The sequence below is a fragment of the Elephas maximus genome, chromosome 5 (assembly GCF_024166365.1).
Source record: "Elephas maximus indicus isolate mEleMax1 chromosome 5, mEleMax1 primary haplotype, whole genome shotgun sequence".
NCBI lineage: Eukaryota > Metazoa > Chordata > Mammalia > Proboscidea > Elephantidae > Elephas > Elephas maximus.
The window spans coordinates 43,401,780-43,545,958 of NC_064823.1; the positions used below are offsets into that span (position 1 = coordinate 43,401,780).

At 39.8% G+C, this 144,179-nt stretch overlaps 1 protein-coding gene across 6 annotated transcripts; it reads right to left on the reverse strand.

The window, feature by feature from the left end:
• Window positions 1-9,407: 9,407 nt before the first annotated feature.
• SGMS2 (sphingomyelin synthase 2) lies at window positions 9,408-115,562 on the reverse strand. Of its 6 annotated transcripts, XM_049885566.1 has the most exons (9): window positions 115,324-115,562; window positions 113,431-113,551; window positions 112,218-112,322; window positions 71,924-72,068; window positions 30,924-31,616; window positions 26,132-26,249; window positions 20,927-21,080; window positions 15,725-15,891; window positions 9,408-14,209 (listed from the first exon to the last, which is right to left on the reverse strand). In XM_049885566.1, exons 5-9 carry the CDS (start codon window positions 31,376-31,378, stop codon window positions 14,006-14,008), a joined length of 1,098 nt encoding a protein of 365 aa, XP_049741523.1. In that variant the 5' UTR covers window positions 31,379-31,616; window positions 71,924-72,068; window positions 112,218-112,322; window positions 113,431-113,551; window positions 115,324-115,562; the 3' UTR covers window positions 9,408-14,005. The 6 variants fall into 6 exon arrangements, with proteins under 6 accessions (XP_049741523.1, XP_049741526.1, XP_049741522.1 ...); XM_049885569.1 differs by lacking the exon at window positions 112,218-112,322; XM_049885565.1 differs by lacking the exons at window positions 112,218-112,322; window positions 113,431-113,551.
• Between the last annotated feature and the right edge of the window lie 28,617 nt (window positions 115,563-144,179).

A 144,179-nucleotide genomic window follows, 5' to 3' on the forward strand; every position in this document is an offset into this window, starting at 1 on the left:
TGTTTGTTTTAACTCCTAACAGAAAGCATGTAAGAACTTCAATTGGCGTTTGCCAAGAGACAATGGATAGTATATTTTGCAATAATGAATGCAGGGCGTGGATGAAGGACATAAACTGAATCTGCATTTATGGCCATTGAAAATCACAACTTTCATACTTCCCCAAGTATTTCTATCATTTTCTCATTTTCCCAAAGATGTGGTCTCTAGTGCTCTTGGCTGTATCTGCCTCATTCCCTAAGTTACAAGCAGCTTTGTCACTGAGATCCAATCCCCCCTGTATCTTAGATCAGAAAGAACAAACATGTACCATACGCACCAACCACTGCTCAGTTTCACTCCATGACAGACATCCTTAGTTGATGACTGCACTCTTTTTTCTTGTATTTTGAGGTAGCATACAAGATGTGGAAAAAAAAGAGTGCTTGATAAGCTGAGTATAATTCTGACAGGTGGAAGAGAGAAAAGTCCTTCCAGAATGAGCAATCAACATGCAAGAGTACAGACAAAATCTGAAAGTGCAGAAAGCACTTACGGTAAAGCAGTGGTACTCAAAAGGCCTGAGCCGACTGGGCAGGCAAGGTCAGGATGCTAAGGCAGGTGCTGCTGAGGCATGGGGATTTGGCAGTTGGGAAGTCCTGGTAACTCTCGAAAGTGGTGATTTCAATAAACTTGAGGGGCAGGGGCTGGAAACTATATTGCAATAAGTTAAGAAGTAGGAAGTTGAGATTAACTATTAATTAGTTCAGATTAATCTTTTGAGAGGTTTGGCAAGGAACGAAAGAAGGAGAATATGGCAGGTTAAGAGAGTAGCAAGGGATAGCTTTTTTTTTTTTTTTAAATAATGGAAACTATGATCACATTTAAGGAACCCTGGTGATGCAATGGTTAAGCATTTTGCTGCTTAATCCAGCGGCTCTTTCAGAGATAAACCCGACGATCTGCTTCCATAAGGATTACAGCTTAGAAAACCCTATGGGGCAGTTCTACTCTGTCACGTGGGGTCGGTATGAGTCAAAATCAACTCAGTAACACACAACAACAACATGATCACATCTGTAAATTGAGGTAAAGGAGTCATTAGAGAGGGAAAGATTAAAGATGTAAGAGGAATTAACTGGTAGGACAAGGTCTTAGAATATTCAATATCAGGGAATACAAGGCAAAAATAGAAGAGTTAGCTTTGCAAAGGAAAAGGAACACTTCTCTGAGACAGAAAGGAAGAAAGATAGGTGAAGGTATGGAGACATTTTGAGATTAAGAGTAGGGAAATTCAGAGCTGAGGGCCACCATAATTTTATGGACATAGGGAATAAGATTATCTGTGGTGTCAAAATATGGAAGAGAGGCGAAAATTTGGAACCCTGATGAGATTTAACTCAGCATTCTGGCACTGATTCAACTCCCATTCTCTTGTGATACCTACTTTGACACATTGGTCTTCTCACTTCATAATTCTTTTTAACTCTGGTAGTCTGATCACAAATATTTATCACTTAATTATAATCATTTGATAATTATTTTGTGTCTTGGTCATTTCTCCCCAACTATCTTTATGTTCCTAATAACCAAAAACCAAACCAAACCCAGTGTTTTTGAGTTGATGACAACAAATAGTGACCCTATAGGACAGAGTAGAACTGCCCCATAGAGTTTCCAAGGAGCACCTAGCGGATTCAAACTGCTGACCCTTTGCTTAGCAGCCATAGCACTTAACCACTACGCCACCAGGGTTTCCATGTTGCCTAATATGCCTAGCAAATTCCAGATACCTTGTGGTAACTTTCTGTGAATATTGGCTAAGCCAGTAATTCTCCACAGGGGGCAGTCTTACCCCCTAGGGGACACGTGGCAATGTCTGGAGACCTTTTTGTTTGTCACAACTGGGGAAATTATTATAACTGGAGACTGCTACCAGCATCTAGTAGGTAGAAGCCAGGAATGCTGGTAAACATCCTGCAATGCACAGGACAGTTGCCCACAACAAAGAATTATTTGGCCCAGAATGTTGATAGTTCTGAGATTGAGAAACCCTGTGCTAAACTCACCATGCTTACTCCTGCACCAACTTTTTTTCTATTTCTTTTCCCCTCCCCACAATTGACTGGCCAGCTCCTACCTGGTCTTTAGGATTAATTGGGTCAGTTACTATTATAATTGACTTCTTTTACAATTGAAAGTGATTACTTTACAGATTAAATTAAGGATATTACCAGTTTTGCTACCACCCACCTGACAGTTTGTTGTACTGTGGTGGCTTCATGTTGCTATGATGCTGGGAGCTATGCCACTGATATTTCAAATACCAGCAGGTCATCCATGATGGACAGGTTTCAGTGGAGCTTCCAGACTAAGGCAGGCTAGGAAGAAAGGCCAATGAAAACCCTATAGATCACAACAGAATATTGTCTGATACAGTGCTGGAAGATGAGCTCCCCAGTTTGAAGGCACTACACAATAGCCACAAGAATCGGCCAGGCAATGTTATATGTAAGGACACCATGAGTCAGAACTGACTCAAGGCAACTAGTAACACCAGCTTTACTTGGATGACTCCAAATCCTTTGCTTCCAGTCTAATAACCTAGCTCTTAACTTCTGCTACACCTGCTGAAAACATCTGCAAGTGCATTTCCTACCATGACCTCAAAGATCACATGTCCGACAGACCCTCCTCCACTCAGGGCTACAGTACTCATTACCCAAGTTTGAAACCTTTCAATTTGTTTTGATTCCTCATATTTCTTTCTAGACTGATACTTTAGGGATTGAGCCCCATTAGCATATTTATTCCTTATGATATCTCTTGAACTTGCCTCTTCCCTAAGTCTTTTTTTTTTTTTTTAACATCACCAACCATTCTCCACAGGACCCCTGGCTATTCTGAAACCCTTAGGGCTCCCCTTTGCTCATATAGTAACATTTAAGTCCTCAGCTTGACATAAAGCCCTACTCTCGCTCATCCTGGTCACCTTTTTGAGCCAATCTCCAATGAATCTCTGAATTAATCTGGGCTATACATTGATCAGAGCCCTGGTGGCTCAGTGGTTAAGCATTCAGCTGCTAACCAGAAGGTTGGCAATTCGAATCCACCAGTTGCTCCTTAGAAACCCTATGGGGTAGGTCTATTCTTTCCTATAGGGTCACTATGAGTCAGGATGGACTCGATGGCAATGGGTTTGGTTTTTGGTATACACTGACCCCTGAGCATGCTGTAGACCTAGACCTCTGAGCCTTTGCCATAGTCCCTCCCTACTTTGTGTGCCCTGTGCTGCTTATTCAAATCCTAACTTTTGTAGTTCATTTCAAGTCTCTCCTATTGTTGTTGTTGTTAGCTGCCATGGAGTTGGCTGCAACTCATGGTCACCCTATGCACAATGGAACAAACCCGGTCATACCCATGATTGGCTATGGATCAGACCACTGTGATCTGGAGGGTTTTCACCGGCTGATTTTCAGAAGCAGCCTTCCCTAATGGCTCTAATCCACCTTGGCCTCCTTTCTCTGATCTATTTACTGCCTCTTCTGCCTGCTGGCACTAGGCCAGCGCGTGTCCCTAGTATTAGCAACTTTTTCAGTAACCGTACAATCCCCCTGAGGAAACCATAAGCTGTGCAAACCAGGGACAATTTTTTATACCTTCTTTGTAGTCCAAGGACTGTGTAGTCCAAGTATCACAGATGTTTAATAAATGTCTTTGGTACATTTATCTGTAAAATTTTTGGAGGATAGTAGTTAGAAAAGATTCAATAATGCTTGTAAACAAACCTCAAGAATTTACTTGAATCACTAAACAGAATGCTTACTCTTATAAACATAAAGCATGTTTTTATGGAGCCAAAAAACCTAAAATTAAATTCGGAATTATCAACAAAAAGAAAGTAACATACGCCAAACCACATCCTAATATGATAAGGTTATAGCTCACATTTGTATTATTTTACTTTCAGCCTGAATTTAAAGAAAGGAACTAGTAACTGAAGCAGTTATTAAAATATGAAAGTGCCCTAATGATTTTGTATGGTCAGAGTTAGTTATTACTCCATCTCCAAAATTCATCTTTCCCTGAATCTAATTTAAAACAAAAAGAAAATACTGCCTAGCTTTTGGTTAGCAGCCTTGGCTCGCCATAGCTCTTAACCACTGTGCCACCAGGGCTCCATAACCAGTGCTAGAGGTTCTGAACTTGGAATCACAAATGAGCTTCAGGGGTACCTTAGCTGCCTAGCAATTGCATGTACACTCTCTGTGCACATGTGAACCTTTCTGGGGCTGGGGGAAGGTCCCTGACTTTCTAGATATTCTCCAAAAAAACAAATGAAACCCCCAAACCAGTATCTCAACAAGGCAAAAATCACTGATCTCAGTAACACGACCTCAATGGGAAAGGGCATTTCATCTTAGATTGTACTGAAATTTAAGCCCTTTGGTTTGTTCCAGTAATCCTGCCAGAAAAGCACCAGTTGCAAAAAGGTTCCTATTTTAAGTTATTCTCCTGGGAGAGAGGGAGATTCATTTTGATATATTCTCTGGTGCTTTGGGCAATTTAATTTTAAATAGCTTCTGCAGGAGATTTTCCACCACGTCTCTTGGGACGGCAGATGCACAACAAAACAGTCTTTATTTAACGCCTTTGTCTGATTTTCAGTCTAACTCTCTTTGATATAATTTAATCTCAAGACCCTCGAAGGGACTGCCCAAATTCTGGTGTTCCCCCAATACATAGGCAGGTCATATAAGTCAGATCACTAGCTTAGTTACTGGTAAAGTACAATGACTCTGTATACATCTGTACACCCTGGGGCTTATTCTGCCTTCATCTCCAGGGCTCCACTGCCACTGGCCTCAGGCAGGTGTACCCTGAAAGGAGAGGATGGGAGGAGGGGGTAATGGTGCCTTTGGCTCATTAACCACACATCTATTGTAGGGTGCTATCGATTGAATCGTGTCCCCCCAAAAGATATGTTGAAATCCTGGTACCTGTGATTGTGAACTTGTTTGGAAATAGGGCCTTTGAAGATGTTATCAGTTAACATGAGGCTGTACTAGAGTCCTAAACCAATATGAATGGTGTCCTTATAAAAGAGACACAGACACACACGGAGGTAAGACAGCCATTTGAAGATGGAGGTAGAGATTGGAGTTATGCTGCCACAAGCCAAAGAACACGTGTGGCTACCAGAAGCTTGGAGAGACAAGGAGGCTCTTCTAGAGCCTTCAGAGAGAGAGCATGGCCCTGCCAACATCCTGAATTTAGAGTTCTAGCCTCCAGAACTAAGACAATTTCTGTTGTTTCAAGCCACCCAGTCTGTTACGGCAGCCCTAGGGAATTACTACATAGGGTAAAACATAGGATATGAGGGTAAAAAGACGAAAAAGGTATTTATAGATGAAAAGACCAGAGTTAATGTGAAACAAGAATTCTGCTAAATGTGGGTCACAAAATCTTACAGGGCTCAGTCTGATGTGCTCCCCAACTTTGTTCTCAAACAGCATAACACCCGTCAGTCGAGAGATCTTGAAGAGGCATTTCTTCTTTTCATGCATTCTTCACATGTTGGACAACTTTTTTATCACAAGGAGAAAATTGTGGACGTTGGCATCCCTGGGGCTGGAGTCTGTGTGAATCAGCTCTGCGTTCCTTGCCCCGCATTTACCTGAGTCTGAGTTCTCTCAATTGTGTAAAAGCAGCAGAATGAGAGCTACCGGGTAAGAGCGTTGTGAACATTAAATAGAAATAAACCACTCAGCAGTGGTACGTCGCAGCTTCTCACCAAGTACTGGCTTCTTTTCTCTTACCCAAATAAATACATGGTTTAAAGAATTTAGAAAAACAGTTAAGTGCTTGAATATAAACACTGAAATAAAGCGTGCCCCAAAACTTGGCCAGAAGTATGCACACATGTTGATTTGGACAGCTTGGACAGAGAACTTACCAGCTAATGCCAGAACCAAATAGCCCTAGGGCTTCACTTTGGTCATTTGTGGGGCACAGAATCCACCCAGCTTACGGTGACCCCGGAGACTCTGTTCCATTTCATCAGAGCTTTGCTGTCTTTTGAAAGTAGGTCCCTGTATTCCTCCTCTTTTCCCAGGAAGATCTTTATTGCCCAGGGAAAATAAACCCAAAGAGTCATATTTAAAGTCTTAGGCAATTTGGTGTGTCACCTGTTAACCTGTGTAAGATATTAAACTGCATAATAGTGTGCAATCCTGCAAGCGAAACTTGCAGTGTGTTTGATTTATTCTAATAAATTTGTGAGTTCAAATGCTTGGGGATTCGTTTGCTCTCAGGGCCATTTTGCATGAGGAACATTGATTTTTCTCACCTTTGAAATGTAGTAAACTGCAGCTAAGAAAAATCAGTAGCATCTGACAAAGAACCTATTCTAAACACCAGTTGCCCTCTTAACAAACTAATTGACTGATAAGAGAATAAAATCCATGATCTTTGCCTTAGAAAATGGATCCTAAATATTTGTGAGGATGGCCATAGCAATTACAACAGGAAAGCGGTAAGCTATAGGCAGAGAGAATTAAACTCACAGCCAGAAAGAACTAAACTCAAGTTCTAGCTCTAACATTTATAAATCCTTTCATCTCATAAAATGGGGTCACCCCCACTTGCCTTGTCTAACTCACAGGCTTATGCAGATTAAGGAATGTGTGTCAAGCATAAAAACTGTAAAATGCTATGCCTCATTACATGGGCCACCTGTGAATTAAATGTGTAGCAGATATACTCATATTAGTGCATAATCCATCACTATTCTCACTTACATTAGTGAATAATCCTAGATTACGCTTCTGAGATTCTTAAGTATCTTACTAAGAAAATGAAATGTTAGATATCAAGATGTGTGAAGCATCTTGTTACTTACCTCACTTACAAGCCAATAAATTAGCCTGTTTCTGTTTCATGGATGCTGGGGGAATACAAAAGATTCCTGGGTCAGAGATGAAGACTTTACTTCTCATGGCACAGCAGTAGCTAAAGCGTTGCCTGGTTGCTTTGGTTCCCCTTGTCCCCCAGGTCCCACAGAGGCAACACAGGTAGGTGTTTGCAACTCAGTTGAGAAACACTAAGTTTGGAGTATATATCATATATATAGTAAACGGAAGCAAGCTCTTTTTATTTGAGGTGATATGTTACCTCATTCCTCAAGGTTGCTCGTTGCAAAAACAACCCTGGGAATATCCCTGGTAAAAGCAGCCAAGGCCTTGACTTCTTGGCATTCCAGCAAAAACATGCTAGGATAGATGCCCAAGGCCCAGAGTGGATTGCCTCTCCCAACATTTAGATTAAATAAAATCTAGTGTAAATTTGGCTAAAATATCAAAAAGAAAAGGACAATAAAATTCAGTACTAATGCATCCAGAAAAGTAGTTAGCTCTCAATCCTCTGTAACACCTAGCGGGTTCGTTGTGAAGGACCTATTGACATTTCCTTAACCTTGCAAACCCAAGACAACATATTTTATACTATTGAATGTGTTTAAACGTGACCTAAGAGTTACGGATGCGGTTTACTGCGCAGACATTCACAAATTTTGATGGCAGGAGTTTTATTCGTTAGCAACTCTGCTGCATGCTACACAGTAGCACTCAAATGCTTGGTGAAAGAAGCTTCCTGTCTTCCTACCCCTAGCAGGAGATTCAAGTCAGAGAAGCCGAAGCTTGTCAAAACACGGGGTCACTTGCCATTTGAATCGTAGGGCGTAATTATCTAGAGGGACTGAGGCTTTTTCCAAGTACAAGACTGTAATGACCTGTGACAAATAAGACCTTAGACTTGAAGCTAAATCCATGGGTAAGTATGAATATAGGTGATGCTTTTCCTTCCTCAAATGGGATGCGAATGGGGTGGGGGTTAAAGTAAGTGAATGTGTATTCACCTTCTAGTGAGACTAGCAAAAGCCTTTTATCTACTCTTTGCATGTCTAATTCTGGTAGCAGGACTTGTTTGGACACACCACTATCCTCCAATCCTCAGATCTACAGCATTATACCTGTAAGACAGAGATCTCAAACCAAGCATGGATTATAATAATCTTCCTATTCAACCATTCTTATTTTGGTTTTAAAGTGTTTTTATTACTTATGAAATTTGCCCATAATTTGTATGTTTCAAAATGTCATTTAAACTATCATTTAAAGTTGCCTACTGAGTCCTCGTTGGAGCTAGCTTAAGAAAGTTACTATATAAAAAAAAAAAAAAAAATGATCAACACTTTCAAACATGGCCAGAGATTTTTTTTTTATCCTTTCATAGGAGGTACACTCAAGAGCTTTCACGTAGAGAAAACAAATGACTGAGAAGAGTGTACCCTTATTATTAATTTTCCTAATTACTGATAAATGGAATGTAGAACAAATAAGCCTGTTAATAAAAGATGATGTTAGTTCCTTGTACAATGTATGGAAGTTCAAGTTCGTTCCTTATATAATATATTCTAGGTAAGGGGAGGCCTTGAAGCTATGGTTAGCAAAATCAGCATGCCAATGTTTCAGGCAGGAGCAGCGACCCTCCCTATGCGAGCTTTTCATCCAAGGCTTGGGTAGAGGTGGAGGAAAGACTATTCTGATCTACACTCTATCATCTCCAGATAATCCAGGGATAAAACCTTAACTGTATCCAACAATTTAACGTTGTTGCTGTTCAGTCGATTCTGACTCGTGGCAAACCAACGTGTGCAGAGTAGAACTGCTCCATGAGGTTTTTAAGGCTGTGACCTTTCACAGGAAGATCTTCAGGTCTTTCTTCTGAGGGGCCTCTAGGTGGGTTTGGACTGCCAACCTTTCTGCTAGCAGTCCAACGCTGAACCATTTCTGCCACCCAGGGACCCCTAACAACTTAATATTTGAACCTTATTACCTTATGCCATCGAATTGCTTTTATTAAATGTGTCTTTGGGGTCATGCCCTCGCCATCCATCCTAGAGCCCAACAACAACGGTTGCCATCCCTAGGAAGTCTAGTTGTGCCCCCTCTGTGATGTCGTGAGGATGACATTTCTTCCGAACTGAATAACAGAAAAGTCTCTGCTTTCCTTGAAGAATTAATGACTTTTGCCCCCTGATGAACAATGAAAATTGGATTCATGAAGCATGTAACTGATTTTTTTTTCTTCTCTATGAATGAATTGGTTGTGAATTAATTTTCACCTTAAATCCAAAGACAGGAAAAATAACACACTCTCCAGTTTATTGTCAACACCACTCACTGAAGGTTATCACCTTATTGTAAGAAATAGTGTTTGATGAAAATAATCCTCGTGTGGCTTTCATAAAAAAAAAAAATCATAAGTACTCTAAACCTGAATAAATTTAAGAAATCTTAAAAAGAGAAACCAAATTTTTTAAATTGAAAGAAACAGTAATACTAATTTGGAAAAGACTATTGATGTCACTGTGGTTTATTGAGTAAATATAAAGTAGAGGCTCTTGCTTTTTTTTTTTAAAGCAAACCCAAAGAGATTAGAAATGAAGTACACGTCTTTTTTAGAAAACAAACACAAATTAGTTTTAACTAACAATCAGGTACTTAAAATGTAAATGTAAAATGTTGGCATTTTAGAAGCATAAACTGTAGTTATACTCCTAAATTCCTCCTGAAATGTATTTACAAACACAAAAGCACAAGCATGGAATATGTATTTTTAAACAAAGATAATCTCTTCTTTTTAAAAAAACGAATCTGAACTCAAATCCTATGACAGACCAACGATTAAGGTACTGGTGGGTAGGAGAAAAGAGCTTCTGAAACTTAGATACTTGATTAAAATGTAAGCATTTAATAAAACTATTACAATAGCATATATTGTATATATCATAATGAAAAATATATGTCAGGAAAATAATGAATTCTAGACTTAAAATTTTACTTTACAACAAGGCACTTAACACACTGAAACAGTACAGTAAATTTCCAAAAGAATGCAATTGGCTACTTCTCAAACCTTGTAGTAATAGTTGTTTTGTGAATATACTATCACAGAACCAGACATTTTGCAGCATTAATCATTGCATAGGAGGTAAATAATGAATTCCAACTTGGCCACTAGATTAGCTTATGTTTATAGTTTCTTCTTTTCTTTTAAAGGACAGTTTTAAATAATTATACAATAATAAACTATTCTCATTCATGATTCATTTAGAACACAGTGTAGATAAATTAATGAGCAATAAAATAAATCAGAAATTATAAGATGTATAGCTGTATAAAAACTTATCTTTGGGTACCTTTGACATGATTTTCAGTGTCTGGGTATTGAAGTCAAGAGCACTTCTTAATAGAGGAAATCTTTTTAGCAACTTAGTCAAAGGAGTTAAATTATTGCAACACAATGGCATTAGAAAAACAGAAATCTTTATACATACAAATAGAAAAGCCTTCAACAGGTGGCAGATTTCTTACAATATACTTGATTTAATCATGTAAACTCATTTACTAAGAATTTCCTTCTCACACTTCATTACATGACAAGAGGTGAATGTGTTAAGACTGGTTTAAATTTATAATCAGTTTTACAGTGCAAAACAAAAACAAACAAAAAATGAAGTACAAAGTATTCAAGGAACAAGATGTGAACTTTTAATTAAAAAAGAAGCTGCATGAGTTCTAGTACATCAAAAAAAAGAAAGCAAGCCAGCCAACTTCGTGTTTCAAAGTAAACATAGTGTAGGTAGTTATAAAGGGAGACATTAATGATTGTGATAGTGAGAGGTAAAAACGTCCTATAAATTTTCTTTGCCCAAATGAAAAGATTAGAATTGCAACTCCATAAAAATCTGAGCACATTTTCCCCTTTGGAAAAGGCTGAAATTAAAATGCCTTTAAAAGAACTCCTTTTCCATGATAGTTTGAAATTATTGGAAAAAAATAATAAACAAATGCCTTTAAAAAACTTGAAAATATACTTAAAAAATGGAAAGTTTGCTGTCCAATGTACTAAAATATACCTACTAAAATTCACATATGTATTTCCACAAGGGGGCACTACTATGCAGCAAAGAACCCTATGCAACGTCATCCATAGACCAGACTAGAGACTCAAGGTTCACTCCCCAAAGCAGCCTTCCTCCACAGCAAAACTTGTTTCCCAGGATGCCAGTCAATTAAAGAACAAATTCACAATTACATCAGGTAGAACTGGTGAAATAATGCTTTATTTTCAAAGCTCACGGAGGAGCTAGAAAAATAGAATCAGAGCGGAACTCGTTTATATTTTAAAGAATAATTTTTAAAAATGTAGCATAATTTGTAGGAATTGTATGTATAGATATTTCACAGAAGGACTAAATTACAGGAATAGCTTCCAACAGGTGCACTGGTTTACAAAAAAAAAAATGACAATGGATAATGACCTTGCTTGTAACTTAATTCGCAAAGAAAAGGAGTTTCCAAAATTTACTGCTTCAAGGGTAAGATCCTAAGGGTTTGTGTTTTATGATTCCAAAGTGATACGTGGGTTAAATCTTAAATTTGCTTTCCTAAATGTCAATGAGTTCGCTATTCTCATCTCCCATCTCGATTTTTGTTTCCCCTGCATGATTTTCAAATCACATGTGTTCCCAGCACTTGTGACAGAATTATGACATGTACTTGCAAAGGACATGAGAGCAGTAGTGTCCACTCGTGGGGTCACAGGTGTTTGTAAAGTTCTTTAAAAGGCGAGGACATGTTGTAAAAACTGAATTACTTGACTAAGGGTTAAGGGTCTTCGGTAATCAATGCACAATGATTTTTAAAGCTTAAACAGTTTTCCTTATTTACATGGAAAAAAAAAAAAAAGGTGGTTATCAAAACCCCAGCTGAATAAGGCTCTAGGATATACCAAACTGTTTTATTTGAATTAGAGGCTCCATAAAAATACCCTATATTGAAGGGCAAAACCCAGGCTTGAGAGCCAAGTGCTTTCCCTCATAATCAGACAACAGGGATTTAAAATCAAGGTGTTTCCAAGCAGACCTTGATCTATCACAGGTGTCAATATTTAATAATATTTAATCAATGGAGATGATGCAGAATTATGGTTAGACACATCAAGTAGGCTACAGATTACATTTATTATTGATTTATTAATAATAAATACCAGAAAAATCCTTGTGCTTCAAAGCCTGCCAAGGATATTTAGAGTTTCAATTCTTGTTTTAAATAATCAGACTAGACAGTCTTTCTTCTGGCTTTGAATTCAGCTACCCTTGTCTTTAGGAATTTATTCTTTGATTACACAAAGCAAGAGCCATACTGAAAACATACACAGAATTTTAGCACCAAAAAATGATGACTCTTCTGAACAGATTCGTATTGTGCTTTTCTCAAACAATTTAAAGGTCAATTTTATGTACTTAATCAAGGATAACTAGTTTTTGTGATAATGATAGACTTAGGGATGCTTTTCATTCTACGAGGAGGGAAAATTTCACCTTCAAGATAAATGGAACAACTCCTTCCACCCTCACTCGCTCTCCCACACTTGCACCCTGGTGTTGCTGATTTTGTAACCTTTGAAATCTTTTTTTAAGGTTACTAAGAAGTCTTGCAAAGTAGCCTTAGAGTAGTTAAGGAATTAGCCAAGATTTATCCAAAAGATTCAATGGCATTAAGTGATATAATCTAGTCGTTTAAAAAGGAGCCCCGGTGGTGCAACAGTTAAGCGCTTGGCTATTAACTGAGAGGTTGGTGTTTCGAACCCACCCAGTGGCTCTGAGGGAGGAAGACCTGCTCCCATAAAGATGACAGCCTAGAAAACCCTATGGGGCAGTTCTACTCTGTCACATTGGGTCATTATGAGTCAGAATTGACTCAATGGCACCTAACAACAGTAACAACAACAGTCATTTAAAAATATTATCTACCTTTTTTGCATCACCTCAAAGAAATTTAGAAACAATTATTCCCTTATTGGGTAGTTATAACTGTCTGACACACTGATTCCAACAGATTATAGTGAAGCACCGTGTTATAATTCTCAGAGGGTAAAAGTAAAATGATTCAGTTGTGGTATATGTCTTAGGATCTGTTTATGACACGCCGAGTCTCTTGGTCAAAAGCAAGGATTCATTAACTTTCAGCCACCATCTTGGTTTTGCACAAAGTACGATGTAATAACTATGAAGATACAGACCTGGGAGGGAAATGTAGGCTTGTTCTCCCAGTGGCACCAGCATCGGTTCACACTGGTATGTTTTTAGCCAGTGTCCATGAGCTTGACTGCACTAGGGGTACCAGATGCAAATTTACCAGGCATTTAACTGTGTACTCAAGGATCACTCATTGGCAGACATAGCCCCATGTATCCTCTGTATTTGCATTAGACATTTTACAGTGAAATATTTACACACATGTAAAATCTGAGGGGTATGTCAAATACTTCCATGTTTATTTAGATCACCTTTCTTTTTTTTAATATATATAAAATGATCAGTTAAAAAAAAAAGGAAAAGTGATACACAGTAGCAGCAGCAGTGCACATTCCCAGCCCTGTCATTCCCCACAATAGGGTAGAAGCAAAGTTCACCTGAAGTTTACCAACAGCCCCTGACTCTCTCCTTCACTAATAACCCTAATGTTGAAAACCAATCTCAACATTAGGTTATTCTATTTACACAGTAGCTGTATATATCCAGATATTTTATTTAAAACATTAAGAAATTCTTCTGACCTTGGGAGAAAAAAAAAAAAAAATCCAACATTCTGAAGTAGAGAAAGAATGAGAAAAGGAGTGCTATGTTCTTTGGCACCTCTTTAACAAGCTCATTAGCAAAATCCCAGTTTGGGGGGCTTGTCACCAATGAATGAAGAGCTGCAGGAGAATTATTTTTCTCAGGATGAATAAAAACCAGTCAAGGGATAATACTTTGTTCATTTTTCTAATCATTTACCCACAATTTGGTCCATTTCTTCATTTACCAGTCAGTTTTCCTAAAATAAAAAACAAAACTATACCTTTGGTTACAGCGTTAACTCTTTGGGTATAAGAGCTGATGCCTTGGTTTTGCTCCTCAGGTAGATTTCTCGTTATCTTCACCGATCTTCTGAACCCGTGAATACTTTTTGCAGGATGATTTGAAGCAGCCAGGAGGCCAGGATAGTGGCCAGGAGAAACAGCAAGGAATTGAGCCTTGTACATTTTTCTCAAAAAAATAGAAGATGGGGAACCACCATGCTCGAGACAAGAAATTAGTCTGTGAAGAGATCTTCAAGTTCTGAAAAAGGTAGGGAAAAAGTAAAATTAGATATATTTTTCATGATTTGTGTCCAAATTTTTTTCTTAATTAACCTGTCATTCAGTGTAACCTAACAGGGAAAGCAACATAATTCTGATCATATGGCAGTAACTGTGCTTGTGCCTGGCTCCTAGTTCTGCTGCCATCTTGGCCCCTGCCCTGCAAGCAAATCCACGTAGTGCTTTTCCAAACTCTCTGTGGCTCGCTGCAATTGCCCACTTCTGCCTGCATTTCCAGTAAGAATGGAGACTCAGGGATGGATGTGAGAGTTATTCAGGAGGAATAATTTTTACGATCTGTAAATGGTCAGACCTATGGGTCAAGGAAGACGAAAGACAGAAAAGAGAGCCTAGAGGGTTGAACACATTTAAGAGGAAAAATGAAAATTTTGTTTTGGTGTCAACAGGCTCTTAGGTAGAAGTACAAGAAGGAAAAAAAAGGCTGAAGTTACACAGAGAAATAAAGTAATCCAGAGCAAGGTCATGTATTAGTGGACCCCAGCAACAGAGATACTATTGCAAAAATGAGAGCTGGATTTAGATCCTTTGGGAATGACTTCTCTCAATTGCTTGCAAGTTCTGCAAACATTCCACGTGTCACACAATATGGCAAGGCCATCCAAAGATAAGTAAGTCATGGTACACAGGCTAATTCTATTACACCAAGGGCACACACCAAGGGTAGGGAAAGACAGATAAGGGAAGGAATAATTCTACCCTGGGGCTAGAGCCCGAGAGCAGAAGTTAGCAAAGCCTCCCAGAGAAGGTTGCCTTTGAGCTAGCTCTTCAAGAATGAATGGGAGAAGAAACAAAAGGGCTTCTGGGAGTAGAAAGCAGCAGAAAGAAATCAGAAAAGTTAAGAGGAGAAGCCAGGAGTACCATATCACCAAAAGATGTTACCAAATCCAGTAATTCACAAGCTACTTACTTGGCCTGTTTTTCTTTTAATGGAGCCCTGGTGGTACAGTGTTTAAGAGCTCACCAAAAGGTTGGCAGTTTGAATCCACCAGCTGCTCCTTGGAAACCCTGTGGGGCAGTTCTACTCTGTCGTACTGGGTCGCTATGAGTCAAAATCAACTCGACAGCAATAGGTTTGGTTTTTGGTTTATTTTCTTTTAATAGCTTTCATCTTTTCGTCAAAATTAATGTAAGTTCTTTGAGGGAAGACAGCATCTTACCTAGTTCCACCACAGTGCTTCTACAGAGAAGGTTCCTACATTTTAATTTAACATATATGCTTCTTCAATTCTAGTATAATTGTATTAGTAAACTACTGTGCCCTATACTTTTATAGCACTTTTATCCTTAATGTCATTTACATTTGTGAAGTTCTTTATTTTGCTTTACTTTATGAAGTTTATGAAGTGAATTGTCCCAAACCACATATTTGGGTGGCAAGAGCAGTTATTTGCATTAACTGATCTAAGACCCCACTGTATGAAAAGAAGGTGACTACATTCAAAGAAAATTGTCCAAGGGTTTCCACTGCTCTCACCTTTTCATTGGCCATTGAATGGTACCACCAGAACAGCCGTGTTGTGATATAATAAGCAATGATCACATCGACAGTATAGTGTTCATGTGCTACAAGAATGCAGATGATCCCGGCAGCACTCAGCAGCCAACAGATTAAATGATACCACCAGAAGTGACGAGGCGAATCTGGACAGTAGAAAAATTATAGTTAATAAGACTCCCAGAGATGAATTTAATGATTACAGTCTGTCCTAATGAACTTAAGTAGAATAATCTAGAGTCTTAAGTAGAATAATCTAGAAATCACTGGAAGGAGAAAATCTATCATCAGAAATGAGTCACTATGAACTGTGCATGTTCCAGTATCAAGGGCGAGCCACTGGTAGCAGGTCTAATGGTCATTCACGGAGATGGTCGTAACATGAGATACTCCAGGTCTTGCCCGCTGCTAATGAGTTGTTTAATAAGGAAGAGGACAGAATTGTTTTTTATTAGGGTTGGTTGGAATTGGCTCATACTGGTTCACATAAGGACCCCTTCTGGAAAGAAAAACAGGAAGGGTCATTAAAAAAAAAAAAAAATGGTAGTTGTCTATGAAAATAAGAAAAAAAAAAAGAGCAGGAATAATTTTAGATCTTATATAAATTTACTAGTCTGGGGGGAAAATGGTGGCATGTGTGGCAGCAAAATTCTGATTCTTGGCAATTTTACAGTTACTTCCAATGGCAACTATAAAGCACTCCCTATGTAAAGCTTAAAAGAGCCCTGGTGGTGCAGTGGTTAAGCACTTGGCTGCAAACCAAAAGGTGGGCAGTTTGAATCCACCAGCCACACTTCCCAAAGAAAAATATGGCAGTCTGCTTCCGTAAAGTTTACAGCCTTGGAGACCCTATGGGCCAGTTCTACTAGGTCCTATAGGGTTGCTTTGAGCTGGGACTGACTCCACAGCACACAACAATGAAAACATGTAAAGCTTGGAGTCCTTGGGTGGTGCAAAAGGTTAATGTGCTCAGCAGCTAACCAAAAGGCTGGAGGTTCAAGTCCACCCAGAGGTACCTTGGAAGAAAGACCTAGCAATCTACTTCTGAAAAATCAGCTATTAAAAACCCTATGGAGCACACTTGTACTCTGACACACATGGGGTCGCCCTGAGTTGAAGCTGACTTGACAGCTATGTAAAGTTTAGAATTCCTGCTCATTCACTTACAGGTTTAGCCTCACTGAGGACGCTAAGAAATTCACTACATTGATCAGTGATAAGAGAGAACTGGAGCACTCAGGTTAAACAATTATACAACTACTTCTCACACAGTGCTAATGACATGGATATAATTTAAGCCAGTAACTTTGACAGTTGCTTCTTATTTCTTTTTTTCTATTTTAGAACATTATTAGTTCACAATAAGAATAATCCTGAAATTTATTTCATATTTAGCTGTACTTACAATCATAGTGACATTTACTTTCAAGAAGAATGGTTCAATAAAACTTCAGAAGAAATACCAAATCAAGTATCAACAAGGTATCATTCAAATAAAAACAATTTTTTTTAATAGGTTTTTGCTCTTTTGGTCCCAAGTATAACAGCAAGAAAAGAAACATGAATTTGCATTTGAAAGTGTGATTTTCAGTATGTTCCTCATCATTTCTCAATTGTTTCACTCTGCCACTAAGCTCTGGCAGGTAATTCATAGACTCCTAGAATTTAAGGGTGGGAGAGACCTTAATCTGGCCTGGAGGGCCAGATCCAACCCCCTTCCTGTTATTCTGTAGGCTCACAATGTTAAAAAACTGAACCAACATTTAGAAGTCCGGAAATTTCTGGAAAACTTGGATTTCCGACTTCTCTGCAAAAAAGAAGATAACCTGGAAACAATCGTACCACATTTCTACTTGGCTACAGTTGGCAAGAGCTGAGTAGCAGCTTCTCTCCTCAGAGTAAACGTGAATTCTTCAGCACCACAGACCCTACCCTTCCTAAGGTCTCACACCAACCCTGCTTCCCCTTCTTATAGGTCATCTGCCATTTACCTTAAACATCCAAAACATGTGGGCAAACCACAATTATTTTGTGTGTATTTATTCACGAGAAGTAAAATTGAAGAAGGTAAGAAGTGGCCTGAATTGTCATTGTATGACTTGTGGAACTGAAAATGAGGTTTCTGGAGTGGCTAGAAACCCTAGCACCAATCTCCTATAAAAATTTATTCCTTTTTTATGCTACCATGTTGGGACCACTGCTCATTAATTGAGACAACTGACAGACCCTAAGAAAATATTCAATATAAACTATTTTGAAAGAGAAATGACAAGATGGTAATCCTTTCTTTGCTCTCATTCTACCTGTAAGAATTTACCAAGCTAAAAAAGATGATCACAACAAATATTAACTAATGTCACTGTCATTGTGGAGCTCTAGTGCTGAATAATAGGGGCAACAGGTTTTGTGTGGTGGGAAAGTTAAAAAAGAAAAAGTGTTCTAAACTAGTGAAACATTTGGTACTAACAGCTAGGCTGACTTAAGCAGGCTAACTTTATAAGGAACCTAGGTCCCAATTATAATATTTGCACAGCTGGATAAAGCCCTATCTTACTAACCCTCAAAGTAGTCTTGGTCCTGCGTTTTCATCTGCTCCCACAACTAAATTTAAATCCACTCATTACAATGAAGCCAGCAAGGAGAGTCCAAACTAATCAAAAGGCAAAAAAGCAAAAATATATACACGATGCATCTAATTCTAGAAATCAACTTCAAAGACACCACTGAAACCACTGTTTACTCAGAACAATAATGCACAGTATAATTTAGAAGGTGATTTCTTTTCCTAATTGCATAGGAAATAGGCAGAAACATGGAACGCCCTGTTTATGTATAGAACTGACTGCGAAGTTGAGTTTGTGTTAAGCATTACAGATTTGCATTTCATTTCTCACCAAAAATCAGGAAGAGCAGAATGTAATTCTTGCTACCCTATATGTAAACCTACAAAATTTTAAAAACCTCAAACCAAAATCACATCTTTGGTAGGAAATGTCTCTACATACCGTGTGGCTTTTATTTAAGGGTGAAAATAATCACAAGTTGCCTGACTATGGCTCTGGGGAAGAAGAAAGAAGAAAAATGAGCAATACGTTCTGCTTGTAGACAACTAGACTATTTTTTGGCAATTTTATAAGATCAGACAACTTGGATTTCCAGAAATTCTAAACACAGCCAAGAGATTAAGAGCATAATCTCTGCAGTCAGCCTGCTTGAGTTTAAATACCAGATCCTCCAATTACTAGGTGTGAACCTTGCCTAGGCACTTACTTTCTCTGTTTCAGTTTCCTCATCTGAGAAATGGAGATAAAAAATAGTGCCTCCTTCACAGGATGGTTGCAAAGATTAAATGAGTTAATTCACTTAGAATAGCGTCTTGCATAGCGTTAAGGAGTTCCTGCATAGTGCAAACAGTTAAGTGCTTGACTACTAGCCAAAAGGTTGGCAGTTCAAACCCACCAAGAGGTACCTCAGAAGACAGGTCCAGTAATCTGCTTCCAAAAGGTCACATCCCTGAAAACCCTATGCAGCACAGTTTGCCTGATATACATGGGGTCGCGGTGAGTTGAAATTGACTTGATAGCAACTAACAAAAACAACATACCGTAAGTTAATACCTAACTACGTCTGCTTGCTACTGTTATTGTCAATATTATGTGGTCTTCAGTTAATTTATAAAACTGACTCTCAGTTTCACGGGATGTCTCTGACATTGGTGCAGAGACAGGCCCAGGTCCCCTTTTCCACCCCCTTTTAGTATGAGAGTAGAAACAAAGGGGAAAGATGCAGCGGACTCTTAGCCTTAAAGTCAAGTACGATGAAGTCCCTGTTAACATGCTACTCTCCCTGCTGCAAGTTTGTATGTTGAGTTTACAAAGGTAACAACACAGAAGCTATGCAAGTCTCACAATGTTAAAAGGCTGTACTTCATCTACTATAAACCCAAACCCATTGTTACCAAGTTGATTCCAAGTGGAACTGCCCCATAGGGTTTCCTAGGCTATAATCTTTATGGAAGCAGACTGCCACATCTTTCTCCTATGGAACGGCTGGTGGGTTCAAACTGCTAACCTTTCGGTTAGCAGCTGAGCGCTTAACCACTATGCCATCAGGGCTCCTTCATCTACTATACAGAATCTCAAATCTTTGTCTTATTACCCTCAGAACTAAAACTCCAAGCAATCTGTGGGGCATGAATTCACCTCTGTCCCACTGGAAGATAAGCCTTGATGTCCACAGTACCTTTAGGTCAGACTACACCTATTTGGATTGATGAAGGGCCAAGGCAGGAGGTAGGAGGGAGGAAGACAGGAGAGAAGTCTCCTTCTGCTAGTCTCTGCCTAAGGACTTCCTTTACAATATGCTAAGTAATGTGAATTGAGATAAACATCTTAAAAAACACTGGTTTGGGGTACCTTGGAACTAATTCAAGAGTAAGGGTTAGCATTGACTACCTGTGCAAAAAAGGAAGGAAGTAGCGTCACTACTTCAAAGGGATTTTGAGATAATGGGCTTAAATATACAGAACCTCAGAAACCTATAAAAATGGGATCTGCTAGGCACCTAAAACCAAATACAACCCCACAATGGAGAGGGCATTATTCTGGTCATAGAAAGCTATTGGAATATAAAAGGATTTTATACAATGGGAATTAACCACATAAATAAGGTAAGATATTTCACATTCTTGCCTTCATGTTTAGATCGAGAAAGACAATCTCTTAAGAAGAAAATGATCAGTACTGGCGAAATGTGCCACAGCAATGCCTGCTAAAGCATAGAAAGTGGTTGGAAAATGATAAAATTGGCATAAAGAGGGACAAAGTTAAGTCTTAAAAAAGGGGAAAACATTAGTCGAATTGTCCGGAATGACAGAATGGAAGTGTCAAATAATTTTAAAGTCTTACTTTTGGCTTTAGAATGCACCAATTCTCTTTGCGATAAACATAACAAGTTCTTCTTAGTTCCAATATTAAAATAGCTTTTCATTTTGAAGCATGCGAAATGCTAAATAGAAGACAGGGCCTGGTTTTAAGCTTCAGTGTTCAAATCATTTATATGTAAATATATACGTTGTTCACAGCTATCAATACCAACAGAGTAAGGCCTCCCATCAGTTTCAAGACCTAGGGTTCCCTCCTACTACAGCAATCAATACAGTGGGAATGAGCTATTACTTACATTCTTTGATGAACAAATAAGTAAGTGTCAGCACAACGGTGTGACCACTGAAGAGGAAGTCTCCGCACAAGATATGTGAGCCAGTTATGGACAATCCGCCACCAGAAATCAGCCGTAGAATCCGTTCTACTTTTGCCTGAGAGTTTCCGTTGAGCTGAATGACACATGAAGATTAGGAAGGACATTTACAAGCTGATAAAATAATGTCTTAGCCTAGCCTGTGTGACACCTAGAAAGGTCACTACACTGTGATTTTATTTTTTGGATCTAGAAAGTCAAAAAGAATTCAAGGAGGAAGAGAGGGAAGCTCCTTAAATTGGGTTTTATTCATTGTATTGGTGAGTTTTATTGACAAGTTTTAAATTATTCAACACGTTACTAATAATATGTTTTGGTGGAGGTGTGTCCTTGGACAAAGCTTTTAAAAATATTAATAACCAATGACTTCACCACAGCTATGAGCTAAAAAACGGGTCAAAGCTCTTTTGTCTCCTGTTTGCAGGGGGGAAGTCAGGGTTTTGGATGTTAATATTTGATTCTGCTGCATACCACATTACTAATATTCTGCAGAATGTGGGTTCCTTGTCTTAAACACACAACCTAAAGGGTGTCTATAGCTTTATTAATGTCTGATCAAAACATTTATAGTTAAAAACAGGAGCTGCAACAAATTAAATAATTTAAATAGGTTTGAAAGTGGTGGATTGGTGAGGTAATGGCAGCTTAAAAAATAGTACTTTCACAGGAAAAGTTGTCCCAAAGAAGTAACCTGCATGCAGTGGCAGGTGATCAGGAGAGAGCCCCCTTGGACAAGGGTGTGGAGGCTCCTAGAATTTACTGTGATGATATGAGAATTGTTAGCCCGTGGGAGACAATGATGGGCGACGGCTAGAATTTGAGGCAATGGTCAAAAGGTTATATCCCATTAGAATTTAAGCATACAGGAAGGGGTAGTAGACTTCAGTTTGTCAAAATGGTAGGCACAGAAAATTGGATAATGTTGTGGGGCCAGATGGAGGGACTCAAATCAGTCTAGTACAAAGGGGACGAAATCTTCACAATAGGATTAGAAAAATCAAAGAAGACTACCAACTGCTCTGGCAGGGATCCCAACAGAGGGTTCTGGGCAGAGTAGGAGAAAAACATAGGACAAAATTAAAATTCACACACACACACAAAAAAGACCAGGCTTGTTGTCTGACAGAGACTGGAGAAACCCCAAGAGTTTGGCCCCTAGACACCCTTTTAACTCAGCACTGAAGTCACTCCTGAAGCTCACCCTTTGGCCAAAGATTAGACAGGTCTATAGGGTCAAAAATAACACGTGAGGGATGTGATTCATAGTTCAATCATGTATACAAGACTAATGGGCACGTCAGCCCAAGAGCAAAGATGAGACGGCAGGAAGGGACAGGAAAACTGGACGAATGGAAACAAGGAATCTGGGGTGGGAAGGGGAGACAGAGTACTGACACATCGCTGGGTTGGTAGCCAATGTCACCAAACAATTTGTGTATTATTAACTGTTTAATGAGAAACTAATTTGCTCTGTAAACTTTCACCTAAATCACAATAAAAAAAGAAAAAGAAAAAAAGAATGATACTCAGAAAAGGACTGAGTAATATTCTAATACTCAGTAATAAAAACACAGGAGAAGAAAAGTATAGAAAGACTATTGTTATGTGCCACTGAGACGATTTTGACTCATAGTGACCCTATGTCTGCCCCATAGGGCTTTCTAAGCTTTCATATTTACGGGCAGTCTTTGCCAGGTCTTTGTCCCAAGGAGCCTTTGGGTGAGTTCAAACCACCTTTCAGTTAGCAGCTGAACATTTAACCATTGTGCCACCAGGGCTCCTTAGAAAGACTATTATTGTCTATAAATTTTATATATAAAAATGTATAACATGCTGCACCAAGAGAACCTATGTATTTTACCAAGAATAGACAGGCACTGAACAAAAACATGCCAAGCACTAGGAGCTCCTGCCTTGAAAAGACAGAATCTAAAAGGCAATAGCAAGACAAGAAGGCTGTTGACAGAGCTGCAACACTCACTTCAGGCACACCTCAGCTAAGCGTATTACAAAATACAGCCACAGGCTTTATCGGACCAGCGGCGTCCTTAAGGAATTTTTTTATCATGACGTTGGTATGAGACACTGTCAACACCAAGATCAAGTACAAAGATATATACACTCTCTCCTGGCCATTGTGTTCCCAGTTTTAAAAGAACATTCTTAATTTCAAAATCATATATATATTTTTTAATCTCCTCACCCATCCCAACTCTATATTCTAATTTTTCAAGGGCAGGAACACTTGAAACAGTTAATGGCTGAAACTGCCATCAGCCCCTTTATTTGGGGCCCAAAGGTAAAAACAAACTGGAAGCTAAAATGAGCCACTCATTTCTCTTCTTTTCATTTTCTTTCAGCAGTGTTGGTGTGTGGAGATTTTTGATAGCATTTGATTCACTATGTCTTCAACAGAACACAGGAAAGACCTTTCTTGGTATTTTTGTCTTTCTTAGTTCTTAATTCCTCAGGCCTGTTACTGCTACCCTCAGGTATCCAATTATGCTCAGTACAAATGCTAAATAGAACCTCAAAAAAAGGAAGGAAAAAAGAAAAGAAGGTAGAAAGAAAACTGGGAAGGGGAGAGAATAGTGAAAGTTAGGATTCATTTTTTTTTTTTTTTTTAGTTCTATTCTAGCTCACTGGTACGTCCCTCATCACATATTACAGAAAACTCTGGTTCCTATTAATTTCCTCCTTTTCAGACACCTTTCTATACTATTACTGCACACAGAATTGAAGATACAGAAATTTAAGAGGAGATGCAACTGCTGTAGCTAAGGCTATTTTGAGCCTTCTTAAAGGTTCCTCAAACTGTGACCTCCACACATTACTTCCCACAAAAATAAATTAGCTACTAGGACAGCCTAACTTGGCTGCTGCCAAACCAGAAACCTTACCATCCACACTGTCCCTTCAATGAATAAGAGAAGTCCTTTTTACTTACGTATACCCAAGGAAGCCTTCTCAGGGAAGGGGCATGATACTTGCCCAGCCTAACTTTCTTGTATGTGGCAAAATGGGTTTGAAGCACTAAAATCATTACATGTAAGCCCTAACAAGTAGGCTAAGATTATTCTAAACACACTTTGAAGAACACAAGTTTAGTGACTGCAAACCAAAGTATGGATTGGTAGTTGAACCAAATTATATGCAAAGGATTTATAGTCAACCATGGGATAGACAAGGGAGAATACAACTAGAAAACGATAACAGCCAAGGATTTCACCAAGGAACCTATCGCTGAGATGGCTTGTGGCGATCACATCTGGTGAGTTACAAGTTTTATTAGACATCAGTTTCTGGATTTGACACCCTCCTCCCACAGCAAGTGGTTTCAGTAGCCACAGTTCTATCATTGCTCATATTCACAAAGGGCATTCTATAGAGTCAGCAGGAGACAGGTACATTATCTAAGAGCCTGTGATCTCAAAAATCTAAAGCGCTCTCAAAGCCAGCCCTGAACCACATTTAGAACGCAACCCTGTTCTAATAACACAACCTCACCGCTAGTCAGACAAAGTGATTTGTGTTTGTTTTACTGAATCACAATATAGGCACGTACAGCCTGCTTAAGCTTCAGGAAGAGGCTCTGACATGAACATAGGGTGTTATCAGAGTTTCCGTTATGAGTATACGTAGGTTGGTTATCCAGTGGCACGTTTACTGATGTGGCTTCTGAAAATTGTAACTCTTCCATGGAAGACAATCTTTAATTTACTTGTCCTTCTGTAATGACAGCAATTCTTCCTTGCAAACCTCAGCCGTTACTGGAATGCCTTCATTTCTGTGGCCATTTCTCCATTTAACACTTCACAATAACCCCTTAGAAGTGTTTATTATGCTTCTGAACTCCTCCCATGCCTTAAATTAGTTTCACTAAAGATCAGTCAATGTTTAAATTCAATATGTACACTGTTTTAACGACAGATACTTTATGCTTTGATGGCTGTGGAAAATTATAGCTTCTCTAAACCACACCTATATTTGGTGAGAGAGGCTGTTGACTTCTTTAGAACAACTCTGTTTTTTCCTTCTACCTCAGACATCTGCTTAGTGTTTAGTAAAATATGATGTTAGACTTCATTCCCTTGTCCAGAAAGCACGTGATTTGTAAGTTTCCATTTTTATAAACCAGGGCACACTGGGGTCTCATGATTAACAGCTCTTTGGAGAATTGACTCTTAACTGGAAAAACTGATTAAAAACTGCTCAAGATAGTTTCGGCATGCATCCTTATACCATATCTCAGCAAAAGACCACTCTATCTTTCCAACTGCTCAGGATAAAAACTTTGGAGTTATCCTCGATTTCTCTCAAACCCCACTTAGCACATCCTGTTGATTCTCTCTTCAAAGTATGTTCAGAATAGAACTATTCACCACTTCCACTGCTGCCACCAAGGTTCAAGCTCTTACAATGGGCCATGAGGCCCCACGGGATCTGTGACATACACCGCCCTGACCCTCTTACAATTCCACTCAGCCATACCGGCCTCCCTGCTCATCCTGAAACCCACTGTGACTAAACTATTTTCTTGGCCATCTACCTGCTCACTGCCTCCTCTTTGTTCCTGCCCAAATGCTTTCTTATTAAAGAAACCTTCCCTGACCTCTATATCAAATAGTAACTACTCTCATATTCTTTCGCCCTTACTTAGTTTTATTGTTTTCATCTGACAATCACTTGACTTCACACCATCTGTCCCACTGTAATTTACTTTTTCTTTTTTTAAAAATCATCTGTCATCTCCCAATAGACTATAAGCTCCCAAAGGAGAGGGACCTTGTTTTGGTCATTGCTGTCACCCCAATGCCTGGTACATAACAGGTGCTTCATATTTGTAGAACGAATGCAAGAGTGAATAAATAAACAAGAAGGTAAAAAAGGAAAGAGTCAAGCAGCCAAAGGTAATTTACAGTTAGAAGAAAACAAAATTTCATGCACAAAGATAGATACTTTATGGATACAATTTTGTCCCTCCCCCCCTCCAAATCTGAAGACAAATAGAAAATATGCTAGATTTTAGTTAACACATAGGAAAGGGTCTAGAAGAACGTATGAGACAGAGCGGGTGTTCAATACCTTTTCTCAATTTCCTCTAAAAAGTAACCCAGAGGTACTTACCTTTGGGGCACACTGAAAATGCATCCCAGGCACGGGGAGAGTAGTAACGTACATAGTAACACAGCGATACAGGTATAAAGTTCCCATGATAAAAAAGAATCTGCGCCCCACGATTGACCTAACAGAAAAGTAGAGAAGGGGAAAAACAAGTTTACTGGTTGTTTTTGTTCCTGATGCAATATAAAACAACGTTGAACAGAATAAAGAATAATTCAGTACAAAATGCACTAATAAACCAACCACAGCCTCACAGAGTTTAAAGGCTTGTTGTGAGCTGCCCATCCCTACAATGCCAGGGATGGATTGCACTGTAGTTTTCAGAAATGAGGATTTACATACTTCGATCAATCTAGGTGATTTGGGGCCCAGAAGGAATGAGTCTCAAAAGGGAGCTAAAGTAGACTAATGGCTCTAGAAAAATCACCTCTCCAAAGAAAGTCACTATTTGCCAGATAATTCAATGAGCCTCTCTACGTTTGTAGTCACTCACTGCATTAGTGAAACCCTCTCTTGGGAACATATCCAAAGCATAAGTGAGTCATGGTCATAGAGGAATTAACTAATGAATCAAGGTGATAGTACGTAATTGGACACATAGGGAGATGTGACAAACTCATTTAACCTAAGTTATATAAGCAAGGTTTATTTGGGGACCATCCAAAAATATTTCAGCAATGGGCACGAATGATTTTCTCTATGACTAAATAGATTTTCAGGGAATTAAATTTTGAAGAGGTCCATAGTGTCCTCATATAATTAAGGGCCTTGAAGCTATAAACTGATTAATTTACTCTGATTTTATTGAACCTTGATCAAAAAAGGCAACAACCAAAAAATCCTGCAAGTCCCTTTTACTTTATAATTTTGTGGAGCTATTTGCTTGACAAATATTGGTTCTTTTCCTTCATGACCTGAGTCCTCGGCCTAATGCAGGGGTTTCCAGTCGTTGACTGAGTACACTGTCCTCCAAAGGGAAGGCCTCTACCCATTGGCATCATTGCCTCTTGGGCACCTGAACTGGCATAAAGGGTTCTGAGAGTCCTCACTTCCACCTGAAGATGGACACTTCTTTACTCTTGTGTACTGAGAGAGTAGGTCTATAATCTCTATACTCTGGAGATTTAGGAGCTGAGTGGTGCAATTTTTTTGTTGTTTGTTAAGTGCCACTGAGTCGATTCCAATTCATAGCAATCCCATGCACAAGAGAATGAAACACTGTCCAGTCCAGTGTCATCCTCATAATCGTTGATATGTCCGAGCCCATTGTTGCAGCCACTGTGTCAATCCATCTAGTTGAAGGTCTTCCTTTTTTTTTTTGCTGATATATGAAGCATGATATCCTTCTCCAGGGACTGGTCATTCCTGATAACATGTCCAAAGTAAGGGAGATGAAGTCTCACAATCTTTGCTTCTTAGGAAAAATCTGGCTGTACTTTTTCCATGACAGATTTGTTCATTTTTCTGGCAGTCCATGGTATATTCCATATTCTTCTCCAACATCATAATTCAAAGGCATCAATTCTTCTCCAGTCTTCCTTATTCATTGTCCAGCTTTTGCACCCACATAACCCACCCATAAGGCAATTAAAAATACCATGGCTTGGGTTAGGCGCACCCTAGTCCTCAAGGTGACATCTTTGCTTTTTAACACCTTAAAGACGTCTTTTGCAGCAGATTTGCCCAGTGCAATATGTCATTTGATTTCTTGACTGCTGCTTCCATGGGCATTCATTGTAGATCCAAGTAAAATAAAATCCTTTACAACTTCAATATTTTCTCTGTTTATCATGATGTTGCTTATGGGTCCAGTTGTGAGGATTTTTCTTTTCTTTATGTAGAGGTTTAATTCACACCAAAGTCTGTAGTCCTTTGATCTTCAAAAGTAAGTGCTTCAAGTCCTCTTCATGTTTAAGCAAGAAAGCAAAGTTGTATCACCTGCACATTGCGGGTTTTTAATGAGTCTTTCTCCAATCCTGATCAATGTTCTTCTTCATATAGTCCAGCTTCTCGAATTATTTGCTCAGCATACAGATTAACTTGTCTGTCAGTTTGTCATACTGTGGAGGCTTGTGTGTTGCTGTGAGGCTGAAAGTTATGCCACTGGTATTTCAAATGCCTGCAGGGTCACCCATTGTAGCCAGACTTCAGCAGAGGTTCCAGACTAAGATAGACTGGAAAGAAGGACCTGGTGATCTACTTCTGAAAAAACTGGCCAGTGAAAACTTTACAGATAGCAGTGGAACATTGTAATTCCCCTAGTACATAAAATACATTACTCTAACTCTCCCGTTTCCAGAGCTCTTACACTTTCAAAACTGGCACTGATCAAAGACTTCTGGAAAAACAGGCAATTTCAGGCATGTGATGTATTTCAAGTTTCCTCCAAGATTGTAGTTTTAGTATGGATCAAGGTGCATTCAGGTAACTGTCAGGACTTGTAATTTAAAGAATTATGTACAAATATGTATGTTAGATGCCTGTCTCTCCAACAGCTATTTTAAGAATATTCCACAGGCTTCCTAAGGTCAAAATACAGTAACACCACCTAGACTGGGAGATGAAAGTACTTATTTTTTCCAAGGTATTTCTCTGAAAGGCTTTCCATTTTAGCTCTGCCTCTTCTGGTACTAAAAAAAAAAAAAAGTTGAGTCTCTCCCCTTGGTTAACTGAAATATGATTCACCCTGTGATTCAACCTCAGACCCCAAAAAGTTCTGTTTTGGATGTTGCTTCATGTTGTTACACAAAGTAAAGTTAAAAGCAGGAATTATTATGAGTCAAGTATATTCATTCCAGCCTTTTAAACACAGCTGTACATAGAACTGAAAACTTACTCAGGTGAAACATGTACTCTGAAGCCTTACTTAGAGAATTACTATTAATGATTTTATTTCCATAAACCCAAAAACCAAACCCACTGCTGTCGAGTCGATTCCGACTCTTATTTCCCTAGCTTTGAAAAATGCTTTCAAAAAAGAAAGAGCAAGTAGGATTTCCTATTTAGCTGGGATATTCAAAACCAATACTGAAGATTATTCCACTAATTATTAAAATATAAGATCCAATTCTAACTAAAAAGTAAAAGGACAAACTAATGTCACCCCCTGCACCCCCCACATTTTTTATACTGAGTTGTGACTGAAACATCATTGAAATGTGTGGCCCAGCTATGGAATCATGAGTTCTGACATGTTAAAATTTATGGTAGTAACAGAGAGGCGGTTAACAACAACTGTCCAGATGAAGATTCAAGTAAACTGAGGTGAAGACTGTACTTCAGGGTGGAGGCCCTGGACAATTTCTATTTTCATGTACACATGAATAACACTTTGCTCTAAATTAAAGGAGATAGCAAATATCTGAGGCCCAAGCAGGCTTTCTTATATTCAGTGTCAGTTCCACACACTAAAAAGAAAAGCACTGAAGTTCAACAAATGTATTCTTTGTTTTTAGCACAAAGCATACTAAGTAAAAGATAACTGGGAACTATGAAGAATATTCTGAGATACGTTAAGGAAAATGTTTAGGAATGACTTCAGCTTTTGGAATAAGTTTTCAAAACCATAAAGTTGTATTTGGGGAACTCTTCAGCAAAGATAGGTTGAATTCCTCTAATCTCAAAGCAGCAACCAAATGAAAGAATATAGCATAATTTCTCTCTTCTAAAATGATCTTGGCATTTATACTGAAATTCCATTTCACTTTGAATTTTCTTAATTGTATTGACTAAGTTTTGCTGTCTCTATGCTATGCATTGTTCCCCCGTCTTCAGATCAAAAAAGAGATATGGTCAAGCTCTTATTCTCTGTGGAAACTTAAATTTTTTTTTTTTAATCCTTCTAGTTCTAAGATCAACATGGACTCTTATATTTTTTTAAAGCCCCTGCTTATGTTTTGCTCAAACTTATATTTTACTTCATTTAATTACTAGAATCTTAGTAGAGAACAAACATTCAAGTGACAAATGAGATGAAAAGGGAAATTGAGGGGATTTATTTATTTTTTGGACCAACAGCCAGAATTCACACAGGGAAGCAGACATACCCACTTCAGAGCTCTGTCCAATTTTTCAATGTCTTCAAAGTAAAAACACCTGACCTACTACTTCCTGATTCCTGCTATTCCAAAACCAGGAGGCTGAAACCAGTGAACTAAGAGCTTCTTTGTGGTGCCGTGGGAGAAACAGAAGGCACGTTTACTTTAGAAATCTAAAACCCAAACCACACAGACCCAGTTCTAAATTCAGTTTCTCAAACAAACTCTTGTGACTGGACTGCCAATAAGAAAAAGGAAAAGAAATGTAAAATTTGAGAACTCCTGAACAGAGGCAAACCTTAAATCATGCTATTGCCTGTAGACCAATATAGTCATCACATTATCAGTAACAGGGAAAAAAGCTTCCTGCCCTACCCTTTCCCCTCCTGTCAAGAGCCTGAAATAAAACAAGCATGATAAAGTGAAAGTTATTCCTCTCCAAGACTCTTTTATCCCATTGCATCATATTAATACCATAGCATTAAGTTCTTGTAATCAGGAACTGCACCTTAAATACATAAACTCTGAATCACCCACCACAGCACTTGCCACTTTCACACAGAGTTGCTCAATAAACATTTATTTAATATTGACTGAATTTATTCAATGTGGTCAACCTTTCTGCTGCTTCTTTCCTTTCATCAAATGCCTCAACAAGACTGACTTTATCAGATAAAGCTGGGAAAGATAATTTCAATTACACATCTGCCCGCTTAAACTAATAGCAACCCTTCAAAAAACATACTAGACCTACTTACTTGTATCTCAGAAACAGCCACTGGGTGATCCACAATCCAACTAATATAATCCCATTTATTTCTGATACAGAAAATGCCCACTTCACCCGATCAATGTAATCAAAAAATTTGTCTGGGAGTGGAGGGCTCAGTTCCTTGGGAGGGACCCTCTCATGTACAACTGTGATCATGACGGTTGTCAAGACCAGGTTGAAGAGAGCGTACACGAAGGCAATGCCTGTTTTCCACCACTCTAGGGGAAATTTGTTCCTTGATTCAGTGGGCATTGCGATTTGGATATAGTCCGGGTACTTTTTGGTACCCTTTCGCAGCCCATTGGATAAACTCTTAGGTTTACCATTGCCATTTTTGTTTTCTTCTTCAACAGGTTCAGCAGGTCTTGTATAAGTGCTTGTAGGGTCATTGGTTTGATTTTCCATATGCTCTTCAAGTTTTGCTGTCTCTATGATATCCATTGTCCCTCAGTCAAAAAGGAGATAGTCAAGCTCTTCTTCTTTGTGGAAACTTAAATCTTTTCAATTCTTCTATTTCCAAGATCAGCATGTACTTTTACAACTGGTTTTGTTTTCTAACACAAAATGTAGAAAGTCAGCCATCTGAATTCTGTTCTTCCCACGCAGCTATCTGGTGTACATTTGCCACTTTCAGGAAAGGGAGCCAATTCTCTTTCCCCAAAAGATGTTACTATCCCACCTGCAAAAACAAAACAAAACTATGTTCAGAAAATGTGCTTGTCTGATCATCAACCATCCAAACAATAACATTGTCAAAATAAGGAAAGAAATACCAAAGCCATTCACTTTACAAATACATCGTCAGAACAAAGTTAAAGCTGCTGAGATCAAGTTTATTTATAAAATATTGAATTGTTTGATCTTGGAATTCTTGTCTCTTTTTGGACTGATGTCAATATAAATAGGAACATTCTAACTAGCAATTCTCTTTAAAATTCTTAAAATTCCCTTTAAAAGTCAGGACCCAACATCTCAACATTTTATCAGACACTATTACTTGTTGCTAACCATGAAGTCATAATAGGCTAGAACCTACCCAGAGTTCACATCATTCCTTCCTAATGGTGGAGCTTTTCTATGAATCTTAAAGAGTGGAAAGCTGTGATGAGTTGCATTTATGCACTGAATAACTGCTACCCTGCATCTGTCAAAATTGTCAATTTTCTATTTTATTATAATGAAACTGGTGTCGGTTTAAGAACACAGTCAAGTTACAGCTACACATTCAAGATATTTACAATGACCCTGCCTCAGTTTATAGTTTTATATTCAGAGATGCACACATAGAGAAGGAGAGCTGGCAGTCTTCAAAATAACACTGCATAAGATACACAAAGTCTTAGCTATGTCTCATTTGGGTACAAGAAGAATTTGCTACTTAAATGATAAAATAGTTTACTACAATTGACATGGAAAATCAGTTAAACATTTTGATAGTGGTGAGCTACCATGATTTCTACTGAACAACAGAAACCAGCATCCAGAGGACCAGCTTGGGGGTACTTACCACAATACTGATGAGGAAAACAGTGCCTTCAGCTTATGCTCCAGAGGCCCCAAGAGCACACACTTCTTTATAACACAGAGCACCACCATCAACTCTTTTATACTTGCCGGCAACACGGCCCCAGCTGTTCTCAATTTAGGAAAGCAGTATTTTAGTCCTGCCTAGGGATCCAGCCACCTGAAGAGGTTTTCAAACCTCGTAATTAGTCCCCACCCTGAGTACGCTACACAACTTAAGCATAATCCTTTGCATTTTAAAGGCCTCCCTTTTGGGGTAACTTCAAGAAAAAATAAGGGGGAGGAAAAACTCAAACCGGTGACAGCTAAGCCTTTATGTAATGAAAGAAAAATGAAAAAGTTAAAATGGCACAGTCGGTATGTAAGGCAATATTTGTTTACAGTTATGGGCGGCAAACAGATCAACCACTAGTGTTTACTGAGGACCTAAACCCCCCAGTACTGAGGAATATGTCAAGGGAATTAAAAGGCATCTTTAAAAAAAGACCTGACCTGAACATTTACTCAAATAGCTTGCAGACTGACTGGAGAGATAAAACTAAAACAACAAAAGTACTGGAGGAGACTAAAAGGCATATTAAGAAAGGAAGGAAAAGGATAAGGTGATCACTAGATAAAAACAAAGGTTTAATTGTAACTTATCTCTGCGCTCCTGACAAGATGTGTGCCCCCAAAAGCACTGTCCATTCCTGAGGAAGACAGAACATGAGGAACTTTGGCTTGGTGGAGAAATGGAGGATCATTGGAAGAGGAAAGGCCAGGAGATGGGCAGCAGCTAGAGGTGGTTAATAAAAATTTTAGACATCTCACCTTTCTCTTGCACCTTGGAAAAGCCCCCTGCTAGTAACACATTAGCACCAGGATGAGAAAAGACCAACTGCCCTCTCTGTAAAATGGGACTGACAGATATTCTCTGTTGGGTAAATCACTAGCACAATGTTGTGGGCAGAGTTAAATATGACAAAGAGGTGCCTTAGTAAGGAGATATTTTCCAAACAAACCTTCAACAGCATGGACTACCAGTTCTAACGGAGGTACCAAACACAAGCTCAGCCATTGCTAAATTACCAACTCTAGCCTAATCCACTCATAGCATTTTGCCAAACTATCATCCAAATTTCCGCCAACTTTACTCCACATTTGCTCTTAGCCTGGTGTTCATATGTGGAAGAAGCTTGTGATTTTGAAACACAGTTTCACCAGTGGACATACAGATGGTCTTTAGAAGGCAGCCACCCAGTTCTAGAATACAGAATGTAGAACAGAAGAAGAAAAGCCAATTAGTTACTTCTTTTTCTTTTTAAAGAAGAAGCACTCAGCTATCCACCTCATGGGACGACTGACTGTGAGGATGACTGAAATAATTAATCATGAAGAGCTTTGTGCTCTTGGGAATAAGGCTGCTCTGTGACTGCAAAGCCCATTTATTGTCATTAGTACCAGGATTGATATTTTCCTTGGGATTTCATTAAGAAGATTAATATACAAAGCACAATCATCATGCGTCAACCAATCTCGGGACTCGATGTGATGATTACAACATACTCATTTCTATAGTGATCCTTTCCCACCAGTTAAGTGTCTGGAAAAGTGACAAAAGCTATAAAATAGTTCAACTCAATGAATGGCAATCCCATTAGTTTATCTGTTTACAAAGCAAATGAAATGCTTTCCAAGATACCTTACGTTGCAAAATACTGAAAGTTAACCTACATAATATTGAAAAAATTAAAGATCTCTACAGACTAATCTCTGATTTGAAGGCAAATGCAAAAATCTGAAAATTTTAGTACAGAAGATATTGTTTTGTTAGTATTTTTTTAAGAACTAAGTATGATTTATTCCAGAATGGGAGGAAAGTTAAAAATAAGAAATGATTGCAATAAATATGTCACAACATAAGAAAAAGAAAAGATATGATCATCTTGAATGAAGTGAACAAGGCATTTGATAAAATTCAATATTTACTTAACTTTTTTTGGGGGGTGGGGCATTGAATAATAGAATTAGAGCTATATAGGCAGGTTTTTCAATGCCAATATCAGAGCGTTCGTATGTAAAATAAGTCCTAATATCTAGCAGTGTGAATCTTCTTTTGTTGTCCCCCTTTTTATTTCTAAATTAACTTTAGAATCCTTTTTGGTTAAATTACTGGAAAACATGTTTAGTAGGGATCACTGTACTTCTCTATCTCACTTCTATCACCACTATTATTTAAAGCTGCTTTAAAAGTTCTAGTCAATAAACCAAGAAAAAGAAAACACCAAGTAATTATTGAAAAACAGAAGAGAAAAAGTTAACTTGGAAATAATTGTCTACCTCAAAAATCCAAGATTCAACTGGAAGGCTAAGGTTCTGTTTACAAACTAAACACACACACACACACACACACACACACAGCTCTCTTATAGAACAAGTAATAACCAGTTAGAAAAGCTAATAAAAATGTTAAATACTTAATAGCTACTACAACAATAACATAAAAATGCCCTCAAACCCTAATAATTAAAAGGAAAGATTCTGAGTTTATATGAAGAAATAAGTTATATCATGTTCACCGAAGAGAAATCTAAATTTTATACTATAACAGATTTGATTTTACCGTATTTACTGGGAATAAGAGCACTCTGAGTGCAAAGGATAGATAGTTGTACTTCTAGGTCAAAAGAAGGCAAAAACCTATTTTCTTTTAATAATCTCAACAGGATTTTTCCCGTAATTTGACAAAATGATTCTAAAGGTCATCAGGGAGTAAAAACGTGATTAACAGTCAAAGACTTGCACCACTAGATATGATACTATGTTACATAATTAAAATTGGGGCAATGGCGCTTTAGTCAATTATTCTATTTTACCCTAAAGAAATAAGTATGTACATAAAATTTTGCTACCAGTGTGTTTTCAACACAGTTATTTATAAGAGAAATCCAACAATAAGAGATTAGTTAAATAAATTATTAGATATCCAATATCCAACAATAAGAGATTAGTTAAATAAATTAAGGTTATTGTTACTAACCAAAAAGTTAGTGGTTCAGATCCACCCAGAGGCACCTCAGAAGAAAGGGGATTTACTTTCGGAAGATGACAGCCACTGAAAACTCTATGGAGCAGTTCTGCTCTGTACACATGAGGTCGCCATGAGTTGGAATTGACTTGGTGGCAACTGGCTTGGTTTTGTTATTTAATATGTGAAATACAGTGCATTGATATAGTAACTATAAAACTATGAGACAGGTATATAAATATTATGTATAAGAAAGATGCTGTTTTCAATTAAGTAGAAAATTTGATTAGAATAGGCAGTGTAAAATCTCAATAATTCATATCAAAGGTTATGGTTTAAAAAAGAGTGGGAACGGAGCCATGTGATAGATAGTTAAGATAGGTAGATAAAAAAGGCACAAGTATGAAAGGGCTCACTCCCATGAGTTTCTCACAGCAGTTCTCACCATGGCTCAGTGATTGTATCCTGCAGCGGCCAGCAACTGAGCACAAACATGGATTCAGCCCAACAGCTTAGAGATGCTTTGCTTACTACATTTGTAAGTCTGCCCAATTATACATTTGAAGTGTTTAAGATCAGATAGATATATTAAATGTGTACATATAGTTTAAAATTGAAGGAAATTTATCTAAGTTTATACATGGGTTTCAATGTTTAAAATAATCTGCTAAAGAGAGAAGTTAAACATTAATAAAACAAAACATGTTTTTACCATTTACAGATTGCAAATATGAAAGAAGAGATTTGCAAATCGAGCTTAAAGACTTAGGAAAAACTAGGTTTTGAAACAGAACTTTAATAAATTGAATATAGATTGAAAAAAACAGCTGATAAAACCCATCCATTGCCATCAAGTCAATTCTGACTCACAGCGACCCTACAGGACAGAATAGAACTGCCCCATAGGGTTTGCAAGGAGTGCCTGGCGGATTTGAACTACCAACCTTTTGGTTATAGCTATAGCTCTTAACCACTATGCCACCAGGGTTTCTAAATAGCTGATAAAAAAACCAAAAACCAAACCCAGTGCTGTTGAGTCGATTCCGACTCATAGCGACCCTATAGCGACCCTAGGCTCCTTAAATATAAATCTTAGATAAAAAAAAAAAAAAATTCCCCATAAAGCCATTAAAAAATCAAGTTATAGAATAAAACAAACAAAAAATAATAGTTCTCAGTAAATGTTACCTATGTACCAGGTACTGTACTTCATGCATGATCTAATTTAATCTTCATAAAAGCCCTAGGGAATATTCTTAGCCCAATTTTAAAGAAAAGTAAGTGCAATAAAGTCAGTTGCCCAAGGTCAGATGAGTAGAAAAGTGGCAGAGCCTGGATTTGAACCCAGGAATCTGACCTCAGAGCCCCTGTTCTTCTACATACTACGACATCTACTACAATCACAGGTTAAAAGGTCAACAATATAGTCAGTGAAAAAGGTTGAGGCAATCAACTATGATTTTTTCTTAAAGAGATACATAAATGCATAGGAAAGTCCTCTAGATAAATAGCATTATAGGTAATTTTCTAGTCTATAATTTTAAAAAATCAATATAAACTTAGAAAAAAATTTTAATAAAATAATTTACTCCTCTTGTGGAAAGAAAAACAACAATGGAGGGTGTTAACTGTTCCCCTGATACCCTATAATTACTATTACTAATAAACTACCATACCAAATTTATAATATGCATGTATCACATTTTGCTAGGAAATCTCATGTCTACAAAATTTTTTCAGCAACCAAGACATCTTAATTTTTCCTTATTAACAGTGTTAGAACTTAACCTGTTGGTAAGAACCTTCCCATCTAAAATGGGTAGGTACTAATATGCTTACAAACATGAGGGTGCCTTGTGGGTCATGGGGTTCTATGTCAGAAGCACCCACAAAATTTGTTAAATATTTTTACTAACAAGTTTTTGAAAACTGAAAAGAAGACCCACTGTTTGTGACATAATTTCCCAACACAAGTAACATGCAAGAGTCCTCGTCAGATGACTACAAGTTTTTATCCTGCCACATCTGTCTGTGGGTCCCACACCTCTATAGGTATGATAGGATTGTATATTTGGGAAACAGGTAGGCTTGTAAGGTACCTTGGTGACGCTTGATTCTGACAACAGGCTACAGAAATTTTTTTTTTTTTTTTTTTACATCAAAGACAATTGAAAAATCAGCTATAATGACAGTACTGCTGAACTTTGGGTAAGACATGCTTGGCTAAAAGATAGATGTACTTCTAGTACAAAAGATGGCAGAAATCTATGGGTAAAGGACTTGAATAGACATTTCACCAAAGAAGATAAACAAATGACCAAAAAGCACATAAAAACATGCTCAGCGTCATTAAAAAAAAAAAAAAAGAAGCGTCATTAGGGAGATACAAATCAAAACCACAGCAAGAGGCTGCTTCATCCCCACTAGGGTGGCTGTTACAGAAAAATAGGAAACAAGTGTTGACAAGGATGTGCCGAAATTGGAACCCTTATCCATTCTAGTGGGAAAACAGCTTTGCGGTTCCTCAAAAAGTTAAACATAGAGTTATCATGTGACTCAGCAATTCCAGTCCCAGGTATATACCCAAGAGACTTGAAAGCAGGGACTCAAACAGATACGTAAGTAGCCAAAAGGTGTAAACAACCTAAATAACCATCAATACATGAATGGATAAACATGATGTGGTATATACATATAATACATACTTAGCCATGAAGAGAAATGGGTATATACATATAATACATACTTAGCCATGAAGAGAAATGAAGTCTTAATGCATGCCATGACATGGATGAACCTTGAAAACATTATGCTGAGTGAAATAAGTCAGTCACATAAGGACAAATAGTATATGATCTCCCTTCTGTGAAATATCTAGACTAGAAAAATGTATAGAAGCTAAAGTTTATCAGTAGTTACCAGGGGCAGGAGGAAGGGAGAAAGGGAAAGTTATTGCTTGGAGGGTACTGAGTTTCTGTTAAGGGTGAGAAAAACATTTTGGAAATGGATAGTGATCACGGTGTACACATGAGGAATATAATTAATGTCACTGAACTGTATACATAAAAATGTTGAAAATGCAAATGTTTGTTATGTGTATTTTTACCACAATAAAAAACAAAAATAGAGGCAGAAGCCTTATTTAGAATCTCATATTAAGGTAAATTGGATAATTTTAGTCCTGTATCTACTTGTTATAAGATAAAGATATAGCCTTATTGCAAATCAGTAGGGACAGAAAGTAATTCATGGTTGCCTGGGGCTGCAGGTGGGAATGCAAACTGACTGCGTATGGGCTGGATGTGTCTTTTTTGAGGGATGGAAATGTTCTAAAATTGGTGGTAATGATTGTATATTTATAAGAAATCATTGAATTGCACCCCTAAATTAAGAGAATGTTATGGTATATAAATAATGCCTCAAATAAGCTGTTAAAAAAATATATATGTATATAATATACACACACATAGTGGAATTCCTGGTGGCATAGTAGTTAAGAGCTAAGGCTGCTAACCAAAAGGTCAGCAGTTCAAATCCACCAGCCGCTCCTTGGAAACCCTATGGGGCAGTTCTACTTTGTACTATAGGGTTGCTATGAGTTGGAATCAACTCGACAGCCACAGGTTTGGTTTTGGTTTTATATACACAACATGTGTACACATACCTATATATGTGTGTGTATACATATAACGTATATATATAATGTATCTATGCATACGTATATATCTGTATATATGTATATACGTATACATATACACACACAAACACACACACTGTGAAAGCCAGAAAACGTGTAAGGCAGAAGCCTGTCAGAAAAGGAAAACTCAAATATTTTCCACTAATAGAGAGTAACAGAAAAGTGGTAAGACTGTACCCTGTCAAAGGCAGAAAACTTGCAAGACTCAGAAAAACAAGGCAGTCCAGTCAAGTTCTGGCTCTTAGAAGTGTCACTGTATGTTCCATTGAGATAAATTGTTTCTAGAGAACAAGAAACCTATACTATGTTATTATATTCCAGGCTCACTCATCCCTTTGGAGTGCAGCTGAGCACTCCTTAACAGTAATTCTGAATTAACATATAATGCTAAGTTTTTATGGACAAGATCTAGAACCAGCCAATTAAAAGCAAATTCTTTAACAAAATTTGTGTAAATTGTGCTCCAACAACAAACTTGTAACTAAGCAATATGAAGTGATAAAAAACAGATGAATTTTCTAACAGAATTCATCAGAATTTACTATGGGTTGGATTAAAACGGGGGAAAATAATGACCTTGAGTTAGTGGTCTAAAATATTGTTTACTTAAATGGTTAGGTAGGTTGAAATGAATGCATATTTACAATCCTGACGCACATCTTTCCTGATTTTAAGCCACTCAGTATCCCCTTGTTCTGTCTGAATGACTGTCTCTTGGTCTATGTTCAGGTTCCTCGTAAGCACAATTAAGTGCTCTAGAATTCCCATTCTTTGCAATGTTACCCATAATTTGTTATGATCCACACAGTTGAATGCCTTTGCATAGTCAATAAAACATAGGTAAACATCTTTTTGGTATTTTTTGCTTCCAGCCAAGCTTCATCTGACATTAGCAATCATACCCCCCGTTCCACATCCTCTTCTAAATCTGGGTTGAATTTCTGGCAGTTCCCTGTCGATGACGTACTGCTGCAACCATTTTTGAATTATCTTCAGCAAAATTTTACTTGCGTGTGACATTAATGATATTGTTCAATAATTTCTACATTCTGTTAGATCACCTTTCTTTGGAATGGGCACAAACATGGATTTCTTCCAGGAAAGCTAGGAATGTGGGAAAGCTAGCTCTACATTCTTAGCTTTCCTTATATACCCCAGAGATTTATAAACCTAGAAACTGATTTCCTTAGGTGTTAATACTTGATACTCCGTAATGGGAGCCTGCATAGATTTCTCCACTGAAGTGAGGGGTTTCAAAAAAAATTCCATTTAATATTTCAAAACGGTATTTAAGTCTGATATTGGAGCTTATATTTTCTACTAAGAACAATGGTTAGTCTAATAAATAGAAAAAAGAAAATGCTGGGTATAACAACTTGACATTACACTCCCCAAACCACACAACACTTTCTAAACGATATTAGCAATCTCTTCCTAAGTAAATAAATAGATCACAAAACCAACAACAAAAAAACACAAATGAACAACAACAATTTTTTCCTTTTTATATTTGGAAGACTACTATCTTATTAAAGCAAAACAAGGATAAGAAATGAGAGGAAAAGAAAAATGAGAATAGTTCCTTAAAAATAATTCCAGAGCTTCTGGCCAACATTGTACTATAGACAGAAGCACCATGCTGTCCCTCCACAGCAAAGACCCAAAAAACTAAGTAGAAAAGAGACAAACGTGAATCCTTGAACCCTAAGTGTCAAATGAATAGATAAAGAATTCAGCCAAGCACCAAACAGAATAAGAAACTGATAGAGAAAAGACAGCAAGGAGAGATACGTATGGAGGTCCTCTATCAGCTAACGCAACACGGATTCACCATCTTGGACTCTTGTCAGAGATTGGTGGACAGGGAGCACAGGGAAAGCAGCTTCATGGAGCTCCCATCAGGAGAAGGAACACCCGGTAACCAGCGATATATGCTTTCCCACCCTTCACCCTTCTCCCCGCCTGCTCGACCTCCCCCACTTCACAGATGGCTGCGGTTGCTCTGGCAGCCGAGAAGTGCAGGGTCCGTGCCACTTGGATCTGCCCCACCAACATCGGAGAGCAGTGGACAGGGAGTATGGTATGGGAAAGCAGCTTACAGGGGCTCCCAGCAGGAGACAGAGCGCCCGGTAACCAGCGATACATGCTTTCTCACCCCCCATCCTTCTCCCTGCTGCTGGTCAGCCTCCTCTGCTTCCCACCAGCTGTGGTCTCCTGGCTGAGAGAGACAGGCTTTGGCTGACTGGCGCTTGGATTCGCCCTGCCCATGTGGCTGGCTCCCAAAGTGCCATTTGTTTGTTGCCATTGCTTTTTACTGCTTCTTTTGGTTCTTTCCAAACCTCTTACCACCTCTCCCTCCTTTCTCTTGAACACCTGCCTCAGTGTGCCATCTTTGCTTCTTCCTGAAAGGCGAAAAGCACCGCTCGACTGGGGAACAGCTTTCCCCAGCCCACCACCATGCTGGCGGGATACCTGGAGCTTTTTTTGCTTCGTTTTGTTTTGTTTGTTTTCTTGTCCTTTTTGAGGCTTGGGAGCCCCTTCTAGCCGGACTGTACTGTGTGGCTTGGGAGCCACTACCCCAGTCTGCGCAGCTGCATCAGAGGGATCCCTGGGGGCATATCTTTTTGTCTTTCTTCATTTCTCAGTTTCTCATCACTCAATAATTACCTTCTTTTCCTGTTTCCTGAATACCTGGCACCGTGTGACATCTCTACCCCTTTTAGCCAGGCTGTACTGCATGGCCTGGGAGCCACTTCTCCAGTCCTTGAAGCCACACTGGTGGGATCCCTGGAGACTTTCTCTTTTCTAGTTGTTATTTATTTATTTTTCCCCTTTTGTTTTTCTACATTTCTCATCTCTCCACTCCAACAGCAAGCTCCCTTAGCACTTTCTTTTTTTGATCTGTTTGTTTGTTTTTGGCTCCTGTTTCTCTCTCCTCTTTCCCATACCCATCTTAGCTCCACACATCACAACCTACCCCCTCCTACCCACCTATCTGCACCATGCGCTGAACATTACACCCCTGAGCAGCACAGGCATAGCCTACTGGAACCTGCTCTCCACTGATTCCCAGCCAACCCTGTTGGCCCTAGCATGTGCCACAAACTACCTATCCCAGCACCCCGCTTCAGGAGGACCTGCCCCGCTGCATGATAGCTAAGTAACTGGCCCTGCCCATTGGACAAGGAGGTGAAAAGTATCGTACCCACACATGAGCAAACGATAAAGAATGTACAGCTCACCTGTTCAAATATAACCAAAAAAAAAACAAAAACAAAAACAAAAAATGATGAAACAAACAAATCTACAATCAATAAATGAAGAAAATAACTACTGAATGTCCTGAAGACAGCAGACAATATCAAAACATATTAAAAAACAGGACAGGATGGTTCCAGTAGGCATCCAAAATGAGATACCATATGACTTTCTAGTAGAAGAAAAGGCGCTAGAACTACCTGATGGGGAATTCAAATCTCTAATATTCAGAGCTATCCATGAGTTGAAGCAAAAAGCAGACAAAAATGAGGAAAAATAGACATACATATGGAAAAGACAGACAAATGCATGGAAAATACAGACAAAAAAACTGGAAGAATTCAGGAAAATAATACAGGAATAAGATGCCAAAACAAATTCACAACCAGAAATCACACAAAAACAACAACTAGAATTCCAAAAGATAAACAACAAGATTTCAGACATGGGCAGTGTCATGGAAGGGCTGAGGAACAATTTTGATATGATGGAAGACAGGATCAGTGAAGTTGAAGACGAACACTTGGATACAACACTAGTTGAGGAAAAATCAGAAAAAAGAACGAAGAAAAATGAAGAAACCCTGAGAACTATGTGGGATACAATCAAAAGCAAAATTTTTCAAGCGATCAGAGTTCCAGAACAGTGGGAGAAAGCGGAAACACAGAGAGAATCACTGAAGCATTGCTGACAGAAGACTTTCCTAATACCATGAAAGATGAAAAGCTGACCATCCAAGAAGCTCAATGAGCCCCATATATGATAGACCCCAAAAGAAAATCACCAAGGCATATCATAATCACACTTGCTAAAACCAAAGACAAAGAAAGAATCCTGAGAGCAGCTCGAGAAAAATGAAAAGTCACAGAGGAGAAGCAATAAGACTAAGCTCTGATTATTCAGCAGAAACCATGCAGGCAAGAAGGCAATGGGATGACATATATAAAACCTTGAAAGAAAAAAATTGCCAACCAAGAATAACATATCCTGCAAAACTCTCATTCAAATACGATGGTGAAATTAAGACATTTCCAGATAAACAGAAATTCAGGGAATATGCAGAAACCAAACCAGGCTTACAAGAATTATTAAAGGGAGTCCTTCAGCCTGAGAACAAACAACCTCAGACCACAGTCTGAAGCTAGGATGCAAGATTGCACCAGCCAGGTACCAACTTAGGAAATGAACTTTCAAGGACTATCCAAAACCAAAAGAATTATAACAGGGAATTAGAGAGGTTAATCTGTAAATAACAACATCAGAACAACAGAAGAGGGAATAAACAGTGTAAGTATAGAACTTTTAATAGAGAGGAAGCCAAGGTAATACCAAGTAATAATAGACTGGCTCAAATCTAGGAAAATAAGGGTAAATTTCAAGGTAAACACAAAGAAAGTTAACAAACCCACTAATCAAGATAAAGAAGAAAAACATAAAGTCTCAGTAAAAACAAAATCTACAAAAACAAAGGAAATGAAACAAAAAAATTCCACAAACAAAAGGAATTCAGCACAGGTGAGTAAAAGAACAAAAAAAAAAAACATTTGCACTACAAAATGACAGCATAAACTCACACCTATCAACAATTACGCTGAATGTAAATGACCTAAATGCACCCATAAAGAGACACAAAGTGACAGAATGGATTAAAAAACAGGATCTATCAATATGCTGTCTACAAGAGACACCTTAGTAACAAAGACGTAAATTTATTAAAAATCACAGGATGGAAAAAAATGTACCTAGCAAACAACTACTAATAAAGAGCAAGAGTGGCAATACTAACCTCAGATAAAAAAGACTTTAAAACAAAATCCACCGTAAAAGACAAAGGGCACTATATAATGATTAAAGAGATGATCCATCATGAAGACATAGCCATAATAAATATCTATGTACCCAATGACAGGGCTCCAAAATACATAAAATAAACTATAACAGTACTGAAAAGTAAAATGGACAGCTCCACAATACAAGTAGGAGACTTCAACACACCACTCTTGGTAAAGGATGCAACATCTAGAAAGAAACTCAACAAAGATACAGAAGAGCTAAAGGGCACAATCAGCCAACTTGACCTCATAGACATATATATAGAAAGCTCTACCCAACAGCTTCAAAGTACATATTCTTTTCCAGTGCAAATGGAACGTTCTCCAGAACAGACCACATTTTAGGCCACAGAGCAACCCTCAACAAAATCCAAAACACTGAGATAATAAAAAATATCTTCTCTGACCACAACACCAGCCAGGTAGAAATTAACAACAGGAAGAGCAAGGGAAAAAAAAAAATCAATCACATGGAAACTGGATAACACCCTGCTTAAAAACCACTGGGTAATAGAATAAATCAGGGATGGAATAAAAAAATTCCTATAATCAAACGAGAATGAAAACACATCATATCAAAACCTGTGGGACACAGCAAAGTCAGTCCTCAGAGGTCAATTTATAGCAAAAGATGCACACATCAAAAAAGAAGAAAGGGACAAAATCAAAACATTAGCTATACAACTAGAACACATAGAAAGAGAACAGCAAAAACGCCCACAGCCACCACAAGAAAGGAAATAATAAAAGATTAAAGCAAAAATAAATGAAATAGAGACTAGAAAAACAATATAAAGAATCAACAAAACCAGAAGTTGGCTCTTTGAAAGGATCAACAAAATTGACAAACCACTGGCCAACGTGACAGAAGAAAAACAGGAGAGGATGCAAATAACCCAAATCGGAAATGAAACGGGGCACATTACAACAGATCCAACTGGAATAAAAAGGATTATAACAGAGCATTATGAAAAACTATACTCCAACAAATTTGAAAACCTTGAGGAAATGGACAGATTTCTAGAAACACACTACCTACCCAACTAACACAAAATGATGTGGAAAATTTGAACAGATCCATAACAAGAGAAGAGGTTGAAAACGTAATTAAAAAAAAAAAAACTCCCACCAAAAAAAAAAGCCCTGGCCCAGATGGCTTCCCTGGAGAATTCTACCAAACATTCAAAGAAGCACTTACACCAGTACTACTCAAATGATCTCAGAACACAGAAAGGGAAGTGATACTTCTGAATTCATTCTATGAAGCCAGCATAACCCTGATACTGGAGCCTGGCAAAGACACCACAAAAAAAGAAAATTACAGACAAATGTCTCTCAGGAATATAGATGCAAAAGTTCTTAACAAAATTCTAACCAATAGAATTCAGCATCATATCAAAAAATAATACACCATGACCAAATAGGGTTCATATCAGTATGCAAGGATGGTTCAATATTAGAAAATCAATCAATGTAATCACCACATAAATAAAAGGAAAGAAAAGAATCACATAATAATCTCAGTTGGCACAGAAAAGGCATTTGACAAAGTCCAACACCCATTCCTGATAAAAAAAACTCTCAATAAAATAGGTAAAAGGGAAATTTCTCAACATAATGAAGGACATCTATGCAAAACCAATGGCCAACATCTTTGTTAATGGAGATAGGCTGAACACATTCCCCTTGAGAACAGGAACAAGATAAGGATGCCCTTTATCACCACTCTTATTTAACATTGTGCTGTAAGTCCTAGCTAGAGCAATAAGGCAAGAAAAAGAAATAAAGGGCATTCAAATTGGTAATGAAGAAGTTAACCTGTGGATGATACGATATTATACATAGAAAACCCAAAAGGCTCCATGAGAAAACTACTGGAACTAACAGAAAGATTCAGCAGATTAGCAAAATACAAGATAAACATACAAAAATCAGTTGGATTCCTATACACCAATAAAGAGAACAATGAAAAGGAAATCAGGAAAACAATAACATTTATAATAGCCACTAAAAAAATAAAATGCTTAGGGATAAATCTAACCAGGGATATAAAAGACCTACACAAGGAAAACTATAAAACATTACTGCAACAAAAAGAGATCTACATAAATGGGAAAACATACCATGCTCATGGATAGGTAGACTCAACATTGTGAAAATGACAATTCTACCCAAAGCGATTAACAAATACAATGCAATCCTGATCCAAATACCAACAACATTCTTTAAAGAGATGGAAAAACTAATCATTAACTTTATATGGAAAAGGAAGAAGCCCGAAATAAGTAAAGTACTACAGAACAAGAAGAATAAAGTAGGAAGACTTGCACTACCTAACCTTAGAACATAGTTAACTGCTACAGTGGTCAAAACAGCCTAGTAGTGGTACAAAGACTGGTACATTGACCAATGGAACAAAATTGAGAACCCTGATGTATATTCACCCACCTACAGTTACCTGATCTTCGACGAGTGTCCAAAGTCTATCAAATGGGGGAAAGACAGTCTTTGTAACAAATGGAGCTTGCAAAACTGGATGTCTGTGTGCAAAAAAATGAAACAGTACCCATACCTCACACCATATACAAAAACTAGCTCAAAATGGATCAAAGACCTAAATATAAAGCCAAAAAGTATAAAGTTCATAGAAAAAAAATTGGATCTATGCCAGAGGCCCTAACAGGATACAAACTATAACCAACAACACACAAACTCCAGAAGATAAGGTAGGTAACTGGGATCTTCTAAAAACTAAACACCTATGCTCATCGAAAGACATCACCAAAAGAGTAAAAAGAGAACCTACAGACTGGGAAGAAATTTTTGGCTATTATAGATCAAACAAAGGTCTGATCTCTAAAATTTACAAGAAAATCCAACAGCTCGAAACAAAAAGACAAATAGTCCAATTAAAAAATGGGCACAGGAAATGAACAGACACTTCACCAAAGAAGACATTCAAGTGGCTAACAGATACATGAGGAAATAAATACTTGCGATCACTAGCCATTAGAGAAATGCAAATTAAAACCACAATGAGATATCATCTCACCCCAGCATTACTGGTATGAATAAAAAAAAACAGGAAATAACAAATGTTGGAAAGGCTGCAGGAAGATTGGAACTCTTATGCACTGCTGGTGGGAATGCAAAATGATACAATCATTTTGGAAAACTATATGGTGCTTCTTTAGAAAGCTAGAAATAGAAACACCCTATAATCCAGCAATCCCACTCCTAAGGATATATCCTAAAGAAATAAGAGCCATCATATGAATAGACATATGAACACCCATGTTCACTGCAGTGTTGTTCACAATAGCAAAAAGATGGAAACAACCTAGATGCCCATCAACAGATGAATGGATAAGCAAACTATGATACATACACACAATGGAGTATTATGCAATGATAAAGAACAACGATGAATCTGTAAAGCATCTCATAACATGGATGAATCTGGAGGGCATTATGCTGAGTGAAGTAAATCAATCACAAAATGGAAATATTGTATGAGACCACTACTGTAAAAACTCATGAGAAGTTTACACACAAAAAGAAACAATCTTTGACGGTTATGAAGGAAGGGAAGGGTGGGAACAGAAAAACACTAAACAAACAAACGATAGGTGGGAACTCTGGTGAAGGGTAAGACAGTACACAATACTGGGCAAGCCAGCACAACTTCTACAAGGCAAGGTCATGGAAGCTCCATAGACACATCCAAACCCCCTGAGGGACAGAATTGCTGGGCTGAGGGCTGTGGGGTCCATGGTCTTGGGGAACATCTAGCTCAACTGGCATATAACATAGTTTATACAGAAAATGTTCTACATTCTATTTTGGTGAGTAGCATCTGGGGTCTTAAAAGCCTGTGAGTGGCCATCTAAGATACAACACTAGTCTCAGCCCTTCAGGAGCAAGGGAGAATGAAGAAAAACTAAAGATACAAGGGAAAGATTAGTCCAGAGGACTAACAGACCACATCTAGCACAGCCTCCACCAGACTGAGTTCAGTACAACTAGGTGGTGCCTGACTACCACGACTGACTGCTCTGACAGGGATCACAATAGAGGGTTCCAGACAGACCTGGGGGAAAATGTAGAACAAAATTCTAACCCACAAAAAAAGACCAGACTTATTGGTCTGACAGAGACTGGAGAAACCCCAAGTGTGTGGCCCCCAGACACCCTTTTAGCTCAGTAATGAAGTCACTCCCGATGTTTTCCCTTCAGCCAAAGATTAGACAGGCTCATAAAACAAGGCTGAAGGGGCACACCTGCCCAGGGGCAAAGGACTAGAAAGCAGAAGGGAACAGGAAAGCTGGTAAAAGGGACCCAAGTTCGAGAAGGCAGAGTATTGACATGTTGTACGGTTGTTAACCAAAGTCATAAAACAATATATATACTGTTTAATGAGAAACTAGTTTGTTCTGTAAACCTTCATCTAAGTACAAAAAAAAAATGTTAAAAAAAGATTAACCCAAAGCCAAAAAAATAATTTCATAATTATCTACTTTAATAAAGGTCCCTAAGATCCAATGCCATTCAGATTATTTTAGAAATCCACCTATTAGTTTCTTCCTCTACCACAGGATGACCAACCAAAAAAAAACCAAACCCATTGCCATCGAGTTGATTCCGACTCATAGCGACCCTACAGGACAGAGTAGAACTGCCCCATATGGTTTCCAAGGAGCGCCTGGTGGATTCGAACTGCCGACCTTTTTGGTTAGCAGCCATAGCTCTTAAGCGCTATGCTGCCAGGGTTTCCATGGTCACCAAAGGGTATGTATATTTCATACTATTTCAAAAACCTCTGCAAACGACTTCTTGAAACCTCACTTTCTCTTTACTAGAGCATTGGAAAAGAATGTTTTGAGATTTAAATAAAATTACCTTTAAACAAGAATCTATAGAAATGAGTTATATAATCCTTGAATATATAGAAATGATTTGCATAATCCTACTCTAGTGTGGAGGCGAAGCAGGAGAAAAACAACATATAACCAGGCGTTTGCGATTAGTACATTTCATGGCTGTAACAGTGGGTACATGCCTAAGAACAGGAAGTTCACTCAATCCCCAGTGCTTCTGTAGAAATGACGCCTACGTACACTTTTAATACAATTTCCTTGCAGTGGTCTAAGATCCAGAATTAGAAATTTTGATATTTAGTTAAAATAGAAAAGGTTACTGGTTATCACATTTGGGCTTAGTTCTCCATGCCAATAAAACAAACACAAGAGATAGTTTCATATGGCCTGAGAGTTTAGGGGAGTACTTCCTAGTAGCAAAACTTTAACACTGAAAAATTAAGAAGGAACGAAGATTCTAGAACCTGTTCCTTAAGTCTCATCTGCTGTTGTGATTTAGGTGTGGTCTTGTGCAGACCTTGGCTAAGGGCAAAGGTGAGTGAGGCGCATGAAGGCTAGACAACTCATGTCTGAAATTCCTGGGTTCCTCAAGGTAGAGGACAGTTTTCACTATAAGGAAAGGAAAAGATAGGAAAGGGAAGAGACCGTGGAAGGAGTAGAAAAGTCTGTAAATTCTACTTTTCTCATTCTCTTATGCCAACCACAAAAATGCTCCACAAATGAAGTAATAAAGAATGTTGTTGTTATTAGTTGCTGTCCAGTAAATTCTGACTCATGGCGACCCCATATGTTACAGAGTAGAACTGCTCCATAGGGTTTTCTTCGTTGTAATCTTTACAGATTTTGAAGCCTTTGAATGATGGTATTGGTGAAGAATACTGACTATGCCATGGACTGTCAGAAAAATGAAGCAACCTGTCTTGGAAGAAGTATAGCCAGAATGCTCCTTAGAAGCAAGGATGGCAAGACTTCATCTCACCTACTTTGGACAGGTTATCAGGAGGGACCAGTCCTTGGAGAAGGACATCATGCTTGGTAAGGCAGAGTCAACGAAAAGGAGGGAGACCCTCAACGAGATGGATTGACACAATGACAACAATGGGCTCAAGCATAAAAACAACTGTGAAGATAGCGCAGGACCAGGCAGTGTTTTGCTCTGTTGTACATAAGGTCACAATGATTTGGAATTGACTCAACGGCACCTAAAAACAAACAACAATCTTTACGGAAGCAAACCTTTTCAGACCTATTCTGCGATACTGCTGGGTGAGTTCAAACCCCCAACCTTTAGGCTAGTAGTCAAGTGCAAACTGTTTGCACCACCTAGGGACCAGAGGAAGAATGTAGACAACTCATATTTGGTACATGCTATTTTCAGCTTCTATTAAAAAATGTAGGGCAGTATATTTTTCAGAGCTGCTTTTGCATGACTGGGAGAAGAAACCATTGCTTTCAAATGGTATGAGACTATATAAAGCAACAACTTCTCAAAAGCAGTTAAGGTCATTGTATTTGGCTCCAGTTACTCCCCGAATTTAAACTGCAGGTTGTAATTTAAATACACCCTTTGTCTCTTAAGAGCACTTATTCAACTAATGCTTCCAATCTAGGTTTCATAGATTGTTTTCTGCAAATAACCTAATAATGATGATTTATGTTCTCCAAATTTGGGTCTATGAAGAGCAACCCAGCTTCCCCAATTCAAATCCAACAGTTTATTGAAAGAATGGCAGATATAGCTAGGGAAGAGAAAGCAAGAGAATATGCTATCAATTAAAAAGAATTAAGAAGTTATAATATAATAATATTAAGAATAAGAATTAAGAAATTAAAATCCTGAATTTAACGGAATGCCATTTTTATCAACATTGATAATCTTAAAGAATACAATTATTATATTGGTATCTGAAATAGACCTAAAAAACATTTCTTAAATATTTTGTAAAATTTTTTCATTTATCCTAATCAATTAAGAAAAAGCAGGAAAAAAAATCACAAAGTGTCCCTTTCCATAATTTTCATCAGAAAGTCTGTATATTAAAAAAAATTTTTTTTTTCATTTGAAGGAAATACAGAAATCTGGTTTTTACGCCATAGTACTTAAATATAAGCAACTAAGTGTAAGGATGAGGGCAGTGTTGGAAATCTTCCCTACTATGTGGGAGACCACAGTTCAATTCCTAGCCAATGCACCTGAAGTATAGCCACATCCATCTGTCAGCGGAGGCTTGTGTGTTGCTGTGATGTTAAGCAAGTTTCAGGAGAACGTTCAGACTAAGATGGACTAGGAGGGAAGGCCTGATCATCTATTTCTGAAAATCAGGCACTGAAAATCCTAGGGATCAAAACAGTCCAATTCCATTGAATGTGGGGTCACCATGAGTTGGGGGCCAACTCAACGGCAGCCGACAACATCAACAAAGTGTAAGGATATTGAGAATGATTGCCAATTCACATACGGTCCACCTGAGGGAAAATGAGCTTCTACAGAGCTAAATCCCTGTTCTTTGCTCCAGAGCAACTGGTCGAGGCACCTTCAGAGAAGGAAGCATTTCCCTCGCAAAAAAAAGGACAGCTCACTCAAGTTCTTTGTTTCCCATTTGTGACTAGTGCACTGCTTCACAAGGAGCCCTGGTGGCACAGTGGTTAAGTGCTCGGCTACTAACCAGCTGCTGTGTGGGAAAAAGATGTGACAGTCTGCTTCTGTAAAGATTACAGCCATGGAAACCCAATGGGGCAGCTCTACTTTGTCTTATAGGGTCACTACGAGCCGGAATTGACTCCATAGCAACGGGTCTGGTTTTTTGCTTTTTCTTTGCACTGGTTCACAAAGTTGCAAAGTTTCTAATAAACAAATATATCTTCTACTAAATGTCTCCTGGCTAGCACTGTACTGAGCTTTACCACTCCACCACAAAACATAGATGGCTGTTGGGATAATAAAGATCACAGAGTATATACTAGCGCATCATCTGTTATGTAGCAATCCCTAGCCAGATGCCCGTTTCCCTTCGGCAAAATTCTAGAACAGGATACGCAGCTCTTATTTTTCTTTTAGGAATGCCATGAGAAATTTAATTTCAATTTACCCAAGCCGTCACTCTTGCAGATAGTACAGAAAACAAGGAAATAAGTTTGGAAAAAGGGGAAAGCAGAGCAACAGTAAGAGTTTTTGCAATGAAGCCTTAAATGACAAAGAAAACAGGAAAAGTAAAGATAGACATCAGAGATGTGCTTAAATGGTTCTTAGGAGGTCAAAGAAAGAAGTGTGGCTTACCGCTTGAGGCGTGCAGGGAGGCACTGGGGTGAGCATCCACCCTGCTATCAAAAGCAGGACAGCCCTGAATATCTGGATGGAAAACTAGACTGCAGTAGAGATTGACAGTGGGTACAGGACACAGCAAGGTAATATTGACAGTCTGGAGACAAGCTACACTGAAACATTTCTACTGAAGCAAGAGCAAACACAACGACCAATTAAAATTAATTCAGCCCCTGGGAAAAAAGTCAGATATTCTGTTTAGCATGAATTGTTAGTTATTATATGTAAGTAAACAAATGGACTGCCAGAAGAACAAATCAGTCTTGGAAGAAGTACAGCCAGAATATTCCTTAGAAGTGCAGATGGCAAGACTTGATTTCGCTTACTTTGAACACGTCATCAGGAAAGATCACTCGCTAGAAAAGAACATCATGCTCGGTGAAGTAGAGGATCAGCGAAAATGAGGGAAACCCTCAAGGAGATGGACTGAAACAATAGTTGCAACAATGGGCTCACACATACCAACAATTGTGAGGATGGCACAGGACCAGTCAATGTTTTGTTCTGTTAGACATAAGGTCGCCATGAGTCTGAGCCAACTCCATGGCAAGGACAACAACAAAACAAATAGAAAGAGAGAGAGACAGAGAGCGCGTGGGTGAACTATAACAAATATATAAACAAATTTTATATAAATAACATACAAAATACATTATGATTATTTAATCAGGGTTTTCACTTGGCTCTCATCCTTCTTTGGTCCTTAAGTCAGCTTTTCCATCTCATATTCTTTGCAGGAAGGGCGGGTGGCTTCAGGAAATTAACTCTTGAATTCTACCCTCAAACGTCAATGGGAAAACATGGGGAGAGACGAAGTACAGAGAATAATTTCTGCTGTGATTAGGGGAGAACATTCAGGAAAGGAAACAGAAATAGAAGATCACATTGCCGTGGATTGGTCTCATCGCCAGAAGGCATTTCCTTGTTTTCTATTTGGAGCTGATTTCTCCTAGAATATACACCTCCTCTGACAAACCTAGTAACTGACAACAAGAACCTCCTAAAGAATGTCTCACTGGCAAATTAACACACAAGCTTCTGGCCTATTGTAATTCATGGCTAAGAACTTTGGAAAGTTACCTTGAAACAAAGCCCTTCAAACTGCAATTTAAGCTGTAATCGAAATAGGAACATAAAAAATGCAATGAATTGCTGGTAGGATCATAAATTGGTACAGTTCTTTTGACAATCTCTCTCTCTCTTTTTAAATATAAGATGAGCTTTAAAAATGCTTGTAACTCTTGGCATAGTAACTCCACCTCTTTGAATTTATTTTGGGACTAGTCTTAAAGGACAGAAAAAAACATCCAAAAACAAGAGTCCTAAGAGTGAGACAGCAAAACAACCTAAATTATCTACAGTAGGAGACTATAGTATCCATGAAATAGATTAAACTTATGGTTTAAAAAACAAAATCATATTTCTATTTTCATAAAAAAGGAAATGTACACATTAAAAAAAAGAAAAAGACCAAGGTAATAAACACACCAAAAGAATATCAGAGGTTCATGCTTGTGGTGGGATCTACCAAGAAATTGCAAATTGATTTCAACACTGTAAAAATATTACATATCCCTAGAAAAAAGTCTGGCAGGAAATATACCAAAGATTAACACTCCATGAAAAATTTATGGGTGATTTTTATTCTTTCTTTAGTTTGCATTACATTTTCTAATTTTCTACAGTAATCATTCTTATAGTTAAAATCAATCTGTCTTAACTACAAAAACTTTGACAGAGCTAACAGGGAAAATGTGCTTCCATTTTTAAAAAGGTGTTGTGTTTTTGTACAAGTTCAGGTATACAAAAATGCATGTAGAGAAAAGTCACAAGTTTCACTAAAATATTAAAAACAGCCCTAGTGCTAGAATATGAGATTTTTTTTCCTTCCTACATTTCTATATAGTTCACATTTAAAAATTTTTCACTATAAATGTGTTACACTTACAGTTAAAATTAAAAGCATTAGAAACTCATGTCTACGTGTCAAACGGTGGCTCGAGAAGACAAAGTATTATGATGACACATGCAAAAAGCTGGAGATAGAAAACCAAGAGGAAAAACACACTTGGAATTTCTCAAGCTGAAAGAACTGAAGAAAAAAAAAATTCAAGCCTTGAGATGCAATACTGAAGGGTTCTATACTGAAGGATTCTAAAGGGAAAATATTAAACAACACAGGAAGCATCAAAAGAAGATGGAAAGAATATACAGAGTCACCACACCGAAAAGAACTGGTCGAAAGGTCAACCATTTCAGGAGGTAACGTATGATCAGGAACCTATGGTACTGAAGGAGGAAGTCCAAGCTGTGCTGAAGGCACTGGTGAAAAACAAGGCTCCAGGAATTGACGGAATACCAATTGAGATGTTTCAAGAAATGAATGCAGCACTGGAAGTGTTCCCTTGTCTGTGCCAAGAAATTTGGAAGACAGCTAACTGGCCAACAGACTGGAAGAGATCCATATTTATGCCTATTCCCAAGAAAGGTGATCAAAGTGAATATGGAAATTATTGAACAATATCATTAATATCACATACAAGCAAAATTTTGCTGAAGATCATTCAAAAGTGGCTGCAGCAGTATATTGACAGCAAACTGCCAGAAATTCAAGCTGATTTAGAAGAGGATGTAGAACCAAGGATCTCATTGCTGATGTCAGATGGATCTTGGCTGAAAGCAGGGAATACCAGAAGGATATTTACCTGTGCTTTATTGACTACGCTAAGGCATTCGATTGTGTGGATCATAACAAATTATGGATAACGTTGCAGAGAATGGGAATTCCAGAACACTTAATTGTGCTCATGAGGAATCTGTACATGGATCAACAGGCAGTCATTCGAACAGGTCACGGAGATACTGCGTAGTTCAAAGTCTGCAAAGGTGTGCGTCAGTGTTGCATCCTTTCACCATACCTATTCAATCTGTATGCTGAGCAAATAATCCAAGAAGCTGGACTATATGGAGAGGAATGGGGCATCAGGATTGGAGGAAGGCTCATCAACAACCTGCGTTATGCAGATGACACAACCTTGCTTGATGAAATTGAAGAGGACTTGAAGCACTTACTGATGAAGATCAAAGACCAAAGCCTTCAGTATAGAGTACACCTCAACATAAAACAAAAATCCTCACAACCGGACCAATAAGCAACATCATGATAAACAGAGAAAAGATTGAGGTTGTCAAGGATTTCATTTTTCTCGGATCCACAATCAATACCCATGTAAGCAGCAGTGGAGAAATCAAAAGACACATTGAATTGGGCAAATTGGCTGCGAAAGACCTCTTTTAAATTGAAAAGCATGTCACCTTGAGGACTAAGGTGTGCCTGACCCAAGCCATGGTTTTTTCAATTGCCTCATATGCATGTGAAAGCTGGACAATGAATAAGACCGAAGAAGGATTGATGCCTTTGAATTGTGGTGTTGGCAAAGAATTTTGATTATACCATGGACTGTGAAGAGAACAAACAAATCTGTCTTGGAAGAAGTACAACTGGAATGCTCCTTAGAAGCAAGGATGTTGAGACTACATCTCACGTACTTGGACATGTTATCAGGAGGGATCAGTCCCTGGAGAAGAACATCATGCTTGGTAAAGCAGACAGTCAGCGAAAAAGAGGAAGACCCTCAACAAAATGGATTGACACAGACGCTGCAATAATGGGCTCAAGCATAGCAACAATTCTGAGGATGGCAAAGGGCTGGGCAGTGTTTTGTTCTGTTGTGCGTAGGGTCACTAAGAGTCAGAACCATCTCAATGGCACCTAATAACAACAACAGGTGTCTCTAAACCATCAGCATAGCCTTTTTGTTGTTGATTTTTTTTTCTTTTTATTGTGATAAAATACTTAACATGAAATTTGCCATTTTAATTATCTTAAGTGTACAATTCAGTGACATTAATTGTGTTCACAGTGCTATACAACCACCATCACTATTTCCAGAAGTTTTTCATCACCCCTAATAGAGACTCTGCCCACTAGGCAATAACTCCGTATTAAACCACCCCACCCGCCCACCCATCTCACCTGGTAGCCACTATTCTACTTTCTGTCTCTATGCATTTGTCTATTCTAGATATTTCATTTAAGTAGGATCATATACTACTTGTCCTTTTGTCTCTGGGAGGGGGGAAAGGAAGAGGGGATGAAGGGAGAGAAGAAGAGAGGAAGAAAGGGAGGGAGGGAGGGAGGGAGGGAGGAAGGGCAGACTTTTGTTTTTAGAAGTTTGGATTTTGAAATTGCAAATACATACTTCCAGACTTGCAAGACTGAAAAAAAAAAACCAGAACCTCCATGACCATCAAGATGGGACTAGTAACATAAATATGTTTTATGTGTACAGTAAAATGCCATCATATAATGTTAGGTGAAGAAAGCAAGTTACAAAATGGTATGCATAGCATGATTTTTTATTATGGGGGAAAATTATGTATTATGTGTAAATAAGTTACAGGGTTACTGCAAGGTGACATTACATGGAACTTTAGTTTCTACCTTTCTGTATTGAAATAATAAATAAGCATGTTTTGACTTTCCACGTAAAAATACAAAGATAAATTTTCATTCAGCAATTCTTAGTGTTTACTACGTACTAGGCACTGCTCTGGAGATACAAAAAAAAAAAAAAGATCAGTTGCCATTGAGTCGATTTTGACTCATGACAATACTATGCGTGTCAGAATAGAGCTGTGCTCCATGGTTTTCAATGGTTAATTTTTCAGAAGTAGATTGCTAAGCCTTTCTTCTAAGGTGTCTCTAAAAAAAAACCAAAACAAAACAAATCTATTGCCGTTCAGTCAATTCTGACTCATAGTGACCCTACAGGATAGAGGAGAACTGCCGCATAGGGTTTCCAAGGAGTGCCTGATGGATTCAAACTGCTGACCTTCTGGTTAGCAGCCATAGCACTTAACCACTATGCTACCAGGATTTCCGAAAGAAGAAGGGGAGGAAGGAAGGGCAGACTTGTTTTTAGAAGTTTGGATTTTGAAACTGCAGATACATACTTCTGGGCTTGCAAGACTGAAAAAAAACAGAACCTCAATGACCATCAAGATGGGACTGTAACATTACAAATATGTTTTATGTGTACAATAAAATGCCATCATATGTTAGGTGAAGAAAGCAAGTCACAAAATGGTGTGTATAAAAAAAAAAAAAACTTTTTTTTTTTTTTTAGCTTCTAAAATATCCCCTGTAGCATAATCTGCAGGAGTCCTGGGTGGTGCAAATGGTTAAGTGCTCGACTACTAGCTGAAAGGTTGTCTGTTCAAACCTACCCAGAGGCACCTTGGAAGACAGGCCTGGCGACGTGCTTCTGAAAAGCCACAGCCTTGAAAACCCTATGGAGCAGTTCTACTCTGCACACATGGAGTCCCCATGAGTCGGAACTGACTTGACGGCAACTAACCACTCAACAGCATCATCTGCAGCAATGAGCATATCAGTAGCTCATTTTCAAAGTTTGTATTGAGCAAGACCAAAAATGACATGATTAATGTGTGTCTGTACTTAAGAACGGACTCCTGGTGGTGCAGTGGTTAAGAGATATGGAAGCTAAACAAAAAGTCAGCAGTTGGAACCCACTAGCCATTCCTTGGAAACTCTGTGGGGCAGCTCTACTCTGTCCTATATGGTCACTGTGAGTCAGAATTGATTCTACGGCAACAGGATACTTAAGAATGGCAAAACGGATCATGGCTTGATGACGGATGTCTTTATGGGAAAAGACTGAACTCCAGCTGAAGGGCTCGTAACCCTGAGAACAAAAAAAGCAGACACTCACAGCTCATGTTCAAAATTGCACTTTTTATTTCCTTCTTCCAGACATACACCTCCCTCCTTTGTTTCACATATCAGTAAATTGTACCACCTGGTTACTCAAGGTAATAAAATCTTGGGTGTAACCCTCAGCTTCAAACTCTGTTCCCTGGCCCCCTGACAATTCCCCTAAGTCCTGTCTATTCTATCTACTTATCTTTACCACCTCTATCTAAGTTCAGGCCACTAGCACCTCTAACTTACACAGGGCAAGTGGAAGTCTACACATATCAATAGTCACAAATTGTATGTCTGAACTTACTCCTAATATATACTTTAAACAATTTTACCAACAGCATAATCATGCAAAGCTAACTGGGATTTACCATGGTTACCCCCCTCCCATCGAAGGAGCCCTGGTGGCGTAGTGGTTAAGCACTCAGCTGCTAATCATAAGGTTGGTGGTTCTATTCTACCAGCTGCTCTGCAGGAGAAAGATATGGCAATCTGCTTCCATAAATATTACAGCCTTGGAAACACTATGGGGTAGTTCTACTCTGTCCTACAGGGCTGCTATGAGTCGGAATTGACTCCATGGCAACAGGTCTAGTTTTGGTTTTGGACCCCCCCGCCTCATCAATCTACAATTGACATAATAGCTACAGTGGGCTAGAACATACCAATGATCATGAGGATGCCCCAGGACTGGGCAATGTTTCTTTCTGTTATACAGGTAGCCCCCAACTTATGATGTATTTGAGTTACGATGAATCACATTTATGACCATCCTTTTTATTTTTTACATCTTAACATTAGTTAATTATGTACTATATACAACATTAGGACATAATTTGCTGATGTTATCATTCTCATGCCAACCCCCAAAGACAAATAAAGATTGGATTTATAAAGATACTGATAATAAAAGGCAATAATAACGAAAACTTAAAAAAAAAAAAAAAAGGTATTCGACTTACGTCAGAACTGACTTATGATAGAATTGTTTGAACGGAACCCTGTTGTTAAGTCGGGAACTACCTGTACATAACGTCGCCACAAGTTGGAGCGGATTCAATGGCAACTAACAGCAACAATACTATATTCTCCCTGCCAAGAAAATATTTTTATTTTAACTAAGAACACTAGATTGGAATGTTTTTAACTGATAAAAATTTTTTGAGCTTGTATTTTATCAATGATTTAAATTTATATTGCTGAGACTTAAGAATAAAGCTATAGCTATCATTTATATAGTACTACTGCTCAAACACTATTCCAAATATTTTATTTATATCATCTTATTTAATTTTCACCTATATTATATATCCTTTATCTATGAGGTAGATATTATTATCCACAACTTAGAGATGAGCACAGAGAGCTTAAGTAAATTGCCCAAGATCACCAGCCAGAACATAGTGGAGGAAGCATTTGGTACATCGATAGTTCTGACTCAGCATTTAAACTTTGGTAGTTCATACCGAAAGGTCATAGCCTTGAAAATCCTATGGAGTGAAGTTCTACTCTGCATGCACAGGGTTGCCATCAGTCAGAATCAGTTCTATAGCAACTAACAACAACAGTTCTGGCCTGCTATGCCATTCTGCCTCTCTTTGGAAAAAGCATCTACAAAAAGTATGTACATACAGCTTCACGTTGAATTCTTGCAGCAAAGAAGAGGAAACGGGGTACCACCGCCCTTGCTATGTCAGAAGAACCAAACTTGGAGATCAGTACACCCTCACAGCCAGAGCTCCCTCACTGCTTCCTCTTGATACACAGTAAAAACGTTCCATGGTCAACCTGGGAAGACCTTGATATTTCCTGTATAACTGTGATTCCCAGCTGGGTCAGCTCAACTTTCCCATTTATATTCACTTTGAGATAAAGGAGACGGAACTGCTTGAGAAAGTAGAACTGGACCATGTTTAGTTTGTTGTATGAAGGGCCACATTATTTGTGTTGTGAACTACTTTGGGAAGAAAGAATATCTTACAGAACAGTGTCTTGGGGAGGCCACATCGTCAAATCTCCAATTTGAGAAGCTCTCCTTTACATTTTATATTGGAGAGATTACTCAAAATCTCATCTAAAACCCAGGCTCCATGGCCAAAAAAGTTGAAAACCACTGGTATCATGGCAAGGCCCTGTACTACAAGTCAAGAGGCCAGAAATCTCAGTTTGGCCACAAATAAGCCATCATTAATCTCAAACATAGGAATGATTGTGAGGATGGCACAGGACCAGGCAGTGTTTTGTTCTTTTATACATAGGGGTCACTATGAGTTAGAACCAACTCAATGGCAGCTAACCACAACAATTCTGAGTGGGTAATTTAGCTCCTTTAGATTTCAGTTTTCTCATATAGTACAATCTCATTATTTTACAGATTTCTAAGACTTTCTGCCATATTAAAAACAAAACAAAAAAATATATCATTCCATAAAAAAAGATAAGACATATATTAATGATCTCACCAAAGATGGTTAAAGATGACAAATAAAAATCCCATTCTAACAGAAAGAAAAGAAGTAGAGTAAGGTAATTTACTAGTAGAGTGTAGTAACTGTCAGATGCTCTAAGTAAAATCTTTTAATGCTTAAAGCATCACCAGGAGATTGGTCCTATAGTTTGAGAAATCAATATGCCCCAAAGATTTAAAATTTCTCTGTATTTTTATTTAACTTGATGTAAATAATTTATGGGTAACAGGTCCATAAAGGTTTATAAAGATAATAAACAACAAAAGTTCATTCAACAGATGTGGTGTCTCCAACATGTCTTTCCTAATCTCACAAGCAAACTAAATATAAGTCAAACCAGCATAGTAACATCTTAGGATAATAAGACCCAGGTTCTAAGTATGGCTGTGCCAGTTGATTAGAATTAAAGAAATCTCCTTGGTCCTCAGTTTCTTTTACCCTGCCTCCCTAGCATTCTCAAATAAGGGACTATTTTAAATGATTGGCCTTTGGCATATTGTAGCATTTATTTTATTATACCTCATTTCTCATGATAATCACATGGCTAGAACAGGCCACATGAGAAGGGAAATAAATTCATATAAGGAACATCTATTAGGTTCCATTCAACTACTTAGCCACCTGAATGGAGTAGGAAAGAGACTGTTTTGGAGGGCCTGATGTAGAGCCCCTTATCCCAACAGTACTGAAACCAATTAAATAAGATCTTAGTGAAGAGTCTTATGACTCCTGACACCAGATTCATTACAGAAGAAATAAGGCATTAAAGTTAGAGAAAAAATTTCATAAGGTTGAGTTGAAGACTAAAAGTCATCTCCACCAGAACAAGAGATGGTTAGTCAGAAGCAAGGTAAATGATGGAAAGTTACTGGATAAGCTAAGAGGCCAACTCCAAAGAAGACAGAAGAATAAAGAATGTTTTATTATACCAACTGACCATTATAAGGATGCAGATTCAAAATTAGGAAATAATCTAATACCAATTAATATAAAGTTGTTTCAAAAAGGTCTTTTCTGAAATAGTTGAGAAACAAAAATATCCCAAGAAATCTAAATTGCACATTTTAACTTATAGAATTAAAGCATTAATATTTAAAGGCAGATAACTTCCAGTATCAAACAAGATTAGACCTCTCTGGTAACAGATTAGCAATCCTAGATTTAATCTTTTCTAGGAAGCACACTATTCCAGGTTTAATCCCAGATGTGACACACACAGCTGAACCAAAGGACTACTAAAAAGTTGCTGATCATGTGTTAGAACGTTGGCAATTAAAATAATACATCCCTACCTCAAATAGGAAACCCTGGTGGCGTAGTGGTTAAGTGCTATGGATGCTAACCAAAGGGTCGGCAGTTCGAATCTGCCAGGCGCTCCTTGGAAACTCAATGGGGCAGTTCTACTCCGTCCTATAGGGTCACTATGAGTCGGAATCGACTCGAGGGCACTGGGTGTCTCAAATATAATTTGGAACACATAAATAAATGAGCCCCATCAAAATTTATTCATTTCAATTATTTGCAACATTATCACTTTTTCTGTTCCTGAAAAAAAATTAGGTTTGTTCAGCAATATTTTGTGAATAATTATCAGTACAATTTTCCATTAAGTAGCATGAAGATTCCTGACAAAAGACTGAGAATCTAAATTCATGTAAACGGTTCTTTGTAAAATGAACTGAGCTTAAAAGTACTTCCCCCCAAATCAACAATATACACTTAAGAGAAAGTTACTCAAGGTGTAACACAGCATATAAAACAGGGAATCTACCTTCAATGCTAAATTCAGTGAAGCACTATGTATTATAGTTTGAAGGAAAGTCAGAGAATTTTACAGTTAGCAGATGGCTTTTTTTTTCTTACTTCTTGTAGGGAGCCAAAAGTTAACCTTAAGTCATTAGGCTGTTATTTTGGTGATAAAGAATTCTTCTGAATTTTTAAATAAAATGATGGTATATACTTATGTTATACCACCGGTCATGGTTTCTAAATAATTTAAAATTAGCTTATTATGACTAGCACTTGAGATAACCCTGAGAAAGCCAATCCCTAGTCCTTTTCTTTCTGTTTACTTCATAGCGTACTCAGCCACTGCTGTTGAGTGGATTCCGGCTCACAATGACCCTACAGGACAGAGTAGAACTGCCCCACAAGGCTTCCAAGGCTGTAAATCTTTATGGAAGCAGACTGCCACATCTTTCTCTCGTGGAGTGGCTGGGAGGTTCAAACCACTGACCTTTGGGTTCGTAGCTGAGCGCTTTAACCACTGTGCCATGAAAACAAAAAAAACCAAACCCAGTGCCATCGAGTCGATTCCGACTCACAGCGACCTACAGGACAGAGTAGAACTGCCCCACCTGTGCCATGAGGACTCCTTTTTATAGCATACCACTTCCTTGGAAAACAACCACTTGTCAGTCTGCTCCAACCCCTCCTCACAAAGAACTAGCTCAGGAAGAAGGAAGGTTTTGATTTCCTTTATTCTCTTTAACCCCAGTGACCCAGGGCCCTCGAATCCTCTCATCTCAACTCTTTTCACAGCAGCCTTTAATCACCACCAAGTATCATCCAGGTACTGCTGTTACGCCTAGTCCAATCCTCACTGCCACTCTGCTTTCCCTTCACAAAATAAATGCAAGAGAAGTTCGAACTCTTACAAGATCAGATTGGAATTTAATGGTATGCTCCCATACATTTAGTTAGTCCAGCCCACAGTATTACAGTACGCTGCTTACAAAGGGCTCTCTGCTGTGCTGGGTTAGGAGCTGCTGAAGCGCAGAGTCCAAGACTTATCTCTATCAGTGCTGCTGGCCACTAGCCAAGTGCTCGGCACCCAGGCACTAGAATTGCTCTTGGAGAATGTGTCAGCCACATACTCAAAGATACCAGTGTTATCCTACCTTTCTCCAAAAAACCTCAGGTACCTTTCTAAAAAAAAAAAAAAAATTAGTAATGTGTCCACATAATTATGACTTCTGTATGTGCTAAAAAAAAAAAAACAACTCATTTCCATTGAGTACATTCTGACTCACAGTGACCCATATGTTACAGAGTAGAACTGCTCCGTTGGGTTTTTCTAGCTGTAATCTGTACGGGAGCAGATTGCAGCGCCTTTTTTCCACCCACTTGGTGGGTTCGAACTGCCAACCTTTAGATTAGCAAGTGAGTGTAAACCATTTGTGCCACCCAGGCACCTCTACATGTGTTATATGGCCTAAAAATTTCATGCAATTTATTGTAGTTTATTTTGTGTAGGTGCATTTTTTATTATGAGATATATATATAAAAGGGGATATAACATAAAGAATAAAAAATAATAATGCAAAACTTCATATACCTAGCTTCAGAACTACAATATTACAGATTAATTTAGAAGCCCCCAAGCTCCCCTCCCTGCCGTTATGCCCTGCCCCCGCATAATTTTGATGTAGTCTGTTTCACACAATTTTCAAAGTATGTCATGTGAAAACCCCTTGAAGAAGTTTCTTAATCGTGTAATCACAATTTCTTAATCAGCAGTCTCCGAAAAATAAAAAAAAGGATATATATATATATATACATATTTAAGTTCTCACTTATCTCTGGTTTTCCTTCATTCACAATTTCTTCCTCCACCTTTTAGGGAGTTGTCTGGGGGTGAAAGGCAAGCTAACACTTCCCAAAAGCCAGGCCTGTTAACATGCACAACCATCTTATGGCGTATGCACCATCAGCATCCCAACTTGGGGCATGAGGAAGTGAAACCCGGAAATCCAGCAAGTGGCAGAGGTAGAATTTGAACCCAGCCAGGTTAGCTCTAGAATCCATCCTCGCAGCCACTATGCTGAGACCGTTTACAACTAGGAATGTGCTACTATTTTTTTTTTTCCTAAGAGCAATGGAGTTCCTTCTCCTTCTGGGGAGAAATCCACTGTTTCTCCCTCCAGCCTCCCTCCCTACTGTTACCACATAGGCAGCAGTCTGTGTTTGCCCTGTGAGGTGATTTCTTCCAAACATTAACTGGCCGCACCTAACTGGCCTCACCTTCTGACACATAGCCACCAGCTCTAGGTCATCTGATACCCTCAGCGCCTGTGTGAATGCCTATCCTGCTAAAAAAAACAAAAAAATTTTTTTTTTTTTTTTTTTTTTTAGCCCCAATCCCCCCACCCCACCAGTGAGACATTTCCTGGAAATGCTGAGAATGGACATTTCATTGTAGTGAGGTGTTTAGAGTCTCTGAGTCACCCTGTTGCCTAGTAACTTAGGATGAAGGTGACTCAGGCACAGGTACAATGAGACACAGGCAGATATTTACTCAGCAGGGCCTCCTCCCAGCACTAGACTGTTGACTTACTGCTTAACCCTGACACTGTCCCTTCCCACTTCACTGCCAGTAGAGGCTCCTTCAATTATCCTTTTCCAGTCAGGATAATTCAAAAGGTACTATGTTGTGGCCTGAATTCACAGATCCCTAGTAGCTGAAAATAGAGGCTACATTATTTTCCCTATTGAGTTCTGATGAAAAACTTTAATACGAAGGTAATCATAGGATTCTTAGTTGTAAAAGGGAATTGGAATTACATGTTGTCATGGATGTTGCTTGCCATCCCATATGATTTAGTTCTCTTACGAATTCACAGTTAATATAACATACTACTAAAGCACAATGAGTCACTAATTCTGACTTCATAGGAGAGAATTTTTTCAGGGGACCAGGGGGATGACTCATTGAGTTGGCCGTATTCCAGGCCAGAAACACAGTTACATTTACGTACATATTTTTTTTTTTTTAGGTAACAGGAAAGTATGAATGGCCACATCAGTGTAAGTATTTCAAAATTGAAGGGGTTCATCCTAAAATACCACTACAAATATAGGCAGTACAGCTGGCCCAAGATGTTTCCTTTGTCACTGTACTAAGCTTTCTCTTCAAATTTAATCTAGAGTAAGACACCCTGGGCTTGAATTTCCTATAAATTCTCCAACAGCTATTGCTTGTTCCCTAATATTTTACAGCTCCATCATTTATAAGGCATTAAATATTCAAAGGAGGAAAAGTGGTTTAAAAAATCTTAACACACACAAGATCTATTTATTCGCTTTTTTTTTTTTTTTGGTCTTTCTTTTCAAATATGGAAACCCTGGTGGCGTAGTGGTTAAGTGCTACAGCTGCTAACCAAAGGGTCGGCAGTTCAAATCTACCAGGCGCTCCTTGGAAACTCTATGGGGCAGTTCTACTCTGTCCTATAGGGCTGCTATGAATCGGAATTGACTCGACAGCACTGGGTTTGGTTTTGTTTTTTTTCAAATATACCTGCTATATTGTTGTTGTTAGATGCCGTTGAGTTAGTCCTGACTCATAGTGAGCCTACATAAAACAGAATGAAACACTGCCTGGTCCTGCGCCATCCTTACAGTCATTGCTATGTAAGAGCTCACTGTTGCAGCCACTGTGTCGATCCATCTCATTGAGGGTCTTCCTCTTTTTTGCTGAGCCTCTATTTCATCAACCATGATGTCCTTCCCCGTGGACTGGTCTTTCCTGATAACATGCCCAAAGGAGGTGAGATAAAGTTTTGCCATCCTCGTTTCTAAGGAGCATTCTGGCTATACTTTTTCCAAGACAGATATGTTTGTTCTTCAGTCAGTCCATGGTATATTCAATATTCATTGACAGCACCATATTTCAAAGGCATCAATTCTTCTTTGGTCTACCTTCTTCACTGACCAGCTTTCACATGCATATGAGACAACTGAAAATACCATGGCTTGGTTCAGGTGCAGCACCTTAGTCCTCAAAGCAACATAGATACCTGCTACAGGTAAAAAAAAGTGAGTAAACTTTAAAGGTGTGCCTAAATGTTACCTCTAATGTTAGTGGGAAAGTACTGAATCCTAAATGTATTTAACATTATGGACTGCAATATTTACCCATGCATCTTGATTGCTTGTTTGATCAATTTCAGATGCATTTGTAATTACTGGTAATGGGAATGTGAAAGTTGAAAACAAAGAAGGATCAGTAGTTGGACAATATGGCCTTGGTGAATGAAATGGCACAAGAGATCCCACGATAGAATTTTGCAAGATCAACAACTTATTTGTTGCAAATACTTTTTTTAAACAACATAAATGGTGACTATATATGTGGACCTTGCCGGATGGAATACACAGGAATCATATTGACTACATCTGTGGAAAGAGACAATGGAAAAGCTCAATATTACCAATCAGCACAAGGCCAGGGGCTGATTGTGGAACAGACCATCAATTGCTCATATGCAAGTTCAAGTTGAAACTGAAGAAAACTAAAGTAATTCCAGGCTTCAAGGAAGAAAGCAAGTATTCAGCATAAACCATATTGTTTGCACAACCAGTTTGGGCACAGTGAGCCACTCTTATCAGAGAATGGTGAGAACCCTCCAAAATCCAAGTTCCCAGATGCCAGCCAAGGGCCAGGCTTGCAAGCAGGCCTTTCTGAGGATGGCAGTCCTAGACCTGTTTGTTTAACTTTTTTTTTTGCACACTGAACTATTTCGATTATCCATAATACAGGATCAAACCACAGAAAAACCTTTTATACTTAATAGTAGGTCACCCAAGTACATCATGTGATTGGGAAGTACTTTTATCCTGTATCTTTCTAGTATTAAAAATGTAGCATTTTAAACAAGGTCAAATTTTGTTTTAAATTACATAATTACATAGAAGATCTTAGATGGTTTTTATTAGTCATTTTTTAAAAATTACCCCCCCCCCCGCAACAAGTACAGTAAAAAGAGCTGAGTTCTAGTCCTAATTTCTTTTCTAAGTTGGTTGTGTGACCCTGATTGTAAACTTTACTGCTCTGAGCTGACTCAGTTTAAAAAAGTAACAAACCAAACCTGTTGCCGTTGAATTGATTCCAACTCACAGTGACCCTAAAGGACAGGGTAGAACTGCCCCACGGAGTTCCCAAAGAGTGGCTGATGGATTTGAAATGCCGACTTTTTGGTTAGCAGCTGTAGCTCTCAATTCGTTTATTCACCTGTAATAATGGGCACAATACCAATCCTAGCTTCCCCACAAGGAAGTTAGTGAGGATCTAGTGAGAGAATTGATATGAAAAGGCTTCAACCTCACATGCCATATTACTCTCTCAATTCTGAAATAAGGCGTGTTATTCTTTTAATTCTGAAAAAAAAAATGCTGCTAAAAATTCTGAATATATGGTATTCCTAAATTAAAGCTACTTTGTGAAACCATTTAAACTACCACAAGGGCAAAAATTCAGACCTTGGTAAAAGGTACTCTCACAAGTTTCTGGTAGGGGTGTGAATGAGAAAAACTCCCTTTGGGAGGCAATTTGGTGATAGCTATCAAAATGTACCTTATGACCTACGATTCTATTTTCGCAAATTTATACAGATATAATTGTATGCATGCAAAACGAACTATGTATAAAGTGATTTATTGCAGTACTGTTTAGTAGCAAACGAGTGGCCATAACCAAATGTCCATCAATAGGTCACTATTTAAACTGTGGTACATCCGTACAATGGATTATGAAGGGGGACAAATAAGAATTCATATTTGCTCATTTATGCATAAAGAAACTCTGGAAGGATGCATTAGAAACTAACAGCAGTGCCTGGGAGGAGAGGTTGGAGGCAGAAGTTGGGCAGGTGGAAGTCAACACAGCCAAGGCTCTCTATCTTTTTCACTTTGCACTTTTAATGCGTACCCGGAAACAGGTATAAAAATGGCACACTTGAAAAGCAATTTTCTTTTCCAAGGTGAAGTTACATGAACCTGGTAACTTTTTGTTTGTTTGATAAGTGTCAAAATTTTGGCAGGGATTAAATTAGAGTGGATGGTCATTGTCTTAGTTATCTAGTGCTGCTATAACAGAAATACCACAAATGGATGGCTTTAACAAACAACAATTTATTCCATCACAGTCTAAGAGGCTAAAAGTCTGAATTCAGGGCACCAGCTCCAGGGGAAGGCTTTCTCTCTCTGTTGGCTCTGGGGGAAGGTCCTTGTCTTCAATCCTCCCCTGGTCTAGAAGTGTCTCAGCACACGGACCCTGGGTCCAAAGGATGCACACTGCTCCATGTTCTTCTTGCTTGGAGGTATGAGGTCCCCTGTCTCTCTGCTGGATTCTCTCTTTTGTATCTCAAAAGAGACTGATTTAAGACACAACCTAATCTTGTAGATTGAGTCCTGCCTCATTAACATAACCGCCTCTAATCCTGCCTCATTAACATAGACGTAGGATTTACAACACATAGGAAAATCACCTCAGATCACAAAATGGTGAACAATCACACAATATTGGGAATCACGGTCTAGCCAAGTTGACACACATTTTTAGGGGACACAATTCAATCCATAACAGTCATAAAATTGTGTTATATTATTTTCCAAATCAGGTTTCAACTCTTTCCTTTTCTACCTGCGTTCGATCTGCCATCTTGAAGGGGGTTTCTCCAGAGCACCTACAGTGAACAATGTTCTCTGCCGCTCCTTTCTGCCCTTTGTTTGCTGAGGATACTTAGGAGCTTTTTAAAAGCCCCGTGAAAGCAGGGATTTGTTTTGTTCTATTCACTGCCATATTCAGAACACCCAGAAGAGCACTTGGTACACAGAAGGTATTCAGTAAGTATTTGTTGAATGAATGAATTCTTTTCCAAATCACAGAGGTCAGATATTTGGAAATAGTTGTCATTCCTAGTATCAACCCAATATAGGAATTCTAATTCGAGCAACATTTTTAGTATTACTTTGAATTTTACAGAAGACAAACAAGCCTATAGAATGCCATGCTTAAAAGCTGAATCTTAAATAATAAAAATAATAAAAAAGTATTTTTAATCAACAGGGTACTACATAGCCCTAGGAGTCCCTGGGTGGTGAAAACGGTTACCATGTTTGGCTGCTAACCAAAGCGATGGAGGTTCAGGTCCACCGAGAAGCACCTCAGAAGAAAGGCCTCATGATCTCCTTCTGAAAAATCAGTCCTTGAAAACATTATGGAGCACAGTTCTACCCTGACACACATACAGTCACTATGAGTTGGGATCAACTTGAAGGCAACTGGTTTGGTTTTTTGGTTTACATGGTCCTCGGATCCGCCTTAGGGCTAAAGCCTTTTCAGGTAAACACCATGCTGATTAGTAATGATAAAATAAGTACAGTTATGAGTGGTGCCCATAGCTTTACAAAGGGAAGAGAAACTCTCTTACATGAAAAATATGGCTGCTATCTATACTGTGGAAACCCTGGGGGCGTAGTGGTTATGAGTCACAGCTGCTAACCAGAAGGCCAGCAGTTTGAATCCACCAGGTGCTCCTTGGAAACCCTATGGGCAGTTTACTCTGTCCTACAGGATTGCTATGATGGAATCAACTCGATGGCAGTGGTGTGATTATTGTCAAGAATGAAATAATTCTTGAAATTAAATTCAAATTAGTCCAGATATCAAATTGAGTTGTATGGTATCAAAGGGAAAGCTTCCTTCCTTTTCAGTGGGGATGGGATGGTAATAACTACCACACCTCTTTACAGCCTTGGGGTTTAAAAAACCGTAAAACCAGAATAAACTTTACTAGTAATAATTTTTTTTTTTTTTTTTTAGTAATAATTTCAGTAACTTTTCTGGTTGCAAACTTACTTCGCATGGTTGACTGGTATTTCCTGAAAGATTTTTAGTGTCACAAACTTTTCTGAGGTATGGTCGAGACAGTGCTCTCTTTGGCAATATGAAAAAAAAAAAACCAAACCCATTGCCGTCAAGTCAATTCTGATAGGACACAGTGGAACTGCTCCTTTCCAAGGAGCAGGCTGGTGGATTTGAACTGCCGACCTTTTGGTTAGCAGCTGCGCTCTTAACCACTATGCCACCAGGGCTCCAATAATCCAAAGAGGTTAGGAAATTTCCATATTATCTCTACTTCTCTTGCTGTCATTTAAGACAATAATCCAATGAGTGAGGCAACATCCTCACGCCTGAAATCACTTTCACCCTTCAGTTACCATTGGGTTAACAGTTTACCAGCCACTTTTTATGGGTGTTTTTTTATGCCTCTGGACCACTGTTGTTGAATGCCATAGCAATCCTATAGAATAGAGTAGAATACCTCCATAGGGTTTCCAAGGAGTGGCTGGGGGATTTAAACTGCCTATATCTTTAGTTATTCTGGTTCTGAGGCTTTTAGCATCAAGGTAAGTCGGTTTTGAAACACGTGAAGCTCAGCAGACCAGAATTGGAGCCCCACTGTTGGGCAGGCTGAGCATTCTATTAGGTAATGCTTCCTGGATATGTTAGTTTTGTAAACTTTTGCTTCTTTTTCTGTTATTTCTATGAGATAAGGCTTGCAAGCGTAATTATGGTCTTCCTGTGTGATAGGGAGCTCCGATGCGTTTGTTTTGGTTTTTCTGTGTCATATTTGGAAAACCAGAAGTTCCCCATGTAACCTAATGGAAAGGCATCCACAATAAATTATCTATGTATCTCTCACATACATTGTCATACCACAGATCAGTGGCACCACAGTGCCACTTACTTCATTGGGCTTATATTCCCAGATCATATTTCTTAAAATCCATATTACCAACCCAAAATTTAAACATGCTCAATTAGTAAGCATACATACCAATACTAGAAACACATACCATCAAAAAAATTAAAAAAATAAAAATTTGGTAACTAAAGGGTTTTAACTCTGTGTTCACAGAAGACTCTTGTGATGACAAAAATTCTCAGAGAGGTAAGGCATTTATGAAATGTCTTCACTGGCAAGGGAAGTAGCAGAGAAGCTGCAGAATAACTAGTAGACAGCCAACCTTAAGCTGATGCAAATTACACCTGCTCCTCACTTATCGACTATCTCCTTATTCAACATTTCACATTTATGACAGTATTAAAAAAATCTACTATCTGACTATTTTGCACATTAAGGATGTTGTGTGGCAGTAACAAATGCAGAGGTACAAGGCCAGAGTAACGCTAGTTGTGGTGGTTACGTGTCAACTTGGCTGGGTCACAGTTCTCAGAGGTTTGGCAGTTACATAATCATGTAATTTGTCAGTCACATGATGACATAATTTGGCAGTTGTGTAATGACGCAGTCATTCTCCATTTTGTGATCTGATGTGGTCATCCTCCGTTTTCGCAAAACACCAATTTTCACATAACGACCTGGTCTTTAGAACCTAACCTGTCAATATGTGAGAAGTCGGTGTATACTTACAATACAGCATCGGGAAGGAAACAAACCTTCTGCTTGCAGATGGTAGCACAGCAAATACCACCTTAGTTCTTCCAGCAGTCAACACTCCAAGTGTCGTAGTAGATCCTTTCTTAGAAGAGTGGTGTACAGGCAGAGGATGATAGCTCTAAGGATAAGAGGGAAAAGTCAAAGGTTAAAATAAGAATTATGCTTTGTTGTTCTGTTTTGTTGGTTTTATGAGGGTTGAAGTGCTCTCTGATACCATACCCATAGAAAAGTTACCAGGAGTCCTGGTGGTGCAATGGTAAGTGCTCTGCTGCTAACTGAAAGGCTGATGATTTAGACCTACTCAGTGGCTTCATGGGAGAAAGACCTGGCAATCTGTTCCTGTAAAGATTACAGCCTAGAAGACCTGTTACGGATTGAACTGTGTCTCCCCAAAATGTGTGTCAATTTGGCTAGGCCATGATTCCCAGTATTGTGTGGTTATCCTCCATTTTGTGATCTGATGTGATTTTCCTATATGCTGTAAATCCCACCTCTGTGATGCTAATAAGGCAGGATTAGGAGCAGCTATGCTAATGAGGCAGGATTCAATCTATAATGTTAGGTTGTATCTTGAGTCAATCTCACTTGAGATATAAAAAAGAGAAGTGAGCAGAGAGGAGAGGGACCTCATGCCACCAAGAATGAAGAACCAGGAGTGGAAAGCGTCCTTTGGACCCAGGGTCCCTGCACTGAGAAGCTCCTAGACCAGGGAAGATTGATGACAAGGACCTCCCCAAGAAGCAACAGAGAGAGAGAGCCTTCCCTTGGACCTGGCACCCTGAATTCATATTTCTAGCCTCCTAGACTGTGAAAGAATAAATTTCTCTTTGTTAAAGCCATCCACTTGTGGTATTTCTGTTGCAGCAGCACTAGATAACTGAGACAAGACCCTATTGGAATGTTCTACTCTGTCGCATGGGGTTGCTATGAGTCAAAATCGACTCCATGGCACCTAACATCACCAACAGAAGAGTCACCAGAAAAACAATGGCTCTACCAGGTATAGGTACTTCAGGAGGAGAGGAGGGACTCTACCACTCATTCCACTCATTCCATAAATATCCACATAACTTCTGCCAGATCCTACTCTGGTGTTGAGGACAGAGCAGTGCAGGTAGACTCTCTTTGCTCATGAAGTGCACATTCTGATGTGTCAACAAACAAGCAAGAAGACTGTGACATATGCCGCTTGGAAGATTAAGTCAGGGTCAGGGCAAGGCTGGTGCAACTGATTCAGAGGAAGTGGTCAGGGAAGGCCTCTCGCAGGTGACGAAGTTTAAGTTATGGCATAAATAATATGGGGGAGCCAGCTGTGGAAGACAGGAGAACACTACAGGCAGGGGTAGCAGCGGGCATAAAGGCCCCAAGGCAGGAATGGTCCTGGCAGGCTTAAGGACCGTAAGGTCAAGCACTGCTGGAGTCTTGTGATCTAGAAGTTGAGACGTGAAGAGGAAGTTCCAGAGGTGGGCAGAGGCCAGGTTGTTCAGGGCTCTATAAGGCAGGCAGAGTGGCTGCCTACATACAGGCCAAACAAAGTATCAGGAAAACTCAGGCTGATGGGCAGAGTACAATTTGCCACCTTCAAACAAAATGATGAACCACTCACTCCAAAGTATATACAGCTGCTGTGATCTTTTAATGGATTTTTAAATAGTTGAAATTTGGCTTGTGGGTGGACATAAAAGATATGCCACTGTCTAGAAGTCTACAGGTCATAGAACCACAATAGAAAAACCCTGAAAGGACAGCCTGAGATCAACTACCAAACTCTCTCTCTCTTTCTCTTTATATGTATATATATAAACACACACACACACACACATTTAAAAGAGCCCTAGTAGCACAATGGTTACATGCTTAGCGGCTACCTGAAAACCTACCCAGTGACTCCAAGGGAGTAAGACCAGGTGATCTGGAGACCTGCTCCTGCAGAGATTACAACCTAGAAAACCTTATGGGGCAGTTCTACTCTGTCACATGGGGTGCTGTGAGTTGGAATCAACTCAACGGCACCTAACAACAATATAAAAAAAATAGATATGTAAAATCATACACATATGATTTAATAGCTGATATATATCTTTCAGCACTTAATGAATTCCATTAAAACCTAGTTTAACAAGTACAGGATATATACGGATCTGTAACCACAAACTGATTTTAAACTGTCAATTTTTAAAATAGTCAATTCTTGGGAGAGACTAAAAAACAAATCTGTCACTCCTATAGATACATACCAAAGAAGAATGAAACACAGCCACACAAACACTTGTATACAAATGTTCAGAGTGACATTACTCATAATAGCCAAAGAGTGGGAATAACCCAAATACCTATCAAATGACAAATGCATAAATAATACGCAATACAGCCATACAATGAACTACATTATTTGGCAATAAAAAGGGATGAAGAACTAATCCATGCCACAATATCAATGAACCTTGAAAAAATTATGCTAAGTGAAAGGAAAAAGTGACAAAAGACCACATATTGTAGAAGTTTGTTTCTATGAAATGCCCAGAACAGGCATAAAGTAGAACAATGATTTCCAGGGGCTAGGAGAAAAAGGAATGGGGAGTGCCTGCTAATGAGGTATCTTCTTGGGGTAATGAAAATGTTCTAAAATTAAGACATTGGTGATGGCTGCACAACTGTGAACATACTAAAATGAACACTTTAGAGGGGTGACTTTTATGGTATATAAGTTATATCTCAATAAAGCTGTTATTAGGAGTCCTGGTGATGCAGTGGTTAAAGCTCTTGGCTGCTAACAGAAAGGCTGGCAGTTCAAACCCAGTAGCCGCTCTGCAGGAGAAAGATGGGGCAATCTGCTTCCGTAAAGATTACACCCTCGCAAGCCCTGTGGGGCAATTCTGCTCTGTCCTACAGAGTCATTCTGAGTCTGTTTTTTTTGTTTTTTTAAAGCTGGTATTAAAAAAAAAAGAACAAAGTATCTAAAATGCAGTGTATAGAGGAAGCAAACATCCCTAGTCAGAAGTGCTACATTCATTCCAGCAAGGCCAACACTAAGAGGTTAGTGACTTAGTTTTACATTTCAGATATGGCACAATACTCTCAGGGCAGCATGCTCACTCCCTTATAAAACAGCCCCATCTTACGTAAGAGGACACTTTTTTTCTCATTTTTGGTTGGAACTGTACTCCAGCTATTACCCTCTCTTTTGATCCACCATCCCCACTACCTGGTCCTATTTCCAGCAACCATCGTGTTTCACCTGGAATAGAGTAGCCTCCTTCAACCCATTTCCAAATTGATCTCTTAAAATTTATTCTCACACATTAAATCCTTCAAAGCTTCCCTACATTTAAGATATTTCCGGAGCACTGAGGTACTATTATAATATATAAATGTATGTTCATATTCAATAGGGTAGTACATCAATCAAAGAAGTCATGTGGCTCTTAAAATTAAAGGTGTTCAGATATGGCCTCAAAACAGTCCCGAAGCTGTGTGTCTGCCTTCAGTGATAGCTGGCTGCAGTATTAACATCCACCAATGATCTCATGGGCTTATCTTTGGGCCTGCCAACTTGAACTACTCGAGCATAAGGATTAATTTAATTAACTACTTATAAAGTCAAGATTACAGTTAGTATAGACAGATAGCTGATAAAGTAAGAATTGAACTAACAGATTTCTCAAGGAGACAAAGCTCTAAGTTCCAATGCTTTTCATGTACCTACACGCAATGATGTATAGAAACTTCCAAGAGTGTCAAAGTGGAAGAAGCTGTAAATTAAAGTAGCTTATAAAACAAGGAAACACTGTATTCTTAGGTAGCAAGTGCAACATTAAAAACAAACAAAGCTGGATATCCTCAGCTAACATTTTCAGTCACGGACCAAAGAGCAGACAGACAAGCCAAATTAAGGCAGAGCAGATAGTTGCTCTTGGGTTGTTAACTAAGACCACAGAGGATGCTCAGTAGTTAAGGTCTGCAGACAGTTATAATTGTTTATAACATTGTATTAAGAGTACTAATATTGCCAATTCATAGGTTTGATTCAATTACAAAGCTAAACACAGTACCTTTCATCTAGTCAACCTTAAAATGTGTGTCCTTGTCAACGATAATTGGTAAAGTGGATAGATGTAGAACGCAAATTCATACCTACTACTACAAAAATTCTTTTAACCCTGGTTGCGTAGTAGTTAAGTGCTATGGCTGTTAACCAAGAAGTCAGCAGTTTGAATCCACCAGGTGCTCCTTGGAAACTCTATGGGGCAGTTCTACTCTGTCCTATAGGGTCGCTATGAGTTGGAATCAACTCCATGGCAACAGGTTTTTTTTTTTTTAATGTAGTGTTGGGGCTCCCTGGGTGGTGCAAATGGTTCATGAACCACTAAACTGAAAGGTTGGAGGTTTGAGCCCACCTCGAAGCTTCTTGAAAAAATGGCCTGGTAACCTACTTCCAAAAAATCAGCCACTGAAAAACTACGGAACACCTTCTACTCTGACACACGCTGTCATGGACTGAATTGTGTCTCCCCAAAATATGTGTCAACTTGCCTAGGCCATGATTCCCAGTATTGTGTGATTATCCACCATTTTGTGATCTGATGTGATTTTCCTGTGTTATAAATCCTACCTCTATGACGTTAATGAGGAAGGATTAGTGGCAGCTATGATAATGAGGCAGGTCTCAATCTATAAGATCAGCTTGTGTATTAAGTAATCTCTTCTGAGATATAAAAGAGAGAAGGGAGCAGAGTGACAGGGGAAACTCATATTACCAAGATAGCAAAGCCAGGAGCAGAGTGTGTCCTTTGGACCCGAAGTTCCTGCGCTGAGAAGCTCCTAGACCAGGGGAAGATTGATGACAAGGACATTCCTCAAGAGCCAGTAGAGAGAAAAAGCCATCCCCTGGAGCCAGCACTCTGAATTCGGACTTCTAGCTTATTAGACTGCGAGAGAATAAACTTTCATCTGTTAAAGCCATCCACTTGCAGTATTTCTGTTATAGCAGTACTAGATGACTAAGACAGTCACCGTGAGTCAGAGCTGACTTGATGGCAACTGGTGTGGCATGTGAATGTAGTGTCAAGTTAAGGAAAGTTCCATATTAAAAAGTATCATAGAAGTCGAAGTATGTGTACTGCACATAATTCCACAAAAGAATAAAGTAAATGGCATTAACTTACAAAAAATGGTACTGGGGAAAAGTAATGTAGAATTAGAGAGCATGATAGATATAGACCATGGGTTCTTCATCACTAGACGTGGAAGATAAGGGAGGGGTATCCCATGATTCAATGTTGTTCTCCCTGTCCCTGTTAGGAAATCACTGCAGAAGCAGCAAAGCTTCATGGTTATAAACCCAAAGATCTTGAAGCCCCACTCCACATGGATGCCTCTGTGACTTTAGGTAAGATACTTACCCTCCCTGTGCCTCAGTTTCCTCATCTCTAAGTAGGGATAGTAATAGTACTTACTTCATAGCATCCATCTTAGTTATCTAGTGCTGCTATAACAGAAATACCACAAGCGGATGGTTTTGGCAAACAGAAACTTATTCTCTCACGGTTTAGGAGGCTAGAAGTCCAAATTCAGGGCACCAGCTCCAGGAGAAGCCTTTCTCTCTCTGTTGGCTCTGGGGGAAGGTCCTTGTCATCAATCTTCCCCTGGTTTAGGAGCTTCTCAGTACAGGCACCCTGGGTCCAAAGTGTATAGTCTGCACTTAGCTCTTCTTGTTTGGTGGAATGAGGTCCTTATTCTCTCTGCTCACTTCTCTCTTTTACATCTCAAAAGAGATTGACTCAAGATACAACCTAATGCTATTGATTGTATCCTGCCTCATTAACATAACTGCCTCTAATCCTGCCTCATTAACATCATAGAAGTTAGGATTTACAACACACAGGAAAATCAGATCAGATCACAAAATGGAGGACCATCTCACAATACTGGGAATCATGGCCTAACCGAGCTGATACACATTTTGGGGGAACACAATTCAATTCATAACAGCATCTTAACAGACGTGAAGGGGTTTATAGTTACAAATGGCTTAGAGTAGCATGTGGCATATAGTAAGCATTACAAGTATCTGTTAAGTGACTAACAAACAGAAACAAGAGATGAAGGGAAATAGAGAACGCTAGTTAGGTCTTAAGGAGCCCTCATGGCACAACAGTTAACCACTCAGTTGCTATCCCAAAGGTTGGCAGTTCGAACCCCCTCAGTGGCTCCATAGAAGAAAGACCTGGCGAGCTGCTCCCATAAAGATTACAACCTAGAAAACCCTATGCAGCAGTTCTACTCTTTAACATGGAGTCACAACTAACCAAAAGTTGACTCAATGGCACCCAGCAACAACAACAGCAGCTAAGTCTTGGAGTCCCTGAGTGGTGCAAATCATTAGTGCACTCGGCTGCTAACTGAAAGGTTGGAGGTTTGAGTCCATCCAGAGTCACTTAAGAAGAAAGGCCTGACAACCTACTTCTGAAAAATCAGTCCTTGAAAACTCTACGGAGGACAGTTCTGCTCTGACACATACAGTGTCACCATTAGTCAGAATAGACTTGACGGCAACTGGTTAGTTAAATCTTAGTAATGGCTAAAACTGAGCTGCATATTTGGCTTTCAACTCTTTTGCAGCCAGAGCAAAGAGGGGAAAAAACAAAACAAAGCAAAACATTATTTTCCAAACTCAGAGGGTATATGTGTCTCCTCGTGTTGGGAGAAGAGGTTGCAGGGAACCCCGTATTTTTTTCCCCAGGAGAAAAAAAGCTTGTCTTGACACTCACCTGTAAAACGCACACTGCAGGTCTGTACACAGCTGGCAATGTGCAATACTGCAAACCAGGCAGACCATTGTAAGTCTCGTATAACAGTTTTTATTGTGTCCCTCGATAAATTCCAAAGCATGACTCTCTGAAGTTTCTTTAGTGGGAAGCCAAGGCAATGCCTACAAATATGCAGCTGTACTGGCCTGGCTTATTTCAGGGACACAAGTGCGCCGGAAATCTCCAGTGCATCCTTTGTTTCTATTTCCTTCAGCCACGCTTCTGATAAGAGCTGAGGAGGAGACAGTGCCAGATTTGTGGGAAAAATCTTCTGACATCAGGAGATGGCCAAAATGCAGCTACATAAAAACACTAAGTAACCTGATGTATTGAAAAGCGACTTTCCCCAGAAGCATCTGTTTTTAAGTCTAATGGACTTGAGAGCCATCATCTGGCAAAAGAACAGCCACAATCATCTCAGGGGATTAAACAACTTGGAAGACTATGCCTATTTGTCACAGCCTCCACAAGCTCTACCTAACAGGTAAACATGGAACGCTTCCAAATTGTGATATGGAAACACCTTACTGTAAGTTAGAAAACAAATGAATTTTTTAAAGACTAGTTATTAGACAGCAACCATTAGCTGTAAAAGGACCAGTGTTTCTTCAGATATTCTCATAGTGTACATAGCAGACACGATGCAGTTGAACTTTCATGGTTATCCCACAAGTCCCATAAATAAATAAATTGATGGTCTGGTGATGTATCAAACTTTTTCAGTCCATCAGGCAAAATCTGTTGTCTTAAAACAAATCATTTAAGAATTTTTATTCAGATGGAATGGTGCTAATACCCAATTTGGTTAACCAACTACAGTAATGTATTTCCATTTCAATACTTCTGAGGTATTGATAAAGCCACCCAAAAAGAGCAGAAATGGACTAACTAACTCGTAGTCCGCAGGCACTAAATGTACCATGGAGGCCCTAAGTGGTGCAAACAGTTAGTTAATGTGCTCGGCTGCTAACACAAAGGTTTGCAGTTTCAGTCCAACCGAAGGCATCTCAAGAGAAAGTCTGCGTAATCTACTTCCAAAATTTCAGCTACCGAAAACCCTATGGAGCGCTGTTCTACTTCTGACCCACACAGGGCCACCATGAGGCAGAACTGACTCCACGGCACCTGGTAGCTAGCAAAATATAGCATTCTGCGAGGAGGAAGAGCAATAGATAGTATTTATAATTAATCTCATGCATTCCTGAACAAACATCAGTTCCTTAGAGAAGCCTTATGGAGCCTGGTGGTACAGTGGTTAAGCACTCGGCTGTCAGCCAAAGGTTGGTGGTTCGAACCCACCAGCCGCTCTTTGGGAGAAAGATGTGGCATTCTGCTTCCATAAAGATTTACAGCCTTGGCAAGGTCATGGAAGCTCCGCAGATACATCCAAACTTCCTGAGGGACCAAATTACTGGGCTGAAGGCTGTGGGGACCGTGGTCTTGGCAAACATCTAGCTCAACTGGTATAACATAAAGAAAATGTTCTACATTCCACTTTGGTGAGTAGTGTCTGGGGTCTTAAAAGCTTTTGAGTGGCCACCTAAGATACTCCACTGGTCTGGAGCAAGGGAGAATGAGGAAACCAAAGACACAAGGGAAAGATTAATCCAAAGGACTAGTGGGCCACAACTACCACAGCCTCCACCAGCCTGAGTCCAGCACAACTAGATGGCACCTGGCTACCACCACTGACTGCTCTGACAGGGATCACAATAGAGGGTCCCGGACAGAGCTGGAGAAAAATGTAGAACAAAATTCTAACCCACAAAGAAAAAAAGCAGACTTACTGGTCTGACAGAGACTGGACAAACCCTGAGAGTACTGCCCCCAGATACCCTTTTAACTCAGTAAGAAGTCACTCCTGAGGTTTACCCTTCAGGCAAAGATTAGACGGGCCTATAAAACAAAATGAGACTAAAGGGGCACACTGGCCCAGGGGTAAGGATTAGAAGGCAAGAGGGTACAGGAAAGCTGGTAATAGGGAAACCAAAGTCGAGAACTGAGAGTGTTGACATGTCGTGGGGTTGGTAACTAGCGTCACAAAACAACATGTGTACTGTTTAATGAGAAACTAGTTTGTTGTATAAACTTTCATATAAAGTACAATAATAAAAACTCACCAGAAAGTAAAAAAAAAAAAAAAAAAGATTCACAGCCTTGGAAACCCTCTAGGGGCAGTTCCACTCTGTACTATAGGGTCACTACGAGTCCGAATCAACATGATGGCAATGGATTTGGTTTTGTGGGGGTTCATTCACTCCCACATTACTCTAAACTTCTCCATCTTAAGAGCTTGCTATTTTCAATTATTTAGTCAATTATTTTAAAGATGTAATTGTTTCCTTTCTGTCAGCTTGTAAGCCCCATGAGGGAAGGGGTCACATTTGTCAGGTTCTCTGCTGTTTTCCTGGCACAAAACCTGGCCCAGGGTGGTGGTGGTGCTGTGTGCTGCTGAATCGATTCTGACTCATAGCGACTCTATAGGAGCAGAACTCCTCATGGTGGGACAACTTGGTCAACTGGCATAACGTAGTTCATAAAGTTTATGTTTTACATCCTAGTTTGGTGAATAGCATCTGGGGTCTTAAAAGTTTTAAAGTGGCCATCTAAGACATAGCTATTGGTCTCTACTCGTCTGGAGCAAAAGAGAAAGAAGGAAACCAAAGACTGAAAGACGAAACTAGTCTACAAGACTATTACCTGTTGCACTGGGTCAATTCATTTCACAGTGACCCTACAGGACAGAGTAGAACTGCCCCATAGGGTTTCCAAGGAGTGGCTGGTTATTTGAACTGCCAAACTTTTGATTAGCAGCCGTAGCTCTTAACCACTATGCCGCCAGGGCTCCCAGCCTATACAAACTACAGCCTCATCTATCCTGAGACCAGAACTAGTTGGTGCCTGGCTACCACTACTGACCATTTTGACCAGAGACACAATAGATAGTCCCGGATAGAATGGAGAAAAATGTAGAACAAAACTCTTATTTAAAAAAAAAAAAAGGCCAGACTTACTGGACCAGTAGAGACTAGAGGATCCCCGAAGACTATCTACCTGAGAAACCTTTAAACCAGACTGAAACCACTCCTGGAGGTCACCCTTCAGCTAAATAACAGGTTGGCTCAAAAAATAAACAATATCACCTGTGAGTAATGTGATCCTTTAAAAAATCATCTCTATGAAACCAGTCAACACATACCCTAAAGCAAAGATGAGAAGGTAAGGGGGAAGGGAGCAAGGAGGCTAGATTAATAGAAAGAACCAGAAGAGAAATAATGAGAATGTTGACACATTGTGAAAAATGTAACGAATGTCACTGAACAATATGTATACCAAAAAAAAACAAAAACAAAAACCCATTGCCGTTGAGTCAATTCCGACTCAGAGCCACCCTATAGGATAGAGGAGAACTGCCCCATAGGGTTTCCAAAGAGCGCCTGGTGGATTCAAACTGCTGACCTTTTGGTTAACAGCCGTAGCTCTTAACCACCACACCACCAAGATTTCCGAACAGTATGTACAGAAATTGTTAAATGGGAACCAAATTTTCTGTGTAAACATTCACAAAAATCACAATAAAATATTATATTAAAAAAAAAAAAGAACAACTGCTTCATAGGATTTCCTAGGCTGTAATCTTTACAGGAGCAGATCGCCAGGCCTTTTCTCCCTGCAGAGTGGCCGGTGGGTTCAAACCGCTGACCTTTTGCTTAGCAGCTGAGCCCTTAATCATTGTACCACCAGGGCCCAGGGTAGATGGCTATAGGTATTTACTTGTCCGCCAACTCCTCCTTTGTAAGACAGCCAGCTGTGTTCCTAAAGAGTCATATGTAAGCTCCTTGCAAGAAGACAAGGAAGTCCCTGAAGGAACCCTACAATGGGGAAGAAGAGGACAAGGACTTTTATAAGTTTTATCCTTAGAGATTTTCTGAGAGCTGAATCCACAAAAGCAGATGTGGCAGGTATGAATGAGGGAAGGAGAAAGGAGGCAAGGAGGAATAACCCTCTAGTTTAATTGGGTGCTTTAAGACTAAAAAATTTTATTCTAAGAACTCAAATAGCATTTTCTAATTATAGATGCTTAAATTTAAAATATCTTGAAAGGTCACTCTGTACCTCCCTCTGCCTAATACAGACTGCATTCAAACATCCCAGAAATAGGAGTCTTTTTTTTTAAAGCCCAGAGAAGAAGGTCGAACAACAGATTAAAAAGCCCTGTGTCTCGAAACCTCTGCTTTCTGCAGTTTTTTTGTTAGGTCTTCCAGGGCCCAGACAATTGCCAATCTAGTTCTTTCCTTTATGACACAGAGTTGTGATTGTTACATCTGAACCCCTAAACTCCTCAGAGTGAAAAGCATAAGAAACGACAGGAAGGTCACATAGTATCACAACTGTGAAAATTAATGGTTTAATTTTAAGTAATGTCTCCGGACCTTCTGCAAAAAAAGAAAAGAAGCTGTTTATACTTTAACATTGAAGGTGACATTCTAAGTCTGGAAAAGGAGGGAAACCTCAGGTACAAATTGATGGCTTACCCCTAAACAAATCCTAACAAATCAGATTCGGAATCTATTAAAAAAAAAAAACCATAATCAATTGGTATTTACTTTAGGAATGTAAGGACAGGTCAATATTAGAATATCATACATCAAAATATTAAGGGAAAAGTTATCAATTCCATATGAAAAATTCAGTGTCTCTTCTCATTTAAATGACCATAAAATCTATGGTCTAATTTTTTTTAAATTATCATACAGCAAAATTGAATTTTTTTGGTATACAGCTTTATAAATTCCAGCACAGACATAGATTGGTAAAACCACCACCATAACCGGGATACAGAACATTTCCATCACTCCAAAAACTTCCTTGTACTATAGACTTTTATAGCCATACCCCTTCTACCACTAAACTCTGGCAACCACTCATCTCTCCCCTAGAGTTTTACCTCTTTAAGAATGTCATATGGAACTTTATACTATGTAGCCTTTTGAGAATGGCTTCTTTAGCTCAGCATAATGTCTTTGAGATCCAAAGTCATTCTTGCATAAATAGGTTTTTTCTTTTTATTTCTGAGTAGTATTCCATTATACGAACCTACACAGTTTGTTGATCCATTTACCCACCGAAGGATTTTTGGGTTGTTTCTAGTTTTTGGTGACTCTGAATAGAGCTGCTATAAACATCCATGTACAGTTTTTTGAACAAAAGTTTTCATTTCTCTAGGAAAAATATCCAGGAGTAGAATTTGTGGTAACATGGTAGGTGTATGTTTAACTTCATAAGAAAGTGCCAGGCTGTTTTCCAGAGTGGCTGTACAATTTTCCTTTCTGCTCCAGCAAAGTATGAGAGTTCTGGTCATTCCTCATCTTTGCCAGCACCTAGTATTGTTGATCTTCTTAATTTTAGTTGTTCTAATCAGTGTGAAGTAGCATTTCACTGTTCTTTTAACTTGCATTTCACTAATGGCTAACAGGAAACCCTGGTGGTGTACTGGTAAAGTGATACAGCTGCTAACCAAAAGGTAGGCAGTTTGAATCTACCAGGCGCTCCTTGGAAACACTATGGCGCAGTTCTACTCTGTCCTACAGGGTCGCTGTGAGTCAGAATCGACTCCACAGCAACGGGGGTTTGGTCTTTTGTTTTAATGGCTAATGATATCCAATATCTTTTCACACACTTATTTGCTATCCATTCTCTTCAGTGAAGTGTCTATTGAAGACTTTTTTAATTTTGGGCTGTTTGTTTTGTTTCTGTTAAATTTTTTTCTTCTTTTTTAATATATATTCTGGATACAAGTGATCTGAGACATGTGATTTGCAATATAATTAAAATTTTATTTTTTTGAATTATCTCAAAACTCAATATGGCAGCATTCGTATTCCAGAGAGAACCCTGGGAAGACACCTCACCACTACTTACTCACTGCACAGTCTAAAACATCCAAAAATTAATTAAGACAAGGAAAAGATAATAGACAAATATAGAAGAGAAACAGATGCATTTATGTATAAAATAGAAAAGCTCAATCAAATGAAAGTCATTTGAGCTTAGTAAGGTGACTAGTTGTAAAAACAAAATTTTTTAAATATACAAAAGACCAAAAACAAATTTTTTCTTATATACCCACAGTAACCAATTTGAAAATGATGGTTTTGTCTCATTTTAATAGCCCTCGCTCCGAAAAACCAACAACGGTAGGAATAAACTTGATAAGAAATAGGTAAAAACTATATAAAGAAAACTATGAGCTTATATCAATGGGTATATAAAACTAGAATAGATGGAGAAGCATTCTTGTATAGAAACTCTCATTGTAAAAATACCAATACATTTCAACTTAATTTATAAACTTAATGCAATTCCAATTACAATACCAACAGGATTTAGAATTCTTGTGACAAACTCTAAAAATTCACCTGGATAAATGAGACTAGTCCATTTTTTTTTTTTTAAGGATAAGATAACAAAATAGCTTTTTTCTTCCCAAATATTAAACATATTGTAAAGTAGCAAAAAAAAAAATTTTTTTTTTTTTTTTAAGTAGCAATAGCGAAACCAGTGTGGCAGTGCTGTGAGATAAGACAGACAGATGAATAAACAGCTAGAAAATCCAGAAAGAGAATACAGCATTTAGAATTTTCACATACTATACAGATAGCAATATAGTTACCGTATGTGATTTTTTTTTTTTTATGTGATTTGAGATTCAGTATATAATATCATTTGAAGGAACGGGTCACAGAGTAGCCTGTGCTACTTCCTGGCTGTAGCATCAGGGCAAATCTCTTAACCTCACAAAGCTGCAAAGTAGAGATAATAAAATCTATCCTCATGAGGTTGTTGAGAAGATGAAAAAATTCATGTAAAGCACTGAACACGGACATAGTAAGCTCAGGATAAGTGTTGTGAATAATAATAGCAGCTATTTGAAACCAGTAGATTTAAAAAATAGTCACAACTGGCTAACTATTAAAAAAATAAGAAAAAAGTTAGGTACTTCAGACCTCATACCAAATGAAAATCCAGATGATGAAAAATTTAAGAGTAAAAAAAACAAACAAAAAAAGTGAAATCATAAGGAACCTGATATATTCTTGGGTCACAGAAGAAGCCAAGAGCAGGAAAATTAAGAAAAATTTTTGAATCTTTGACCTTATTTGTATGACCCTACTATTTTTAAAAAGTTACATGTGTAAACATTATGGATCAGGAATTATAACACAAAATGTTAAACCGGGGTTATCTCTAGGCAATAGATTTATTAAAAAAAAAAAAAAAACCCATAGGGTTTCTGATTTATAGGCGACTTTTTTTTTTTTTTAATTTTCCTACTGCTTAGGCAGGTTTATAATTTTCTAAAATTAATGTGAGTTAACATTATAATTAAAAAGCTAAAGAAAAAAACGTGAGGCTCAAACTTCTCAAACAAATTTCCAAATAGCAGCTACCATATTAACAGTCTGTAAAAGAAAAGTATATTATGACAAGCAGATAGTCTGTTTAATATCATTATGTACTAAGGATAAAAATAGTAAACCTCTTTTTCTTTTTGGTTGCTGCTTGGGGGGTAAGCAAATAGAAATATTCAGTCCTAGAAACTTGCAGTTTTCTTTTTAGCAAGATGCCATTTGTGGTGACATACTGGCAAGGAGCAAAGAGGCCAGCCTCCCCAGTTAAATATAGCATAATTATATCGTTGATAAAATTAAAGCAAAATGGACGTATTTACTATGATTACTACTCCTACTCAAATAAAATCCTGTCTTTGAAAATAAAAATGAAACTAGAAGGAAAAATGAAATAGAAAGGGGTAAATATGAATTAAGCTAGAAGCAGATTCGGGGAGAGGGTACTGTAATTAGAGAAAAGCTACCAGAGATCATTCGCCTCTACTCAGGCAGACAGGAATTCTGCTGGGAGGCAAAGTAACTCCACAAGATATATGTATTATTTATAACGGATGCTGCATGGATCCTGTAATATACATACGTGAGTAGAATAACAGAATGAACTGAATAGCTATAAACCAAAACCAAACCCATTGCCATGAGTCAATTCCAACTCATAGCGACCCTATAGGACAGAGTAGAACTGCTCTGTAGGGTTTCCAAGGCTGTAAACCTTTTTTTTTTTTAAATTGTGCTTTAAGTGAAAGTTTACAAATCAAGTCAGTCCCTCGCACAAAAACATATACACCTTGCTATGTCTATGCACTTCTACTCTGTCTTATAGGGTCACTATGAGTTGGAATCGACTCGACGGCACTGGGCTTTTGTTTTTTATGTACTCCTAGTCGCTCTCCCCATAATGAGGTTAACACGCTCCTCCTCTCCACCCTGTATTCCTTGTGTCTATTCAGCCAGCTCCTGTTCCCCTCTGCCTTCTCATCTCGCCTCCAGACAGAAGCTGCCCACATAGTTTCATATGCCTACTTGAGCCAAGAAACTCACTCCTCACCAGTATCATTTTCTGTCTTACAGTCCAGTCCAATTCCTGTCTGAAGAGTTGGCTTTAGGAATGGTTCCAGTCTTGGGCTAGCAGAAGGTCTGGGGGCCATGACCTTCAGGATCCTTCTAGTCTCAATCAGACCATTAAGACTGGTCTTTTTACGAGAACTTGAGGTCTGCATCCCACTGTTCTCCTGCTCCATCAGGAACTCTCTGTTGTGTTCCCGGTCGGGGCGGTCATCGGTTGTAGCCAGGCACCATCCAGTTCTTCTAGTCTCAGGCTGATGTAGTCTCTGATTTATGTGGCCCTTTCTGTCTCTTCGGCTCATAATTACCTTGTGGCTTTGGTGTTCTTCATTCTCCATCTGGGTTGAGACCAATTGATACATCTTAGATGGCCGTTTGCTAGCGTTTAAGACCCCACATGCCATTCACCAAAGTGGGATGCAGAATGTTTTCTTAATATATTTTGTTATGCTAACTGACCTAGATGTCCCCTGAAACCATGGTCCCCAGGCCCCTGCCCCTGCTACTCTGGCCTTCGAAGTGTTCGGTTGTATTCAGGAAACTTCTTTGCTTTTGGTTTAGTCCAGTTGTGCTGACCTCTACTGTATTGAGTGTTGTCTTTCCCTTCACCTAAAATAGTTCTTGTCTATTATCTAATTAGTGAATATCCCTCTTCCTCCCTCCCCACCCTGTAACCAGCAAACAATGTTTTCTTCTCTGTTTAAACTATTTCTTGAGTTCTTATAATAGTGGTCTCATACAATATTTGTCCTTTTGCAACTGACTAATTTCACTCAGCATAATGCCTTCCAGATTCCTCCATGTTATGAAACGTTTCACGAATTCATCGTTGTTCTTTATCGTTGCATAGTATTCCATTGTGTGAATATACCATAATTTATTTCATCTGTTTATTGGCACTTTGGTTGCTTCCATCTTTTTGCTGTCGTAAACGGTGCTGCAATGAACATGGGTGTGCATATACCTGTTTGCGTGAAGGCTCTTATTTCTCTAGGATATATTCCAAGAAGTGGGAATGCTAGACCGTATGGTAGTTCTATTTCTAGCTTTTTAAGTAAGTGCCAAATCAATTTCCAAAGTGGCTGTACCATTTTACACTCCCACCAGCAGTGCATAAGTGTTCCAGTCTCTCCACAATCTCTCCAACGTTTATTATTTTGTGTTTTTTAGATTAATACCAGCCAAGGCCGTAAATCTTTATGGGAACAGAATGCCACATCTTTCTCCTGTGGAGCAGCTGGTGGGTTGGTTCAAATCATAAATCCTTTGGTTAGCAGCCAAGCCCTTAACCACTGTACCACCAGGCCTGCGTAAATAGCTACATCTGAGTAGTAATTTAGCCAAAGATAAACACTTACACCATTCAGCTGTAACTCAAGAAGACTATGTTTGATTCCCAGCCATTTCAGGTTATTGGTTCTGTAATCCATTTCCTATAGCTTTTATTTTCTCTCTCCTAATCTTTTGTTAAAGGAGCCCTGGTGACAGAAAGGTTAAGAGCTCAGCTGCTAACCAAAAGGCCGGAGGTTAGAACCCACTGGCTGATTTGTGGAAGAAAAGACCTGGAGATCTGCTCCTATAAAGATTACATCTAGGAAACCCTATGGGGCAGTTTCCTATAAAGATTACATCTAGGAAACCCTATGGGGCAGTTTTGCTCTGTCATATAGGGTTACTGTGAGTTGCAATTGACTCAGTGCACAACAACAATCTTTTCTTAAGGTGTCTGGGTGACACAAATGGTTTGCATTCAACTGATAACCAAGAGCTTGGTGATTCGATCCCGCCCATCATCCCGCCCATCAGCACCGTGGAAGAAAAGGCCTGGTGATTTCCTTCCATTAAGATCATAGCCAAGTCCCTCCCTCTACCTCCTCTTCTCTCGTCCTGTTCCCCAGGCAACTACTGATCTGCTTTCTGTCACTATAGAGATTAGTTTATATTTTCTAGAATTTTATATAAACAGAATCATATAGTATGTACTCTTTTTTGGTCTGGCTGCTTTCACTCAGCATAACTATAATGAGATTCATCCACATTATTGTATGATTCAATAGTCCATTTCTTTTTATTGCTGTATAGTATTCCCATATATATAAATATACCACAATGTGTTTACTCATTCACTTGTTAATCGGCATTTGGCTTGTTTCTAGTTTTTCGGCTATTACAAGGCTATGGAAAAAAAGGAAAGATTATAGCCAAGAAAACCCAATGGAGCAGTTCTATTCCGCCACACACGGGGTTGCCATGAGTTAGCCAAATAACGACAACAATCTTTTTGCCCTAGCTCTCAAGATTTCTAAGAAGTTGTTTACTCTAGTCCCCTCAAGAGTTATCAGCAGCTTTTTCCTCTAGTGAGCAACTTTTTATAAAAAAAAGGAATTCTCTCTTTTATGGAGAACTTACCTGTTTACTTTATGTGTCCTTGGTCTCATAGATTCCCCTCACCTGGTTTCTAACACTCCTTCCAAGCAACCACAGAGCAAATGACATATCAGCATATTTACATAAGCCCGTATGTTACAAGGCAAAGTCTTTCAAGGTCTTATTTTAAACCTTGGAGGAAAGATGACGTGCAGAGAGGATCAAATGGGAGTCAAGAGATCAGGCTTAACTAACTTTTCAGTACCCTGAAGTATTATTTGATGCCCAAATGAAGGTAACAAATAAAAGAATTATTTGATGCCCAAATGAAAGAAACAATTAAACTGAAAAAAAGGGAGGAAGAAAAGAAGGAAGTGAAATGCGGGCAGGCTATTAGAATTTTCTGCAACATAATCTTGAGCAACATAAAGGAAGATGAAGCAAAGCACTCACATGCCTGGCACCATGACCACCTATCACCTGTGTAGGGACAGCAGGGGCGGGTAGCAAGAGTTCACACTCACACACACACACAGCTGTCGAGTCATTAGGAGTTATAGTGACCCTACAGGACAGAGTAGAACTGCCCCATACAGTTTCCAATGCTGTAATCTTTACAGAAGCAGACTGCCACATCTTTCTCCTGCAGAGCAGCTGGTGGGTTCGACCTGCTAAGCTTCAGGGACAGCAGCCAAGCACTTTATCCACTGCACCACCAGGGCTCCTACCAAGAGTTCACTACCCTGTAAATCAAAGTTCCTGCTGGTAGGACCTGCAGCACCACCCAAGCACCAATGGGCTGTGCCACAAAATAGGATGGTGATATCTAACCAAGAAAATCTCTGAGAGAGTTGTGCGCTTTTGCCTTGGGCTTCTCAGTTATGCACAGTCAGAAATTACACCTAAGTATAAGAAGGAAAAGTTTAAGGAGTAAGCATTATGAATGTCATTATCGATGCTTATGCTACTCTCTCTTATTTTCAAAGCACAAATTAGCAGCCTTTGAACATCTTGGACGCCACCTTTGCCTTAGAACATGGCACCTTCAAGAGAAGGATGAGGTTTAGCACGTGAAAAAAGAAACCAGGAGGTTGTCTCCGCCTCTCTAAAGTTTCTAAAGCTTGCAATAGAGAAAGAGTAAAGAACAATTCTTATTCATCCTTGTAGAAAGGCTTCCGGATAGTAAGTAATCCCATTTTTCCCTCACATTTCTAAACAAACAAAAAGTCTATGCTAAGTGCAAACGTGTACTCTTTCTAGAGGAGATACACACAATTGCTTTTCACGGTCTCACTAAGTTGTAATCATGTGTCTGGTGGTGAGCCACTCTCTAATTGAGAACAGTAAGAAATATAAAGTAAACAAGAAGCAAAGGGGCTTTCTGGGGAAAAGAGCACTAAGGACAAAAAATACTCAATTAGCAATCATGAGATCTGGTTTTAATCTGGACTCTTACATTTGCTAGTTGTGATCTTATAAGGGTCACTTTAATTCTGTGAGCTTCAGTGACCTCAATTGCAATTTGTACTATTTAATCTTGTACCCTCAGTACCTAGAAATCAGCTTGGTACATAGTAAGCACTCATCAAGTATTTGCTAAAGGAAAAAAACAGGTATTGGATTAATGGACTCTCAGATGTGTTCTAACTTTTTAGTGTTGGGGCTGTCCAGTTACAATAACCACAAGCTACATGCAGTTACTTAAGTTTACGTTAAAACTGGTTAAAATTAAGTAAAATTAAAAATTCAGTTCCTCAGTCACACTACCCAAACGTCAAGTGCTCAATAGCCTGCATGTGGCTCATGACTGCTATAATGGACAGTGAACAGTTACAGAACATTCCATCATCGAGGAAAGCTCTACTGGACAGCGTTGCTCTTGTGTATGCTTGAGGGGGAAGGCAACACATTGTACTACATGTAGAAATGGTCTGTCTTCATGGAACTTCATGGCAGGTTAACAGAGCAAAGGAAACACATCTAGAAATCAAGCATTCCCTTAGACAGTCAGGCTTTCTCTAAAGTATCTCATAAGTATTTCTTAGAATTACCTATAAAATCTTACTAATATTTAGGATAGCAAGAATTTTTTTCGAAAATAAAAACAACAAATACTCCAAATATTAGCAGTTAATCTATGAAGCAACACTTGAACAGTAACGACAACAACAAAAAGAACCCCATTATGTCCTTTAAGAACAATGACAATCTGCTTGAACACAATCTCTAATTTCAATTTGCCTTATAATTCACAAGCACTTAAGCCTTCTAAATGTAGAACCACCTGCCTGTTGATTCTGACTCACGGTGACCCCATGTGTGTCAGAGTAGAAATGTACTCCATAAGGTTTTTAATGGCTGATTTTTTGGAAGTAGATTGGCAGGACTTTCTTCTAAGGCACCTCTGGGTCAACTCGAACCTCCAACCTTTTGGTTAGCAGCCGAGTGTGTTAACTGTTTGCACCACCCAGGGACTCCTTCTAAATGCAGGGGACATTCTAAGCACTGCTTAAGGTTGATGAAACATTTGTGGCATAACATGTTTATATAAGTTGGCATAACTCTATCATTGCCTCCTCACAGTTTTTTCTCTGTCAATCTATACATTCATGCCAGCAAATATGAAGGCAATACTTTACACATCAATGACAAGGCACATGGCATCCCCGCTGAAATTAAAATTTTCATTCAGAGTGCAACATAAGCGTATGTCAGGGGCTTAGCACAAATCTGTAACATGCCATTTGCTAAACTGTACCCCAATGAAACCACACCAAAGAAAAGACGTGCTTTGCTTTCAAGATGACATCTTTAGGCCTTCCATTAAGAATGTTCTTGTAGCCAAAGGCTCACTTCCATGAGGACCCCACATCAAAGAGTCCCTTAGCTGCTTGCCTCAAGGAACCACACTACCAAAACCAGCTTTCTCTTTTTAAAACCTTGCCTCAAGTAGAGACAGCTTCCCTGTGTTTCCTTTAGGTTTGTCCTTCCCCATAAAAACCAGTTGCCATCGAGTGAATTCCACACATACTTGGACGCCACACAACTACATAGGGGAGCTTGAGGGTACAAACCACATACGATTGAGGAAGGTGAAGGGCATAAGAAACTTGTCAGTAACCCCGTGTTAAATGGCTCCCCATACACACCTTCCTCCCTTCTGGGTCACAGGCCTTTTCACTGCTTCTGTAACTTAGAATGAGCACTCTCTTTTCTTGCACATTGTGTAATTCCACTACCAAATCCAGGCCACGTTCTCTTCAGAGCCTAGGAGAAGGAAGGACTTTTCCAGTTTAGGCCTCAGGAGCATCTTGCTGTTTCCTTTAAAAAGTAGTCTCATCATCCCTTGGCCCAGGTGCTCAATCCTCTGGGAGTCCTAAAACTGCTCACACACTGGCCTCAAGGCCATCAGCCCCTCACTCAAGCTTCCTAGCCCAACCTCTCTTCTTCACTAGCTTAGTCTGTAGTATCTTGTCTCCTCTCCCCAGCTATGATCCTTCCTAGCTCAGTCCAGCTGCTCTTCCATGTATGAGCCTCACCTTGCTCCTGACTTGAGGTGAAGAAAAGAGTTTCAAGTTTGTAAAAGTGCTAAAATCACTTGTCACAGCTCATATTTACTTTGCCCCAGTTGATGGAAGCTATAGACAAGATGGTCCAGGCTCCATTAGAAACCAACACAGACCACTGGTTACATGAATTAGCAAGGGATAGAAACTTAATCAGTTAATCTGCATTTGACTATAGTTAAATTATATTTAAACGTGAGCTCTTTGAGGAGATGGACTGAGTGTTATTTCTTTGGTTTATTTTAATTTATATCTAGAACCACATTTTGCTGAGTATACAGTGTGTTTTTTAAATACCTCTAGCCATTTTGAAGGTCCCTGGGTGACACAATTGTTTGTGCTTGCCTACTAACTGAAAGGTTGGCAGATTAAACCCACCAGTGGTGTCATGGAAAAAAGGCCTGGGATCTGCTTCCATAAAGATTACAGCCAAGAAAACCCTATGGAGCTCAGTTCTACTCTGTAACACATGGAGTCCCCATGAGTCGAAATCCACTCGCCAGCATCGGGTAGTAGCCTTTTTGATTACATGCTCCCTCCACCCCACCTTGCCAAATCCAAGATGATTTAAAAAGAAGCACTTTTAATCATCTCTTGAAAACTGACCCTCTAGTCATCAGCTAAGTAGTCACAGTTAACGAGGTTACGTGAAGCCAATACAACAGAAATTTGTCTACAGAAGTAATGGTAGGTCCCAAAAGATATTTTTCTGCCCTCTTCAAGATGCCATGTAGGTTTTATACTGTGTTTTAAAATAAAAACATCTCAACTTCAAACAGCCTTCTTAAGGTTTCTGTCAATTACACATACAATTCAGAAATGTACCTGGAACCTAGGTGGTCATCCTGAATGCCTTTTGCAAGGGAGTAATGCACTGCATAGTGAATTTTACTCTTCAGTCCTAACCCAAGGATGTGAGATCTTTGAGACTTCTCTTCCCCTAACCTTAACTTCCCCCTGAAAAAGCACCCTGAGGATGGCTTTTGACCCTAAGGACTACAGTCTCAAATTGTGGCCAACGTTGTTGTTGCTGTTGTTTAGTGCCCTTGAGTTGGTTCCGACTCATAGCAACCCTATGTACAACAGAACGAAACACTGCCAGGTCCTGCGCCATCATCACCATCGTTGCTATGCTTCCACCAACATGTATACAGCTTATTCCTCTTCTCACTGTTGACAGCCGTATCCATGGCAACTCACAGCTGACACCACACTCCTTCCACTACTTCTGCTTCCAAACACAATACTAAGAAACTATGAGTAACGCTTGTGGGTTATAAACAAATATTTAATAATAAAGCTGGCTCATCAGATAGCTGTATTTGTTAAACTCTAGTTATATTTAGAGAGTTGACTGAAATTCTCTTTAGAATAAAATCAAATCTCATTTAAATAAATACAAATTATGCTTTGGAGAACAAATGACTCAAAAAAAGCACTTTGTCAGTATTTCCTTCTTTTAAGTTTCATGTTGAAAGGTTCAAAGGATTCTTAGAATTCAAAAATAGCTAATTGTTTACTTCTATTCAAAAAGAATGAGTGTGTGTCCAACCCTAAGACTGTTTAATAAGAACATTTTAGTAGAAACGAAGGTCAAGTACATCATTTAAAACAAAAAACCCAGCCTCATTTACTTCATGACTACGGCAGGGTAGGGTAGGCGCTTTACTGCATGTGTAAATGGGGTAAAAAGAACACAAAGGAAAGTTACAGCCTAACACCATATATCTAACACCCATTACCTCTGTCTTTTCTACTAACCCATATAGAAAGAACTTTTACAAATGATCTCTTTCTGGATGTAGTTTCGTAATTTTCCTGCTCCTGCCTCACCTACTAAAGGCAATTTATTTGTCAAGATAGAAAACAAAACAGCACCAACAAAAAAATTCAAAGGGGAAGGAAAAAAAAAATGGCTTAGATTACTGCACTGGATAAAGCATCTTAGGAAAAAAACAAGGACCTATAACAGTTGAGCTCTCAGCTGCTAATCAAAAGGTCGGTAGTTCAAATCCACCAGCTGCTCCACAGAAGAAAGATATAGCAGTCTGCTCCTGTAAAGATTTACAGCCTTGGAAACCCTACAGGGCAGTTCTAACTCTGTCCTATTGCGTCGCTATTAGTCGGAATCAACTCTATGACAACAGGTTTGGTTTGTTTTTTTATATGAGCGTAGTGGTTAAGAACTTAGCTGCTAATTTGGTAAGCAGTTTGAATCCACCGGCCCCTCCTTGGAAACCCTACGGGGCAGGTCTCTGTCTTATAGGGTCCTTATGAGTTGGAATCAACTCCATGGCAATGGGTTTGGTTTTCTTTCTTTCTTTTTTTTTTTTTTTAAGTGGCTGATGAATGAACAATAGAGGAAGCAATCACTGCAAAATTTAGAAGTCTGTTTGACAGCTAGATTGAGACTACCTCCAAAATTCATTGAGGTGTAACTGGAAATTACAAGACAGCCCATTAAGACCAGTGCACTTTACTCCAGTTTCCATGACTTTGCCAGCTAATTAGAACCGTTGTTGTTAGGTGCCATTTAGTTGACCCCACATGACAGAGTAGAACTGCCCCACAGAGTTTTCTAGGCTGTAATCTTTATAGGAACAGGCACCAGGTCTTTCCCCCTCAGAGCCACTAGGTGGGTTTGAACTGCCTAACTTCATCTAAATTTCTTTTTAACACACACACATTCACACAGAGAGACAGATGATAGAGAAAGAAATCCCACAGACTAGCTTCCTTTACCTAATTTCAAATATATATTCTCTACGTTCCTCCCAACCTAAAATATCATATTATGGGAATTATCCTGGAGAAACCTATATCCTCCAGACATATGTAATCTGTTAGCACCTTGACCAATAAGAAGAAAAAGAATCACAGAGATAAAGAACATGAGAAAGTCAGGAATCTGAGAAGAAGAGAAATTCTTCTGACTTGCCTACAGCAGCAGCAGCAGCAACAAAAATATATATCTTTCTACAACATCAAGACATCTGGCAAGATTCTGTAAGTTTAGCTGGAAAAAGTAAAAGAAAAAATATGTAAATACATATAGATATATATGTATACTTAAAATTTATGTAGATTAAAACAAAAAATAAATAAAATATTAATCCCCTCAGATTTCTATTAAATGTGGCCTATAAAAAGGTGACCATATAATTTTACAGCCAAACCAGGCCAGTTTTGTATTTTCAAAGAAAGACTGATTAACTAATGATTACATCAGAACAACAGGTATATACCAGGACTGTTCTAACAGGCTAGATCACCCTAACTATAGTAAATTTCAAGAAAATAGCAAGATTTTGTGAAATAAAAACCAAACGAAGTGATATTAAAATGTGTCTCTTTTAGTTAAGTTAAAGGAAAAAAAAAAGGGTTTTGTGAGATGCATTTAAAAAGATGAAGTTCACAAAAGATACTGTCCATGTGAGGGTAACACCCTATCAAACAAAGGATATAAATTAAAGAATGAACCCGAACCCACTGTCCTTGAGTTGATTCTGACTCATAGTGACCCCACAGGACATAGTAGAACTGCCCCATAGGGTTTCCAAGGCTGTAAATCTTTGCAGAAGCAGACTGCCACGTCTTTCTCTCATGGAGCAGCTGGTGGATTCGAACATCCAATCTTTTTGGTTAACACCCGAGTGCTTTTAACCACTGTGCCACCAGGGCTCCTTAAAGAATGAAGCCAAGTATAAAAACAGGGAATTAATCTCTAGTCTGACCAGAATCTTAAATCAATAGTTTCTTTAATTAAGAAAGGCAATTCCTTCTAAAAACACAAGCGAACCCTGTAGAGACATTTCTGAACCTAAATCTCTAGTAACTTTTCGTGATTTTTATTACTAGGAAACATTTGCATGTAAACAAGATTTATATCCTCCTCTTGCTTCTATCCTTCCACCTAAAGCGATAATCCTCCATTAGCAATACACTTAATATCTCCACAGCAAGGAGCATAATTCAGGTGTCACAACCGGAGGATAATTAAGTGGAAAACAAACAGAAGTAGTGTAGAAGAAAAAATTCCCTTCCACGTAGCCTTGGTGAGAAAACAATTACCAAAAAAGAAAAAACTTGCTAAAAAGAACCCTTTGGGGTTGCTAGCCAGTTGCTACTAGGCCAGTGAAGCCCAAACTTTCCAGGGCATTAAGATACTCCAGTGTGCAATGAAGCAAATTAAAGCTTCAGAAATGGTAAACTGTACGGTGTAGCTGCAGGTAACTTTGACCAAACCACGCAGAGGTGGAAAAAGGCGAAGTTTCTGAAATAAATGAGAAGTGATTTCCACAGGTTTTCACGTATGGTCTCCCAAGAAGGTATAGGGTTCAAGGGAAACATCCAAGAAGAAAAGATTAGAACTAAGCAAGCCTTTTTAAGGAGTCCCTGGGTAGTGCAAAATGGATAAGCTCTGGGCTAACGTGATGGTTAATGTTATGTGTCAACTTGGCTATGACTCTCAATGATTTGGTGTGTACTCTTCATAACGTGATCTGATGTGAGTAGCCATTAGTCAAAAGCAGAGTTTCCTTGGGTGTGTGCCCTGCCTCCGGGACATAAACGATGTCTGGCAAAGCTCAGTCTCTCTTTCTCAACCCTGCACTCTTCCAGTCGCCTGACCTCCAGTTCTTGTAACGAAAGCCTGAAGAAGTCTCTGGCTTGTCACCTGACCTGCAGATTTTGGATTCAACAACCCCTGTAACCCTGTGCACCTGCAGAGGTCTTCAGCCTGTCACCTGATCCATGAATTTGGGACTTGCCAGCCTCCACAATTGTGTGAGCCATTTCCGTGAAGTAAATTTCTCTCTCTATATAGATACATCTGTATACACTTCACTGGTTTTACTCCACTAGAGAACCCTGACTAAGACAACTACTAATTGAAAGGTTTGAGGTCAAACCCAGCAGTGCCTTGGAAGAAAGGCCTGGTGATCAGGCCTACTCTGCACACATGGGGTCACCATGAGTCAAAACTGCAAGCTTTTGGAATCAACCACTGGCAACTGTGGAGGAAGAGGAGGAAGAAGAGAAGGAGAAGGAAATGTTATAACGCTGGATAAAATGTGTCCCCAGCCCTGTCAAGTTACAAAAAGCAGATGGCATGGGAAGAGGGTAGCAGACTGAGAATCAGGAAACATTTGCCCCTGCCTGACAAAAGACAGCAGAAGGTAATATAAGCAAAAAAAAGCAGTATTTGAGAATACTCAACTCATTAATTCGGCAAACATGTGTTGGATGTCTGCACCATACGTTAAACATATAAATACGAAAAACGTATAAATCCTGCTCTCAAGAAGCTCACAGTCTAGAAAGAACACAGTATCAGCAGAAAATCATATACAACATGGTAGGCAGTCCAGTGACAGAGAAAGGCCTACGTACTCTGGAACACAGAGAAGGCATCTAGCCTGTGGGGGTAAGGTGGAGAAGGGAGAGAATGAGAAAGTTCCTTGAGGAAAATGCTGGAGGCCAATTCATTTGTGCTTTAAATGGCTCCCCTACGGGCGCTCAGCAAGATCACCAATATCCTCTGTATTGCCAAACCCAACACACGCTGTCTTCTCATCTTACTCAACTCCTCAAGAACTTACAACAGAGCTGATTACTCCATCCTGTTTTAAACACTTGATTCTTTTGGCATTTGGGACACAGCTCTTCTGGTCCTCCTCCTACCTCACTGGTCACTCTTTGGTCTCCTATCCAACCTATTAATGCTCTTACTTCTATGAGCCTGAGCTCCGTCTCTCTTCTCTGCCTAGAAAATCTCCCTAGGTGATTCTAGATTTCCATTCTCATTACTTTATATACCACTTTTATGCTGAACACAGGTCTCTCAATCCTAACTGCCTATCTGACATCTATATCCATTAGGATGGCTAGTCAGCACCTAAACTACCCAATGGCCAAACCAGAATTCTATTTCCAACAACCCCCTCATCCACCAAAAAACTAGGAGTCGTGCTTGACTTTTCCTACTCTCTCACATAATACAAACATATATATGTAATATATCTGCAAGTCTTGTTGATACTATCTCCAAAACTCTCAAATCCATCTACCCCTCTCCACCTCCAATACCACCATCTTGCTCCAAACAGCATCACCTCTCATGCAGAATGCTGCCAATAGACTCTTTTTATTTTTATTGTGCTTTAAGTGAAAGTTTACAAATCAAGTCAGTCTCTCAAACAAAAACTTATATACACCTTGCTACATACTCCCAATTGCTCTCCCCCTAATGAGACAGCCTACTCCCTCCCTCCACTCTCTCTTTTCGTGTCCATTTTGCCAGCTTCTAACCCCCTCTACCCTCTTATCTCCCCTCTAGGGAGGAGATGCCAACATAGTCTCAAGTGTCCACCTGATCCAAGAAGCTCACTCCTCACCAGCATCCCTCTTCAAACCATTGTCCAGTCCAATTCATGTCTGAAGAGTTGGCTTTGGGAATGGTTCCTGTCCTGGGCCAACAGAAGGTCTGGGGGCCGTGACCACCGGGGTCCTTCTAGTCTCAGTCAGACCATTAAGTCTGGTCTTTTTACGGGAATTTGGGGTCTGCATCCTACTGCTCTCCTGCTCCCTCAGGGTTCGCTATTGTGTTCCCTGTCAGGGCAGACATTGGTTGTAGCTGGGCACCATCTAGTTCTTCTTGCCTCAGGATGATGTAGTCTCTGGTTTATGTGGCCCTTTCTGTCTCTTGGGCTCGTAATTACTTTGTGTCCTTGGTGTTCTTCATTCTCCTTAGATCCAGGTGGGTTGAGACCAATTGATGCATCTTAGATGGCCGCTTGCTAGTGTTTAAGACCCCAGACGCCACTCTCCAAAGTGGGATGCAGAGTGTTTTTTTAATAGATTTTATTATGCCTGGACTTAGATGTCCCCTGAATCCATGGTCCCCAAACCCAAGCCCCTGTTACGATGGCCTTTAAAGCATTCAGTTTATTTAGAAAACTTCTTTGCTTTTGGTTTAGTCCAGTTGTGCTGACCTCCCCTGTATTGTGTGTTGACTTTCCCTTCACCCAAAGTAGTTCTTATCTACCATCTAATTATTGAATACCCCTGTCCCTCCCCGCCTCTCGTAACCACAAAAGAATATTTTCTTCTCTGTTTAAACTATTTCTCGAGTTCTTATACTAATGGTCTTATACAATATTTGTCCTTTTGCAACTGACTAATTTCACTCAGCATAATGCCTTCCAGGTTCCTCCATGTTATGAAATGTTTCGCAGATTCCTCACTGTTCTTTATCAATGCGTAGTATACCACTGTGTGAATATGCCATAATTTACTTATCCATTCATCCATTGCCGGGCACCTTGGTTGCTTCCATCTTTTTGCTATTGTAAACACTGCTGCAATGAACATGGGTGTGCATATATATCTGTTCGTGTAAAGGCTCTTATTTCTCTAGGATATATTCCAAGGAGTGGGATTCCAAAAGACTCTCAATTGATCTACTTGCCTCTACTCTTATCACCTTCTACTCCACTCTGCCCAGCAGCCAGAGAGATCTGTGACAAATGTAAACCAGATCATGCCCTAAGAACACTTCATAATACATTTGGAATAAGAGTCATATATTATAAAGCCTGCAAGCCCTACCCAACATGGCCCTACCTCCTCACTGCCTCATGTCCTACCACTTTTGACTCCACACACTGCAGCCTGACCAGCCTCCTTTCCATTCTTGTGTATACCAAGCTCTTTCCCCACAAAGGCTTGAAACACATGCTGTCCCCTCTGCCGGCTCCTTCTCATCCTTCACATCTCAGTTCAGATATGACCCCTTTAGGTAAACTCCTGACTCTGCTAGACTAGGCCTTCCCAGTTACTCTTCACTATATCACCATGTTTCCTTTAAGGAACTTAATCCAAATCTGTACGTATCTGGTTTATTTATTGGTTTTACTTGCTTATCATCCGGTCATCCTCCTTTTTCAGCACCTTTTGCTCTCTCAACACATACACTCGATCTCCACTGATTACTGTTCAAACCTTGATTACTGTTCATTGCTGAATCCCCAGAATCAAGAATAATATCTAGTACATGGCAAGTGCTTTAAAAATTGTGTTGAATGCATTAATTCCAGAAAGAATTGATGAGTGTTTGGGACTATGTCTCAGCCACCTGTGTATATAAAGTCAACCCAATTAGGAAACCCAAGGCAACATGTCTGAGAACTTGGTAAGAGTGGTGGCTTGCTCAATGGCTGGGAGAATTTTCACTATGAAATCCTTCCTTGACATTTATTTATTTTCCTCCAACAGAATTACTCTCTCTCTCATTCTTTGGTACTGTGCCTGTGTCTTGTTACATTCTAATCTTATCTGTTCCTGGCAGACCGATACCAAATAATGAATGATTTCTCTGGTCTAGATTTCCCAGTGGCCTTGCTTCCCAAACTGTCACAATAAGCAACTGAACAGGAGCATAAATTAGTAAACAACAATATGCATATAAACAAGGCAAGGGTAGGGTGGGACAGGGTGGGGGCAAATAACAGGTGACAGCAAGGTGACAGATGGCAGGAGTTAAATGTGGCAACATCTTGAGTTTTGGAGACCAGGCCAGATGCTGCACACACTTTACTGTATACCAGGTCACAAAGGCAGATGAGCAGCTCTCTCTTCCTATTTGCAGGAATCTAATAATCTACACGGAGCTCTGATGGCTCAGTAGTTAAGAGACTGGCTGCTAACCAAAAGCTTGGCAGTTCAAATTCACCTCGGAAATTTTTGGGGGCAGTTCTACTCTGTCCTGTAGGGTCACTATGAGTCAGAATTGACTCGATAGCAATGGGTTTATTTATTTATTTATTTTGGTTTTAACAATCTAAGTATTTTATTTACAGGCCCAGTACACCTCCTGGCATCCAAATTCACAAATCTGAAGTACAGATAACCTTACAGGGATGTTTCACTGTACCATTTGGCTTATTCACTCATACTGACAGAAGGACCAGAACCAGTGTCCTACGGCCCTCACTGAGGCAACTCATGATGTAATTCTGTGTCTAAAACCCAATACCGTCACTGAATTGTACATCTGGAAAATGGTCTGTGTTATATATACTTTTACAACAAAAAAGGAAAAAGAAAAACAAAACACAGTACCAAAGTCATTGAATGGCAACTATTAAGGGGATATTCTCGGATTTATACAAGGTCTTGATTCTTAACGATAAGGCTGGTTGGAGCTGCAACACCCAGTGTGGAAGCTGCTAGCCGCAAGTGGCTACTGCACCCTTGAAATGGGGCCAGTGCAAATGGAGATGTGCTGTTAGTATACATTACACATCAGATGTCAGGCTTTTTGGAAAAAGTAAAAATCTTAAGAATTTTATATTAACTATAATTGATAATATTATATATTGATAATACTTTTATATATTGGGTTAATGAAAATATGCTATTAAAGTTAACTTCATCTTTTTTTTTTTGTAATATGGCTACTAAAAAACTTACATATGTGGCTATCGTGAGTGGCTCTCATTATATTTCTGTTGGGCATTGCTGAGTTCTCAGGGGATGGTTACCCCCTGGGGGCAGGTCAGCACACTGGTCCAGAGTCTAGTCTTTGCAAGCTCAGAAACTATTTCATCAGTTCACCCAGGAGGGAGCAGTTCAGGAGTGCTGGTTTGTACTAACAAGGGACACCCCAGAGAACATCAATTTATTAATTTACCAATGATGACTGGGAGATGTCATAGATACCCTTCTTGTACCAGTGAAGGTTACTTACATAGCTGCCTAATACTGGTTTCTAAGACACCCTCATCCTTCTATGAAGAAACTGGCAGGGAAAAGCAAACCATTAACCAAGGGTTGCTTTATGAGGACTGAATGCAAGCAAATGAGTCAGAGTCCTGTGGGTCCCTGTACCCACAGAGCCTGGGCTTGGGAAGTTTCCAGACTAAAGAAATGAGAGCCTAGAAAAATCTCCTCCAAAAGCACTTTAAAACACAAACCAAAACTTGTCTCTTTCCTCCACATTTCTTTGAGTTTCTTCCAAACCTTCATATTTACAAAATCCAACTTATGTGTATTTATATATATTTTTCCTCTAAATTAACACAGTGACTCCAGATCTAAAAAGGGTACATTTAAGAGAACTATAAATATGAAAATATTAAATCTCCATGGCTTTAGTGTTTCTAATTTTCCTATACTTCTACACAAGACAGTCTCTTCCCCCCAGAAACAGCTATATATTTATATCATCCAGTGAATTTTCCACTCTGTAGTTCTTTAAAAATCATCAAAATCCTACAGTACTGTTTCATTTAAAACTCTCAAGCTTTTATCTCTTACATTTCTTTATCATACAAAAGGAGAATCCTTAAGTGAAGGACGTTGTCTTCAAATAACTATGAAAGATTGTTATTGGAGAATTCCTTAAAAAAACGGAAAAAAAAAAAAAAAAAGGCTAACCCCATCTATTATGCCAATCCTTGCTATTTTTAACTTCAAAAATTGACACTGCGATTCCAAGTCAGTGTCTACTCTGGGGACCTATGGCCCTCTAGGTACTTATGATAGATGATCCAGTGAGAGATTTCACTTTTTATTTGCTTAATTCATTACAGTTTATGAAACCTTTGTGTAGACGTGCTCTTGGTCTCAAAGGATTCATAATGACGTTGTTAGGCAGTCAGAGCAGGTACAGGTTTTAAAAAGTTACAGGGAACCTGGAGTCAAAAGTCGAAGGATAACCTCCACCGCCATCACCACCAGCATGTGTGGTTTGTCATCTTACCCCAAACAAATACAAGGTTATGATGACCATTACGTGGGACATAGACACATTTCTATTAGGCAAAGAGGCCCGAGGTGGCTCTACTTGCTCCAGAATCAACAAGACTTCTCTTTCTGCTGAAACATTGGCATTGTCATTTTAAACATTTCCTGGATACCAAGATGTACTGAATTTTCAAAAGTTAACTCCTGCTCCCCCAAAGTGATTAACTGTAGATGAAAAATAAAAGAGCCCTAAAAATATAGACACTTGCTACAACCCACTGTGTCCATGATAGTAAATCATAGATGGGGCTGCATAAAGGAGCAAACCAAAACATAGATTATAACTCTCTGTATTAGTTTCCAAAGCTACTGTAACAAGTTACCACAGGTTTACTGGCTTAAAACAATACGAATTTATTATTGTACAGTTCTGGAGGTCAGAAGTCTGACACAGGTCTCACTGAATTAAAATCATGGTATCTGTAGGGCTATGTTCCTTCTCGGGGAGAATTTGTTTCCTCGCCTTTTCCAACTACTAGAGGGTGCCCATATTCCTTGGCTTGTGGCCTTCCTCCATCCTCAAAGCTAGGAACAACAGGTCAAGTCTTTCTCATGCTGCCATCTCTCTGCTTCCGACTTTTCTGCCGCCCCCCCCCGCCCCCGTCCATTTAAGGACTCTTGTGATTACACTGGGCTCCCACGGATGATTCAGAATAATCTTATTTCAAGGTCAACTGATTAGCAATCTAAATGCCATCTGCAAACTTAAACCCCTTTTGCCATGGTACCTAACATAGTCAAAAAAAAAAAACATAGTCATAGATTCTGGGAATTAGAACATCTTTTGTTGTCGTTAAAAAAAAAAAAGTCATTAGTTGATGTCAATTCAATTGCGACTCACAGTGACCCCACATGTTACAGAGTAGAACTGCACGCATAGCGTTTCCTTGGCTGTAATCTTAACGGAAGCAGATCACCAGGTTTTGTCTTCTACAGTACCACTGGGTGGGTCTGAACTGCCAACCTTTAGGTTAGTAGTCAAGCACAAACCATTTGGGCCACCCAGGGACCTACTGAACATCTTTGGGAGGTCATTATTCTGCCTATCACTGTTTCCAACAGTAATTAAAAAACAAAAAAAAATCAAGTGTACAAGATACTCTCCTCCAATTAGAATTTTTAACTATTTTAATTCACAAAAGGTGACAATCCCAAAGCTAAAAAAAATTAAATACTGTTAGAATAGCAGGGGTAAGATTTGCTCTCTTCTTGCTGAGCTGAGTGTGCCAGTCGCGGGGATGTACTGCTCCCCTCCCAGACTCAACACCAAGCCTAACTGAACACTCAGCAGCTTTTGGGGAGAAATGGTTGATATTACCACATGGGAAGTTAAGCATCAAAGTCTTTCAGTAGTGATACTGAAATATATGACCTACTCATAATCTTCCACATGGTAAATCATAAGGAGTTGAGAGCATGTTTGCACAGATGTGATTTTTTCTTTGATAAACGTACAAATGCAAGAACACAGACCAGGCCCAAACTGCAAGACACGTGGTATATTCTATGATCAATGTGTAATGGTTATACTCTGCAACCAGTCCGCCTCCTTTCAAAACCTAACTCTGCTACATACTAGCTGCGTGATCTTTGGCAAGTGGCTTAACCTCTCTGTGTCTGAAATGAGGATAACAGTATCTACCTCAGAGCGTTTTAGGAGGAGTAAATGAGTAATATTTCTAAGTGCTTAGAACAAACCCTGGCAGATAGTCAGCACTTTAAGAATTTGTTAAATAAAATTTTAAATGTTCCTGTTCGCCGTTTATAACTTGCTGCTACTGCTGTTGTTAGTTGCCATCAAGTTGATTCTGATTGACGGCAACCCCGTGTGTGCCTGAGTAGACCTGAGCTCCACAGGGTTTTTAAGGCTGTGACGTTTCAGAAGTGGATCCTCAGGCCTGTCTTCCAGGGCTCCCCTGGGTAGGCTAGAACCTCCAAACTTTTGGCTAGAAGTTGAGAGCTTAACTGTTTGCACCACCCAAGGACTCCTTAAAGCTTGCTACTCAAACTCTATTCCAAGGGAGCATAGTTTTCGGCATTAACTAATCCATCATAAAAGATATGACATCGTGTGTGTGTGTGTGTGTGTGTACATAAAAACACTCAACGACATTCTATAGAACACTAATTTACCCACTAATTTGGCCGTAACAATGTCCTTTGTTGCTATTAGAGTTTGATGGCAACTACTGGGGTCATAATAACTGGATGGTTAAACAACTCGCTCAACAAATGCAAATCTCAGAAGACAGTAGCAGCTGTGTTAAATAAACCGTCTAGGGGCCTCCTAAAGAAAGACGCGCAGCTTTGGCAGGGACAGTGGGGTTTGTGATTCTTAATGTCTCCTGGCATTTTCTGGGACAGTGGTGCTCATGGTACAATACAGCCCAGAAGGCCAAGCTCTGTGAGCGACAGTACCAGTTGTGCTAGACGCACCCTACCAGCATCTGCAGGGAGTGCGAGCATATTGTGGAGGCAGCCTCAAAAGCCTTTCAGCATTCACAGCTGACATTATATACTTCTTATGAAAGGTCCTGAATTCAATAGCAGTTTATAACCAACGTCAGTCATTTTATTTTAACCCCAGAAGAAAGACAGGGAGGGCTGGGAGTAGGATGCAGACCCTACTGGCATAAGCAAGAGGGGACAACCGAATGTTCTGTTACAGGAGAAACAAACCTCCTTAGTGAGAACCAAGGATTCAATTTTGGAGGTAACAGAATTGAAACCTGTCTTAAAAGTTAGAGGTGTTGCTTATAGGTAAAAAGATAATGATAGCACCGGGGTGGGGCAGAGGGGACTCACTGGCTTAGGGGACACTGAGCTTCTATTAAGAGTGACAGAAAAATTTGGAAATGGGTAATGGTGCTGGTGTACAACACGATAAACACAATGTTATTAAATTGTACATGTGAAGAATGCTGAGATGGCACTCTGTTTATGTATATAAAATTTATCAAATACATACATAACAATTCATATATATTGTATATATACCAATACGTATATTCTGACTCAGAGCAACCCTACAGGACAGAGTAGAACTGCCCCATAGGATTTCCAAGGCTGTAATTTTTACAGAGGCAAACTGGCACATCTTTCCCCTGTGGAGTGGCTGGTGGGTTCGAATCGTCAACCTTTCAAGTTGACAGCTGAGCGCTTAACCACTGCACCATCGAGGCGTCTTTTATTTACAATTAAAAAAAAGAGATAGCTGAGCCACTTAATAATAGCTATGAGTCAGGCATTACTCTAAATGTTTTATACACATAAAGTCATATAATCTACATGGTAATCTTATGAAGTAAAAACTATTTTATTTTCTTTTCACAGACAGGAAATAGAGGTTCCTCTGAGGAAGCTGCTCAAGGTTACAGAGTGGTTAGGTGGTAGTGCTGGGACTCAAACACGAATCTTCATAAGCCTCCCAGTGTTCACCTCTGACAGTACTTCCTGTCCTTATGACAGCACAAACCAGAGAAACAATCCAGGAGATGGGGTAACAGATATACAATCCTGTATCAAAGTATATCAATCAAAGATCTGACATATCACCCTGATGGAGAGATTACAGAAAGCAACGAGGGATACTGGGAAATGCATGGTCCCAGCTTCAAATCCTGCTCCACTTCTTACCAGCTCTGTAGCCTCGAGTGCATCAACCTTCCTATACTGTTTCTGCACCTTCACAGTGGAGATAACAGTTTCTATTTTGCAGGGCTATCTCAAGATGAAGACAACATTTTGCTTAATCTTCACTAGTATGGAAATCCTCAAAACTGGACTGATAAACAACATCATGATAAACGGAGAAAAAAATTAAAGTTGTCAATGATTTCATTCTACTTGGATCAACTATCATTGCCCATGGAAGCATGAGTCAGGAAATCAAACAGCGTATTGCATTGCGTGAATCTGCTGCAAAAGACCTCTTTAAAGTTTTAAAGAGCAAAGATGTCACTTTGATGACTACGGTGTACCTGACCCAAGCCAGGGTCTTTTCACTTGTCTCATGAGCATGTGAAAATTAGACAATGAAAAACAAAGACAGAGGACAAGTGATACATTTAAATTGTAGTGCTGGTGAAGAATATTGAATACACCATGAACTGTCGGAAAAATGAACAAATCGGAAATACAACCAGAATGCTCCTTTGAAGTGAGGATGGCGAGGCTTTGGCTTGTTTACTTTGGACATGTCATCAGGAAAGACCAATCATTAGAAAAGGATACCATGGTTGGTAAAGTAGAAGGTCAGCGAATATAAGGTGGATTGGCACAGCAGCCACAGTAGTCAAACATACCGACTCTCATGAAGACGGCACAGGACTAGGCAACATTTCCTTCTGTTATATACGAGGTCATCATGAGTTGGAGCCGATGACAACTACCAACAGCTGCAAGTGCCTATCTCATTGTATCTACCCTTATTTAGCCATCACTTTTTTACTGCAAGGGCTCCAGCTTCTGAGACTGGAGAAGTCGGAGAGCCAACTCAGTCATCTGGTCTCTGCTTCAGAGGCTTAGCTTCATAGTTAACTACTGCTATGAGCCTTTTTCTGAAAGGTCTCTACTTTGGAGATGGGTTGCTAACTAGAGCTATCCCTTTTTGGTACCCGTATTAGTTTCACCCCTCTCAAGTGATCCGTGATCCAAAACCACTTATTCTTTCTTGAATCCTCTTCTCTACCCCTAAATAAAGGCTCATTTCTACACATTTTTTCTAGGTGTTAGGTCAGACTACCTAATTAAAGTGACTCCCAGGTGAAGCGTCAATGAAAAGTACCCTCAATGTTTCTAGGTGGTGTGCATGGATGTTAAGAGGTGCCTTCCCCAGATGACTCTCATTGGCAGAGCAGGTCAGCGAGGCTCTTGACCCCCGGTTTCACGCCCTCCCAGGCCAGGCCCTCCAGGGCCTCACAACCATGACCCCAGTCCCAGCTGCAACAGGAGGAGCCAGTCACCAGCAGGGACACAGAATTTGCCTCCGGTACATTCCCATCTTTCTTTCTGCAGTTGTTTTCCTACCCCCAGTTACCCTACCTTCAGTCTCTTCAATTTGTGGGGAAACTTTAAAAAAAATCGTATATATTTTGCATTTCTGATCAATTTAATGAAAAAAAAAACAAAAACCCAAACCAGTTGCTGCTGAGTCAATTCTGGTTCATATCGATCATATAGGACAGAGAAGAACTGCCCCCATAGTGTTTCCAAGGAGTGGCTGGTAGATTTGAGCTGCCAACCTTTTGGTTAGCATCCGAGTTCTTAACCACTGCACCACCAGGGCTCCATTTAATGAAAGGAGGGGATTAAATTCTAGTGATAGGTACTCAGCCCCCAAGTTTCCATAAACGCGATGCCTCTGGTCACATGGTTACAATTAGGTAGCAATTTGCCTTTATTCAGATATTCATCAGGTACCTTCCTGGTGTAGGTGAGTACGCCAAGGTAAACTTGGAGGTGGGGGTTTCCCAGGCAGGTAGTTCAGCTCCTTCCCAGTTTTGCCTGAGGCTGGCCCTGACATCAAAATCAAAATGTGTCACCACAAATGTGAGCCTCGACCAAGGCACCAGGTGGAGAAGTGGCACTTTCCTGAAGGACCCTGACTCGGTCATCTAGTGCTGCTACATAACACAAATACCACAAGTGGATGGCTTTAACAAACAAAAATTTATTTTCTCACAGTTTACAAGGCTAGAAGTCCAAATTCAGAGTCCTGGCTCTAGGGGAAGGCTTTCTCTCCCTGTCAGCTCTCGAGAAAAGTCCTGTCTCTTCAGCTTCTACTTCATGGTTCCTTGGAGATCTCCATGTGTCTTGGCATCTATCTTACCCCATCTTTGCTCTCATTTTTTTTTTTTGTTTTAATCTCTTTTATATCTCAAAAGAGATTGACTCAGGATGCACCCTATACTAACCCTACCTCATTAACATAACAAAGACAACCCATTCCCAAACAGAATTATAACCATAGGCATAAAAAAAAAAAGCATAGAGGCTAGGATTTACAACACGTATTTTGGGAGGACACAATTCAATCCGTAACAGACCCTTCCAGAGTTTTCACTTGCCTTGACTCAGTAATCGGCTGATCTTTTCTCCCTCTTTGGTTTTGAATGTGTTACCTTTTACCTCCTCTTACCCACTCCTCTTTAAAAAGGTGGCTTTTTTTTTTTAAGTACTTCTTTTTTTATTGTGGTAAAAAAAAAAATAGGTAACAAAATATTTGCCATTTCTACAATTTTCACAGGAACAGCTGAGTGACATTAATGCCATTCATCATGGTGTTCAACCATCACCATTAACCATTTTCAAATTTTCCTGTCACCCTTAACAGAAGCTCAGCATCCCCTAGGCATTAACAATACGGCTTTTAGTTTGTCTTTTTTCAGTTGTAGGAAGGGGTATTTTGGAAGAAAAGATCCACATGTTTTTGGAAGAAAACACTCAATTCAGTTAATGCTGCTTCTTAAAAAAATTCTAACAGTCCAAGTTTAATCTGAACATTTTAAGTGACACAAATTGTCTAAGATATAAACCGTAAGGCCGTCTCTGAAACTGTCATAAGAAAATCATCAAATGATATGTACGTATGGCAAGAGGGAAAACCAATTAGTAAAAAACTCATTACCCTATTCATACTTTAAATCTATTACCTGTTTATTTAATTCTGCTTTGAATTACAAGTCATTGTTAGAAATTACTGAACTGATTTGGGTTTCTGTAAGTGAAGAGGCTGAATTTAACACCACTCATATTCCAACATCCTTTATCAAAAATCATAAGAATAAATTAGGTAAGAATAATGGAAATACAAACCAAAGACTAAAATTTTGACTCAGAGCAGCAAAGAAGGTGTCACAGTAACACTTGAGAAAATTTAATTAAAAAAAATGTTTTATAATTATAATGAAAATCAGTTAATGGAAATTTTTTACATGTTCATTAAATCAACCCAGAATGTCCTACTAATGGTATACTTTTGAAGAGACCAAACAACAAACTTGTAAAGTTTTTTAAAAAGGTGACCTGTTTGAAATTGATGGAGGTTATTCAAACCTGGTGATAAATCTGCTAAATGCAATATTTAAAATACTTAACTTGCCTGTGCGACTGGGGGAAACCCAGTGGCGTAGTGGTTAAGTGCTACAACTGCTAACCAAGAGGTCGGCAGTTCAAATCCGCCAGGCGCCCCTTGGAAACTCTCTGGGGCAGTTCTACCCTGATCTATAGGGTTGCTATGAGTCAGAATCAACGGCAATGGGCTTGGTTTTTGGTTTTGTCTTTTTTTAATGTGACTAGGTACTAAGGAACCAAACTGTATAAGTAGAGTTTATTTTCAAGATATTCCTGTCAAAATTAGCAGTGCTCCATTCTTCTAAAGTTCCCCATGAAAGATGTTCTGCTTTTTGGCTAATAACAATATCACAAATGCAAATAGTATTTTAAGTAAGTCTGTATGTTCCATTTTCATCTGATAACTTCCCCGTGTAATCAGCTATGGACACACTGCAGCTCTACATAGAAGGCTGAGACTATTGCTGCAATTTTTTGAAAAACACTACAGGAACATAAAAATTAAAACTCCTACATTTTAAATTAAAGGGAGAAGAGAAAGTTTTCTAATTCTGAATATGATTTTTAAAAAGAAAGAAGGAAAGAAATCAAAGGCAGCTAAATTAAGCATTATATTTCACTTTTTAAAATGCAGAATTACTGAAATAATCATGGTGTGCCCACGGATAGAGCCAGAAGGCTATTTAGTGCAGAGCTGTTTAACATCAAAAAACTGAAAATAAACTAAGTGTCCAACAATAGGGGATTGGTTAAGTCAAGACATATTCACATAACAGAAAACTAAAAATGATGCTGTACAAGAATATTCCAGTGACACGGAGAGACGTCCATGCGATAGAGAACTAACCACCGCCGTCAAGTTGATTCTACAGGATACAGTAGAACTACCCCATAGGATTTCCAAGGAATGCCTGGTGGATTCGAACTGCCGACCTTTTGGTTAGCAGCCTTAGTTCTTAACTACTATGCCACCATGGTTTCCATGCAATATAGTTGGGTAAAAAAAAGGTAACTTAGAAAATGCAAGCCAAGCAAGCCCAAATAGTATGTAGAAAATGAACTTGGTTTTATAAAGAGTAACTTTCTAGCTGTGCAACTTCAGGGAAGTTACTTGCTTTCTCAATATTAGTTTCCTTCTCAGTAAAAAGAGAATAACAATTGTACCTACCTCATAGGGATGGAGTGTGGATTATAGGAGTTTCTGTGCATAGAGCAATTGCCACAGTGCCTGCCCCACAGTAAGGCTAACACATGTTAGCTCTTGGTATTATATCTACATAGTGGTGAAAAAGAATGGGAAGATACAATATTAAGTGGCCTTTGCATGGTCAGATTATGGCTGAATTGTTTTACCTGCATTTTTAAATTCTCAATAAATAACATACTACTTATGAGAAAAATTAGTAAATTGAAATATTCATATACAATGATAATTCAGAAACTAAATTCCTGGCTGAGCTGACCCTTAATATTTCATTTAAACAAGCTTGCTATCGAGCATTTAAAATTATTTAACTTAAGGGCTAAACTTGTCTATAATATTTTTATTGGATAAAGCAAGGCATACTTGCATTGTTCAGCCTCCTAAGAATTTATGAGCTCCAATAGGAGAACCATTAGGAAGGCATTATCAGTGGGAGGCAGCCTAGTTAATTGTTTCATGTTTCCTCCCACCTCTCCCACTTCTTGGGTTCTTGTTCCTCCTTTTTGCCTCCTCCCCCCCACCCCCACCCCTAAGCATAATCAAAGCCCTGGATCTCTCTCTACTGGACAGTAGGCCTCTCAAGGTCAGCAACTGTTTCCTTCATGTTAGCACCTCTAGCACAGTGGCTGGTGTATAGTAGTTGCTCGCTAAATGTTAACCAAATGAATGGACTGACTAAATATCTTATAGTTGCAGTTCAGAAAAGAGGCTTCAATTCCCATATAAGAGAAATAGATAAAGGTGAGTAGGCTGCTCTTAAGTCTGAAGCTGTCTAGAATTCTCAGTAATTGTTCTGTTAAAAAACAAACACCTCACCTCAAAGTATTATTTCTTTAAAAAACAAGGAAGAAAGAAAAGTTCTTGTTGTATTCCATTGTCTATTTTAAGAGATATAAGAAAATGATGTTTTTCTCCTATATTCTGGGCCAGATGTTTGATAAATATCATTTTATTTAAAGTCCCACAAAAATCCCAGAGAGTTCAAGTAACTTGCTCAAAATAACACAGCCAATAAGTTACTGAGATAGTTCCTGGACTGAGGTCCAAAATCTCTCTACATTATACTGTGGAAAAACATATCCCATGACCTTTGACTCTAAACATTGTTGTTACAGAGATGGTAAGACCAAATGTTCCCAGTAACTCTTGAGCAACTGCTTAAGATTCTTCCAAATACCTTTCGTGGCTTTTTCGAGTTTCCGTGAGAAGAGAAACTGAGAGAAGAAGGTAGCAATCCACATGTATCCAAGAGTTTTACTCCAGACTTCTCAGTCAACCAGCTTTACTTAAAAATGAAACTAAAGAAACCAAATTAAATATTAACTCGTACAAAAAACACTTCAACCAGAAGACTATTTTGAAGTAAGAATATCAGCAAACCAAGGAAAGGGCGATAAACGGAAAATTTTGCACTGCTTCTTCCAAAAAAAGGTAGGCGTCAAGTTTTAGAGAGCGTTCCACACATTGAGTCTTCCTCCAAATCCCAGGTTGTTCACTTTCAGTCACTGAGTGGCAGGCAGTTGCCATGACGCAGAGTAGGAACCAAAAACCTCTCAGATATCCACACTTTAAGACTTCCTGCAAACACAGCACTTGCCAAAAGAGTCCCGGTAACATGGATTTCACATGCTAAACCTCAGCCCACCAAGTTGGTAGGCAGGAAAATGTGTGAAAATGAATTGTTTATTTCCTAAACCAGCTGGAATTTACTACTGTTTATATATAAACAGCTAGCATTTATTGAGGTCTGGTTGCCACACAACATGCTAGGTGTTTGGCACTTTAATTTTCATGGTGAAGTAGTTATAATCCCCCATTTTACCGGTTCAGAGTGTTTAAGTAAGGTGCCTGAGGACCCACAGGTAATATATGAAATTAGGGGAGAAACCAAGGATTTGAAAAGTTAAGTGCAGACTGAAAATCCACGACGACCTACCCAGAGACGCTAAACTGTTGCAATCTCTTCAAAATGTAATACACACCTCAAAATGATTTTATGGTCACATTAAAGCGGACACGAGTTGAAACAGAAGTGTGGCAAAGATTAATAAATCAAAATAAAAGATTACAGGACATAACGTTTGAACCGTTTCAAGACCGCAGGTCATAAACGATTATCTGCATCCTACAGATCTTGACCTGGGTCCGCTCCTACGTATTTGCGCTAAGAAGCCACGTCTCTCTTCTTAAGGGGAGCTGCTCTGGAATGCCAAATATTGAAAGATTTCAGTGTGGGCAGCCCAGAGCTGTGCTATTACGGTTCACACATCATCAGTAAGTGCCTCTCAAGAGAGAACAAGATAGTCCCTCCTCCACCATCTGAACTTCACCCACGACCTCGAGTGGCTCTGGACAATCTATGGCTTAGCCTGTGTCCCTTCAACACCAGGACCGAGTTACCCGAAATGGTTACCAATTAACGGGCTGAATGATCAGAGTAATGAGACTAAGCCACACAGCCATCAAACACAATCGAGGAAGGATGCCCGGGGGCGGGGCGGGAACAGGCAGAATTACGGCCACGTCCCTGGTTAATCTTATACCTTCCCCTCTCCTAGCGCTCCGCAGGACGCGCCGCTTCTCAGCCCATCCTCCTCCTCCCCCGGCCTCTCCCGGAGCTCCTTACCAGCTCTCAGCAGAAGGCACTTGCACCCGGGAGGGGGATCTGCGAAGGGACCGAGTCCGTTGCCGCAACCGCAGCCGCCGCAGCCAGCTCCAGGCGCTGCCACCCCCGGGCCGAAGCCGCTGGAAACTTTGCTCGGGGTCTCGCCCTCTCGCGCCGCGGCCCCACGAGGGGAAGCACCTCTCTGGGTCGCTCCCGCGGCTGCAGCCCCAGAGGCCGCACTCGGCGGCGCTGCAGCACGGGCCGGGCTCCGGGCGGCCGAGGGCGAGGTCTCCCCGCCCGGCTGGGCCGGCGGCGCGGCTCGGCCCGGCGCTCGGTGTTTACCGCGGCCCGCGCCCGGCTCTCCCCGCCCGCCGCGCGGCCCGCGCCCTGCGCCCTGCGCGCTCCTGACATCATTCATTCTCTCACACCCTCGCCCGCCCACTCCATTTCCAAACAGTGACTCACCCGCTCGCTCCGTGGCGGCGGAGGAGGCGGCTGCGCTCGCTCCTGTGGCTGTGGCTCGGCTGGCACAAAGCGGAGCTAGAAAAACCGGTGCGACTTCTTAAGAAGAAATCCCCAGCCGACCCTCCCCTCGGCCAGCCTTTAAAGGTGCAGAGAAGGAGGGGCTTGGCAAGCAGGCAGGCAGGCAGGGCAGATTGGCACTGGGAGGAAAGGCTGAGGGCCCTGGAACAGACCTCCTTGAGCGGTGACAGAGATCAATCTGGGAAAGTTCTTTGGGTGCCACTCCCAGCAAGTTCCAGGGGTGGGGCCAGGAAGGGATCCCCCACCCCCGCACCCCCCCTCCCGATTCGGAAACTGCTTTCTGACAGAGATGAGTGAGTTCTAGGGGCATCGGTGTTTATTCAAAGGGTGTGTCACCCGGGCCCGAGTCAAGGAGGTGGGTTTCCAAACCTCACAGGGTCGCCTGGCAGGGTCAGTCAAGAGCCGCTCGGCGCGAACTCTATGAGCTGGGAGGGTGCTCCAAGTTAATGAGGCTAATAATACTTTCCCTTCGGTGACTAGCCACCATGTCATTTGTCCCGTTAATTGATTTGCTTCTCATTTAGGGTAAGAAACCGTAACCAAAATAAATAGTGAAAGAATGATCCCCTGCTCTGCTGAACACTGCGCTTCTCAGCCGCTTCGGGGGCATGAGGCGGCTGTGCGTGGTTTGTTTCTTTCTTTTTATTGTTTGTGTGGTTTGCTTGATGAACTCAGCAGTTATTTTTTTAGAAGCGGTGTTGCCATCTTAAAAATGTTCAAGGCTCTACCTTTTCTTGCAGTTGCTTTTCATACACCTGGCGGGCAGTTTTCTAAGCAAACGATGTCAGCTTTAGGGGTTACAACAAGGATGACAATCAGAGGGAATTTGACCAAATCTATTTTATATAGAATTTACTTGATAGGTATAATGTTAATATCTATTATGTAATGGATATTATATTACTATCTACTTCTGGGCAGGGGAATTATGTTTAGGATTTGCACTGGAATATGGGTGCTTCCATATAACCAACAAAAATAATCAGAGGCATTTCTGGGTACCTAGCATGATTTTTTTTTGTAGTACGAATATAGTGTTGCTAAACAATCATTTACCTGTGATTATTAAATAGCCCATTAGAAAAAAAGGACAGGCAAAGCAGCCTCTCGAACTGACAACGGTAGGATGTCCTCACAGTACAAAAGTTTCCACCAAATGAAAATGCCACTGAATTAAGCAAAGGATCAACATTATTGTTGTGGAAAATGCACTCATGTAGAGCTACAGAAATGCAAGAAACCAGAAGAGAACACCAACAATTGGAATTTATTTTCCTTGGGTTTCTTTTTCATTTTCAATAAGTAGCTCGTTTTCAGCTTTACAAAGCCCAGGCATTTTGCCCAGAAGGCAATAGCAAATGGATTTGTTTGCTAGTCAAAGTAAATGGAAATTAAAACCAACAGTTTCTATAGACAGTCACAGATCTAATTCAGAAGCCTGGGTGTCCTGTCCATTAGTAACATAGAGGGACTAGATTGAAGTATTTAGATGCAGGCAAGTTTGCGGGGAGGGGGCGAATATCCACCTACTCCCTACTTCTGACGGAAATATTTTATGACATCATGGAGATAGGTATAAATAAGATGTCCTAGAGTGTAGACTTTTTGGCCTATGTATATGAATGAAGTTTAGAAGCTCAGGACATATCCTGTAACCCTTTTCTGCACCGTTGCATGGTGTAAACCTTGCCGCTCCATCAGAAGAAAGCCTCTGTCTGTAGGGGAGGCTTTGCAATGGGTAGTTTGGAATTTGTAGTTACTGTGGTGCCTCAGTTTAAATATTGTGAGATAAATAATTAGGTCATTCTATTACATCGGTTCCATATTCACAAGTAAATAGTACAATTATGATTTAATTGCATGGCTTTTCCATTATAAATTGCCAACATATGAGAAAGAAAATTATTCATCTTAATTTCTGTTTTCAGAAATAGTGACTTATCAATCTCACAGAAAGAGGTGGTTTTTTGTTTTTTTTTTTAACTGCACTTTTTATCCTTACAATGTATCAAAGTTTACTGAAGCCGTGATTCATCACCTTCCAAAATTAATGATGCTGAATGTGGTAAAGGATGGGAAGGACTGACATGTGTGTTCCTGTCAATTTTTTTTTTCTAAACCAGTGCCTTTGGTAAATCAAGTTCAACAGATATGTTTTTGGTATGATGAACATCTGAAGATAATTCAAAAACAGTCACAGCTGTACAATGACTGGGAACTGCCAGAAATTCAAGCTGGATTCAGAAGAGGTCGTGGGACAAGGGATGTCATTGCTGATGTTAGATGAACCTTGGCTAAAAGCAGAGAACACAAGAAAGATGCTTAGCTGTGTTTTATTGACTATGCTAAGGCATTCGACTCTGTGGATCATAACAAATTATGAATAACATTTCGTAGAATAGGAATTCCAGAACACTTAATTGTGCTAATGTAGAACCTGCTCATAGACTAAGAGGCAGTCATTTGAACAAAACAAGGGGATACTGTGTGGTTTAAAATCAGGAAATGTATGCATCAGGGTTGTATTCTTTCACCATATGTATTCAGTCTGTATGCTGAGCAAATAAGCAGAGAACCTGGACTATATGAAGAAAAACTCAGCATCAGACTTGGATGAAGACTCATTAACAAGCTGCAATATGCAGATGATACAACCTTGTTTGCTGAAAACCAAGAGGACTTGAAGCACTTACTGATGAAGATTAAAGACTACAGCCTTCGTACAGATTACACGTCAACATAAAACAAAAATCCTCACAAGTGGACCAGTAAGCAACATCATGATAAACAGAGAAAAAATTGGAGTTGTCAAGGATTTCATTTTACTTGGCTCTACAATCAACACCCATGTAAGCAGTAGTCAGGAAATCAATTGTGTTGGGCAAATATGCTGCAAAAGACCTCTTCAAAGTGTTGAAAAGCAAAGATGTTACTTTGAGGACTAAGGTGCACCTGACCCAAGTCACTGTATTTTTAGTCACCTCATGTGGAAGCCCTGGTGGCTTAGTGGTTAAGAGCTACAGCTGCTAACCAAATGTTGGCAGTTTGAATCTACCCGGTGCTCTGTGGGGCAGTTCTACTCTGTCCTATAGGGTTGCTATGAGTTGGAATTGAACTTGACAGCAGAGGGTCTGGGTTTGGTTTTAGTCATATGCATGTGAAAGCTACACAATGAATAAGGAAGACTGAAGAAGAATTGATGCTTTTGAATTTTAGCATTGGCAATGAATATTGAATATATCATGGACAGCCAGAAGAATGAACAAGTCTGTCTTGGAAGGAGTACGGCCAGAATGCTCCTTAGAAGCAAGAACGATGAGATTTTGTCTCATGTACTTTGGACATGTTATTAGGAGGGGCCAAGCCCTGGAGAAAGACATTATGCTTGGTAAAGTCGAGGGTCAGTGGAAAAGAGGAAGACCCTCAACAAGATAGATTGACACAGTGGCTGCAACAATGGGCTCAAACATAAAAAAGGTTGTAAGGATGGTACAGGACCGGGCAGTGTTTTGTTGTGTTGCTCAGGGATTCACTATGAATTGGAACTGACTCAATGGCACATAACGTTAGTTCTAATGCTAATTGTGTTGTTGTTACTGTTGGTCTGTTCTTTAAAGTTTGTTCATTTGTCTGTTCACTCACTCAATAATTATATGCCAGACAGTATGCTGGATCTTAAGAAAATGATAAATAATGCTGAAATAAACAATCTCATACAAAATTTAAAAAAACAACAAAACATTCCCATTGATAACACATACATTCAGAAAGTATACATGGTGATTCTTAGATAAACACCTTAGGCATAAAGTGAAAATAAAAATGACTTAGGTAAATTCAGAGCAGGAGTTATCATAAGAGCAGATAACTTATGCAGATTCATACTGTTTTCCTAACTTAATCATTATGTTTATCATTGTTATTGTTGTTAGGTGCCATTGAGTTGGTTCCGACTCTAGTGACCCTGTACACAACAGAATAAAACAGTGCCTGATCATGCACCATCCTCACAATTGTTGCTATGTTTGAGCCCATTGTTGTAGCCACTGTGTCAATGCATCTCATCGAGGGTCTTTCTCTTTTTTTGCTGAGCCTCTATTTTACCAAGTGTAATGTCCTTCTCCAGGGACTGATCCCTCCTGAAAACACGTCTGAAGTATGTGAGACTAAGTCTCAAGATCCTCACTTCTAAGGAGCATTCTGGCAGTCCTTCTTCCACAACAAATTTGCTTGTTCTTCTGGCCAACCAGAACCAAGCCAGTTGCCATCGAGTCAATTCCGACTCATAGAGACCCTATAGGACAGAGTAGAACTGCCCTGTTGGATTTCCAAGGAGCAGCTGGTGGATTCAAGCTGCTGACCCTTTGGTTATCAGTGAGATCTTAACCGCTGTGTCACCAGCGCTCCATTCTTCTGGCAGTCCGTGGTATATTCATTATTCTTCTCCAACATGATAATTCAAATGCATCAGTTCTTCTTTGGTCTTCCTTATTCATTGTCTAGCGTTCACATGCGTATAAGGTGATTCAAAATACCATGGCTTGGGTAAGGCACGCCTTAGTCCTCAAGGTGACATCTTTGCTTTTTTAAACACTTTAAAGAGGTGTTTTGCAACAGATTTGCCCAACAGAATATGTCATTTGATTTCTTGACTGCTGTTTCCAGAACATACAAAGCAGTAATGCAATAAGTCCATGCCATTAGTGAGCTTACTGTCTAGCTAGGGAGACAATAACACCCAAAACAACTAAGATTAAGTTTGCATAGCCCACCCTCTGGATTTATGTTTTCAGATATTCACAGCGTGCCAGGCCCATTCAAAAAGCAGATACCTACCATGGTGGTGCAGTCGTTAAGAGCTAAGCAGAGGGTCAGTAGCTTGAATCTACCAGCCACTCCTTGGAAACCATATGGGGCAGGTCTACTCTGTCGTATAGGGTAGCTATGAATCGGAATTCACTCAATGGCAATGAGTCTTTTACTCTATTCCAAGGGCTATGCAAATGCTTTACTGTCTTATCTCATTTACTCCTTTCAGCAACTTTTTAACCTCCTCTGTATATGAGGAAACTAAATAGAGATTAAGTAACTTACCCAAGATCACATTTAACTTTGTGACATAGTCAGTATATAAATCCAGGTATCTTTGGCCCAAAGTTCACACTTTTGACCACCATTCCTTAAATTGTATTTGTACTGATATAACCTTTCCGATTTGGCAATATTTTTAATTGTTTTTAAAGCATGCTTATTTTAAACTTTATCAAAAATATAATAAATATTACCATATTAATGAGCAATTGGAAAATGGAGGGGAAAAATATAATCACTGTTAACATTTTGTGTCTAATCTCTTTTCCATAGATTTCTATTGTGTAGGATAATTTTAACAATATAATATGTATCGTTCTGATTTTTTAAAGTTTAGCACTATATCATATGCTGTTTCCTCACAATCATATTAGTGGCTCCATGGTGGGGGAGAAAAAGTCTATCTATATACTCTTACTCTCTTTGATTTGTTGTTATCTAAATATGAGTCGAAATCGACTCAACGGCACTGGGTACTGGGTGGGTTAATTCTTAATTGGAGCCCTGGTTGCACAGTGGTTAAAAGCTATGGTGAGCTACAGCTGCTAACCAAAAGGTCAGCAATTCAAATCTACCAGCTGCTCCTTGGAAACCCTATGGGGCAGTTCTACTCTGTCCTATGATTTGGAATCAACTGGACAGCATTGAGGTTTTTTTTGTTTGTTTAATTCTTAATTTGGAAGAGTTTAGTTTGATATTTTTCTATTAAAGAAAACTTTGAACTATCCTCTTATACCTGGTATGCACTACACTCTGTATACAAATAACCCATTGCTGTCGAGTCCGTTCCCACTCACAGTGATCCTATAGGACAGAGTAGAACTGCCCCATAGGGTTTCCAAGGAGCACTTGGCAGATTCGAACTGCTGACCTTTTGGTTAACAGCTGTAGCACTTAGCCACTATGCCACCAGGGTTTCCACATATACAGATGTTCTATGTTAAATAAAATGTCTTTTGGGTATTTAGGAAATCAAGTGACAGGTACTATGTATCAAATCTTATTAACATTATTGTCCACTCACTCTGGCCTGGAGGGGTATAGGGGTGGTGTACCCGTTGCCGTTGAGTTGATTCTGACTCATGGCAACCTCATGCGTTTCAGAATAAAACTCTTCTCAGTGGCTGATTTTTCAGAGGTAGATCACCAGACCTTCCTTCTGAGGTACGTCTGGGAGGACTCGAACCTCCAACATTTGGCCTAGCAGCCTAGCCCATTAACAAGTTGCACCACCCGGGGACTCCAAGGGAAACAATAAGCAGCTTTGCAGCAATCCAGGTGTGAAATGGCAGTGGTCTGGATAAGGAGACTGATGATGGGAATGGAGGAAATGAAGTGCATTTGGAGTATGATGGACAGAATTTGCAGACTAATTGGATGTGGGATGGGGCACTTGGGTAGATGATGGTGCCATTTACTAAGATAGGGAATGTAGTGAAAGCAGGTTTGTGGGAAAAGATAATGATTTAAGTTTTAAACATAAAGAGTTTGAAATGTGAGGTGTATAAGTGGAGATGTTAAGCAGGCAACTGGACATAGTGGTCTGTTGTTGTTGTTGTTAGGTGCCGTCGAGTTGGTTCCGACTCATAGCGACCCTATGCACAGCAAAACGAAACATTGCCCGTTCCTTAGCCATCCTTACAATTGTTGTTGTGCTTGAGCTCATTGTTGCAGCCACTGTGTCCATCCACCTCGTTGAGGGTCTTCCTCTTTTCCGCAGACCCCTGTACTCTGCCAAGCATGATGTCCTTCTCCAGGGACTGATCCCTCCTGACAACATGTCCAAAGTACGTAAGACGCGGTCTCACCATCCTTGCTTCTAAGGAGCATTCTGGTTGTACTTCTAAGACAGATTTGTTCATTCTTTTGGTAGTCCATGGTATATTCAATACTCTTCGCCAACACCACAATTGAAAGGCGTCAATTCTTCTTCAGCCTTCTTTATTCATTGTCCAGCTTTCACATGCATATGATGCAATTGAAAATACCATGGCTTGGGTCAGGCGGACCTTAGTCTTCAAGGTGACATCTTTACTCTTCAGCACTTTAAAAAGTCCTTTGCAGCAGACTTACCCAATGCAATGTGTCTTTTGATTTCTTGAGTGCTGCTTCCATGGGTGTTGATTGTGGATCCAAGTAAAATGAAATCCTTGACAACTTCGATCTTTTCTCCGTTTATCATGATGTTGCTCATGATATCACAGTGTGGCTCAGCGTTTCTCAAGCTGAAAGAATTGGAGAAAAAATTCAAGCCTCAGGTTGCAATAGTGAGGGATTCTATGGGGAAAATATTAAACGACGCAAGAATCAAAAGAAGATGAAAGGAATACACAGAGTCATTATACAAAAAAAAAAAAAATTAGTCCATTTTCAACCATTTCAAGAGGTGGCATATGATCAGGAACCAATGATATTGGTCTAGAACTCAGAAAAGAGGCATGGACTAGAGATACAAATTTGAGAATAGGCAGCAAATGGATGGATAATAATGGCCTGGAAAGAGTACAGACTGAGAAAAGAAGAGAAGAGATCCAAGAGAAAGCCCAACATTATAGGTTAGGTAAAGAAGGAGAAAACTACAGATAAGGGAAAATAGACAACCAGACAGATTGGAGGAAAACCAGGAGAACATGGTGCTGTGGAAACCAAGGAAAAGTCTCTTTTTGAGGAAGATGGGGTGGCTGTGTATATCAAGTGTTCCTGAGAGAGCGAGCAACATGAAGACTGAAAATCGTCCATCAGTCTTCGTTGACCTTTACCAGAGGGAGTCTGGTAGCATGGTGGGATGGAATTGGAATCCTGATTGAGTAGGGTGAGGCAGAACTTGGTTCAGCAGGTGGTTAGTGAGTTGGCTTCCTGGAGTGCTGATCTATAAAGGATGCTAAAGTATTACCAGAATACATTTATAAAATACAATTTGGGTTGGGGGAGGGGGTTAAGGAGTGACTGCTAATGGCCTGGGATTTCTTTTTGGAGTAATGAAAATATTCTAAAGTTGATGGTGGTGATGGTTGCACAACACTGTGAATATACTAAAGACCATTGAATTATACACTTTTAAGTGGTGAATTTTATAGTATGTGAATTATATCTCAACAAAGCTGTTGTATATGTATATGTCTGAGTACAAAATAAAAATAAAATTGTGTCCCTTTCCCACCAGAGTAGGCAATACCCTAAGTAAAAATTTAAAATGCTTCTCAATCCTCCTAAGTGCAGTCCTGTATCTGATGACTATTCAATATATGGAAACCCTGGTGGTGTAGTGGTTAAGCACTACAGCTACTAACCAAATGGTCAGCAGTTCGAATCCACCAGGTGCTCCTTGGAAACTCTATGGGGCAGTTCTACTCTGTCCTATAGGGTTGCTATGAGTCGAAATCCACTCTATGGCAATGGGTTTGGTCTTTTTTTTTTTAATTCAATAATTATAGTCTTCTGAAATTCTGAAACAAAATGATGTGTATGTCCTCTAATCTTTAAATTCTTGAATATGTACTTCAAGAAGTTATTTGGTTTGAAGATTAGATAGGAAACTTGGGGGGCAGTGAATTTACGTTAGTGGGGGAGGAACAACTCAGAAAAGGAGAGTGAGAATGGTTGCACAAGTTGAAGAATGAAATCAATGTCACTAGATTGTACTTGTAGAAACTGTTGAATTGGTATATATTCTGCTGTGTATATTCTTAACAACAACAAAAAAATAAGATTATATAAAAAACAATAAACTTAAAAATGAATACAATATAAAATAGGCTTTTGGCCAATCATATCTTGTTTCTGTCTAGCTTCTGCATTCACCCTATAAAACCAGTTAGCATTTGACCTCAAATTGAGAGCCTCTGAGTTACTTTCAAAGAGCCCTGGTGGTACAGTGAGTGGTTAAGGCGTTCCACTGCTAACCAAAAGATTGGTGGTTGGAACCTACCAGCCATTCTGCAGGAGAAAGATGTGGCAGTCTGCTTGCATTAAGATTTACAGCCTTAGAAACCCTATGGGGGCAGTTCTGTTCTGTCCTGTAGAGTCACTATGAGTTGGAGCCAACTCCATGGCAGTGGGTTTGTTTTGTTTTGTTGAGTTGCTTTCACTTTGACACCACCCCAATTAGAATCAAAACTTGCTTGAATAAAACTTCACTAACTAATAAAAGAAAAAAAAGAAGTTATCTGGGTTGGAAACTAGCAAATGAAAACCAAAGTGAGAATAAGAACATAGAGAAGTAGGGAACATTTTACCTCCCTCTTCTTCCAACGGAAACCCTGGTGACTTAGTGGTTAAATATTAAGGCTGTTAACCAAGTGGTTGGCAGGCAGTTCAAATCCTCCAGGTATTCCTTGGAAACTCTACGGGGCAGTTCTACTCTGTCCTATAGGGTCACTACGAGTCGGAATCGACTCGACAGCAGTGGGTTTTTGGTTCCTCCCCCAACAATGTCTCTTTTTTGGGCCAGCATATGTAAGTAAATGGAAACCCTGGTGGCATAGTGGTTAAGTGCTACGGCTGCTAACCAAAGGGTTGGCAGTTCGAATCTGCCAGGTGCTCCTTGGAAACTCTATGAGGCAATTCTACTCTGTCCTAAAGGGTTGCTATGAGTTGGAATCGACTCGATGGCGCTGGGTTTGGTTTTTTTTTTTTTTTAATGTAAGTACATGAATCTCTTATATGTTTTGTTTTTTGTGCTTTAGATGAAAGTTTACAGCTGAAGTTAGTTTCTCATTCAAAAATTTATACACATATTATTTCATGACATTGGTTGCAAGTTTCCCTTTTCCACCCTGGGTTCCCTGTGCCCATTCATCCAGTGCCTGTTCCTTCCTGCCTTCTTATCCTGCTTTTGTACAGGAGTTGCCCATTTGGTCTAAAAAAAGAAAATTCCATTTCTTCCCATTCTCACAGAATAAATATGGAACAAATATTTCAATGATGTTACTTCGAATGGGGCTTAGAACTATAAGCCTCCTTGTCTTGGTTTGGTCCTGGTTAGAGCAGGGGTGTGATAAAACAGACAGCTGTGTAATGACCATCTGTGAAGGGGAAGACAGAAAGCAGTAACTGGAGGGCCAGAGGAGGGCTATTTTAAAAAGGAGCATCTTGCTTATGATTGAATGCTGATGGGAAGGAAACAGTGAAGAAGGAAACGAGAAGAGAGACAACAGGGAGGATAATCAATAGTCAAGGTTCATGGGAAGTCCAGAGGAGAGAGTGTCTAGAACATAGATGGAAGGAACGACCTGAGAGATGACAAGGAATAACTTCTCCAATACCAGAGGGGGAAAAAGGAAGAGAAAATCCTGGGAGTGACAGTTATGTGTGTAGACTGGTTGCAGAAAGTTGAAATAGTTTTTGTTGGGTACGTCCATTTGTTTGTGAATTAGCATGTGTGTATCAGTTTTCTATTGCTGCCATGACAAATAACCACAATTTGGTAGCTTAAAACAACACAAGTTTATTGTCTCATAATTCTGTAGATCAGATCTCTGCTAGTTTCTCTGCTCTGGGTCTCATGAGGCAAAAATCAAGGTATTGGGCCACTGGGTTCCTATCAGGAGGCTCTGGGAAACTTCCCAACACATTCAGGTTGTTGGCAGAGCCTGGTTTCTTGCATTTGCAAGACTGAGGTACCTATTTCTTTCTGGCTGTCAGCTGGGGGCTGCTCTTAGCTCTAGAGGCATTCGACCCAGAGCCAGCAATAAATGTGTTGAATCTTTCTCTTGGAAATTTTTTGACTTCCCCTTCTGCCACATCTCTCTATCTCAGCTGAAGAAAGTTCTCTGCTTTTGTGCCCCTGTGATTAGATTGGATCCACCTGGATAATCCAGAATAATCACCTAATTTTAAGGTCTGTAATCTTAATTACAAATTCCTAGCTGGTACAAGGAACCCCGGTGGTACAGTGGTTAGGTGTCCGGCTGCTAACCGAAAGGCTGGAAGTTTGAATCCACCAGCTGCTCCTTGGAAACGCTACAGTGCAGTTCAACTCCGTCTTACAGGGCCGTTATGAATTGGAATCGGCAATGGGTTTATTTTATGGGTGGTGAAATTTTTAAGCACTCACCTACTAACCAAAAGGTTGGCTGTTCAAACCCACCTAAAGTTGCCTGGGACGAACAGCCTGCCTGGCAATCTGTTTATGAAAGGTCATAGCTATAAAAACTCTATGGAGCAGTTGCACTCTGAACACATGGGGTCGCCATGAGTTGGAATTGACTTGATAGCAACTTTTTTTTTTTTAAATCTTAATTACAGCTGAAAATTCCCTTTTACTGCATAATGGAACGTATTCACAGATTCCGGAGATTAGGGTGTAGGCATCTTTAGGGGGCCATTCTGCCTACCACATGGTGACATCATCAACTGAGAATAAGGAGGTGGAACAGAAGGTTAGTTTCAGAAAGAATGGAAATGGTTAGTAGTAGCCTCGCTGCAGAGCAAGAACACGGACCAACTAGAGAAACTTTGTAAAACTGACAATTTGGACACTGAATTGAAGTAGGGATCATAGTGGTACCAAAAGTGGCACCAAAAGTGGCTTTCTCCAACTTTCCCCAACAGCACTCAGCCACCTGGACCTGGGCACAGAAAACGGGGGTGTGGAAGGTTTTCTGGTGGATGGAGGAGATAAAGAGGGAGGCAGTTTAGGGTAGTGTTAAGAGTGATGAAACAATGGACTACAGGATAAAAGATGGTCAGGAGGGAAGCCGATAGAGGAGGGAGTTGATAGGGGCTCCCCAGATGGACAAGGGAAAAATAAAAGACATCCTGAAGATGTTGCTAAATGTGTGAAATAGAGATAACAGATGGAAGAATCTGGAAGCATAGGGATCAGGTGGTGAGATTCATGGACTATTTATCTGATATGTAGATATGTAGTTTAGGGCAATAACAGGGCCTAGAATGTGACTGTGAATGGATGAGTGAGGTGGAGAAGTGGAGGAGGAGAGGGAGGGTTCGCTTCAGAGTTCAGAGCATTGGAAGATAATTGGGTTAATAAATAAATAATTATAATAGACAGTTCTCATGGATGCTGAAGTCACCCAGAAGTTTGGCCAGACCAGAGTTAGAGAAGAAGATCAATCAGGTGGCAAACAATTAATAATATGTTGGAATGAGAAGAGAATGGTGCAGAAGTCATGAATGCCTCAAAGGACAGGGCATTTCACAAGAGGTGGTAATTTTTTTTTTTTTTTGGTATAATCATGATCCAGAAGTATCTCTAGAAATCAGAGGGGATGCACACTTCACCTTCCAAACCCAAGGTGCATAGAGTATGAGAAGGTAATCAGACATCCTCGGGCAGTTGCAGAGAAAATGTGCCCTTGGATTTCACTTATGTCCATAAAATACAGGGAATGCTCACAGAAAGGATTAAGCATATATGACAGGTTATGATCCTAAAGTACAGATTTCAGAGGATATATGGAAACCGTGGTGGCATAGTAGTTAAGTGCTACGGCTGCTAACCAAAAGGTTGGCAGTTCAAATCCACCAGGCACTCCTTGGAAACTCTATGGGGCAGTTCTACTCTGTCCTATAGGGTCGCTATGAGTCGGAATTGACTCAACAGCAGTGGGTTTTGGCTTGGTTTATGAGAAGGGTAGTCACCTTGAAGACTAAGGTGTGCCTGACCGAAGCCATGGTATTTTCAATCGCATCAAATGCATGTGAAAGCTGGGCAATGAATAAGGAAGACCGAAGAAGAATTGATGCCTTTGAATTGTGGTGTTGGCAAAGAATATTGAATATACCATGGACTACCAGAAGAAAGAACAAATCTGTTTTGGAAGAAGTTCAATCAGAATGCTCCTTAGAAGCAAGGATGGCAAGTCTGCATCTTAAATACTTTGGACATGTTGTCAGGAGGGATCGGCCCCTGGAGAAAGACATCATGCTTGGTAAAATATAGGGTCAGCAGAAAATAGGAAGATCCTCAATGAGTTGGATTGACACAGTGGCTGCAACAATGGGCTCAAGCATAACAACGATTGTAAGGATGGAGCAGGACCAGGCAGTGTTTCGTTCAGTTGCTATGAGTCAGAGCCGACTTGGCAGCACCCAACAACAACATGAGGAGGGTTAGGGACCAATAGATAGAGAGGGGGAGATTAGGAGAAAGAAATCACAGAACATTATGGAAATAAGAGTATGAAGATGGAATAGGTGTGTGAGGAAGGTGGGGGAGATTTTCTCCCTGAACCCACCCCCTGCCTTTTCTGGAGCTGACGGGCCGATCCCTTCTTTCCTCTAGCTAAGGTGGTAGAAAGGAGTCTTATGTAATGTAACTCGAAGCTGGGATAGACAGATACCTACTTAGCGTAATAAAATTCAGGAGGTATGTCAAGAGGAGGATAATCTTAGCAATGTAAATGGCTTCATTTTATATTAGATGTTCTATTCAGAGGCCAAACTGCTATGAGGTTCCCTTTCCATCCTCTTCTCCAACAGGACCCAAAGACCACTAACCTGCCCCCAACCAACTGCACTTAAATATATTTGATAATGAATGACAAATTATGACAGATATTTTGGGTATAGGCAGGACAAAAGAGGTTAAATAGTACTGAGTGGCTCTTCTTGAGGAACAGAGAGAAAGTCCTGGTGGGGTGGAGTTTGGGGACATGCTTTGCTGATCAAGGGAGGAAGCCAAGAAGTCTATTAGGATAGTATACAACTATGGATGGAGCAGAGCAATAGGGAGTAAATTGATTGGGCAAGAGAAAACAGTCCCAAAAAACCATTACTTGGGGGAATTTGGTTGGTTAAATATAGTGCTTAAACTGGAAGTACAAGCTGGTCTAAACTTCTCTGAGATTCTGTGTATATGCTTGACTAAATAACTTTGAGAGGCTGCTTTGTTTTTACTATATTACCCTCCCTTCCACCATAAAGGGGTAAGTGTTGGGGCCACATGAAAAATAGTGAACGTAGCCCAGAGAGTCTCCTGGATAGCAGCAGGAACTCATGTCTTGGAGAATTCAGCAGCAGCCAAAAGGAAAAAAAAAAAAGAAGAAGAAAGAAGGCTTGCATGACAATGATTTGATTCTCAGATTTGCCTCGAGCAGCATTGCCTGAACTTACCAGATCATAAGGATCATCATCATATGGGGCCCACCATGACTTAATGACTCTTCAAGAGAGGGATCCAGACACCATTTGAAACAACTAGGTTAAGTGCTTGGCTATTAGCACCCCACCCAGAGGCACCTCAGAAGAAAGGCCTGCTGATCTGTTTCAGAAAGGTCACAGTCATGGAAACCCTAAGGAATGGGTCTACTCTGCAGCACATGGGGTCACCATGAATCGGAATTGAGTTGGTGGCAACTAGTAGCAGTTGCCCATTGTGGCTAGGTGTCTGAATTCAGTTAGGGCAGTTCCCACTGTCAAATCTGATTTATATAAAATAACAATAACAGCAGTCTTCAAGGGTGCTGGAGCTACCTTCACAAATTTGTTCCTCACAGTTGTAGTAGAAGGTGTGTCCTCTGGGCATTCCATGTGAGCTGAGAGGCCAGGAAACCAGGAAACAGAAGCTGTAGAGACAAGGAACACAAGAAACTGAGCTGCCTAAGTCTTAAAAGATATGGCCATGACCTCAGGGGTTTCAAAGGGTAGAGCCATAGCCTCTGGTGTTTCTAAGGGTGGAGTCGTCACTCAGATGGACTAGGAGAATGGCACACCTAAAGCCAAGGGAGCAGAATTGCTGTCCCAGTGAGCCTGGAAGGCAGAGTTGAAGCCCAAGGCTGAGGGGCCACCACTCAATCAGGAGAGTGTGGCCTATACCTGGAGGGCAGGGCCATTGTGTAAATTGTCTCAGAGACCAGGGGATTATTTTCAAAGCTTTCAGGACTAATGTAATGTGTTCTAGTGACTTGCTTGGTGCCTATTATCCCTTCTTTTCCTCCAGTTTTTCCCGTTTGTAATGGAAATGTCTAGCTTGTACCCGTTCTGCCATTATACCTTTGGAAGCAGAGAATTTGTATTCTAGATTTCACAGATGAAGAGAAATTTTTAGGTTTTGGACTTGGAGTTAAGATTTTTGCTATGATATGGTGGGATGAATATGTTTTGCATGTTGCAAGGATGTGATTTTTGGGGGAGCCAAAGGGTGGAAACTCATGAATTGAATTATGTCCCCCCAAAAATGTGTGTATCAACTTGGTTAGGCCATAATTCCCAGTATTCTGTGGTTGTCTTCTATTTTGTGATTGTAATTTTATTTTAAAGAGGATTAGGGTAGGATTGTAATACCCTTACCAGGTCATATCCCCTATCCAATGTAAAGGAAGTTTCCCTGGGGTGTGGCCTGCACCACCTTTTATTTCTCGAGGAATAAAAGGAAAAGGAAGCTAGCAGAGAGTTGGGGACCTCATACCACCAATAAAGCAGTGACAGGAGTAGAGTACATCCTTTGGACCTGGGGTCCCTGCTCCTGAGAAGCTCCTCAACCAGGGGAAGACTGAGGACAAAGACCTTCCTCCAGAGATGATAGGGAGAAGAAGCCTTCCCCTGGAGCCGAAGCCCTGAATTTGGACTTGTAGCCTATTTTACTGTGAGAAGATAAATTTCTCTTTGTTAAAGCCATCCACTTGTGGTATTTCTGTTACAGCAGCACTAGATGACTAAGACAGTAACGTTTGTATCCTGTTTGTGCCATGTATTAGGGCTCCTAACGTTGTCCCTATTTTTTGTTCCATGATCTTTATCGTTTTAGATTTTATATTTAGGTCTTTGATCCATTTTGAGTTAGTTTTTGTGCATGGTGTGAGGTATGGATCTTGTTTCTTTTTTTTTTGCAGATGGATATCCAGTTATGCCAGCACCATTTGTTAAAAAGACTGTCTTTTCCTCAGTTAATGGATTCTGGGCCTTTGTCAAATATCAGCTGCTCATAGGTGGATGAATTTATGTCTGGATTCTCAATTCTGTTCCACTGGTCTGTGTATCTGTTTTTGTACCAGTACCAGGCTGTTTTAACAATTGTGGCAGTGTAATAGGTTCTAAAATCAGGTAATGTGAGGTCTCCCACTTTGTTCTTCTTCATTAATGCTTTACTTATCTGGGACCTCTTCCCTTTTATGGCTTGTATTTCTTAAGAAAGAGTGTCATTTACTTTTAAAAGAAAAAAGGTGGAGATACATTAGGCAAAAATCTTCCAAATTTTTCTCAATATAAGAATCGTCTTATATTTGTCTTATTGTAATGGGAAATGTCTAGTTTGTGCTTATCCTGTCCCAGGCTCGCTGGGACAGCAATTCTGCTCCCTTGGCTTTAGGTGTGCCATTCTCCTAGTCCATCTGAGCGACGACTCCACCCTTAGAAACACCAGAGGCTATGGCTCTACCCTTTGAAACCCCTGAGGTCATGGCCATATCTTTTAAGACTTAGGCAGCTCAGTTTCTTGTGTTCCTTGTCTCTACAGCTTCTGTTTCCTGGTTTCCTGGCCTCTCAGCTCACATGGAATACCCAGAGGACACACCTTCTACTACAACTGTGGGGAACAAATTTGTGAGGATAGCTCCAGCACCCTTGAAGACTGCTGTTATTGTTATTTTATATAAATCAGATTTGACAGTGGGAACTGCCCTAACTGAATTAAGATACCTAGCTACAATGGGGCTGATTGGACCCTGTGGTACTAGGGGCCAAGTGGCTACACTCAATCAACAAAGACAAGGTGGGCATGGTTACAGGAATGGACAGCAGAGTCAAAGCACTAATCAGAATAGTCTGACTCGTATGGACTTATGGCATTGGCTACTTAGTCATCCCTAGGAGAGAAAAAGATGGGAAACCTACTAAATATTTACTTGACCTTTACAAATGGATGAATTCTAGGCCAGCAACTTGAATTGCCAGAATAGAGAGTCACAGTCCCTCAATCAGTTCCCAGACTTGACTGAGTTTAAATACCTACAACCCCTTGAATGAAAGGGAGACTGGGTCCCCTTGAGGAAGGACTCCAATACACTGCCAGAAATTTATACTGTTAATCTCTCTCCCAGCCTTCCCCAAGGGGATCTACGGCCTTTTGTGAGAGTGACTGTTCACTGGGGAAAAGGAAATAATCAGACTTTTTGGGGATTACTGGATACTGGCTCTGAACTGACATTATCTCCAGGAGACCCAAAACATCACTGTGGCCCATCGGTCAGAGTAGGGGCATATGGAGGTCAGGTTATTAATGGAGCCTTGGCTCATGTTCGTCTCACAGTAGGTCCAATGGGTCCCTGAAGCCATCCTGTAGTGATTTTCCCAGTTCCAGAATGCATAATTGGAATACATATGCTCAGCAACTGGCAGAACCCCCATATTGAATCCCCAACAAATGGAGTAAGGGCTATTATGGTAGGAAAAGCCAAGAAGAAGCCATTAGAACTGCCCCTACCTAGGAAAATAGTAAACCAAAAGCAATACTGCATTCCTGGAGGGATTGCTGAGATTACTGCTACCATCAAGGACTAGAAGGATGCAGGGGTGGTGATTCCTACCGCATCCACATTCGACTCTCCTATTTGGCCTGTGCAAAAAACAGATGGATCTTAGAGAATGACAGTAGATTATGGAAAACTTAACCAAGTGGTGATCCCGATTGCAGCTGCTGTTCTAGATGTAGTTTCACTGCTTGAGCAAATTAATATATCTCTTGGTGCCTGATATGCAGCTATTGGTCTGGCTAATGCCTTTTTCTCCACACCTATTCCAAAGGACCACCAGAAGCAGTTTGCCTTTGGCTGGCAAGGCCAGCGATACACCTTCACTCGCCTACCTCAGAGCTACACCAACTCTCCAGCCCTGTCATAATTAGTCTGCAGGGAACTTGATCACGTTTCCCTTCCACAAGACGTCACACTGGTCCATTATACTGATAACATTATGCTGATTGGGCCTAGTAAGGAAGAACTGTCAATGACTCTGGACTTGCTGGTAAAACATTTGTGTGTTAAAGGGTAGGAAATTAATCCCACAAAAATTCAGGCACTTTCCACCTCAGGAAATTTCTAGGGATCCAGTGATGTGGGGCACGTCAAGATATTCCTTCTAAAGTAAAGGATAAGTTATTGCATCTGGCTGTTCCCACAACTAAAAAGGAGGCACAGGGCCTAATGGGCCTCTTTGGATTTTGGAGGCGACATATTCTTCATTTGGGTATGCTACTCCAGCCTATCTATCAAGTGACTTGAAAAGCTGCTAGTTTTGAGTAGGGCCAAGAACAAGAGAAGGCTCTACAACAGGTTCGGGCTGCTGTACAAGCCACTCTGCCACTTGGGCCATTTGATCCAGCTGATCCAGTGGTGCTTAAAGTGTTCATGGCAGTTAGAGATGCTTTTGGAGTCTTTGGCAGACCCCTATTGGTGAATCACAGTGTAAGCCCTTAGGATTTTGGAGCAAAGCCCTGTCATCCTCTGTAGATAACTATTCTCCTTTTGAGAAAGTGCTTTTGGCTTGTTACTAGGCCTTAGTAGAGACTGAACACTTAACCATGGGACACCAAGTCACCATGACGCCTGAGCTGCCCATCATGAACTGGGTGTTTTCTGACCCACAGAGTCATAAAGTTGGACTTTCCAGCAGCACTCCATCATTAAAAGGAAGTGGTATATATGAGATAGGGGCCAAGCAGGACCTGAAGGCACAAGTAAGTTGCATGAGGAAGTGGCCCAAATGCCCATAGTCTCCACACCTGTCACATTACCTTCCATCTCCCAGTCTGTACCTATGGCCTCATGGGGAGTTCCTTATGACCAGTAGACTGAAGAGAAAACTCATGCCTGGTTTACAGATGGTTCTGTGTGATAGGCAGGCACCACTCAAAAGTGGACAGCGGCAGCACTACAGCCCCTTTCTGGAACCTCCCTGAAGGACAGTGGTGCAGGGGAATCCTCCCAATGGGCAGAACTTCAAGCAGTGCACCTTTCTTGGAAGGAAAAATGGCCAGATGCGTAATTGTATACTGATTGATGGGCTGTGGTCAATGGTTTGGCTGGATGGTCAGGGACTTGGAAGGAACATGATTGGAAAATTGGAGACAAGGATTTATGGGGAAGAAGTATGTGGATAGACCTCTCTGAATGGGCCAAAGAAATGAAGATATTTGTGTCTCATGTGAATACTCACCAAAGGGTGACCTCAGCAGAGGATGATTTTAAAAATCAAGTGGATAGGATGACACGTTGTGTGGAAATCACTAATCATCTTTCCCCACCTACTCCCATCTTTGCCCGATGGCCTCATGAATAAAGTGGACATGGTGGGCGAAATGGAGGTTATGCATGGGCCCAGCAACATGGACTTCCACTCACCAAGGCTGACTGGGCTACAGCCACTGCTGAGGGCCCAACCTACCAGCAACAGAGACCAACACTGCATCCCTGATATGGCACCATCCCTTCAGGGTGATCAGCCAGCAACTTGGTGGCAAGTTAATTACATTGGACCACTTCCATCATGGAAAGGACAGTGTTTTGTCCTTACTGGAATAGACACTTACTCTGAATATGGGTTTGCCTTCCCTGTACACAATTCTTCTGCCAAAACTACCATCTGTGGACTTACAGAATGCCTTATCCACCATCATGGTATCCTGCACAGCATTGCTTCTGATCAAGGGACCCACTTCACAGCAAATGAAGTGTGGCAGTGGGCCCATGCTCATAGAATTCACTGGTCTTACAGTGTTTCCCATCATCTTGAAGCAGCTGGCTTGATAGAACAATGGAATGGCCTCCTAAAGACACAATTACGGTGCCAGCTAGGTGGCAATACCTTGCAGGGTTGGGGCAATGTTCTCCAAGAGGCTGTATATGCTCTAAACCAGCGTCCAATATATGGTGCTATTTCTCCCATAGCCAGGATTCATGGGTTCAGGAATCAAGGGATGGAAGTGGGAGTGGCACCACTCACTATTACCCCTAGTGACCCACTTACAAGATTTTTGCTTCCTGTCCCTGTGATCTTATGCTCTGCATACCTAGAGGTCTTAGTTCCAAAGGGAGGAATGCTCCCACCTAGAGACACATCATTGATTCCATTGAACTGGAAGTTAAGAACACTACCTGGATCTTTGGACTCCTTATGCCTCTGGACCAACAGGCAAAGAAGGGAGTTACCATACTGGCTGGTGTGATTGATCCAGACTACCAAGAGGAAATTGGATTGGTAGTACATAATGGAGATAAAGAAGAGTATATCTGGAATGCAGGAGTTCCCTTAGGGTGTCTCTTAGTACAACCATGTCCTGTGATTAAAGTCAATGGAAAACTAAAACCCAAACCCAGTGCTATCGAGTCGATTCCGACTCATAGTGACCCTATAGGATAGAGTAGAACTGCCCCATAGAGTTTCCAAGGAGCCCCTGGTGGATTTGAACTGCTGACCCTTTGGTTAGCAGCCATAGCACTTAACCACTACGCCACCAGGGTTTCCCAATGGAAAACTACAGCAACCCGATTCCAACATGACTGCTAATGGCTCCGACCCTTCAGGAATGAAGGTTTGGGTCACCCCACCAGGCAAAGAACCACGACCAGATGAGGTGCTCTCTGAGGCCAAAGGGAAGACAGAATGCGTGGTGGAAGAAGGTAGTTCTAAATACCGGTTATGGCCACGTGACCAGTTGCAGAAACGAGGACTGTAATTGTTATGAGTATTTCTGCTTTGTATGTGTGCATCAGATATTTTTGTTTTCTTCACTTATAAAATGTAAGATGTAAACAGGGCTAGTGCATTTTTGGTTTTCGTGTGTCAGTTGTATCCTGTTATGTGCAAGTATAGCTTTGTAACTGAGTTTATTCAGAGATTATGTATGGTTTGGGGAGATGTGTACAGTTGACAAGGGGTGACTGTGATGGTTAAGATTGTGTATCAACTTGGCTGGGCCATGATTCTCAGTGTTTTGGCAGTTGTGTAATGTTGTGATCACTTCCCTGTGAAATTTGATCACCCCCGTGATGGAATCTCCTGAGCAGTGTCAGTGGGGGTGGAGCCTGTGGCAGCTCATTGCCCCCTTAGCTTTCATCTTTCCACCTTCCACTGCCTACTTCCTTTCTGTTCACCTTGCAGCTTACCTGTAGTTCTTGGAACTTGAGCTAGCAGCTTACCTGTACATCTTGGGATTTGTTGATCTCCACAGCCTGTGAGAAAGGGTCCTGCTCCCCAACCTGCCTATCTTGGGTTTGCCAGCCCCTGAAGCTACGTGAATCAGGAGAAACCTTGCAGTCTTGCCTGTGACTTTAAGGATTCCTCGACTTTCATAGCCTATGAGCGGAAGCCCTGTTCTCTGATCTACTCATCTTGAGTTCATCAGTTTCTGCAGCTCTGTGATTTGGGAAAGGCCTCTATCCTGATCCAAGGACTTGGGACTTTCCAACCTCTAGAATTGTGTGAGCTGTTTCCTTGATATAAATCTCTCTGTATACTTATATGCTTTACTGGTTTCACTTCTCTAGAGAACCCAGCCTAAGACACTAACAATGCACAAACACCAGAAGAGAAATTGGGTAACTGGGAGCTCCTAAAAATCAAACACTTAAGGTCATTAGAAGACTTCACCAAAAGAGTGAAAAAAAAAAAAATTTATAGACTGGAAAAATTTTTTGGCTATGACAAATCCAATCAGCATCTAATGTCTAAAATCTACAAGATACTGCAAAATCTCCCCAACGAAAAGACAAATAACCCAATTAAAAAAAGGGCAAAGGATATGAACTGGCTCTTCACCAAAGAAGGCATTCAGGCAGCTAACAGATACATGAGGAAATGCTCACAATCATTAGCCATTAGAGAAGTGCAAATCAAAATGACAATGAGATACCATCTCACCCCAACAAGGCTAACATTAATCCAAAAAACACAAAATAATGAATGTTGGACAGGTTGTGGAGAGACTGGAGCACTTATACACTGCTGGTGGAAATGTAAAATGGTACAACCACTTTGGAAATAAATTTGACTCTTTCTTAAAAACTAGAAATAGAAGTACAATACTGTCATGGATTGAATTGTTTCCCCCAAAAAGTATCTGTCAACTTGGTTAGGCCATGAATCCCAGTATTGTGTGGTTGTACTTCATTTTGTGATTGTAATTTTATGTTCAGAGGATTAGGGTGGGATTGTAACACCACCCTTACTCAGGTCACCTCCCTGATCCAAGGTAGAGGGAGTTTCCCTGAGGCATGGCCTGCACCACCTTTTATCTCTTGAGAGATAAAAGGAAACGGAAGCAAGCAGAGAGATGGGGACTTCATACCACTAAGAAAGCAGCACCAGGAGCAGAGAGTGTCCCTTGGGCCTGGGGTTCCTGTGCCTGAGAATCTCCTTGACCGTGGGAAGATTGAGGACAAAGCCTTCCTCCAAAGCCGACAGAGAGAGAAAGGCTTCCCCTGTACCCAACACCCTAAATTGGGACTTGTAACCTACTAGACTGTGAGAAAATAAATTTATCTTTGTTAAAGCCATCCACTTGTGGTATTTCTGTTATGGCAGCACTAGATGACTAAGACACATACGATCCAGCAATCTCACTCCTTGGAATATATCCTAGAGAAATAAAAACCATCACATGAATAGATATACGCACACCCATGTTCATTACAGCACTGTTCACAATAGCAAAAAGATGGAAACAACCAAGGTGCCCATCAACAAATGAATGGATAAACAAATTATGGTTTAGTCACACAATTGAATACTATGCAAAGATAAAGAACAACAATGAATCTGCGAAACATAACACGGACGAATCTGGAAGGCATTATGCTGAGTGAAATTAGTCGAAAAAGGACAAATATTGTATGACAACACTATTGTAAGAACTCAAGAAAAGGTTTAAACACAGAAGAAAACATTCTTTGATGGTATGAGGCCAGGGGAGAGGGATATTCACTAACTAGATAGTAAAAAAGAATTATCTTAGGTGAAGGGAAGGACAACACACAATATGGGGGAAGTCAGCACAACTGAATTAAACCAAAAGCTAACAAGTTTCCTGAATACAACCAAACACTTTAAGGGACAGAGTAGCAGGGGCAAGGTTCTGGGGAACATGGTTTCAGGGGACATCTAGGTCAACTGGCATAACAAAGCTTATTAAGATGTTCTCCATCACATTTTGGTGAGTGGTGACTGGGGTCTTAAAAGCTAGCCAGCAGCCATTTAAGATGCATCAATTGGTCCCAACCCACCTGGAGCAAAGGAAAATGAAGAACACCAAAGACACAAAGAAAATACGAGCCCAAGAAACAGAAAGGGCCACATAAACCGGAGCCTCCATCACCCTGAGACCAGAAGAACTAGATGACCACCCTGACAGAGAACACAACGAGAGTCCCTGAGAAAGCAGGAGAAAAGTGGGGTGCAGAACTCAAATTCTAGTAAAAAGACCAGGCTTAATGGTCTGACTGAGACTGGGGGGACCCCAGAAGACATGGCCGGCCCCTGGGCTCAGTGTTAGCCCAGAACTGAAAACATTCCCAAAGCTAACTCTTCAGACAAAGGTTAGACTGGATTATAAGACATAAAAACGATACTTGTGAAGAGTGCTTCTTACCTCAAGTAAATACATGAGACTAAATGGGCAGCTCCTGGCTGAAGGCGAGAAGAGAAGGCAAAAATGGGCAGGAGCTGGTTGAATGGACACCGGAAATTTGGGAGAGCAACTAGGGTCACCTAACAATGTGTGTATAAATCTTTGTTTGGGAAACTAACTTGAACTGTATACTTTCATTTAAAAAAAAAAGCACAATTAGAACAGAAAGAAATATAAGCCATAATTCTCAACCAGGAATCATGCTATCTTGGACTGGGCTGTCAGAATTACAAGGATGTCTTGGGTTGGGGAGGAGAGGAAAGAGGAAATCGGAAGGAAGCACAAAGGGGATTTGCTGTTGCTGTTGTTGTTGTTAGGTGTCATCAAGCTGGTTCCAACTAGTAGCCCTATGTACAACAGAACAAAACACTGCCCTGTCCTGTGCCATCCTCACAATTGTTGCTATGTTTGAGCCCATTGTTGCAACCACTGTGTCAATCCATCTTGTTGAGGGTCTTCCTCTTTTTTTGCTGACCTTCTACCCTACCAAGCATAATGTCCTTCTCCAGGGACCAGTCCCTCCTGATAACATGTCCAAAGTACACGAGATGAAGTCTCGCCATCCTCGCTTCCAAGGAGCACTCTGGCTGTACTTCTTCCAGGAAAGATTTGTTCATTCTTCTGGCAGCCCATGGCATATTCAATATTCTTTGCCAATATCATAATTTAAAGGCATCAATTCTTCTTTGGTCTTCCTTACTCATTGTCCAACTTTTGCATGCTTATGAGGCAATTGAAAATACCACGGCTCGGGTTAGGGACATCTTAGTCCTCAAAGTGACATCTTTGCTTTTCAACACTTTAAAGAGGTCTTTTGCAGCAGATTTGCCCAATGTAAATCTTGACTGCTGCTTCCTGGGTGTTGATTGTGGATCCAAGTAAAATGATATCCTTGACAACTTCAATATTTTATCCATTTATCATGATGTTGCATATTGGTCCAGTTGTGATGATTTTTGTTTCCTCTATGTTGAGGTGCAATCCATACAGAAGGCGGTAGCCTTTCATCTTCATCAGTAAGTGCTTCAAGTCCTCTTTGCTTCCAGCAAGCAAGGTGGCGTCATCTGCTCAATGCAGTTGTTAGTGAGCCTTCCTCCAATCCTGATGCCCTGTTCTTCACACAGTCCAGCTTCTCAGGCTATTTGCTCAGCATACAGATTGAATAAGTATGGTGGAAGGATACAACCCTGACGCACACCTTTCCTGATTTTAAACCACACAGTATCACCTTGTTCTGTTTGAACACCTTATATAACTTTAAACAGCTTCCCCAGAAGACTGAGCTTCCTCCTCAGTAGGGAAGGGCATTCTGACCGTGCTGCTCCAAGCCTCCTTCCCTGTTTGAGAGTCACTGGTCTAGACCCTAGAGGAAGACAATTCATTAACCATCTTAATAGTTATATTCTGGTTTTTAGTGTCCAGCGATTATAATTACTGGGAGTCAGTCTCTAGAGGCAAATCACCTTGGAATTCTAGCAAAGATGAATTTCAAGCCTATCAAACTGAAGACCAGACTTCACAGAGTGGTGTCCACACCAAGAAGGTGACTTCCTGTAGGACACATCTGGAGCCTTGAAAGCCAGACTCATTCGCTTCATTGGCTGCCTCTTCATTTGCTTCCTGTGACTCTTTTCCAATTAGAATGTGAACACACATCCTCCTCTGAACAGTTTATTAGGACAGTGTATGTGATTATATCACTGTACTTCAACTTACCTTTCTTAAAAAGGGATGGGACTTGAATTACAAAATAGACTTTTTTTTTCCCTAATCCAAAATGTGGAGGAGGATGATATTGCTGGAAAACCCACTGCCATTGAGCTGATTCCAACTCGTAGTGACCCTATATTGCTGGAGGATGTGCTTAATTTATGCAGACCTGACTTTTCAGCTGTTTAAACTGAAATGTTTAACAAGAAAGGCGAAAGTCTGCCTGTTTATCTAAGCCATTTGTTCAATACAAGGAAGGTAATAACTGTATGGTGCTGTGCTTTCTATGTGAAAGAAGCGTCAAGGACCTCAAACATCTTATAAATACTATCTCAATCATCTTTACAACTTCCTTATAGTTAAATATGGTCAGGGGTGTTATCTCTTCTTAAAGAGACATAAAAGATGAGTAATAATAAGCTAAAACCTTTGACTTCCCTTTAGTTGCTTCGACTCTCTTAATCTTGGACGTGTTTTCAAAAAGTGGTCTTCAAAGTATAGATCATATATACAATCTGTGTATTTCACATGAAATAACACCTTGCATTTATACTAATGTCATTACTGGAAAGAATCTACTGCACTTTTGTATGCCATTAACTTGTTTATTACGTCTTAACAACGTCATCATAAATTAAGTTTCGATGACTTCTTAGTCTACATTCAGCATTTACTATCAAATGTTTAAAGATTCAGAAGGAAGTAATTGCCTATAACTATTTTTAAGCATTTCTCATTTTCTTTTTGTGCTTTTAAAATTCAGTGTTTTCAATTTAATCTCTTCATATTATATTCCCTTCTATCCCCAACCTTCTTGGAGGGTTGCTATGAGTTGGAATTGACTCAATGGCAACAGGTTTTTTTTTTTTTTTTTATCCCCAACCTGGGATTCTTCATTCTTTCTTGCCCTTACTTTTTTCTAACTGGTTCTCATAAATTAACCTTGTCCATTTTTTAAACACCCCCCCCACCTCTGGTCTAATTTCATTCACTATATTTACTTCTGATTAAACTTGAAGGAAAGAAGTCACCTTATTTTTTAATTTTTGGTGAAAATATATGCAGGAGAACATGCACTCAATCAAAAATTTCTACATATACAGCTCATTGACACTGGCTAATTACATTCTCCACATTGTGTCACCATCCTCACTATCTCTACTCATCGTTTCACCTCCATTGACTTCGTTTTCCTACCCCTTAAACTTCTCATCAAAGAGCCTTGGTGGTGCAGTGGTTAAAGAGCTTGGCTGCTAATTGAAATATCGGTAGTTCAAACCCACCAGCAGTTCCACAGGAGAAAGATGTGGCAGTCTGCTTCTGTAAAGATTATAGCCCTGGAAACCCCATGAGGCAGTTCTACTCTGTCCTACAGGGTTGCTAGGAGTCAGAATCAACACGATGGCAAAGGGTGAACTTCTCATCTACGCTTTAGAGTTACGCTTGTCAATTTGATCTCATATCGATAATTCTTTAAGAGGGCACAATGCTCAAGGCAAACATTCTTTACTAGTCTAGCTAAACTGTTGTTTAAAGATGATTTTGGGGGACAGATTCTGTTAAACTTTAGAGATTTTCTCAGGGCAATAGATCTGGGGATTCCTCCAGTTAAGTTCACAGAGGCAGTTAGACCCACAGTCTAGTTTCTTCTCTGATTCCTGGGTCTTCTTCCTCTGCTGCTCCAGGTGGAACCCACCTTATTTTTCATAGTATGTATTCTAGGTTTCTCTACTTAGCAACCTGTTGCCATCCATAAATACATTTGATTAATCACAACTTTTTCCATCCATTTTGAATTCATCTGTCTCATAAGCATTTATCAAGTATCTAGGAAATGCAAAGCATTGTGCTGAGCATATCAGTGAGAAAAAGGTGTAGTATATGTTCCTGATTTCAAAGTGCTCTTATTACAGTTAGGAAAGGAAGATAAACACATGAGGGTTACCTGATCTCATTTACCACAATATAATCATATTCTACCTGGAAGTAATTTAAAACTTAATTTGCTTGGTTCATATTTGTTTAAAAAATTTTCAACCCAACTCATGTGTGCCATGCCAATCTGCTTAGAACCTTCTTTACCTGCATGTAGCGTGTAGCAGCGTCAAAAACTTCTGGCCTCCCACTGCCCCTCCATCCCTAGGATATCATCCTTTAAATCCTGCTAGGTCAATTAAGTCGTAGATAACTAAACAAATTAAAAAAAAATTGAAGAGAAAAAATAATAATTATCTCCAATGAAGTGTTGAGCCATAGGCTATAGCTCTTTAGGCATTCATATAGTCAGGGTCTTAGCAGCAAAAAGAAGGCACACTCACAATGGTTTAGCTAAAAAAGACTTTAATGAAGGGACTATTTTAAAAAGGTGTAGTTGGAAGAGGCCAATACAAAGATGCAGGAAATGGTGAGGTATTCCATGCATTTGAAAATCCAGAGTAGGGAAAACTGTAAAGACAGAAAGGAAATTAGTGGTTGCCTAGGGCTAGAGTGGAGAGAGGTAGGAGGGTAGGGGGAGATAGCTAAAGGGTATAGGGTTTCTTTTTGTGGTGATGAAAATGTTCTAAAATGAACTGTTGTAATGGTTGCTCATATCTGTGAATATGCTAAAAACCATTGAATTATACACTTTAAAAGAGTGACTTGTGTGGGTTGTGGATTCTATCTCAATAAAGCTGTGAATAAGAAAATTAAAAATAAAAATGTAAAAAATGGGAATGAAGTGCTATACATGCTGCAACATGGATGAACCTTGAAAACATGCTAAGTGAAAGAAGCCAGTCATAACAGACTGCATATTATATAATTCCACTTACATAAAATGTCTAGAACAGACAAATCTATAGTGATAGAAAGTTGGGAGAGGAGCCCTGGTGGCACAATGGTTAAGCATTCATCTTCTAACTGAAAAGTTGATGATTTGAACCCACCAGTTTCTCGTAAAGACCTTCAATCTGCTCCCATAAAGATTACGGCCCAGGAAACACTATGGGGCAGTTCTACTCTGTGCTGTAGGGTCGCTATGAGTTGGAATGGATTCAGTGGCACACAACAACAATAACAGAGCTGGGGGAAGTGGGAAGTGACTGCTAATGGGTATGGGATTTCTATTTTGTTCTAAAATTGATTGTGGTGATAGTTGTACAACTCTGAATATGTGAAAAAAAACACTGCGCTGTAAATTTTAATTGGATGAATTTTACGATATATGAATTACATCTCAATAAAGCTGTTTAAGAGGAAAAACGAAAGAGAGAGAGAAAGAAATGGTGGAGCACTCAGGGATGGTGGAAGTCATGACCGCCTTTAGACCTGAAGGAGAAAAGGGAGTGAAAGATGTTTTCAGAGCCGGATGAGAACTGGAACTACAAAAAAGGGGCTACCAGGCAGCAGCTGTAGC

What these genes read in the sequence shown, in the direction of transcription:
- SGMS2 (XM_049885565.1), bottom strand. Translation starts at nt 31,378, where the DNA reads ATGGATATCATAGAGACAGCAAAACTTGAAGAGCATATGGAAAATCAA. An exon ending in ATTTTCAGTGTGCCCCAAAG is followed by an intron (nt 21,081 to 26,131) that starts GTAAGTACCTCT and finishes TGTGTCATTCAG; the next exon opens with CTCAACGGAAACTCTCAGGC. An exon ending in ATTCAATGGCCAATGAAAAG is followed by an intron (nt 14,210 to 15,724) that starts GTGAGAGCAGTG and finishes TACCTTTTTCAG; the next exon opens with AACTTGAAGATCTCTTCACA.